The sequence below is a fragment of the Enoplosus armatus genome, chromosome 12, assembly GCF_043641665.1.
Source record: "Enoplosus armatus isolate fEnoArm2 chromosome 12, fEnoArm2.hap1, whole genome shotgun sequence".
Lineage (NCBI taxonomy): Eukaryota > Metazoa > Chordata > Actinopteri > Centrarchiformes > Enoplosidae > Enoplosus > Enoplosus armatus.
The window spans coordinates 22,896,387-23,029,513 of NC_092191.1; the positions used below are offsets into that span (position 1 = coordinate 22,896,387).

Genomic DNA, 133,127 nt, shown 5'->3' on the forward strand with positions numbered 1-133,127 from the left:
ACATGAATCAATACAATGGGCATAACTTTATTTTTAAAATATGAAATATCTCATTAAGATGACCTGATTAAATGAAGATCATATAAGAAAAGCACAAATAAATAGGGAAAGTGTGGTACATATCTTTCTTTGATATAGAGCCTATGACATGATGTGGACGGAGGGGTTACTAGGCTGAGAGGTCATTTGTTTAGGTGGATCCAGAATGTCTTCATTGGAAGATCAATGAGATGTGTCTGTTTCACGTTCACTCTACATCATTCGTAATGATTTCGCCGCCATTGCCACAGTCTGAAGAGGTACAATGCATTTTGGGACAGCTGAGTGTGTCTATATGTATCATCTTGTCCATTTTGAATTGTTTTCCTGCATTATGAAACACACCTGTGCTTGTGCCTTGAGTGTGTCGATGCATTGCTGCCATGCGGCTCCTGACTGTGTGCAGCTGGGTACGATCTGCGTACACCTGACAGCATGGAAGCTTAAGACTTCAGTGTTGAGCCTGTGGCCAGATTGAGTCCCTTCTGCTTTAGATACAGAGTCCCTTCTGCTTTAGATACAGACTCCCTGGTGTTGCGGATGAACCCAAAGACATTGCTTTGAAGGCTATAAGGCTGATTAAAATCTCTCTGGAGGCGTCTCACTTCAAAGGGCCCCAGTGCAATGGTTTTGACCCTCCAAACGATTAACGGTCAACTGTGATAGCAGCAGCCTTTGCATCCCCTTTTGTTTCAGCCCAGGTGATTGTTACATGTATGAAATTCATTAGCATAAGCTGCCCAAAATACAACATATGTTAGCAGACTTGACAGAGGATGGTTTTGATACATATAACACAAACAATTATTGGAGTAATGTCAGGATGCAGTTCGAGCAGCTGCATGTCACAGCCAAACTGTTTGGAGGACAAAAAAAAATCTCAAATTCTTTAGATTTGATGTCTTTGGAGGACACTTAAATTCTGATTTTAATCATGTTTGTATTTTAATTTGGAAACAAAAATCCCCTTTCTTTCTTTCTATCTTTTGTTTAGTATCTCACTGCCTGGTAAACACAAGCCCTGAGATAATGGATGATTGACTGTAGCCACAGTTCTTAGACTAACTTGCCTCCATTATGAGTCATATTAATGACTTCATGAAACACAGCAGACCAGCAAGAGATGCATTACTTTTGATATGCTTTTGAGGACAGTTTCATAAAGGTCATGGGGACTTTTACAAGAGAAGAAGAAGTACACGAAGTGTTTCTTCATAGCTGTAGAGACCATACGCCTAAATGAGGGGCTGCAATCACTTTTTGGCAGGTATAAAACTGCATTTTATGGGTTGTATTGGCCCTTTGAAGGTATTTGAACAGGTAAAAAGGACTGGGTGCGGATGGGCTATAATCTGTCAAATATAACCCTCATGAATGAAATCAAGTAATTTGTAATAATTTAGCCTAGAGTCATGAGGATAATTGCAAAAGAGATAATTTCTTTATTTGATATACAACCCCTCCATAAACCATGTTAATTACAGTCTAGTTTCCAAATATAGACAAGGATACATACCAAACACATATAGACATCAGAAACAATATTATTGCATTGCCCATAATCGTGTACACGTCATGCCTGATTACATCAATTGTAAACAACCGCCTCTACCTCAAGGACTCTTGTTGCTTCAATAAATTGTTTAAACTGTTCATCAGAGTTCTGTGTTCTGCTTTTGGGTCCACTCAGTGTTCTTACCATAACATCTGCACTATTATTATTATTATAAAGAACTGTGAGAACTTAATGTATTTGGAACAGAACTTTTGGAACAGTTTGCGGACGACACAACCCTGTTCCTCAAGGGCGAGCATCATATTCCTGTCGGCATACAGAACATTGAACTCTCTTCACAGGCCTCTGGACTATTCTTCAATGTCCAAAAAATAAAAAAAAGTGAACTGCTGTCTATTCATGAACATGCACAGAATGTAATTCATGATATACCTGTCGAAACTGTGGTAAAATACCTCGGTATTTATGTCACAAAAGATTAGAGCAAAGTAAACCTGATGTGTGGTTGTATCCATTTTGGGTAGAACATATCTCTTCAAAATGCAAACAGTTCATGGATTGATTAAATAGCAAAACCACAGCAATGCCTGCTATAGATCATAACAATATTACTTTTGGTGTGTTATTATTAAGACAGAAAATTGGATCTGACGGTCAATATTTTGCTCCTTTCAACCAACGTGTTATTCATAAGGCCAAAATGTACAAAGACCCCACCCATCTTCACTTGCTACTATAATGAAATTCAACTCTATACTAGGGCCCTGAAATTAAAGAAATCCAAATGTGCCTAGATCTCTATATATTATTAAAAATGAATAAACTTTTCTTTTGTTATATACCATATATATACCATCTGATGTCACTGTGTAAATGTTTTATGTCGATTATATAGTGTCTGTTCATGCCACAATATGGGAATTGTGTATTTGTAAATGTTGAATTTTCTACAGCGAAAAAAACAGAATCTCCGTCAGCAGCAGCTAGTGTAGGAGGGGGGTGGGGGCGCTTGATATTTTGAGACGCAGTCGTACCAAAGTAAACAACAAGCAGGTGGGTAGCACAGCAACAATGTAAACATGTTAGCGGGCTGTGACGGTCGCGTTTTGGAGCGCACCCCTCTTTTCCGTTAATCCCGCCCTCTCGGTCCATGTGGCCAATAGCAGCAGCTCATACTGACTCCCTTCCCTTGGCGCTAAAACTGAACTCCCTCCAGCTTCTGCTCGGTGAAGCCGCCTGTAATGTGTGGATAAAAGTACCAGGGACGCAGTAAGTGTTAATATGGCATCCATTGAATTCGACATTATATTGCTTCTCTGTGTTGTCTGGGCCAGCGTGTGCTATCTTTGCCTCATTGCAGTGGACACGGAGACCGGTGGCAGCTGCCGTTAGTTCGCGTCAACGTTTACGTTATGTGAGCTGCCCACTTTGCTCAGTCAACGTTAGTTACTTCGTGACATAAAAGATGCCTTTCAAACGCCCTTTCAACTTTTAGCTGGTTATATTTGTAAGAGCAAGAAATTGTGCACCGCACCCAATAGAAACGATGCTAATGTCACCTGTATAACACTCAATACGGGGGCGTATTACTATATTAAACACTTCCACTTTAAGGTTTACTTGCTTATTAACGTACACACGCAGGTCTCATAACGTAAGTCGACAACATTTATTGTTTTTCGAGGTTTCGTGCTAAATTCGGCGCACAGATACAATAGCCCGACGAAGTATTTCCGTTTCACAGGTAACGTCATAACAAGCTAAAATGTCCAGTTTTCACTATGTAATTCGGTACGACAGGATCCCATCAATGTTTGAGAGCTGCAGCCTCATGTGGACATGGACTTTTGGGGTCATATAAAAATCGATATATATTTTACATATGAAAAGGAAGAGTTTGAAATATAGATATAGATATGTGTGGATCTTTTTTTTTATTTTACTGTTGTGTATACAAACATTGCTTATCTAAACCACTAACAGCACCAGAACATACTGATATATATACGTGTTAGTTGTGTTATCCCATATATTAACCTGTCTATTAATTAGAGAGGGTGATTGCTGGTTCTGGTTTTGTTTTCGGGCTACAGTTTGTGCCTCCTAAATGTGAGGAACCGATAGTCGAACCTAGTTTGTTTTAGAAGAAACAAGATAATATGCTGTAGAAATGCTGTTGTTATGGCATTAACAGAAGGTAGAAAACACACGAAATCCAAATGAAATGAAAATTAAAAACAGTTACAGTCTTGGATGATCAAATCTATGTTCTGTGCCATGATCAGGCCTTTTTTTTTTGTTTTTGTCAGAATCACATGTCAGACACACTGTGAGCCCAAAATGATCTGTAAAATGTCAACACTCATAGCACATGTGCAGCTGTTTTGTGTCATGACACACGCTGCATTTTTCCCACTTGCTGCATGTAGTCAAATTTAAGTTAATTAAACATAAGGGAGCTCATGCAACTTTTTTCCTATCCTTTTATATGATGCAATTGTAAGTGTACAGTCTTAAGGTTATATGCTTTCTGGGCAGTGGATATACCTCTCCTAATTTGGGGGGGGGGTGAGCAGTTGTTTTCATCAGTCTTTTCCTGATTTCTTTTACAGTTTCAGAATCGGCGTGTCTCAAATTTGGCAGCTGAAAAATGGGAATCTCTGGACTGCTGCAGTTCCTCAAAGATGCAACGGAGCCCGTCAGCGTGAAAAAATACAAAGGCCAGACAGTGGCGGTGGACACGTACTGTTGGCTGCACAAAGGAGCGTTTTCATGTGCTGAGAAGCTCGCTAAAGGAGAGCCAACTGATCAGTAAGTCCTTTTTTTTTTTTATTATTTCAGCTGAATAAAAGAAAACGCGTTCAGAAGTCCGTTGATATTTACTTTGTAATCGTCTCGTAATGAGGGTTGATTGTCCAGAACTGACATTGGCTTTTTAATTTGTCCAATCCTAGGTATGTGTGGTACTGCATGAAGTTTGTGGACATGCTGTTGAACTTCGGCGTCAAACCGATTCTGGTGTTTGATGGACGCAATCTGCCCTCAAAACGAGAGGTGGAAAAGGCTCGCAGAGAGTGAGTATGAGTGTATGGAATGCACGGCACGTACACATCCCGGACAGCCTATCACCCACGACCTCACAAGGACTAGAATACTACTACTTTTTTTTTTAACACTAAAATATAAATTTTATATGGTTATTTTGGCAGGTTTTTGTTATTTGTGGCAGTTTGTCCTTTTCCATCCAAAAGCCGTCATCCAGCACCTCCTATCAGCCGTCAGCGAGTCACAACTGAACCTGTAAACGCACATCCAAGTGATGGCCAAGGCATCAATCGCAGAGCCCGACAAACGTTTGCACATTTCATTTAACACGCTGTAAAAGTGCTTAAAGCAGGCCTCTCTTCATATAAATAACCACATAAAATCCGTGGCTCTGACCAGAAAGCTGGAGCTGACAGCTAATTATATTTTTCAGCCATTACATTCTTGCAGTTTAGGCACAAAAACAACTACTTATGTTGATCCCCTCATAAGCCGTCAGAACTGATAAGAACTACCTGAAATGACAGAAACCATCTTTAGGGAAAAATGCGTTTGACATGTTCTTTTCAGGTTGTCCCAGCTGCTAACATGGAGGGGGCGGGGCTTATGACTTGCACTGCATCCAGCCACCGGGGGGCGATCAAAATGTTTTGGCTTCACTTTCAGGGAGCTGTCACGCCGTCCATCTTTATATATAGTCTATGGTTGGACACAACAAAGAATTTGGAGACGTCACTTTTGGACATTTTAGAGAGCAAATCATTAAAAGAAAAATCTAAAAAAAAAAGTTGCTACCTTAGATCAGATATGTGAAGACGTGGGTGAAGATCTGCTGAGTGCCAGTGGAGGTTGGGCCTTTTCAATTACACTATCTCATTCTTATAGGTGGGGATGAGTAGCTACAAACTGGCCTTTCTGGACTGGGCTCCTCCCATTGAAAACCATGTCAACAAATACTGAAGCCAAAGTTGGGGGGGAAGAAAAGGAGATAGAGCAGATATGAATTGCAGCAGAACTCCACAGAGAATATTGTACGAAGAAAAGAGGGCCTGTGCCAAACACAATAATCCAGTGTTTTTCACATAAAGACACTCAGACAAAGCTTGTTTTTATTTGAAGGACTGCATTCCAAAAACAGCGGCAGTGCAACATTGCTAATGCGTGAGGGCGCAGAGAGGAATGTACGGATCTGGAGGCAGGTGAGACCAAACGAATGCTTTAACACAGAGAGAATGGCCCATTTTTTGGGGGGGGGCTCACTTGGAAGCTCACCTGGTAGAGTGCGTACCACATATCAAGGCTCAAGGAGTCCTTACCGCAGCTGCAACTCATTCCCTCCCTCCCTCTCCTGCCTTTACTGTCCCTCTCCAGCTATCGCTATCAAAATAAAGCAGAAATGCCCCCCCCCCCCCAAAAAAAAAAAAATCATTCACTCTGCTTCATTCACGTGTCTTTCAGGCGCAGAGAAGCCAACCTTCAGAAAGGCCGACAGCTACTACGTGAAGGCAAAGTGTCTGAGGCCAGAGACTGTTTTACCCGCTGTGTTAACATCACCCCAGCCATGGCCCACAACCTTATCAAGGTACTTAACTGTCTCCTGCCAGGCTGAAGTAAACCTAAAAGTCAGTATTGGAGTCACCGGTCAAGAGGGCGTGAAACGTGAGTCTCACTGATAAAGCGTGAGACCGATGTATAGGAAACGGCCCAAATCGCAAGCACGTGACAAATGAATGTACTGAAGGCATATTTAAATGGAATTTTTTGTTTCGTCAATTTGACACTTGTCATGGAATTAGTGGAATGTTTTGATGACATAACTTCAGATTTGCAAGTAAAGTATCAAATGTGTTCCTGATTTGAAGGCTGGATGTATTTAGCGTCCAGTAATGATTTTAAAACATCAGGTACCTGAAGTATCAGAATACACACAATAAAACCCAGGAGAGGCCCTCCGCAGTTGCATGTCATCCTCGTCAACATTAAAAATGCTATAGAAATATTTGATTTGGCCATTTGAACCCCACAAAACGCTTGTTTTCCCGTGTTATCTAATTTAATTTAATTATTTGCAGTTATATCCAGCAGTGTTGCATGTTGGTGAAGTGATACAGGAAATGATTTTTGTGTTGTTGTTTTTTTTTTGTTTTTAAACCAGGCTGCAAGGGCGAGAGGGGTGGACTGTGTTGTGGCTCCATATGAAGCTGATGCTCAGTTAGCCTACCTCACCAAGTCTGGTTTGGCCCAGGCCGTCATCACAGAGGACTCTGACCTGCTGGCATTTGGCTGCAAAAAGGTACCTCCCCAGCTGTATACATATGTAAATACATAGAGGAAGCCTGATGATAACATTTTGCTGGCTAACCAGTGAGAGAGATAAACAACAGACGATCAAACAAGGGCTGAGAAGTCATTATCAACCGCTTCAGTGTTTGTCGTGTTTGCAAGAAACCATTCGCCAAAAGCAAACATAGCCTTTTTAAGATATAGCCTCATGACCCCCCCGCCGCAGGTGATCCTCAAAATGGACAAGCAGGGCAACGGCCTGGAGATAGACCAAAGCAACCTCGGCCGCTGTCGCTCCCTGGGGAACGTCTTCACGGAGGAGAAGTTTCGCTACATGTGCATCCTCTCCGGCTGCGATTACCTGGCCTCCTTGCACGGCATCGGCCTGGGCAAGGCCTGCAAGCTGCTGCGGCTGGCCAAAGACCCCGATATCCTTAAGGTGAGGGACCAGACAGTGTGACGGTGAAGTTCGATTATTCATTTAGAAAGGCTGACTACTATTGGGAAGTTTTTTAAAGAGGGATGGATCAACATGGCTGCACAGCTAACCTGTTTCTGAGGAAAGCATTTTTTTTAAGTCATCAGACTAAAATCTATATGATAGAATAAAGACACAACACATTCTTCCTCTGGGAAATTAAAAAGAATTCATAAGCAACCTTACACAACCTTTTTTGCTCTGTTCAGTTCACTCAGGTAAAACCTTAGTTGGTCTGGTAACTGACATTGATGAGTCGATTAGCTGAATTTGTGACTTTTGGGCGTGAAAATTCATTTCTGGCTTGGGATGGTCATTTAGATTTTTTTTTCTGACCGATAGCTGACCCTCGTTCACCAATCATCAACCGCTGACCGACAAGATTAAAGTGTACTGTTTAGATTGGACGGATGTCTTTGACCCATTAAAAACAATAAGAAAGCGTTTATTTTTCTATGTGCCACAGCAGCACAAACAACAACAGAACATGAGGATTCACATATCAACACAAATTGAATCCTCCAGCGCTGAGACCGCTGAATAGAACACTTAGTATGCATAACAGCCTGGATCTCCTGTGTAGAAAAATATTTTTAAAATAGTTTTTAACCTATTGAAAGAATTAGCTAAATTGTAGTCGCATTTTCTTCTTGTAAAAAGTACAAGTCCTGGTGTTTTTATTTATTTATTTATTTTTTGGATAAAATATTCAGCAAGTGTATCTAGCGTGAACATGATTGTGTCGGCCAGACCTTGTAGCAGTGCTCTAGCAGCAGACAGTCTACTGTAAGCTCTCGTTGCCGCGTCAGGTGATCAGGAAGATGGGCCAGTACCTGAAGATGAACCTCGTCGTCCCTGAACACTACATCGAGGGATTCACCAGAGCCACGAACACCTTCCTCTACCAGCTGGTGTTCGATCCAGTCGGGAGGAAGGTCGTGCCCCTCAACCCGTACCCGGAGCACATCGACCCGGCCGCCCTCAGCTACGCTGGACTGTATCCTCCCGTCCTGAATCGCACCTATTTGTAAATAATGGAAGTGATTCATTACATTTGATTGTATTCTCTCCTTGATGATGCTGAATCCAGTAATGTAGGGGATGACACAGGCTTGCAGATGGCCTTGGGAAACCTTGACATCAACACCATGGCGAGGATAGACGACTTCAGCCCAGACAAACCCACCCCACAGGTATCAGATCCCCATCGGTTAAAGGAGTCCTGATGATCCAAAGTTAAGCGTCACATTTCACTCGGAGCAACTTTTGCAAATGTCCTTTCAGCCTTCTAAACCTCGCAGTCGCAGCTGGAACGACTCACGGGCCCCAACTGGGCCCAGTATCTGGAGCAGAGGCTTCAATCCAGCACCTGCTGCCCCGCCCCGCTCTGCTGCGTCCCCAGACAAGCCTCCCTCCACCAGGGGGAAGGAGAGAGTCATCAGCCTGGACTGTCTGAGGCTGCCCTGTAGAGAGCTGCAGGTGAAGAGACCACGAGAAGGTCAGCAGTGCTTTTTTTTAATACAAACACACCCATTTTACCCTTAATTACTATCATTTATTCCTTTTTTTTCCTGATCAATTTACTGACTTATGTGTATTTAGTTTGATTTGTCCATAGGAGTTTGCAAAAATACACTTTCACGTGTAGTTTGCAGGGATAAAACAGAAACAAGCAAACAAAAAAGCAGAGAAAATAGAAAGGTTAAAAGGAAATGATTAAAATAAAATGGGGAAAATACTAAAAGAGGCCTGGATTCTCTCTTTTGTAGATGAAATAAAATGACCTGCAGGTGCTGTAATTGATCCTTTAAGGAAACTGAATCACTGTGGCAGCAAAATACTAGGCAGGGTATTACTAAGCAGAATGGAAGTAATAGAACAACCAAAATAAAAGCAGCTTTTATGACATGTGGACTGTACTTGTCTTTTTCCTCCCATAGACTCTAGCATATCGGACCAGGACGTGCTGGAGCAGTACTCGCCCTCCAGCCAGAAGCGATCCAGACCAGACCGGCAGCCAGGCAAGCCGACGTCAACCAGTCAGCACCGGCCGCGCAACCGCTTTGCCACCCTGCTGCAGAGGAGGAACCAGGATGCCGAGGGGGACGACCAGGCCACCTGCAGCAGGTGACAGATCACAGGGATTCAACCGTATCTGGTGGATCACCTTCTCAGTGGACTCATTATTGACTGGCGACATGTGTTTACCAGTGTTTTAACCCCCAAGGTTGGGAACCACTGACATAAACGAGCAGTTCAGCGTTTTGTCGGAAGTGAGATGAAAGATGGCCATTGGTCTCGTGTTTGTGCCTTACATACGAAGCTGGAGTCAGGAGGCGGTTGACCTAGCGTAGCATAAAGGCTAACCAAGTATGACGTGGTTTGTGTTTGTTCCCACATGTAGATTCTTCAGCAGTTCCAGTTCAGCAGCCTCTCCGAGCACTAAGGAGTCTGCCCGGGAGGATTTTCCTCCAGCTGTGGAGCCCAGAGCTGCGAGCGACACCCAGGACGACTCTCCCAGCACCCAGACCAATGACAGCGATGGTCCCGACTTACCATCCGTGGACACCCCCAGCCCACCTCCGTCGCCAAGCACCACATCTCCCAGTTCAGCCAGTCAGGGCCTCAGGCTGTTCCACTGGTCAGGCAACTCCCCCTCGACTGAACGGTCGAGAGCGCCGTATTCCACTTCAGGACTGGCCGCCCTGCAGCAGTTTCAGTATAAGAAGGAGAGCTTTTCCTCCTCCACAAATACTCACAGACACCCCGGAGACACTTCAACCCCACGGCAGTCCTCCACTGACGGAAACCCAGATGACAAGGACGACCTCCCAGACTCCCCTCCGTCCCAGGACAGCGCCTACTTCTCCCAGTCCCAGCCTTGCCTCACTTCCTGCCACAAAGAGGAAATATCCACCTACAGCTTCCCCTCCTCCTACCAGGAGGATGCTGTGTCTGTACGTTCACACAAATCTGCCTTTTTTTTTTTTTTTTAATGTCTGTACATTCCTTGTGGTTCGGTCAGCCGTCACACATGCATCATCATCAGAGTTTCATGGCTACCGAGTGGGTGTGCAGAAAGCTATTTTTGTTGGTTTGCATGGTTTTGTGTTCTTACGTGTGACTTTCATGCACTTCCTCAGGAAATGAATTCAAGCGAAGATTCTAAGCCAGAGCAGAGTCCCATACACTCAGCAGAGGCAGACACCAAACCTGGCGTGCTGAGTTCAAAGGTGGGTGCCCGAGGTCCAATCATTTTGGAGATTTTTTTGGTTGAATCTTGGTTTTAATGCTTCTTTTAAAGGCAGATGGTGGAAGTGGGTTGCGTCAGCCTGACCTTAAAGAGCTGCAAACCCCTAACGAATTTCAGTAGCATGGGATGCAGTATAGGTCATAAACCCTGCCCGCCTCAAAGTACACAGCAATTTAGGTAGTTCTTATCACGCTGATGTTCATTTTTCCTGATAAGTTTTGGTGTTAATCAGTTATTTGATGCCATCAAAACGGGGTGAAATGTCATGATCGACAGCTGAGACTGACTGTGGTGTGCTCGCGATATGGGTGGGACCCCCACAGAGCTGTTTCCCCCTGCTGCCAGTCTCTGCTCTAAGCTAGGCTAACCACGTCCTGACTCCAGCTGTGTACTTAACTCACAGACATAGGATTGGTGTTCAGTTTCTCTACTCACTGGACTGTTTTCAATGTAGTAAAACGTTGCGTACATTGTGTTTTTAATCTCGCCTTCTACACACGGCCCTCCAGGTTTCAGGTCTGTCGAAGTCCAGCCGCAAGGGTCAAACGGCAAAGGCGCGAGCGTTGGGACAAGCCAGGGCCAGCGGACTGAGGAAGAAGTCTGCGGCAACCGGGAAGAAACCCTCCTCCCCCAATAACGAGAACAACCCTGGCGTCCAGGCCACCATCAGCAGCCTCTGGAAGAACTTCAGCTTCAAAACGTAAAAGAGGAAATACTCAAGTTATATAGTAATAATCACATTTTCTTTTTACATGACTGTGAAAATCTGGTTTTAAAGGAAAGCTGCCTAGTAAACAGCAAGGGACGTTATGGAAGCGGAACGAAAATTCCAAACGTATTGGTATCTGATTGCATGCCATGGATGAAGAATCCAAACACGCTGGATGCCTCATCCTACATCCGCATTAAAGCCTCACTCTTTCTGGCTGCAACCGAGTTATTCTCCCTAACCTCTTTTTCTCTTTGGCCCAAAGAGTGGCCCAAACGGCGGCTAGAACAGCTGATTTCAACGAATAGTTTCCCCCCCTACTTAATAAGAACACATGTTTTGGGTTGCCAGGTTGTGGAAAAACTTCCCCTGGCAGCATGACACGCTCCAAAGGACTGTTTGACGCCTGACCCTTTTTGGAAAAGCTGCTTATTAAAAACATTAACATCTATAATTAAAGATGACTTCCTGACTTTCGCCATCGACTTATTAGAAAGAAACCTGTGTGTGTGTGTGTGTGTGTGTGTGTGTGTGTGTGTGTGTGTGAGATCAATGAGTTATGAACATTTTATTAACTGCAGATGCTATGTATTAGTGAATCACATCCTGGCAACTCAAACCTTGTTCTAATTAATGGATTAAGCTATTTAACTTTACAGGTGATTTATAAAACATTAGTAAATAGAATTTCATTTTTTCATTTTTCATTTTTTTTGGGTCAGTTTATATTATTTATATTATATTATTATAGTTTTTTTTTTTAAATTATTAAACAATGTAAACAAACCATTGTTCCATCATGGCTGTGATGCCAGTAACACTGAACAGCTCTGAAACCTCTTGTGTTCCCCAGAGAACGCCAGAAGATGACTCCCTGTGGGAGAGGACAGCCCGCGTCTCCGGTCTAAGACAACCTGCTGGCCAGCCTGCCTCCGGACGGACGTTAAGTTAATCAGCCCGGCCTCTCTGACGGGGGGGGGGGCGCTTTGAATGTTTCACACAGTGCTGAGTGCTCTGTGTGGGAGTGAAGCTTTTTTTTTTATTTTTTATTTAAAACATACCATGTATGTTTAATGATTTCTCATCCACCTGTATTTCTTTAATGTGTCATTTTTAAATAAAGCAACTGTCCCCTGATCCTGAAGTGTGTTGTGTGTGTGTGTGTTGTTTCCTAACTAGACACAAGGTGTAATGAATTGAAGGTTGCATCACCTTGTCTTGCTATTGTCTGTTGCTTTAACACAGCAGTCAAAGAATGTGTCACCCGGTAAGGTGACCGTAAAAATGCGCAAATGCATACTTGAGTGTTTACTGAAAAATGCCCTACCCGCATGAAAGCTGAGGAATGTGGCGATAACACTGCTGGCTGTCTCTTTTCAGAACACCGTTGAGGAGCTTCACCTGTTGGCCGGAGTGTAGAACAGAATTAGTTCTCCGAGTGAGCGTGAGCGCTTAGTATATCTTTGCTAGTGCCAAGGGTTTTGACCGTACGACCCCTTGAATGAAGCAGCAACACCTCTGCAAGCTCCAAACGTCAGTGAGTCGGGAGCAGTTCCACCAAAGAGTCGGTTTCCGTTTTCAGGTTGTTTCATTTGAATCATTTTTTTAAAGGCCTGAAGAGGTAAAACTGTCGTTTTTCACACAAAAAACGGATTATGTAAAAGTACGTAAAAAAAAATAAAATATATATATATATATATACAGTGCTTAACAAATGTATTAGACCCCCACCCAGTGTAAGGTGTTTGCCCCCGCTGCCCTAAATGAACAGTATTGCTGATGACCAAAATATTTGACGTTTCTGTAACGGTTAATCCACTTGTTTTTGTTGTAGCAGAGTACGGGTATGTTTTGTACCAGGAATTCTGGGTTTTATTTATTATTATATTTTATTGGGCTAAAAATGTGCTCATTTTAACATACTTACATACCCACTATGTATATTTTTTTAATTGTTGAATGTGACCCCCCCCCCCCCAGGTTGACAAAAGTCCTGCTTGGAGGTATCCCGACCCCTAAAAACAGTTTGTCCGTCATTCACTCCTGACACTGTGACTACAATTGATAAGGCATGCTACAATAACCAGCTGAAACATGAAAATGTTCATTTTAAAAATCCAAACTACAATAACTATCTATGTATACATCAAGAGTGAGGAAGCGCTAACGCAATCAGGGGGGGGGTACCTTTAAGTCCTTTTCCATGGGCACCAGTGGCAGTGGAGTTGGATTTATGTGTGAACTTTAAAGCGAGACCGTGGAACTTTTTGAAAGAAAAAATATATATATAGCCAATTTTTCCTAATATACAAATAAAAAAAAAAGTTCAAGAAAGCTCAAAAAAGTTTTTAGCCTTTCTTAGCTTCAAACACTCAGGGGGTGTTGCTGCTACACCCTTATTTGGTCTGGCACGACCACTAGCTTACTACTAGCTAGTGTTAGCGGTTGTAAGCTAATGTCAGCTAACTTTAGGCAGACGGTTACTGAGGACACACCGTGACTCCTCTTGACTTGTGCTGCTGTTTTGGCATTCACTGTTATACCCACAGTGTCCGCTGTTGACTAAAAAGTACGAAAGGCGACGCTTTAAAGGAGCAACGGTGCGAAATAAAAAGCAAAGAAGAAGAAGAAGAGCAACATACTCTTACTCTACGTCTTTTTCATTCGCTTTTCACAACTTGTGCCGCTATTGCGACGCCCTCCGTGGAACTTGCTCTGCCGTATTAAATCAACTTGACTTACTCACTTCCTCTCTGTGTGTGTGTGTGTGTGTGTGTGTGCTTTACGTTTTTTAATGTCAGCAGTGCAGACGCGTTGTCAGATGAAGACGGATGGATGTGCGCGAATCGAATTTTATTACATTAGTCATCCGGCCGCGTTGCTGTGGGGCAGAATACCTGAGATAACGCAGATACCAGGCGCGCTTCCTCAGCTCTTCAACCGGCTTGACTTATTGCGCAAGGGCCAGTGGCCTCTCTCTGACTGCGTTATCCTTGACTCGTAACGAAAGTGCTTTTTTTTTTTTGGTTATATCTGAGGTCTTTAGTCCCCAGCTTTTCGACTTTTCTTTCATTTTCTTTGACGGTACGATTGTGTTCGTCGTCGCGCCGCCTGAGCGCACCTTGGTCCTTGTTTCTGGGTGTCTTATTAATGTGACCTCAGCGACGCCATCTTTGTGGGGGGAAAAAAACAACAACGACAACACTTTCAAGCCGTGAGCATGAAAAAAAAAAAAAAATAAATAAGGCAATCTCTGCTTTAACTGTTCAGTTGTTTTGGCAAAGACAGTGCTTGCCGGGCTCCGCCTAGAACTGTTAGGTTGTGAAACTCAAATTGGAGCACGCTGTATTTAGGGGGTCGCATGTGTTCCAATTAGACATCTGCAATTACAAACATACATTTTTATATATTGCACAGGGTCTTGGAAGTGCAGCGTAAAAGAGATGAGATCCCAAGGTTAGTGAACTCAACGTCTCCTATTTAATGCCTGTTGCAGATGATGATGATGAAGCTTTTTACAATTATCTGGTTTCTTATGGAGTGCTCATGGAAGTGAACCCTCCCTTGTGTACTGGATGCAGAATGTTTGGAATTACATCGAGCGGAGCAGACGCGACTGGCTATACACTGCGCTGTAGAAGCTATGCGTGTGTCCAACGGCGTCGGAGGCTTCGAATGTCTGGGTGTGCTGCGCCTCCGCGCCGCGCAACAGCGTGGGAAGAATGCAGTTCCGCAGCATTCCCTTTTCGAACACATGAGCAGAAACTGTATACAGACACACTGTTACAAACAATATATCATCTACCACGCGCCAAGTGCATCAATATATAACTGGACGTAGCAGGCTGCACACACATTCCCCCGGAGGCAGACTTTCTTTTTGGTGGTGTTTGGTGAAAACTGACATGACTCAATTCAGGGCGCGCGCAGAACTGTTGGAATCCGAGCAATTTTTTATTTTTTTTGTTGTTGTTGTTGTTGTTGTGAGGGAACTGGTTCTCTCCGAAGGGCTGACATCAAACGCGCGAGAAGATCTCTTACGACGGGCGACTGACTGGGCGGGAAAAGAGATTACGACATTCGACAAGTGAATGTGATGAGTAAAGCGAACTTGCTGGTGGTAATCGTGCAGATTCTTCAAAGCTGTTACAGATGTTGTCAGTTCCATTATCAAGGACTGATAAACCCGAGGGCTCATGGAACCTTTTACACCTGCCTGCTCTTCACACCTACAGTTTGATCGCAATCATGCAAATCCATCAGGCCCACGTGGTTGGCGATGGCAGCCTCTAATAATAACAACGCAGGCCCGTATAAACCGCGCTTTCATCTCTATGCTTCCTTTCACGTGATTATCTCTATATATATATATATATTTATTTTTTTTTTTTTTTGCAGCACGCAACACCCATGTCCCAAATGTGCTGAAAATATCCGGGTTTATTGGCGCCGCGCTCGCGTCAACAGCTTTACCAAAACATTAAAAAGTCATTCGGCTCGTGTTATCTCTCTGTGTGTGTGTGTGTGTGTGTGTGTGTGTGTGTGTGTGGTAAAACACGCACCTACCTTATGCTGGTGTTGAGCAGAAGTCTCACACCGGAGCCTTTGAGTCTCTTTTGGACCAATGTCAATTTGAAGGTCACAGGTGGAGCTAGTTGTGTTGCCTTTGCTACAACTGGCCATGGGGCAATTATTGATTGAAATATACTTGTGCATGTAGTAAAAACAAAAAGTGCAACATTCTTTCCATCTACTAATGACACCTTCTTGGGAAGGAAGTCTTCTTACCACATCCTCACAATCAGAGAGGGTGGAGGGGAGGGGTTTACCCAGTGATACATATTTTGGCTTTACTACTATAGTCTGTCAATTAAAAAAAAAAAAAAAAAAGTTATATATCAAATACAACTGAAGGCACCATATTGATTTATTTTTGTTCAAAATTATTATTTGAATGTAGAAATCACCTGATCAGGTCAAGGAAAAAAAAAAAAAGTGATTTCCTTACAGCGACATGTTAGCGTGACGTGCACCCGAACTCAATGATGAATACTAAGTGGCTGGTTTACCAAATGCGTGTCATCTTACAATATAGCTGTGAAGTCATGTACGTGTGATCTCTCCACACCTCGCAAATGTCAGGGAGTTGTGAGTAGTTTCACCAAGGAGTCGTTGTTTTATTTAAAGCTACAGCAGGCAGTATTATTGAATTCCAATTTTGCTTAACTCATTTTGACCGCTGCGCGTCACTAACAATGTCTAATTGAAGGGCTCCTTTGCAAAAATGCGTGTCTGTGAGCACCCGCCCCCCCCTTTTGTGTTTGGTCTTTTAAAAAACTGGACCAGGTCTGAATCAAACAACCAATCCGCAGCACCCCCTTTGTTTGTACAGAGTCGATGTGATTGGCCAGTTACGTGCCAGTTAGCTAATCCTGATTGGTTGTTTGATTCAGACCTGGTCCAGTTTTTAAAAAAATACTAAATACAAAGGGGGTGGGTGCTCACAGACACACATTTTTTTAATTTTTTTAAAAGAAGCCCTAAAATTTAGATGTTGTTGGTGACATGCAATGGTCAAAATTATTATTCAATAATATTGCCTACTGCAGCTTTAAATTCTACCTCAAAGTGTTTATGCACACAAGCTTTTACCTTCCAATTTGTTTTTTTTTTTTTATCAAAGAACCAGATATTTTCTAACGCAGTCCCTCATCTTTTGTGCTGATGATTCTGTCTGCGGGGGGGGGGGGAGATTGAATGGGACTGAATGGGAACCAGGGTCACCCGAAATAACTCCTCCCACTCCTCCAAACATCCTGTTGCCCTTCACAGTGAAGTTGACGGGCGCGGCGACTCCTTCTGCTCACCTGTTTCGGAATGAACTGCTAACGAACCAGGCGTCAGGCAGGTAACCCTTGGCACATTTCGGGGCTTGAGCGAGTGAGCCTCGGGTCATGTTTCAGTGCTTGCTTGGAGAAGCATGTAGCCCCCGCAGAGAGCTCACTTTTTTCCTCCACATGCTCCACATACCTTTCCTCACTATGGGTACCACTTAGCAGATAACACTACTACGCAATAACCTGAATGACAATGTCTCATGCCCCCCCACCACCACCACCCCTTGGGGGGGGGGGGGGGGGGGGTCAGCTATGAGGGGAATGCTGCTCACTGGCTGGACAACAAACTCCTCTGCTGCAAAGACCTGCAACACACTGGTTAAGACGACAGTTGTAAACATAACATTTGAGCTGTTGTAACAGTAGAGGAGATGTGTGTGTGTGTGTGTGTGTGTGTGTGTGTGTGTGTGTGTGTCTGCGTGTTTATGTGTACGTCTTTTGTTTTACAGACCCCAGCCTGCTCGACACTGTTACGCAGGTATTCATTTAAAGGCACAAGTTTGGACCTGAAGCGGAGGCAGCGAATGAAACATGAATCGAGGAGCCGTGTTTTTTTGTTTTTTTTTCTGCTTTGTCTCTCTGATTCTAGAAAAAGGGGCAGCCCTCGGCTAACAAGACGTGTATGAACAGAATCACCTTCAAACCCCCCCCCCCCCACTCACAATGTTGTGTTATGAAAGTCTAAGGGTCATGCTGACAGTCTTGGTGATGTTCTTTGTGTCAGAGAGAGAATTCTTTTCAGGACTTTGGTGTGTTTTCTATGAGGAACTTTGAAAGGTTTTGCTTTAACAATCGAACAGATGGAACCCCGTCACATGATGTGATAGGGGACAACATTTGCACATCAGATCGCTGGTGGACAACACCTCTTCACCGCGATCAACGGACAACAGGGAACGGACGGGATGAAGGAAACGTGCAGCGTTCTTCTAGCAAATGTGGAACCTTCTGTAGAACGCCCTTTGTTTGTCGATGTGATTGGCCAGTCATGTGCTAGCTAGCGCTGATTGGTTGTTTGATTCAGACCGGGTCCGGTATATTAAAAGTACTAAATACAAAGGGGGGCAGGTGCTCACAGACACACAATTTTTTTAAAGGAGCCCTTCAATTAAATATTGTTAGTGACATGCAATGGTCCAAATTTGTTGATATTGGCTACTGTAGCTTTAAGTAAAAGTACGAAGCACTCATTGTGCAGCGTGGACCCTGTCAGCGATATATTTTTTAGATGTTACTGACTTGTTATTACTGACACATCTAAGTACAAGTAGCATTTTATCCTCCTAAGGCCTGGCATCCACATGCGTGGACATCACATTTTGGGTTATACCATAATACTTAATTCTACTTATATGGAAATTCAAAATTGTCCCCGTATGCGGAACCACATCATGTCAACAGATGATGCTTAGTTTTTTTATAATTATCAGGTCCCAATAAGCCCAAATAGCAAAGAGAAATTAAGATAGAGCTTGGGTCTTAGGAGGTTAATCTACTTATCATACAGTTTGGTTGTTTAATCATTACCCCTAAATCACCCTTTCTGTTGAGTTTGTTGTGAAATCACATGACACACATCATAGCTCCGCCCAAATTCCACCTGACTGGAGGTTTAATCGGACACTGAATTAGAAACGAACGTATGGGTGCACGGAGCCTTTAATCTGAGTAGTAACTATGGGTGTCATATATCTGTAAATGTAAAAAGTACAATGGAGTAAGATAACATAAAATGGAAAGTACAAGTACCTCAAAATTGTAAATAAGTGCAGTTCTTGAGTAAATGTACTTAGTTTCATTCCACCACTGCTGTCAGGTGCTGGTCTACAGGGCAGTGAAGGAAACTGACCAGTGCTGCCCCCCCCCCTGAGCATCGGACACATTCTTAGTACTTACTGTGGAGCTGAGCACACTTTTAGCGGTTTGTTTGGGAGAGATGCACTTGTTTCTACAGGATTTGGTTGCAGTACTAGAAGCTGCTTTGGACAAAAGCATCGGCAAAAAAATGTGGCTTCGAGGTGCGACGCGTGCAGCAGAGCACTGGCCAACAGCCTGATCTCAGACCAGTGTATATATATAGTATAGTATATAGTATATATAGTATATAATCACAAGTAGATCATCAGCACTTGGGCATCACTCTTTAAATATACAGTGCAGGCGAGTGAAAACACGACCTATATTGTACACTGAGCTTAAAATAATTTCACTTCAAAACCTGAACAACCAAAACACTTGAATAGACAGGTGTGGCTAGGGGTGTCATAGTTTGGAGGTAAAGGCAAGGTTGTGCTTGAAAGGAACTGGTTCGCACAACGTGCTGTAAGGCAAATGGTAAAAAAAAACAAAAAAACCCCGCTAACTTTCTCACCTCTGCACGGCTGAGCGATCACTGCGTGAATGTTCGGACACGGCTTCCCCGGTTCTGCGAGGGCAGGGAGCTTCCGAAGGTGTTTGAACACCCGACGGGCACTTCTCTTGAAGCCCACTGAGCCCCTTGATACTGGAACTAGCTACCCGGGTCCCCAACATGGGGAGGGTTTTCCCATAGCCTGGAATAACCATTTGTATTTGCAGTTTTTCAAATGTTAAGTTGCTAGTTAGTTAGCAGAGTTCATTACCCCAACAGTCATGATGAGGGGAAGGGGGCCCACTGAGACCGCCCATACACAGGCCCCAGATCTTTGTGCTACACCCCTTGGTATTGCTGCGATTTTGTAGGAATTGGGCAAAAAGCATCCCACCTTTTAGTTCGGGTGGGGGAGGTGCCTGGGGGGACTGGGAGGACCGAAACTGAACCCACAAAGTGCTCATTTCCCTGTCAAAGGTCCTGCGGCCACACACATGCAAATAGGATTCTTGCGAAGCCCCATCCGCTACTACGCCCGCTTGACTGCTGGTGGACCCACTATCAGTTTTTCCACAATGCAAATGAGCAAACTAGTAAACCAGATGACAAAAGAGGAACTCTCGCCAAAATATACGGAATCCCTCTTGTTTTTGTATTTCTGTCGGAGGTGGAATGTGATGGCCAAATATATATACACGCATAGCTTTTCAATAGAATATGAGTTATTATTAGGACAATCAGTTTCAAATGTACCGTTAAACGAGTTAAGTTCAAGGTTTTCAAGGGTTTCCTCGGCGCTGTCGCCAAAGTGCTTGCTCATGATGGGTCTCTGCAATAATACCATTATCATAAAGAGTAGGACCGGCAAGACCAGACACGCACGAGGATGCACATACACGGCTGAGTTTATTTGTACAGCTCAGCATCACACACACAGGTGTCTCGTGGGGCCAGTCCAAACTCTCTAAGAAGACACGGAAATAATGAAAAATAAGTTTAAAGTAGATGCTAGTGATAGAAATGGTTGTACGCCTTTGCCAACCAGTCAAGTTGCAGTACACATCCATGTCTGTCCAGACTCATAGAACATATGTAGTAGTAGTAGTAGTAGTAGTAGTAGTATTGTTGAACTGATTAATGAAGGATTATCATAGATGTGTTGGCTAAACAGGTACATGTGTACTTGATTACTATGTAAAGATGGATTCTTATTGAGTATAGCTCCACAAAATGTGCTCCCTTGAACTAATATTATGGTGTCACGGTGAAGTTGACCTTTGACCCTTTTGGGTAAAAAAAAGAAAGAAAAAAAAAAAGTCATCACGTCATCGTTGCACCCCGCTAAACATTTGTGCGGAATGAGTTCCTGACATATCAGGTTCGCGAGAATGGGAAGGACGTGAGGTCACAGTGACCTTGACCTTTGACCTCTGACCACCAAATTCGAATCATCGCGCCCAAGTGGACGTAACATGTCGTTACGCTTGTTTTCACCCGACAGCAAAGAGACGTGCTGCGTGCAGAAGCTCGTCTCTTCCCATTTTCATATGGTCAGTCCACCAACGTCACACGCAAAGGTCAGTTCACACCATCAGGGGTTCTACTGTGAAAACACGTGGAACTGGAGCAGCCTCGTCAAGTAAAATGCCAAATAACCGGAGCGATTCTTTCATTTCTTTTTTCTTCGAGGACCTGCAGTCGCTGCCTCCCTCTCTCCTTCTCTAGTCTAGTTTCTATTGCTCATCGCTAAGCTATCGACTTACACTGACAACACCCTTTCTCGATCTCTCCCCCGTGCACAGTAATCACATTGTATTAATTGGTCGGATGGGTTGGGTGAGTGAGTCATGCCGCATAGCTCGGCGTGCACCTTTGCAAGGAGAGTGTTGGAAGCGACGTTACCTTCAAAATAACTGAAATGCCTCACAACAGAAAGCAAATCCAGTTCACCGACGCCATAAATTACGGCGTGAAAATATATATATATATATATATATATATAAATCAACAGGTCTTTGACAGACATTATTTTATTGCTTAAGGTCTTGCTCATGGTGGGAACTGTTGGGTCTCTGTAATAACATCATAAAGAGTCGGTCTAGACCTGCTCTATGTGTAAAAGTGTCATGAGATGACTTTTGTCGTGATTTGGTGCTATATAAATAAAATTGAATTGAATTGAATTATTGTTAACATCATAGAGGTGGTATTCCATTACCATCATACTGTATTCCATTGACACTGTTGAAACACAGAGCACACAAATTAGACCAAACAAATCTAAATCGGATGATTTACTCAAGTCGAAGTGACAATAGCGCAATATCAAAATGCATTAGTCTCGCGTAAAGTACATTGCAATGAGCTTAGTTAAACATGATATTTAAAAGTATCAAAAGCATTTATGAGTAGCAACTAGTAATTATGAAAGTAATGAAAATGTAATTTCATGTTGTGGTTGGTGTAGGTGGAGCTCTGTATGACAACAGATTGCACCTTATATTGTTATCGTATGTTATTCAAATCATAATCTGCAAACTTGTTACCACAGCCGTCAGGTACATGTAAAATACTTGAGTATCTCAAAATTGCGCTAAAGTACTTTATTTTAATAACTGTACTTTCCACCACTGCATGTGTAAAGATGAGAACGCAGAGGATAATGTGGAAGCGACGCGTGATTTCCCAATGCGATGAAGTAACAGGAGATGAGGTGGAGGCGAAGAACACCACAATGCAAAGCGGAGTCCATTGTTGCCTACGTCAGCACACTTCAGCCTGCATTATCGCTCTTATCCCGTGGCTCCTTCTTACCGACTGAAAACACAGCCTGTGTTTTGAATCTGCATCCATTTTTAAGGGTTGAGACTGAAAGTAAATGTTGAACAGCTACCAACTGGAACCTTGTGGTGAGGTTGTTTTGTCAGCTCATTTTTTTTTTTTTTTTTTTTTGTGTGCGCTTGTGGTCGGTCGTTCACCTTCTTGCTGAGAGTTAGATGAAAAGATTGACACCACATTCGGGTCTGTGCGGTAAATATGAATGTACGACCGGCGGTCGGTTAGCTTAGCTTAGCATAAGGACCGGAAACAGCTCGCTTGACTCTAGGCTAACCGGCTTCTGGCATGCCATGAGAGTGGTATCAAATCTTGTCCAGTCAAATAAGTCTTTATGCAGAATGCCCACTGTTATTGGATCATTATTATTGATGTATTGATATGTAACCAGCACTTTGCTGTTGTAGCTGGTCAAGGTGGCGCTAATGTTAACTACTTCATGAACTGTTGGGTGGTTTAATCCATAATAAAGTGGTTGAATCTGTATTTTAACCAGTAACTAATGCCTAACCCTGACACTAATATAGTGGGGTAAAAAGTGCAATATTTGTCCTCTGAAACGTGATGATGTGGAGGTATGAATTACCATCAAAAAGTAAAGTAGCAGTACCACAAAACTGTACTTAAGTGCAGCACTTGAGCAAATGGGTGTCAACTGACGACGCGATGTTTCAAGCGTTGTTGCTGTCGGTACCTGAAATGTATTGTTCCTCGGCCACTTAGGTAAAACACCCACCAGCCAGTCAGAAACTAGTATTTATCTTCGGCATGCCATGAAAGAAATCGAGTAATTTAGTCACCAGCAATCATTTATTGACAAATGTCTTTGCATTGTTGAACCCTTTGAATTTCAAATTGCTGTCGAAGGTGTCATTCCTACCCTCCTGTCAGCCACCGGCTCACATTCATGTCACTGTGGTATGAAAATCAGGGGGTAGACACATGGTCATCATGTCTGCTTTTATTGTGAGGTAATGAGCGTCGATTGATTTACGAAGGCCGCGCACACAACAACAACAACGAGAGCAATAAAAGACAGACATGAAGCTCTGCAACTCCATTTTCAGAGTGTACTAAACTTAAGAAACCAGTGTGTGGCAGTCTGGAATGACGCTAACTATACTTTACATTTACAAAAAAAATAGATTCCCCCAAATTCGAGCGCCTTGGCTTGTTACATAAAAGCAGAAGTGCCAAAGAGTGATCGCAAATGTCAAAAATGGAAGCGAAATGAAGTGTGCGAGCAAAGTGTTTGTGTGTGTGTGAGGCAGTGTTGCTACGTGTTACTTTGTAAACCTGGTTAGTCCTGTTAGGAAGGAGTGGTGTGCGTTTCTCCCTGCTGCGTCTTTCTCTCTGGCGCTTTCTAGTCAGGTTTCGGCTGCCAAGAGGCCTGTGAGTCGCCCTCTGTGACATAGTTTGAAGTCGAGGCGTGTGTCGGTGTACGTGGGAGTGTGTGTGTGTGTGTGTGTGTGTGTGTGTGTTGTAAGGGGAAAAAGGGGGTGCTATGAGAGGCGGTGCTGATGCTGCCTAACCTGTTCTCCTGGCTGGCTTTAAGCTTGTGGGCATTTAACAGGAAGATCCATCCCATCTCGCCTGACAGAGCAGCAGTGATACACCGAGGAGGAGACATCTCTGCCCGGGCTTTCCTTAGGTGGAGGCGTCTCTTGGGCTCGAGCTCGTGCGGTGAGTCCATCGAATATATGTCTTCTACGGCGTCTTTTTGGTTGATGTGAGGCCCCATGATGGGGTCGTTTTGGAGGACCATTGCTAAGAATGTGTTGTTAAAAAGCAGGTTGTTACTGACTTCTATTCAGAAGGTTTGTGCCTTATAAATATTCATTTTATATATATATATATATATTTTTTTTTTTTATACATGGACAGGTGCATGTAAAGAAATCTGATGAGTGTCGGTTAATATAATCGTATGAGTTGCAAATGAGGTTTAGGATTACACATTTTCCACATTTGTTCACAAGTCAAGGTCTTAAAAAATTTTGATACATCGGAGCCCAATTGCAAAGTCAAGATCTTTGGAAATGTGCTGATAAAAACATGCGGTATATCAAATCAGTGTGACTTGCCGCTGTCCCGACTTGGACATACCGAACTCCGGTGTCATCCGACTCACACCCTGCTCTTTGGTTGATGCCGTCACCCTGTTTTAGAGGGCACATGTCATTACCGTGCCGTTTGCCATTATTTCGAATCCATATTTCTTTGGAAATCAAGGGCCACCTTGTGCATGTACAGAAAGTGATAATGCAATGTGTGCAGTGAGCTCTCACTCTACATATTCTTAGAAAAAAATGCGTTAAGCACCCTTGTTGTGAACAGGTTACTCAACGTGCACATCATTGCACCCAGCAAAGTTGTTGATGCCTTAGTCATAACTATTTGACAGTTGTGCCCGCTGAGTTGTTCGTCCACTTGGAGACCTAATTAGCTTTCGGAGGAGCGTCTGTTCATGACTGTTGCATTAACACTGACGGGTGTTGACCTATTAACATCACATGTTTTTGTAGGATTGGTGGACAGTTTGGATCTTAGTGGGAGAAAACACCCTTGGCTCCCTTTTCTTGAGGACTTGTTTTACAAGCCGGTATTGCGAAAAACTGGCTAAAAAGCAACAAGCAGCGACTGAGCCGCAAGTTAATCACTCGCATTAGCATTTGCATGTGAAGATATTGGGGTGTGGTTGAAGGGAGGGCTGTGTGTGTGTGTGTGTGTGTGCTCTGCGGTGCGACATGTCAGTCAGAATGAATCCAAACCAACTGGTTTAGATGGATACATTCCCCTGAACAAACCTGGCAGAAGCTTTGGATTCCTGAAGTGTGAGGTGATACGGTGCGTGGGCGTCATTGTTTCTGTTGTCAGTCAGGGTCAGGAAATTAAAGAGCTGCTAAAGGCAGGCGAAGAACTCCGCGCACAGGCAGGGATGTGCACAGGTAAAGGGATGAGACCAACCCCCCCCCACCCCCCCCCGGTGAGAGCTAGAGACAGCTGATGGGACTGAATTCTAGAATCAATAATGAAACCGTGACTTTTGACGGCGCTGTTTGTACTATTGTCATCTTGTCTTTCAGAATTTCAGGGTCAGCTTTCATGTGTTCGTCTGGGGTCAAATATTAGGAATCACCAAAAAGTTTAGGTCGTCTGTACAGGTATACAAACCAGGAATCAAATCAAATGTAGGCATTATGTCTGTTTGAGTTCGAACCTAATATACATAAAGACACATACATGGTATCTGATTTTGGCAGTAAGTATAGTACTCCTCAAATCAGTTTAAACCAAATCAAACCGAGGCCACAGACCAAATCATCACCACGTCAACATTCACTTCCCCTAAATTAATTACATACCGAAAACCAGCGCTTGTGCAACCATGCCGCTGGCCGTATTCTGGGCAAGGACTTAGGACTTCCAAGCCCTTGTAGAGATGTAGAGATGTCATGTTTGGTTTCAAAACACATTTCAAAGAGTGCATCACCCATGAGGTACATGGTATAGTTATGTCACTGATTGAAGTTACATTGTCATGAGATAATAACTAAAGTTGCTTTTCTTTGGTGTTTACAGATAACTTCGCTGTGGCGCTTACATTTTGGTCTACACTCCATGATATGTGGATTTAAACATACCTAAGAAATGATGGTAAGTAGTAGTACAAGATTAAAAAGGACATGTGATAGCAATTGTAAGAATATCTTTACCCATGTGGAGCAAATGCGTGAATCTTTCTTGTGAATCACATAGAGCGGAGACAGCAAGAGCAGAAGTCTTTTGGAAAGCCTGGTCCTGGATGACTCGGAGAAAGGAGTCGTCGTCACAGGAATCACAGATGACACTGTCGCTGCAAAGAGTGGCCTGCAAGCAGGTAAGAGAAAAAAACCAGTGAATATCGAAACTCACGTGTTACTCTTTAGGAAAAGTTCAAAGGTAACAAATATACAAAGAGTCGACTAGTAGGGGACCTGAGTGTAGCTACTACTGAGACTGGAGCTTGAAAGTCAGTTCGACAAGTGGTGCGGGATAAAGGATTTGAGGAGAATGTCGAAACATGCTAGTTTTGATGAGTTGTTTCTACTTGGTCCAGGGGACGAGATTGTTGCGGCGACTATACACCTAGACCACCTGAACAAAAATGAAGTGCTGAACATCTTGAAGGTCCTGGAACCGTATGATGACAACATGAAGGTTCTGACAAAGAAGGACCTGAGCGCCAGCGCTGACCTCAGCTCCTTGGGATTAGGTCTCAAAGACCCTGCAGAGGTAAACATCACAAGGGTTGGTTCAGCCAAATACAAAAAAAAAACCCCACTTACCTTTAGTTGCATCTATCTTATCTTTGCAGGTGGTTTTAGTTTTGTTTGACCAGGTTTTGAGATTTCTGCCTCCATGTTAGTGCAATGCAGGCGAATGGGATTGCGTTGAAAAATATTTATTTACAGGGACAATTTCTTCCAGTAAAAAGGAATATCTCGAAACGTGGGCATATATAAACACTATCTGAAGTAAGCTAGAAAATGTGATTTTGTTTTGGTAATTTGGATGAAGTGACCCAGTCTGATGTGAGCAGTCTGGTTTAATCTTTTAATCTTGTCAAAGTCCTCCTTCGCTGATATGTCAGTTTCTCCCAGGTCACTTAAAAAGTCCCTAAAACCCAAAAATAACTGAACAGTATAAGCTTTATATAATTGATTAATGACACAAGAGCTGCTTTAATCGATGTTAATCAACTTTGTTTATCACTTCATTACCGACAGGTGCTCAACCTAAAGAAGGATTTGTCACCAGCTGTTTCCCTTGACGGTCTGAGTGGAAAGCTAAATGCTGCGCAGGGGTTGGGGGATAAAATAAGTGGTCCCACTCTCAATGGAGACCTTCCCAGTCTCAGTCTAAATAGGCCCTCCGCCCACGCTGGTGACAAGTTCACAATGCCCTCCCTAGGACTGACTGGACCAGATCTAGATGGCACCCTCAAAGCGCCTGATGTCAGTGTCTCCACTCCCCGGCTCAACACTCCCAGTGCCTCGCTTGACGTTGAGAAACCGGAAATCAAGACAGGCAACCTGAAATACAAGACCCCAAAATTCCAAATGCCACACTTCAATCTGCCTCAACTCAAAACACCAAAAGCAGAAATGGATGTTTCTGGTGACATAGATCTCCCTTCGGTCAGTGGAAACCTAGAAAAACCAGACCTCAATCTGTCAGCCCCAAAATTTGATCTTAAAAGTCCAGATTTGGGCCTGAATGGGCCAAAAGTGGATCTGAATGGTCCTGATGTAAATTTAGAAACCCCAAATGCTGATATTGAGGCACCGTCAGGCAAAATCAAGTGGCCCCATTTAAAATGGAAAGGTCCCAAAGTTAAAGGACCAGATGCCGACTTAAGTGCACCTGATGTCAGCCTCTCCACACCGAAGATTGATGGGGATCTAAGTGCACCAGATGTTGACATTAACTTTCCCAAAGCTGACATCAAAGGCCCTGATCTAGATGTTCAAACCCCAAATCTTGACATTGATGCCCCATCTGGTAAAATCAACTGGCCTCATTTGAAGTGGAAGAAACCCAAACTTCACGGCCCACAAGCTGATCTGGACTTAGATGCAAACCTCAACACACCAGATGTTGATCTTAATGCCCCAAATGTTGACATTAATTTGCTGAAGGCTGACCTTAAAGGCCCTGATGTAGATGTGCAAACCCCAAATATTGATCTAGATGGTCCTTCTGGAAAAATCAACTGGCCTCACTTGAAATGGAAGAAGCCCAAACTCCAAGGCCCAAAAGCAGACTTCGACATAGATGGAGACCTAAAAACACCCAATTTAAATCTCTCAACTCCAAAGATTGACAGTGACATTAATATACCAAATGCTGAGCTGAATCTCCCAAAAGCTGACCTTAAAGGCCCCAATCTAGATGTTCAGTCCCCAGATTTTGACATTGACGCTCCATCAGGGAAAATCAACTGGCCTCATCTTAAGTGGAAGAAACCCAAACTTCATGGCCCCAAACCTGATATGGACCTTAATGCAGATCTGAGCACACCAGATGTTGATCTCTCTTTACCAAAAATTGATGGTGAGATTAGCACACCAGGTGTTGGTCTGAATTTACCCAAAGCTGATGTTGATGTTAAAGCACCAGATGCTGACATTGAGGCCCCTTCTGGAAAAATCAGGTTCCCAACACTCAAAAAGCCCAAGTTCCTGCTTTCTGGGCCAAAGGTGAAATCCCCAGATGTTGACCTTGATGCTGATGTGAAAGCACCTGACCTCAGTCTCTCTCCTCAAGCATCACTTGATGGACCTGATGTTGATCTGAATTTACCCAAAGCTGATGTTGATGTTCCATCTGGGAAGTTCAAATGGCCCACTCTGAAAAAGCCAAAGTGGTCAGTCTCAGGTCCTAAGGTTAATGGTCCCGATGTTGATCTAAATGCTGATGTTTCGGCCCCTGACTTGAGTCTCTCAGCTCCAAATATTGGTGGTGAGATAAATGCACCAGATGTAAATCTAAACTTACCAGAAGCGGACTTGAAAGGCCCAGAGTTAGATGCTCCAGATGTTGAGGGTCCGTCTGGAAAATTCAAATGGTTCACTCTCAAGAAACCCAAATTTGGCACACTGAAAGGTCCCAACGCTGACATTGATGCTGATGTGAAGGTACCAGATCTTGATGTGGATTTGAGTGCACCAGATCTTTCAGCACCAAAAATTGGGGGTGGGATGGAGGCTCCAGACCTCAATATCAGCATGCCTAATGCTGATGTCAAAGGACCAGCTGTGGATGTTAATGGTCCAGATCTTGACTTGCCCGATGGTAATCTGAAGTTACCAAAATTGAAACTACCAAAATTCCAAGGGCCAAAAGTCAAGGGTCTTGAATTGGATGGGAATTTAAAAACACCAGACATTGATGCCAGTCTTGACTTATCTAAAGTTGATGTGGATGCACCTACTGTAGACCTAAAAGACTTGAATCTGTCAGCCCCCAAAATTGAAGGTGGTATTTCTGCTCCAGATCTGAGTCTGCCCAAAGCAAACCTGAAAGGGCCGGATGTAGACCTTAACACACCAGATGTTGACATTAATGCTCCTGGAAAATTGAACATGTTCAGTTTACCAGACTTAAATCTTTCGAACCTGAATATAAAGGATCCAGACCTTAAGCCCAAAGCTGATGTAAAGGGACCCAGTCTGGAGCTACCAAAAGCAGACCTCAAGGTACATGATCTCAACTTGAAAGCACCAGATCTCAGCCTGTCTTCACCAAACATTGATGGAAACCTCTCAGCACCAAAAGTAGAAACCACGTTGCCAAAAGCTGAATTGGAAGCACCTGATGTTACAGTGAAATCTCCAAATGTAGATATCAACTTGCCCAAAGCAGACCTCAAAGGGCCTGATGCACCAAATCTAGATTTGGATTCCAATCTGGGAGACTTTAAATTCCCTCATTTCAAGCTTCCAAAACTTGGTCATTTGAGTCCTGAAGTAGAAGTTCCCAGTGTTCATCCTTCAGTGGAGGCTGGAATAGAGGCACCAAAGGTCAATCTGGGCATTCCTACAGCCGATGCCAACATCTCTGTTCCTGCGGTAGACTTAAGTGTGCCAAAGTTAGAGGGAGATATCAAAGGACCCACAGTAGATGTGAAAGCTCCCAATGTAGATGCCAATATTGAAAAGTCCAAATTTCCACATTTCAAGCTTCCAAAGTTGAACTTTTCAGGGTCTAATGTAAAAGCTCCAGAGGTTAATACCAGTGTTGAAGGGGAGATCCGTGCACCTGATGTAAGTGTCTCTGCTCCCGAAGCGAAGACAACACTCAATACACCTGAAGTGGATATCACAGCTGAAGCAGATGCTGAAGTTAAAGGTTCCCCAAAAAGCAGGCTGAGATGGCCATTCAAATGGGGACTAAAGTCCGACTCAGGTACTGATGAAGAGGAAAGTGGTGTTGATTCTGAAACCGATGTGTCTAATGCCGAGGTGGAGGTTCCTACATTCAAATTCCACAGACTGCCCAGGAACAGCATTGATGGCATTGGAGGAATTGATGATACCTTAGGCTTATCAAAACTTGACATAGAGGCAAGGGATTATGTTGTCAGCAAAGGGATCCGCTTGCCAATAGTTAATGCAACGTCAAAAGAAGGAAAGGTGGACAAGATTGACATCATGGAGAGATTGAGAATGGCGAAGGAAAAAGTGCCCTCTGCTAGCGCCTCACCAACCGAAGCGAAAACTGATATTGATCTGAAGCTGGCTGCCCCAAGTCTCGATGTCAGTGCCTCTACAGAAGCAGGAGATTCCCCTTTGGTGAGAGGGGGCACTTTCAAAGTAGAAAAGCCGGAGTCTGTGCTGGACCTGGTAGCCCCCTCGACATCGGATGAAAATCACAAATTGTCATTGGGTCTCTCCAATATGCTCGGCCTTAATGTCAAGGATTCAGATGCGGACTGATTCCTGCGAGGCAAACCTGATGAATAAAGCTTCAGTCCAGAAACACTGTAAATACATGTAACTAAACCAATTCAACACCTTAGTTTGTGAGCACGAATACAGAAGTTACCTGTTGATTTTACTCTTGCCACAGTTTTTTTTGCCGATAATGCCAGCTACAGTATCCTTCTTGTGTAATAACTTCAAGTAGCCTAATGAAGAAACTTGTTTTTATAAACCATGTGTATATTCCTGTTATTTATATAAGCTTTTTTTTTTTTTTTTCTAAACATTGCTGATTTGGAAGCATGTTACTTATTACATAACTGCCTCAGTATTGCATGTCATCACATTGAGGTTTCTGAGAAGTGCATTACTTTACCTTTAAAGAATTGAAATGATAAGTGAATTGAGAGTGAATGTATTTGTTAATTTTTTTTCGTTCAATAAATGACTCAATACATTTAATACGCTTGCGATGATTTTGTATTATGAAAAAAAAAGAAGCTTTATTTCACAGATCCGTAATTGTCTAAACAATTCCAAATAGATCCCTTGACAGGAAAAATTTTTTTAATTTGGTTCTAACTCTAGGAAAAACAGGAATTGTCTCGAAACAGAAGCTCCTATGAATATGAATTTATTATTGGCAACTCCATATAAGTTGAATTGTATGATTGCCTATTTAACAAATTTCCCATTTTTGCATTTTCAGCTAACCTGCTGCATGCTGAATATAAGGCTCTGTAGGATACAATAGAAATGAATCAGAATGAATCAACTGGAAGTGTAGTACCAAATTTGTTAGTTCTTTCCAGGAATATTCTTGGAAATGATTAGTAGATCTTTTGGACAGATAGGTGCCTCTGAGGTTGAGGTCGCTCCTTCATTTTCCTTCAAAAATGACAAAAGCTTTTACAGAGCTTGACGTATTTATTTCATACTGAGAAAATAAGTAAGTAAAAAAAAAAAAAATCCAGTTTCTTCAAACATAAAAGAACTGAATGACAAATAACATGGATGTTAACTGTAGTTTTGGAACGCAAAGGTAACAAATTCGATTTCCTAAAGAATATTTTGTTTGGTCAGCGCAAATTAAGGACATACCTATGAAAAAAAAATCTTTTACTTGTTGACCTGTCTCTTCATTTGTTCTGATATTTAGCTCCCTTTGTGCTTTGCTTGCAGTCAGATGCATATAAAGAGACTAAAGAGTCTATAGCCACGCTACTGGCTCTGAGACTTTGAGCTAAATGCTAACATCAGCATGCTAACATGCCCATGATGACAATGCTAACATGCAGACACAATGTTCGCGATGTTTACCATCTTAAATTAGCACAAAGTACAGCTGTGGATGAAGTCTTGACCAGATGATGGCGCTAAAGAGAAAATCAGGGGGCAACCTAGTTTGTTACAATTTCATCCTGAGGAGACCACAAATGTCCGTACCAGATTTCTTGACAATCCATGCGATAGTTGCTGAGACATTTCATTCCAAACCACTAACCACTGGTGGTCGTGCGAGAGAAAAAGTCAGGGGCGGTCATTATTAGCATACATCACCTAGGAATCATGAACGTCTGTACATAATTTCAGGTTGATGAGATATTTCAGTCTGCACCAAAGTGATGGACCACCTGACTGTCCACTGTCTGTAAGAGCCCGTCCCACCTGAAGCACCCCGTGATGCTGATATTCTCTTTTTCTTTGTCTTAAAATCACCTGCTAAAGTTACTAAAGATAAAAAAAAATTTTGGTAAAATGTATCCAAGCTTATGAAGAAGAAGAAGAAGAGGAAATCTGTAACAAGTACAACCCTGACAGAAGAAAAAAAGAGAGACGGGATAAATATACAGACTGGTTAATGAGTCTGTTGCCAGCGTGATGGCCAGTCCTTCTCTATCCAGCTCTGCAGCAGTCGCAGCACGTCAATGCGCTGGTAGATGCGGCAAAGTTCGGTGAGCTCGGTAACCGTCTTCTGGTTGTAACGCGACAGGAACTCCTGGGTGGGGCTGTGGGACAAAGAGCCCTGGGTCCGGTGCTCCAGCAAGGTCAGTTCATCGTAGCTCATCCCCCAGCGGCTTGCAAAATTCTTCCAGTTTTTGATGGTGCAGTGGTTTGGATCCAATTTGAGCCGCAGTAAATCCAGGAGATCTTTGTCATTCATGAGGTCACTGATCTTGGGAGGAGGTGCCGGGTAGCAGCACTTTTCACAGGGGCTGCTCAGTAGCTGCAGCTCTTTGGGGTAGTCTGAGCTCAGAGACGGACAAAGAAGACGGGGTTAGCTCTAGAAAATGTGCACATTGCAAATAAAAAAGTATGTCAACATCAAATTTAAAAGGGAATAAATTCAATTCTTCAGTTACTTATTACTATCTGCCTCTTGGTGGCCATCAGTGGTCTAAGGTGCATACCAACCCCCCCCGGCCCATGTCTCCCATCTGTTAATACTGTCAACTATCAAAAAAAGTGGTGTGAATATTCTTGGCAATATTTCAGGAAAACAATCCATCAAAAATGAATGCAATACTTGTATGCAGAGTGATTTAGACATAATCTTCCCTCCCTCCACATTATAAGAACGGATGTACCTGGCGACATAGATTCTGGGCAGGTGCATTCTTCGACATCTTCAACTGGCTGCAACACAGAGAAACACACACCATTACTGTTGAGTTCCATCAAATCCAGTGTGCTGTGTGTCATTTTTTTCATTCAAATGCCTAAAGTCAACTGCAAAACATAACATTCTTCTCACACACTTTTACACACTAATGCTTTAGCTTTACACTAAAAATAAGCAAACAGTACATTATCATAATATATACATATCATGATGCAGATTTTTTTTTTTTTTAATGGAAATTGGTTGGGTTAGTTAGTTAGTATGGGATAAACAGTCCGACAGAATGACAGGCAGGGCGGCGAAACGAAACGCTGGTGTCGCTACGGTGATGTCGTATTGTTTACAAAGAATGGAATGAAATATATTAAATCAAATGCCACAGCACCCTAGGGTGCCTCGAGGCCGGGCCGAGGGCGCAGCAAGATTGATCAAATCATTGCTCCATCATTGTGTACCAGAATCACCAGAAGTAAAACTATAATTGTAGTGCAGTTATGCCGCAGCTAATGACAGGACAACCCAGGTTGCTGGTGGCCGTGGTAACATAACGTGCTCGATTCCTGCCTACCCACACACCTGTCTACTATCAAGTTCATCAACTCTTAGTATGTCCAACCCACCTTCTCTTGTATTTGTTTGTTTGTAATATCATTTTTAAAATGTCTCCTCCTATGCAAGTTATATCCCAGTGAGGATTGGACAGGCTGGAATGGACCAACACTCTTTTCACTTCCCACTGCTCACTTTTCCCGTATGTTTATTGTCAGCGCTGTCTTTTAGAGAGCCGCGTGGCAGAGTGAACGTTAACACTTCTGCTCTCTGTGTTCCTGCTCTGTTATTGGCAATACTCACAGCTGCAACCTTCCAGTTCAGTGGGACAAAACCACATCCTGTGTGTTCACTGCCTTAGATTACATTAGAAAGTACCCGCACACCCAGTTTGCACCTCTGCCGAGGTAGAATAGAATGCTCTACATTTGGCAGTTTAATAATAATTAAAAAACACGTTCAATGTGCATCTAGGTCCAGATCTGCATCAAGATAAAGGACACATGGCAATGATGGTGATTTCTGATTGGTTGATACCTTGTCGTGGCAACTGTTAGCTAATGCAAACTTAAAGATATCGCGAACTGATATTCAAGTCAGTTTGCGATATCTTAGGGGAAACACCGTGCAGACGGTCGTAGGTGGGGTCGCTCTGGGGGTAGTCAAACTGAAGGGGGTTGGCCCAGTCCAATAACAGAAGTCGATGCACCCTGTTTTACAACCCATGAGCTCAGCATCAGTGTCTAGTCCCTGTGAATTACAGAGCATATTCCAGTCTGTTGCAGCCCTGCAGGGGCCTCATTGGTCTCCCTTGACCATCTTCTCACAGTTCTAAGCTACGTTTCCACCGCAGGAACTTTCCCCTGGGGACTCAGAACCTTTGGAGGAACTCTGCATTTCCACCGCAGGGACCGGGGTCTAAATCAAGTTCTGGGGACATTATTTTACCCCCCCAAAAAAATACTTGCAGCATTTTTTATTTAAGCCACCATTTTTAAAACGAGGGGTCAGTGGACTCATTTGCCTAAGCTGCGTGGGTCGTTAGATCGCGGTGGAAAGGCAGATAACAATGGGTTGAAAGAAGTTCCTTGAAAAGTAGTTCCTGTGGTTGTGATCTGATCTTCCGGCAGGAGGGAGGGCTACTGGAACTCCAGTGTCTTACTTCCTCAAACTGCTTGAATGTGAGAAGAGTTGCGGCCGGAGTGACCGTGGTTGAAGTCAGATACGGCGACATGGCGTCAAATTGTGAGCAACGCGATGGTCGAGGGAGACAACCAGAGCCAACCAGATGGCATGGGAAAACTCTGTTAATAATATGGACGTAGGCCCCCGACGGAAGGCAGTTCAGTGTCCGGGCAACGCGATACCACCAGGACCCTCCCTTGCTAATCACGCTCGGTTGAAGCGACGACAGCAATCTTCAGTCGACTTCAATTGACATTCCTGAGTCAGTTTGCTAACTTTTCTGAATGACTTTTCTCCATATGTGCTACTTCAACACCACATTTTAGCATTCACCATCTTCCGAGAGTTGCTAAACATTTCACAGTCACGGCTGTTAAAACGAGTTACATAGGCTTGCTGTCACAGTTAAAACAACTTCAGATGTAAGGATTTCAATGATTTATTACAATGGTGGACTGCCGGAGTGCTTTGAAGGTTGGGAGATTCTGATTCCGACACCATATTTTGAAGGTTTCAGTTGCATGCTCTGCCGTGCGTCGTACCTAGATTATCTATACAATATGGCGTAAAATGACCACAGAAAATATGACAGTCTATGACGTTGTTGACACATACATTACATGTTTGTGTTGATGTTCTAGATGTCGGTATTTCCCCAGATGAAACGGTTTGTGGTTAAATGTGAAACTGAAACTCAACTTTATTTGGCACTTACGAAACAGAATTCTGTGTAATTCAGTTTTCTTTTTCAGCCATGTCTATGACACTTGTGGAATTGACTGTAAGGGACTAATGTTGTGCGTGCGCACGAGGTGTTAATACTGACAGGGAATGAAATGAGCACCTGCCACCAACCAAATAAGGGTACATGTTGGCTGTGGCAGATAAAAATTCCGGGTCACCTGCCACCATGGCAGAAAGGCTTTTCTTATATTGATGAATATTATTTTTTAAAAAGCAAGTCTTATGTAAAGAATAGTCAGGGATTAAGGTTGTATATGATATATTCCATATTTCTACTGTCAGGCACCGCTGACTCAGTGCATACATTTCAGAAGTGGCAGACAAAAAAAAAAGTGAGGAAGTTTCAGACCCTGAATACTGACCTGTCTTATTCTGTCTGAGGAGGGGCTCAGGTATCCAGAGGGCATGGAGCTCAGGTGGAGGGTCACGGCATCTGCGGGACACGACATTACTGACACCAGTGTATTCTGATTAAAATACATCCATCGCTGACAAATATATGCGTCAAGTTGCAGTTCAAAATATATCTACGTACAGTAACTTCTCAAGTGTGAGACAAATGGCTAGATCTAAATTTACCTCAATGGCAGAGAGAGTCAGGCTTTTATTTTGACTTCAGCCCATTTTATTAAGTTTTAGTAAGAAGACTTTTCTGTTTCTGTTTTAATTGGCCGTTGATGGAAACTCAACACTTCCTCCGTGTTTCCATCAGTACAACATGTCATTACCTATTTTTAGTCTCTGCTCTCAGTTTTTCTTTTTCTATTTCTATTTTGTCTTATTTTGGATTTTTAATTATATTTTGGGACCTGGCTGCTGTAACACTACTAGAACTCTAGTATCTTTCAATCACCCCCCCCCCCACCCCCTCAAATGCTTCCGTTTTGTCAGTTTCATGATCACAGTTAGTCCATCGTCAATGACGCTCACACACTTCCTGCGCAACTGTTTCACATTAAAAGCCTTCCAGTGGCTCAAAGGGCTTCTGTTCTTGAGAGGCTTTTTTTAAAATTTATTTTAGAAACTTAACAGTGATTGAAGAGAAACAAAGATGGATAGTTAGATGTACTGATGGGGTTAGTGTCCCCCAGTTTTTAAAAATGTATTTTTTTCAACCAGGCCTTTATTTGTTTGCGCTGGCCACTCTGCCATTATTTCAATACAAGCTTTTATTACAGAATATACGGTGTGTATGAATGCGATGGACCATCGTGGTGTGACGGCCTTATTTACCGTGTGGATCTGTCACCTGCACTGGATAATTGGCCTCCAAGGACTGTGGGAGAGACAAGGGCAGACAAGATAATAGAGTAAAACGAATGAAGCTAAAAACAGAAACTGTGTGCTCTGTTGTCCCTCCTCTTGGGAGCTTTACATTCAGTCTGTTTATGAGACTGAGGCAACAGTCGAGATGTGGTCCGCAACTGTGGAAGAAAATGCCTCTCTTGTGGCAAAGGCGGGGGAACGGCCTGCTACAACCTGTTCTTCCTAAAGAGCCGTCGGGCACTAGCAATCACAGCACAGCGTGTTCAGTTATGGTACATTTCTTAGCAGATTACTGTAAGACCCTGCTGTCTGGAAAGGAACAATGAAAAACAAAATCAGCACAAAGCAAACTGGATAGGAGGCAAGTCAAGACAATGAGACAGAGACAACAAACACATGACTGGAGGATGGAATAAAGCAAAAATGCAACAACAACAACAACAACAAAAAAAAAAAGTGCTCACAAATTCTGCCACGAAGCTGGTGGTGTCCGTGTCCTCCACAGGTTCCGAGCTGCTTCTGTCTGTTACGGGAAAGGAAGAATCTTCAGTATTGTCCCACATGTCGCCAAAGTATCAACCTCAGAGAGAAGCCACATCCTCCAGCCAGCCAGCCAGCCAGAGTATATTCTGTCATGCCGAGTGTGACGCTGCTCGGACATGTTGATGTAGGCTGTAAAACCGGGTAGTAATGACACATCATGGTCATTTAAATGAGGTAAACTGTCATTGTGAAGGAAAGGAAGACTTTTTTTTTCTACCCCATGTCATGACCCTATTTTCATTTCAGCTCCATTAGTCTTGCCAACTAAAAAAAAGCGTGAGTTTAGGTGTGTTTGCCCCCGACTTCATCCCTGAATAAAAGCAAAACAGCTCGTAATGCTTTCTCGGACACAATCTCGGAAGACATTTAAGTCATATGTCCCTTGCACTGAAAAGGATTTTTTTTTTTAAGGAGCACATTCCCCACGATGGGTTGGGAGAGCAGCACAAAGGCAGCTTTTCAGCTCCTGGACGGGGGGATATGTGGGGCCTTCATCGGTCTACGTCACTGTAAAGCCATTGTATCCAAAGGGCTCCGAATAAAGAACTGCTCTGGCCTTTCTTGGGTTACACTCTGTGCCGATGAAACTTTTAATTAGCATGGGAAAGTAGAGTTAGGATTGAGTGACGTGGTAAAGGCTTTGGAGGTGTTGTTCACCTGAGAGACGGCGGTCGTAGGTCATAGACAGTGTGTCTGCGACTTAATAAAACACTCATGGCAGCCTGATTTTAAATGACACATTTAACGCAGCTGGCACAAAATCAATATATCCCACTGGAAGACCCAAGCCAACAATGAATTGATCCAAAGCCCTTCTTCCTCTGCGCCATAGGGGTCCATTGTCCATCCAAAAACTATTAAAAACACATCAATGTGCCACACTGTTGCACTGGGTGCCATGTTCCCACATGAACACCATGAACACACACACACACACACTGTCCTGCTGCCAGAAATACCCCCTGGAGCACTAAAATGTGGATTAATCCACCACTGAAAATAGTCCCCAACAAATGCACTATTTCCTCCTGTTTGAGGAACATTTTATCGAAATTGCAGTGTCCAGCTGTTTCAGGAAATTACACAGCCTTTTTTCTATAAAAGAAGAAAAGAAAGTGTACGAGATTTATGTCTTCAGTAATGTGATGCAAATGTACGGTCCAGGAATAATAAATGTGGTAAGAAATAATGAACGGCTCTTCAGCACATTTAAATTTTTTGCGCATTCCTCAATTTAATATAGATAAAATAAATATGTTTATAGCCATAGTGTGCAACAGGTAAAAACCCAAACAAAGATCTTGACCAAACAGACCAAACAAAGATCTTGGTAACACTTTATATTAAGGTACATATATTCACCATTAACTACTGGTTTGTTAGCATGCATATTAGGGGCATATTGGCTCTTTATTAGTCACTATAAAGCACTTATCAATGCCTTAATCTGCATGACCGTATTCTACAACTACTAGGCCGTTAACTAAGAGTTTTCCCTCAATAGCCTCCTAATTACTGCTTATTGATAGTAAGTCAGGAAGTTGTTGTACATGAATATGCTCAGTATGGGCCTGTGGTATGTTCTTGTGGTACTACCACCGTATAAGTGATTCTATGATTCTACCACCTTATAACTTCCTTACTTACTATCAATAAGCAGTAATTAGGAAGTTATTGAGGGAATACTTTCAGTTAACGGCCTAGTAGTTGTAGAATCTGGTCATGCAGAATAAGGCATTAATAAGTGCTTTACAATGACTGATAAAGAGCCAATACGCTTCTAATGTGCATGTTATAAAGCTACTAACTAATGGCCCTTAATATAACATGTTACCAAGATCTTTAATTCAGTTAAACAGGTAAACATTATAATTCATTGTACACAAAAGGGTATGAAGCAGCAAAAAACAAACAAACAACAACCCAAATACCGCAAGCTTCCTTAAACAATCTGCTGCATTTCCCAGATTTGTGGTTACTTGCATTTGTCACTCAAAAGAAACCACACCCGCAGAAAAGTAAAACGTTCATGGCTTAGCAGTTTAAGGAACAGATGACCCCCCCGTCAACGTTTACACCCCCTTTACAAATGTTGACATTTTGAAAAGCTGATTTGCAAAATGCTGTAAATACAGCGGTTAACGGGCAAAAAGGATAAAGGTGAAGAGGATCATTACTTTTTTTTTCTCTCTCTTACACTTTCTATTGTCAGTAACTCCGACAAACCTCCCACATACATGAGCACTTGTCACAAAACCGACACTGAACTTTCTATGGAATGCCTCTTCAAACACGCACACACACACACACACACACATATATAAAATATAAACTCTTCTGTACAAGGTCTGACGTCAAAACCTTTGAACAACATACACAAGGTCTTTAAAGTGTCCGATTATTAAGTTGTGTCACAGTCCAGGGATTTTCTTAGGTCATTATCATAACCCTTATAAAATAAGAGGCACGAGGGCTCAGTCCACCACATACTTAGTGGTATTTCCAGTGTAAGTTGCTGCATTTCCTGGCTGCCAGGAACTCTACATCTCTACATGATTGATTATGTGCAAAATCAACTGTGGTGTCTTGCAGTAACGGTGGATTCCTCATTATTATTTTAACAGAAGAGCCCACAGGATGTGATAGCTGGTGTAATCCACAACAGGGGAAATGAAAGGTAAATCCCCAACACCACGGGTTCTGTATACCAGCCTACACACCAGACTACTAGGAAATGTTGAGATGTTACTGTCTGGCTCCCTGTTGCTTTCTGTCCCTCTATTTCCAGGAGGTAGTTATCAGGTATTCGAGTGTGGAATCAATAATCAAAGGGGAAAACTGACATGCTGAACATACTACACACTCCCTTTTTCCTGCTATAGCAGTCAAACCGCCCTATTTTTTCGCGCACAATAAAACCTTTGCAGGTAGATCTACAGAATGTCTATCTTTAAGCCTTGTGGGTTGGTGCAAGAGGTCTGTAAAGGACTCACCATACCATTAGCTTTGCATTTTTAAGCCAATTGACAACAAATTGCCTATGGAATAGTAGCTTTGTTGTCTCACTTCAAAGCTTCCTATTCACAAAAAAAGAACACTCCATATGGATTCCCTCAAGGATCTTTCCTGGGTCCACTCTATATGTTACTAATGGGGCGGGGCGGAGGGGGGGGGGTCATCATTGGTTAGCACTGTATCGATTTTCATTGCTGTGCCTCTGACACCCAACTCTATATGGCTGTTGATCCGGATGACCCAACCCTACTCGATGATTCTGCAAAACTCCAAATTACACCTCATGTCAAACATTTCTTTGAATTCTTGCTACAATATCTGTGCATGGCAACCACATTATTAGTTTCTAAGAAGGTAAACAGTCCCAAACCCAAAAGATATTAAGTTCACTATCAAAGAATTGTAGCAATTCCTCATATTTGAGAAGCTGAAGCCAGAGAACTTTTGGCATTTTTGCTTGAAAAATTACTTGATTCATCGATTATCATAATAATTTCGGTTGAAATAACTCATTTTGACCATTGCATGTCACTAACAATATTTAACTGAAGGGCTCCTTTAAAAAGTGTGTGCCTGTGAGCATCCGCCCCCTTTGCATTTAGTCTAAACTAAACTGGACCAGGTCTGAAGCAAACAACCAATCAGGGTAATCAGGTGCTCTTGTGTTTTGATTCCTCGCTTCCAACTGTTCTGATTCACACTAAAATCCAGAAGGTGGAACCTTCTGTAGAACAACTTGTTTGTACAGAGTCGATGTGATTGGCCAGTTACGTGCTAGCTAATGCTGATTGGTTGTTTGATCGAGACCTGGTCCAGTTTTTTAAAACACTAAATACAAAGGGGCGGCCTTCAGTTAGATATTGTTAGTGGCATGCAAAGGTCAAAATTTCGTTATTTCAACCAAAATTATAATTCAATATTATTGCCTACTGCTAGCTTTAATTTCGTGTCGAAATCAATCAATTTATTGTTTCAGCTCTAAAAACTGTCCCTACAATTCACCATACTATCGCAGCGCATTACACCTCAAGCAAGAAGTGTGGCTGTGTGAATTCCTCTCTAATCTCAAAAGTCTTTGAACCCACCAAAAGAAGTTTTCAAAAACCGTCCAAGCTTGCAACAGCATTACCACATCATGAAATTGTAACGTAAATGAAAGAAATCACTACCACTAAGTAATGGTTGCCTGGTAGGTAGAAAATCTAACCTAAAACGTTAGCGTGTTCTTAGGGAAATGGTGCAGTGATGTAAAATGCAGGTGATTTCTAGTTAATAGTCTCAAACATGCTATACCACCAGTAAACAACTTCACATTGTATTCCGCTTTAAATATGGTGCATTAAGTATTAGGCCAGTCACACAATTATCAAATGTAAGTTGAACCACATATCAGTTGAGCATTGTCTCTCCCTCTCTGGGAATGCAGGGGCATGTAACTGCACGCTCTGGATAAAGTTCAAGAGATGAAATACAAACCACATCATAATACATTGCTTAGGGGCATAATTCCGCGCAGGTGAACCCAGCTTTTTTTTTTTTTTTTTTTCCCCATTTTGGCCACCCATGTCTCCAAATGAAAGGCTAAAGCACAGTTTCTAAGCAGCCTGTGTAGCGGGGCCGTTTGCTTTATCGTGGGTTTGTTTCCACACATGAATGGAGGTGAATGGCATGCCAATACCTGACCCAGGCCACGCTGAAGCCACACACACACACACACACACACCTTGTGCAAACTCTCTGCTACATGCATAGCTGATAGTGGGTGGCAAGTGTGTCTCTCTCACTACGTGTCTGTATTCTTGAGCTGCACAGGACTAGACCAGTATATTACTGCTTATACTACCTCTTTAATGACATATCACCCAATCAAAAATGGATATTTCTCCCTGATCAGAGTCATATAAAAGCATTCTGTACGTTTTAACAGCTTAATGTACTGTAGTATCTCAGAGTATCTGTACCACTGGGAGTACTTCAACATTTTGGGAAATGATTCACTTTCCTTCTGAGAGCTAGATTACAAGTTTGATACCGAGCAGGAGTCAGGACATGGTTAGCTTAGCATAAAGACTGGAAGCAGGGGGGAAACAGCTAGCCTGGCTGTGTGTGACTTTGTTTAATACACAAAGAGCAGTATAAAAATGTGGCTTTAGGTGGAATTAAATGGTGAAGCTATTTACTGTGCACTGCTTCCCAGAAGCTTGCTGTTGCAGTGCGGTTGCCAGGTTTGGTACCATCGTGCCTATACAGAGACCAAAACCAAAACCAGTGTGTCTGGCAACCCGCGCTACAGTCAAAGATCTAGCATAGAAGTGCTGGGTGGATGGATAAACTGTTAGTTAGTCAAGAAATAGTTCCGGCATGTAACTCCTCCTGAAATTATACGTCATTTTACAAATTGGTTTTTGTTTCAGCAACATTCTGTTCCCTGTTACGCTAGATAATCCCCAGAACAACAGTTTTGATTGGAACTACTTTTAACCAAAGAAATAGTCCCTATGAAATCAGAGCATGAGAGACAGATGTTGCTGTTTAAAATACTAAATGTAATTTTATCGAATCTTTGCCGGTGCCACAAACAAAATTCCATTTACCTCCATTATGTTGGGGGTGGAGACCAAAATCTTAGCGACAGATTTCTCAAAGCCTGTCTGCATGTCTAGATACATACACTTTTTGGTTAGATGCAATAAGGATGAAATAAAGTCTGTGGTTAACACAAGCTTTAGGGATTTTAACGCTTTGTTCTACGACATAAAATACGTCAATCATTTCCATTTACGCTTCAAAACTCATAAAAGTGGTGTTCATTAGTGAAGATTATTTCGCTGAACAAAACGTGTAAGTATCATAAACTTTCGTTTGCCACAGAGTTTAATCAGTAATCCAAAAAAAAAATCCCATTGGCTTTTTGTGGAGGGAACCAGGGTGATGCTAACTTCCGGGTTTGCCTACAAAAATACGTCCTCCATACAGCGCTCTATTTGGGCGGACAGACCTCATCAAAATACCTTCAAAGCCAACAGCAAAGACTTCTTTTAAGGCTGATAATCATAACCTGATCACAATCTTTGTTCTAAAATCTACAGAAATGACATCTGACCGGCTGTCACAGCTCCAAACCCACATTTTCCATCATTGTGAATGATTCAGTGTGTGTGTGTGTGTTATTAGACTTGGCTCTGCAGCTGCGATGTCGCTTTGACATTGTTCAGCTTTGGTATTAAAGGGGCGAAAACAAGTCTAGCGCTCACTAAAAACGTATCACAAATTTACCCTAGGATTGCTCTATGTAAACAGATATTAATACGAGAGGAAATCCAATAAAGTTACAACTGAACCATCTTGAAAGTCCCGTTTAAACATTGCAACAAGCACTTTTAACTGAACTGAAACACCACATCCTGGCTTAGCTTAGAGACGTACTCAAGCTCTGCTATAAATTACAGTTTAGCAATGGTGAAGGGAACTACTGCAGCGTATACTTGGATCATATAGGATTGCAGACAAATAGCCATTAACCCGCAGTGTGACTGAACACATGTTCATTATCCTGAGACAAACACAGGGTGTGTGTGTGTGAAAGTGGTTTAGGTAACTACAGGCAGGAAAACAATGTTGGCTAGGGTCGCACCTTAACGCTTGAACCTTAAGGAAATGACACATGCCGTGAGATCATGTTTGCCTCTGAGTTGAGACGGCGGGTGTTGCAAAGCATGCACAGTTCTTTGATGTGTGCATGCTGGTGGGTACGGAACAGAGTCAAAACGTACAAAGAAAATGACCAAGGCCTGTGGTGTGGTTTGTCTACTGCCGGTGAAACCAATGCATTTGGATCTCTCATCAAAAAAAAACAGTAGGACAACATCGTGAGGAATGAGAGCTTCTGCTTTTAACGAGAACCAAATAGAAAGTGGTCAAAAATCGCACATTCAAAGATGTGTCGCTTCAGAGGCGATGCCTGAAAAATAAAGCACCCTTTCAGCAGGGTCTTTCTCAATGGTTAATAAATCCTTTACTAATGCTCTATAGACCAGTTAGAAGCCATTAATAAGAACTAGAGCCGCAACGATTACTTGATTAATTGATTGTTCGATCGAAAGAAAATGAGTTGCCAACTATTTTGATGATCTATGAATCGTTTTAGTCCATTTTTCAACCAAAAATGTCAAAGGTTTGCTGGTTCCAGCTTCTTAAATGTGAGGATTTGCTGCTTTTCTTTGTTGTTTATGACAGTAAAAGAAGAGGCTTTGGGGTTTTGGACGGTTGGACAAAAAAAAACAAAAAACATAAGCAATTTGAAGGCATCACTATGACATTTTATAGACTAAACGAGTCATCAACAACAATCAGCAGATTAATCGATATTGAAAATAATCGTTAGCTGCAGCCCTAATAAGAACATCTTTTGGATAGGACGCTGAGGCCAGGTATGAGAATTCGGTTGGTTTAAGGACCTGAGGATGACTTTACATTCTGTGATCATATCTAATTGTTAGTCAATAAATAGTTCCAGTAAGTAACTCTGCCTGAAATGATACATCATTTTACAAATTGTTTTTTGTTCCAGCGACATTCCTGTCCCTGTTACTCTAGATAATCCCCAGAACAACAGTTTTATATTCCATTATATTGGGGGTGGAGACCGAAATCTTAGCGACAGACTTCTCAAAGCCTATCTGCATGGCTAGATAAGGTGTGAAGAGTTTTGATTGGAACTACTTTTAACCAATGAAATACTCCCCATGAAATCAGACAATGAGAGACAGATGTCTACCTCCACTATATTGGGGTGGGAAACCGAAATCTTAGCGACAGATTTCTGCGCAATTTGGGCCAAAAATGGGCCTTTTCAAAAATACCTTCAAAGCCGACAGCAAAGACTCACACAACCTGATCACACTTTTGGACTGAAGCTCTCAAAATGCGACTGTTTTAAGGGCAAAAATGAGTCAAGTCACCTGCAGTCACAAAGGTGGATGGAGGATGGATTTGGTTTGTCATAACTGGCAACCCAGATGTTGTTCTTATTAACGGCTTGGAACTGCTCTATAAAGCACCAGTGAATGATTTGTAAACCGTTAATAAAAAAACCATTTAGCCACGGCTTGTAAACCGTTATTAAGGGTGTCTTATCAAACGAAGTCGTCATTTGTTCGAATCTATTCGATTGTAGTAAAGCGTTTTTTTTTGTTTTTTTTTAAAGGCATAGGGACAACTGTGCTGCATTCACGTGAGCGCAAACTCACCACCGACCGGGTTTTCCGCGCACTAGCGACTAAACGTTAACGTGAAAAGGGGAGGCACACGGTCGCTGCGACACATTAACCCTTTGTTCTCTCATAAGCGTCACTGTTATCATTCATTTCCCAACCTGTCTCTGGCAGGAAGGGGTCACCCATTTTATGATATAGGTTCACTGGGCCACAGGTTAGCCTAACGGTTTTTCCAACATCAAAAGTGGGACTTTTTTCTTCTTCGTTTTTTTTTCTGTTGTCAAATTGTGGAAACTTTGCTTGGTTGTGGTCAGACGACAGACGGCTAACCGGGAAGCACTTGCCGTGCCCCCCCACGGTGTTTCAACGAGTTAAAAAAAAAACAACAAGCTAAATGTCTAGCTAAGTCCGAGAAAATAAAATAATTGATAATGGTGGAAAAAAAAATGTTGAATGGTGAAAATAAAACAATAATAAAGCACAGCAAGGTCAATATAGGAGGTCTGACAGGTACAGTTTTCAACGTCGACTAAGATAATGTCAAAGAAACGAGGAAAACACACTGCCTCAGAGCACACTTTGGATATATTTGACTTACCGAATGGCTCCTTACACGCCCGCAAACTGCTCATTTTCGAAGCCGTGACGTCTCCCATGCCGGGTCAAGGTAACAGGGGTGGGATACAAACTCTCTCAATAACGTTAACAGCTCAAAACCGGGACACACCGGGCCCTTCACATTGAGCGAGAGTACAGGCGCTAGTGCCAGCCCGGCGGCGGCGGCGGCGGCTCAGACGAATGAACCACCTACCTCAGTCAAGGAAAAAGGTACGAGGGTCGACGGTACCTTCACTGTCCCCTCGTATTTTTCAAACCTCTTCGTTTTTTGGAGCTGTGACGTCTCCCGTGCCGGGTAAATGTAGCAGGGATGGGATACAAACTCTCTATACAATGTTAACAGCTCAAAAACAGGACAGTAAACACATCACATTGAGTAAGAGGGGGTGTGACTATGTGATGAAGGTGACGAAATGCGAAAAGACATGCAAATTGTTTTTAATCATTCATTTATTAAAATAAAAAAAAAGTGGGATATGTGACATTTAGCATTAAATAAAAAACAGAAGAAAGAAAAAAAAAAAAAGGAAATACAACAGTGAAAGTTTTGGGTAAACTTTTATTGTATTCTGCGAAATAACTTAAAGCAGCCTTCAGCCATTTTTTGGCTGAACAACATGTAAAAAATCAACTAAATTTTATTTATATACCGCCATTCAGTCACCTCTGTCCCCCCCCCCCCATGCCGATGCATTTCATTGCCACGCTTCTTCCATCCGACAGATGCCCTTAGACTTTTCATCCTTCATTCCACTTCCTGCCCCCACTGCAATCACCTTATTCCACTCGCCTGAGCCTCCCCACCCGCGCCTCATTCCCCTCCACGGTTCTGTCAGACTACAGGAGTTTTAAAATCCCAATTGATTTCGGAATCTGGTTGCATCACGCACACGAGGAGAAACTTCACAGATGTTCTTCTCTCTAATTTCTAAAAAATAATATATTATATTTTAAGGGGTTGCATCGGTAGTATTTCAAACTTTCAAACTACAATAACCGCCACGCGGTTGTGTGCCTCAACCAATCAGTCAAGTTGCACTTCACACCCATGTCTGTCCAGACTCATAAAATACATGTCGTGAATATTTGGAAGTAATTGAATAAAAGGTATAAAGTGTATTTTTTGGCTAAATGGAAGTTATCACCATGTTGATGTTACATATGTGTGATTCCAGTGAATATACATTGTTGAACTGATTAATGAAGGATTATCAATGATATATTGGCTAAACAGGTACACAATGTACTTGGTTACTATGTAAAGATGGATTCTTATAGAGTACAGCTACACAAAATGTGCTGCTTTTGCTTTCTCCTGGTATTTTTTTAGATGTGAAGCCTCTCTGTGAGCTGTGGGTGAAAGGATCACGATTGGCTAGGTGTGCAATGACACTCGAAATTCAGAATGAGGCAGGAAGTGAAAGGCAGAATGGACGAAATGGAAAAATTATGATGTCACAGTGAAGTTGACCTTTGACCTTCTGGGTAAAAAGGTGTTTTGTGAGGTCGCGTGACCTTTGACCTTTGACCACCACATTCTAATCAGTTCGTCCTTGAGTGCGGGTGGACCGTTTGTGTCAAATTTGAAGAAATTTCCTAAGATATTGAGTTCGGGACGGACAACCCGAAAAAAATGTCGCCCGCACGGAGGAATAAAAACAGACTGGTGAAACCACATACACCTCTGTGAAAATGTCACACAAAACCAACTGAAACTCACACCCTTAACAGAAACTTATGCTGGGATATAGGTGGCAACAGGATGATGAACCTGACGCCTACTGCTATTGGCTGAAAGGACAAAAATCATCATCACTACAATATCATGACCAACAGCAACACCAAACGAGATGTCGTTCTAAGCTGTGCTATTACTGCGGTTATTGAACATATTGCTAGCTAGTATGTGTCAGCTTTTCATTGTACTCACTGGCTGCTGTCCTGTTGTGTAGACCTGTGTGCCGTATTATCATTGACTGTCCTGCATGAGGTCTGGTCTGATCTACAGTTTTTTACTTTATTTTGTCACGAAGGGAGAGGTGTGTATACGCAAAACATGTAGAACAATGTAGAATATGTGTGCCAGCAGGATATAAGGAGTAGCTACTGCAAGTCTATGAAAGGGCAGGATTCAGAATTTCTTTTGTATATAAATATATATTTATATGCATATACATATACTCATCAGCTGCAAACTGTTTTCTTATTGACTGCATGAGCGGTCTCAGTGGTGGAAGTCCAAACTAAGTAGACATACTGACTATACTAAAGTAAGATTTTGAGGTACTTGTACTTTACTTGAGTATATCCATTTATTACTTTACACTTCTACTCTACAACATTTCAAATGGTAAATATTGTACTTTTTTTTATTCCACTTTTACATTTATTTGACATATAGTTACATCGCAGATTGAGATTGAAACGTCAAAACAAAACGTGAAAAGCTTATAAAATAAGACACATGAACTGCATGAACTGGGCCACTGCGGAAATGATCTGGCCCAGTGCAATCGCTTAAAACTCTAGAAACACGGGCTCCTCACTTGAAATGTCAGGCAAAAACTGTAACAGATAAGGTCCAACTCTACTGGGTCAGGCTGAGGAGAGCTCAGAGAAGTGTTTGCTGGGTCCATGGTTGTCTGGGTGGCAACAGTTACCAGCAGTTTGGCAACACGATCCAAAAGCACGTGACTAACTTCATATATGGAAGCAAAAGAGTCAGGATCCCAGCTCTAGATAGAGTGCTCTCACAAGACACAACAAGCAGAAAACACCTGAATACTCAGGAGGGGGAAGACATTAGACAACAGCTTCAACAGGTGAAAACAAGATTACACTGGGGACCTCTGCTGGACTGTCAAGGTAACACAAGTCCTCAGAAAAACACAAGGCAAAGCCAGAAAACAGAAAACTATATGAGATATATATATATATATATATATATATATATAAAAGAGATAAAATTGAAAAGATGATTATTTTACCACACTGCTAGAAATAATCAGGCCATAATTAAAATGAAAAAGAAAAGGCAAATTTAAAATTTTTGATCATTTGCTTATATAAACGGTATTAAGCTTAATACAGCTTACATAAGCAGATGTAGCTTAATACAATACATAGCTAACCCTCCTGATTCAGAAAAGATTGCACATTTTGTTGTCACCTGAGCATCATCATGATCAGGCTTTGAATTAGACCCCAGCACACAGCAACAGGGAAACACGGTCACGCATTGGCTGCTTGCTCCACAACAGTGTATCTGTGTAAGACTCAAACATTACCCAATACACTCTAGTCTAAACATGTAATGTGGAGAAATACCTAAGCCCTTTGTTTACTTATTAGATGATAACATGTCATTGCTGCGGTGTGATTTTTCTGCTGGCAAAAGAAGAAGAATGCAGGCCATGTTGGTGCTCTAATGAGACACTCCCATGCTTAATGTTTTGTTCTAATATCATACCAGAGAGGCATCTGTGAGGCCTAAATGCACACCCCTTACCCCCCAAAAAGAGTCTGTATGTAGTCTGTGCGCGCCACTACCTCCAAAAGATGCTGACTGTTATGTCAAGGTTGAGCTTTCTTCTGCCTTAATTGGACACTGCGTAAATTGTTGCCAGTGCAGTGCCCACTATCTCTACAGTAATGGTGGTAATTCTATTGTTATGGTTGCCTATTGATCAAAAATTGACAGTAAAATTGGCATTGAAAACAATGGGCAATTTGCCTGCAGTTCAGGCCTCAGGCTACTCCCCGCAGCAGTCAGTGTCTCCTGACAAACGGTGGATCTGAGGTGTCGTTTTTTTTTTTTTTCTCTCCCCAGACGGGCGTGTAAGGTGACACAGGTTTACTTGGATACAAGATACGAGGTCGAAACAGGGCCCAACAGGTGTGGCCTGTCTAACTCACTGTGTCCATGTTGCGGAGGGACACTGGAAGCCACAGGCGAAGAAGCAATTAAAGGAAAAGTTGACACACCAGGCCTTTGTGTCACACAATGAAAATAGTTTTAGATTAGATTTGTAAAAGGCTTGAAAAGTTCAACACATAAAGAGCAATGCATGCATTTTAGTGTCCTATGTGGTAGGGAAAATAGATACAGCGTGCAATATTATTATTATTGTATCGATACACAGATGCCAGGTATGGCTCTTATAAATGATTAATACTGCAAGTTGGAGTATGGAGGTTTCTTGTTATAGCAACATACCAACGTACGTTTGTTGTTTTAATGACATGCATTTGGATGTTATAATGTTTCTTGTTTAAACGTGATGCGTTGGTGTTACACAATGACGAGGATGTATCCAGATATAAGAAGATATAAATGATATGGTGGTTAGATGGAGGGAAGGTTTCTTGTTCAAATTGAATCATTTTGTATGTAGTAAGAAAAATGCCATTAAAATGAGAAAAAACTTTTTTGTAATGTGGCAGCATACGTCATATCTATGTGGACTGCTGTCTTTATCATCGAAGAAAAACTGAAGGTCGGAAAAAAAAAAAAAGTCTTAACCAAGGTGAATTCCGACTGTTCACTAGCTTGTGGTCACACACTTTTCGCGGGTCGCACATCCTGCAGGATGCTACTATAAAAAGGTCAACTCAAGACAGGTTTTACCAGTCGGCAGGTGGGAAATCCGACATACCTTGAACGCGTCAAGAGAAACACATTCTGCCTCCGTCATTACGCACAGCGACGTGGCCCGTTTGTCCAATCAGGTGAAGAGTCTGAAGCTCAGGAAAGAAGCAGATGATATGGCAGCTTTGAGAGCGACCAGGTGGAACTTGCTTTTTTAACACGGCCAAACCTCCGATTAAGACAGCGCTTGGACTCCAAGACGGAAGCCGCTCGAAATGATTTACTTAATATTGATTTCCGCGTTCTCCGGGGCAGTCGTTACGTTGATATTACAGTTCTTGCTGATATACCGGAGGAGCCCCGAGCCCATAGGCAGGACAGTGCAGTATGTCAAAGTAGTGCCCGATAACGCATTGAAGGATTACTTTAATACCCAACATGCCGAACCAGGCCAGCAGCAGCAGCAGCAGCAGCAGCAGGACAGCACGGCATCTGCCGCGTCAAAACAGCAAGAGGCCGTCTCGACAAGGCAGCAGGAAGCGGCTGTCACCGGCGGCAGCCCCAAACAACAGCCGCCACCGCCTTCTCAAAGCGAGCCCGTCGACGCGGCCAAACCCGAAACGTGCAATTTCCTAAACGCCATATTTCTGTTCCTATTCCGGGAGCTCCGAGACACCCCCGTGATAAGACACTGGCTCACCAAAAAGATCAAGGTGGAGTTTGAGGAGCTGCTGCAAACCAAGACGGCCGGTCGGCTCCTGGAGGGACTCAGTCTCAGGGACATCTCCCTGGGCAATTCTCTGCCGGTCTTCAAAACGGCCAAACTTATGAAGCCGGTGCATGTGGACGAGGACGGCATGCCCGACGAGCTCAACTTTGAGGTGGACATCGAGTACAACGGGGGCTTCCACCTCGCCATCGACGTCGAGCTGGTGTTCGGGAAGTCCGCCTACCTGTTCGTGAAGATGAGGCGCGTGGTGGGCAGGCTGAGGCTGCAGTTCACGCGCATGCCCTTCTCCCATTGGTCCTTCTCCTTCCTCGAGGACCCGCTGGTGGATTTCGAGGCCAAGTCCCAGTTCGAAGGGAGGCCGCTGCCTCAGCTCACCTCCATCATAGTCAACCAGCTGAAGCGGGTCATCAAGAAGAAGCACACCCTGCCGAACTACAAAATCAGGTAGGCTGTGTCCAGGCTAACCTGACGCTCTCGGTGTTTAAAAAAAAAACAACAACAACAACAACAACAGACTGTTAACGCACGACAAATAACAACAAAACTCAACTTAAGTTGTGGGGGGGGGAGTAAACGTGTAAAGCATTACATTTGACTTGTTTTTACATTAGCGAACAGTAGAAAGATGGACGAACCGTTTCTTGCTAACGCGGGAAGGTTCGAGGGTTCAAAATGGACTCCCGAATGTCCCTAAATATGAAGTGGCTCATTCTCTCTCGTGGGTTGGAGGATATCAAAATGGACTAGCAGAACCATGAATTGATAGCTGTCTTTCTTTAAAACCCACATCACCGGTGGTAACCCCAACATAAGAAGTAACTGGTAGTTCGTCCAGAGAGAAGCAGCTTGAATTGTCAGAACAGTTGTGTATTCTAGGCTAAAATGTTGGGCTGCCTAATTTGAATGGGGGGAAAAATAGTCCAAATTGTATGTTTTTTTTTTTTTCCCAGCATTTCTCACTTTATTCTTTGTTTTCTGAGCTGTGACTGGAGTTGCTGCCCCCTCCTCTTGACTGAAACAAGACTTTTGTACACACACACACACACACACACACACTGTACACGTTCTACATTGTACATGGTCGTGTTGTGGCACATTTACAGGTCAGACATGGGTTTGTGTGGCCAGTGAGGATGCTTCTTTTTGTCCAAGGTGTCGCTCAGGTCTTTCGACGGGGTCATCATCTGGTCGAAGGGAATCAATGTTCTTGAAATTCTTCGAGCTCTTTTTCATACACGGGGCGGTGCGGGCTTTGGATGCTTCAACGTGGGAACGTCATTTCCGTTTTGAGTTCTGTTGTGGGACAATAGTGTCTTGTCAACACCGTGATCAAAAATCAAGGGACTTTTAAACATACTTGATTCCTTTTTATAATGTTTCCACTGTCAATATACTGCAAACAGTTAGAATTGGTATGTAGCATGCAATCGGGACACATGGCATATGACACAATGGTCCTTCAGCTGTGTCCTTGGATTCACTTGAAATGGCTTCTTGCGTGTGAGGAGAATGACTTGGGTAATAAAATGGGCACATGATCTTTCTTGACGAAACAATCTCTCCACAAGGTCCGCTCTGTAGCTGTTGTGGAGCTTTTCGACTGCATCGCAAGGATCTTCCTCAGCACACTGCCCAGTTGCCATGGAAATTGTGGATCAAGTTTCCACTTGTTCCAAGCGGTTCATGGACTTCTCCTCCATGTTGGTTTAAACGTTGAGATTGAAAGCTGAAATCAAGGTCCACTTATTGACTCTTTTAATCCGAACACTGTGAGATGCAGTTGAAAGCTCTGGAAAGAAGCTACTTGGCGGACCTTGAGTTTAGATTTTTTGTCGTATACTTTGTAAATTAGAAAAACTCCACAGCGTAGCTTTCACTTCCTCTAAAACACTGTCAGATTGTGATGCTGCCATCTTTTTATGACTTCCTAAACTGAAAAAAAGACCTATCTTTAAAGTCACATTTTACCAGATAACAAAAACATTTCAAGGCACATTTTTGTTAGTTTATAAAATGAATCACATTTTTTCTGACATATTTTAGACATGGCACTCCACCATAATCTAAAATAACATCTCCCACTCCGTGAGTCAGAAGATTTTAGACTGCTGCCCTCCCACTTGCAGCTGCTACTCATTTTTTAGATATCACTTTTGTTTTCAGTATGTCATTAATCATAGATCGGGCCGCATGTCTCTGTTGAGACGTCCAAAATCCACAGGCCTTTCAGAAAATGGTTGATAATCATGGGTTGACAGTGTGGAGAAAACTACATTGTTAGGTTTTTCCAACTTTGGGCCATCAGTGATACATCCATCTATCCACCACAACAATGTCTGATCCTCAAAAGACTGTGATCATAAAAACAATCTTAAACAATCTAGCTACAGTTGCTGAATTTGAACCTTCCAGCCTTCCATCCGTTAACTGAGAAAGGTTGCATCACTGGAGTCAACGTAAAAACCAATGGATCTTCACCAAATGCATCTTGATAGGATGTGTCACTTGGGATCTCACCTCACTGTCCACAAGTGCTTTTTTTTTTTTGGTAGCAAAATCTAGATTGGCTAGCATTTGACTTCCAAATTTTGTCCCAATTAGGAATGTCCAAGTCCCCTTAACTGTGGTCGATTCATTGTTTCAGCTCTATAATGTTGTATTTTTGCTGGTGTATGGTGTTTGACTTACACCATGGTCTTCACAGGCCGTAGAGCCTACTTCCACTTCTGTTTCAGAGTCTCCCACGTGCCTTCGAGCAAACATTAGTCCAGATTTCATGTGAGATTTTTTCAACAATGGCTTTCTCTTTGCCCCACTGCCACAAAGCTGTGACTAGTGAAGCATCCGGGCAACAGTTGCTGCATTCTTTTATTATAATTTTTTAATGATACAGTGCCTTGGAAATGATCTTCTAACCTTCTCCTGATTTGTAATTTTCTGTAACCATGTCACAGATTTGTATCATTTGTCTTCATGATGTGGCCAGGTGTTGTACCTTCCACATACAGGCATATTTAAAGGTCCCATATTGTAGAAAGTGAGATTTCCACGTCTTGTTTGATTATACAGCAGGTCTAGCTGCTGTATAAATACTGTGAAAGTATCAAAACGCTCAGTCCATGGAGAAATGCACACAGCCCGTATACAAAAGCTGTGCATTTAAACGAGCTGTCAGGACTTCTGTGAGGTTGTGATGTCACCGCACTCAGCCAGTTTTTGGAGTTGTTGTTCAGTTTGTCTAAAACAGCTCATTTCAGACAGAGGGTGAACTGAGGGGCTGCAGAAAGGGCCAGTAGAAGATAAATAAAGACTTTTCTGAACTGTGAATCATGCAAGGCTGCTCTAGTGGAGTCCCAGAATAAAAATATGGAGCTGAAATGAGCACAATATGGGACCTTTAACGCACTGATGATCGCCCTTTAACTGTGACTCCAGTGATGGTTTAGGTGTGTCATTGGAAAAGGGTGAATACAATCAAAATACTCACATTTGTACTTAATGTATCTAAATGTATAGACAATTTTGTCATTTTGACTTAATTACCTAGCCTAATTGCATCCACTAAGAGTCAAAAATGTAGCACAATAAAACATAAGAAAGCCCAAAAGGGACAAATACTTCTAATAGACTCTGTACCTAATTGAAAGTAGAGATGGGAAATGGGTTTGAAGAAGTGAGAGAAACGGAAAGAGGGAGAGAAAAAAAGGGAAGTAGAAAGTGCATATGAGAGAGAAAGCAAAAACTAAGCGGGAGCTTATGTTCTGAGATCCTTATTTCAGTTTGGTTACTTGCCAAATAGTAACAAATGAAACTCAGCAGTTGTTACTGAAATCCTGTCACACAAACTTGAGACATCTTGTAATTTGGCATGTCCGATAGGGACAGGACTCATTCAAGTCACAGCTGTCCTCTGGGGAACAGCGGGACCTTCTCCCAGCTGAATGGCAACAAGACAAATGTATATTTTGACTGTTGACTTGCGTGTCAGCCTTCGTTGAGTGAGTCCCGCCAAGGCGCCCGCCCTTGGGCCCTGTTTACACCTGGTATTAACATCTGTCCTGGGGTGATCCGATCACGAGTGGACAGCTCTAACACCAGGCGTTAAATGCACCCAAGAAGCACTGAGGACGCATTGAGATTGGATGTGGTCTGGGCCACATATTGCCACATTCTTTTAGCAGCTGTGTACGCGAATATGTCCTGGGCCACATCGAAGGACCGCTGACTCAACTGGCGTCCTCTGTGTAAGTGGATGTACGTACTCTTTCGCTCATTAAAGTGCAAAACAACAATAGATCCTTGTGGATGGAGTAACGTTACATGTGAAGCGCACTGTTTCTGATGTCCTCCGGCCGCCCTGCCTCCTGAAGTAACCGCTAACTGCTGCTAACTGTAGCTGCTGTTGGCCAACCCCAAGTTCTTCCGACGGAAGTGGAGTATTTCAGATGAGGCGCACAGTAAAACACTACAGGAAACCTTGTTATTTGACTCTCCCATTATAACCATGACTTCTGAGCGGTTATTGTCAGAATTCAAATTTCATAAAAAAGCAATCATTGAATCAGTGTGAGTCAGGAAAACTCAAGATCCAAGAAGTTAAATTACTTTTTCGAAAGGCTGACGTGATATAGTACGTTTCATCAAAGGATCTATGTTGCCCGTCCGGCTGTTACATGCAAGTGTCAAACGCTTCTTTACCGCCTTTGAGTTGTGTGGGAGAGTACTGCAGCAAACCGAAGAACTCTGAACGTGCGTGAGTGTGTATCACCCACGATCATGCAGAGTGAGTGAGTGAGAGTGATGAGGTGATGCAATGAAGAGCAGCCTCGGAGAACGAGAGCTGGACCTTGGGATTTGCCGAGTGGCACAGATGGTAGTTCTGTAGAGGGGAGGGCTGGGACCGCGGCCTGCTGGAGGTAATCCAGGCATTACAGCACTCACGCACTCCTGCTCCAGCTATGGGGGAATACTATATTCAAAGCCAAAACCGTGATGGGTTTTCTTTACCCCAGTCACCATTCCAGCTCCCGGTTTTTGTTTTGTACACATCCGAAAGCTGCATTTGCAGAAGCTTAGCGTAGAGGAGGTGAGCCTGGGACACAGCTTGTGCGTGTAATAGCATGATTGACCAATTAGGGCTGCTAATTTCTTAAGTTGTTTCACTAAGCAGTTAATGACTGATACAAGCCAAGGAGCAAAATTGTAAAGCTGGTGAAGGCTGTTTTGGGAATTATCTGACAATTTGACAATGGACTGGAAAACAGACCTGCATGTACATTCACACATACTTAGTGTCCAGTGGTTGTTACTTACATAATTGTGCTGCAGATATCTGTGGCCCTCCTCTTTAACCTCTTTCCTTCTGTCATTTCCTGTCACAGGGGGAAGGAGGGAAGCACTACTGCAAACGGCTGACCTTTTTAGAGGGAGTTCAGTCAGCTTTTTCTTTTAATTGATCACTGGTCACTGGTTTAGTTGTCGTTTTTGCCCAGGAATGAGAGGCAGTGAGTAAAACAACACAACTGTAATTGCCTGGAGCTGGAGGTAGTGTTATAGATTCATCGATCTTTTCAAGAAAGGAAAGTGACTGGCCGTTCAGGGAAATGACCTTCGTGACATTGATTGCAGGTTATTGGATTGAGGCTGGTATTTCAGTCAGATGGTAAAACATGTTGATGCTGGTGAAAATCTAATGGTGACGTCAACATTAGGCCAATGAATAGGGGCCAATATTTGATTCAGGAAAATTGATATATTAGGACAAAGTAATATCAGTTTACCATTGCTCCACCAGACTGCACAATTGTCCCCGATGACTATCACCCCTAGTCATTTAAGTGAGATGCTGCATTAGCGGTGTACTCAATGGCTCACGAACTATTGTATTTGTAATTACTCACAAAACAAATTGTAATGACATTACAAAAGTGGTGTTCACTGGTAAATTGTATGAAAAAAGTGAGAAATTCCCATCACAGTATCCAAAATCCCAATTTAGAATATTTAAATGTGTTTTATCCGACCAACAGCGTGGTTAAATAGTTTACAAATCTTTAACAGGCCAACATTTGGAACGCCGATTTCAGTTTGTTTCATTCATCCGACTTTTATTTGTCCTGAAATGTTTTGAATCGTATTTCAGTCTGATGTTACCCAATCAGTTGTAGAACATTTCATTGTTACCATGCTCCCGTTTCAGGCCTGCCTGTGGAGCTGTGTTGTAGGCCTTCTGTCAAAACATGCTGTTGTATTACTACGCGAATTGTGTCAGGAAAGGTCCCTCAAGCTTGACGCTATGAAGATGTGAAATGCAGGCATTGCTCTAACAATACTGCAGTGACAGTGACTTCATTTCATGATGCTGCTGTTGGTGATGTCACTGCATTTGCTGAGGTCATGCCCAAGCCTGTGTATTTGGCACATAATGTAAGCGAAGGGTATGTGTGTGATGTCAGGTCTGAAACTGGATAGCCTAACAGCATTCTAGGTTTTTGCAATATGTGTGTGGGGCCTTTTCAAGTGGGTCGGGGGGGGGGTAATCTAATAAGAGCTTTGTGATTGGAGTCAAGTTTCCGTCTTGTAAGGAATTTCTGTCTTTTGTATTGGGCCTAAAGCCTTTTGACTTATCATTAGCTCAACTGTCAACTAAGCAAACGCCAAGAACAGGACAGTCTTTTCTTTGAATTTCTATGTACTACCCTGTCTCGTCCATTCTTTGGTGTTTGTGTGTGGGTACTGATTCACAAAAAAATCTACAGGGTGTCCAGAAAGTGTAGAATCAATGGGAAAGGAAAGTAGTACTAGTTCTTTATAGTTGTAGTATTTGATGTTGTGTGAATTCCTGTTTGCATACTCCCAAGGGCTCAAATTTTCCATGCTGTTCAAGGCTGTCGAATATGACATTGGGTGCGAACAATGCCAATATACCGCCATGAAATAGATTACTTGTCATTACATAAAATGCAAGAACTTTGAAAACTATTCAAACACTTCATCTTGCTGTATTTTGTATTGAATGCTTGAGCCACAATTACCCTACATAATATAACGTACATATTTGCAGCTTTCTGTAGACGCTTCGGTGTACATCCTGGACCATGGCTGACCGCAGCAAACGCTCGAAGGTTTGGCTTGGCTTCACTAAAAAAAGATAACGACACGGCAAAATGCGACACCTGCAGTAAGGACATTTCGTGCAGGGGAGGAAGCGCCTCCAATATGATGGAAGCATTCACTTCAACAGGTGAATCTGAAGAAATGCATCGTGTTGGATGCTATTGTGTAAGGACATGGCTCCTTTTCAAACAGTTGATAGACAGGGCTTTACTATGTGAAATATGTCCTAGCAATAGCTGCCATGCAGTTGCCATACCAGTGCTTTGCCCCTTCAAAAGCATTTATATCGAAATTTTAAGAAAAACGGATATACCGCGATGTATACTGTTCAGATTATACCGTGATATAAATTTTAGGCCATACAGTCCAGCGCTAGTCTATGGTTTGGACTCGCAGCTGATGTCTGCTCTGTCCTTGTACTGCTGACCACACTCCAAAGCCGTGTCTACCCCCTGAGTCCACAAAGGCATGAATCACACTAGCAGTCTGAGCTGCAAAAGAATAACTTTTGTCTCCTCCTGCTTAACAATTTTAAACCCTCTGGCCCGTCCTAATCTCCAGTTGACTTCCCATGTGTATTAATGGATTTCTTTGTTTTCTTTATCCTGCCGATCCACCTGACTGTCATTTAACTCGCTGAGGGGCTGCAGAAAGGGCCAGGAGAGGATAAATAAGATTTGAACAATTTGAACTGTGAATCATGCAAAGCTGCTCTGGTGGAGTCCCAGAATAAAAATATAGAGCTGAAATGAGCAGAATATGGGACCTTTTTGAAATGCAAAATATGACCATTCCCACTAAAATCGTGACCAGTATCGAAAATTGACTGTTTACGAAACCCTGACCGGACAGACGGTAACATCAGTTCCATCAGTAATATGGATGAGTTTCTCGAACAAAGTCCACTATTTAGAACAGCAGGAGCCTCAGGCCAGCAACAGAAGCACCAGGAGCCCAAAATAGCAAAGGAGGGGTGTGTGCGCGCTCAGACGTCATGTTTATACAATACAATGAGTGTTTTCATTAAGACTCAGGCCTGCTGCACTTAAGGAGCCACTTCTCCACCAGGCACCACACCCCACAGAAGCAGCTACAGTGTGACCAACATTAACTGTGACTACATTCTTCACAAATAATGACAACCAGAGCCGACGCATCTCCCACTGTGTGTCAGTTCATACCTTTTTCAAAGCCATCGGGCAGGTTTTTTCAAATCTAATTAGTTCACTGATAATCTACATTTGACTGCTTGTATTCAAGGTAATATCAAACTGTGAATTCCCTTAAAGGGTAATGAAAAGTTATGCTTTGTTTCCCCCCTGGCAGATAAGAGTCACTAGTTGTAAGGGTCATCTATGTACAGTACAGTTGCATTCATTGGTTGTTACTATTACTGTATTAATTACTGACGCAAAGTCAGGGAGTTTACATCGGTGTCATAGTGGAAGTCCTGAATTATAATGAACTTTGGATGTTTCCTGCGTCTCTCCAGATACAAGCCCTTCTTCCCATTCCAAGTGCAGCCCCCGCTGGGTTCGGCCTGTGATTTGGAGCTGTCAGTCCAGGACAGCAGGCTGGTGGAAGGCCGACTCAAAGTCACCCTCATTGAATGTAGCAGGTAAGACACTTTGAATTCCTCCCGTACTTCTTCTGTCCAAGTGTGTTTTTGGTGTGGGGCTGTTTTTCCTGCTTTGTGTCAGGCCCCTTTGTTCCATTTTGGGAAAACTCAATGCTATCTTACAGCGATATTTTAGACAATAGCGTGCTACAAAGTCCCATCGCAATATTATGTGAATTATCACAGGACCATTTTTATCCTCTGTCTGGACTTGTGACGTAACCCCGTTCACGTTACAGTCTCATCTAATGTGCTCTTGCATGAGTGTGATTGGCCAACACAGTATCTTGCAGGATGGCAAAAAAAAGTTGAGCCACCTTCAAGCAGTGTTTCCAACAAGTTGAGAATGTATTGATTAGTCAGCTGGAAACCAGCATTATGCTCACAAGCTAGCATCTGATTTGGGAAGTCATTTTTGTCCAGTTCAGCTGCTGTGGCTGACCTTTTTGACCTCCCCAGTGTTTCAAAATGCAATTCCATACAGACTCTCCAAAGAGGACAAAATACAAACAATATCTAAAAACAATCGGCCACCCTTATAAATTCCACATAAGGGAAACACTGGTCAAAGAATTTAAATGTAATCTGAATTCTAACTGTTTCGGGAATCACCTCTGCGACAGCGGCAGCTGCTATTGCATAGTGTCTTCAAACCCTGTAGCCTCTACAGAGCCCACACTCTCTTACCGGGTTCTTCTTTCTGAGACAAAAACACTCCCTCTTTGTCCGAAGCCGGCATGTTTAAATTTTAATTGGCCAAAGACTCGAATCAATTAGCCCAGACTCGCCCTGATAGAGAGGCCTATCGTTTGTTGCCTTGGAGAGACAGGCAAGTTATGTGCTTTGATATACGAGTATGTGTGTGTGTGTGTGTGTGTGTGTGTTGAACCCTGCTTGGATGTGGTTGGGTGTGTTTGATAGTCCACAGGATGATCAGATCAGGCTCATTCATTAATAATTCATGTCCTGCCCATTACACTCATAGAGTGTCTCTTCTTCCCCTCCTGTCTTACATCACCTTCTTCTAATATAGGCGTATATAATTTTGGAGACCGTTGTCTTCCTCCTGGCCTACCAATTTGAGGGTTTATTAGAGCATATTGCACGCTTGATGTTGATTGTTGGAGGTTTACCACATTGAACCTATGAGGTGTAGAATGCTGTAGTTGTCCAGCAGAGGGAAGTATTTACCCATTTTGGTGGAATCTTGGCATTTGAGCATTTTTCACAGACATAAAGGGGGATTAAAACCCCTGAAAACATTTCAAGTAATTAATATTTCTCTGTGATATTACATTTTCATTACGTAATGGGCAACAAACTAAATTTTTTTTAAGTATTATTTACTAAGAGTTTAGTACAAACAGCATTTTTTTCATGAACTAAAAGTCAATCCAAAAAATAAATGATTTGAATAATCAGAATGAAAATAATCTAGCTGTAATAGCTGTAGCCCTAAACTGAACATCAAGAAATGTCAAATTAGATCTGCTGGCGTATGAAAAAGGGTATAAATAATCCATGTTGTTTCTGAGCACGTCTGAGGTTTAGACATAAAGAGGAATGATGCACTGTATTAATGTAGGAGCTCCTCAGTCCTCTCACATAATCTTAGGGAAGATTTAAATGTTGTGGATGAAGATCAATAAAGCCTATATCCTCGTAGGCCAATGTGATATGCATGTCTCTGCAGTTAGATGATATAAGATGCGGGGTTAGGGTGGGTTAGGACTTAGTTTCTTTGCATTTCTTTGGGAAACAAATTGCAAAATTCTTGGTGCCAATGAAACTGGCGCACGTGTGACATCACCTTCTTCTGTTTAGGCGTTAAGCTATAAGTTTGGAGACTTTTCCTGGCCTATCAATTTGAGTATTTATTAGATCATATCACACATGTTGCTTGTTGTGAGCTTGTTTGTTGATTGTTGGAGGTTTACCATGTCATGCTGTAATTGTCCAGCAGAGGGAGGTATTCACCCATTTCGGTGGAATCTTGCAAAAGAAACAGTTGAGTCTTATTGAAGAGGAGGAGGCGGCCAGCATCACGTCTCTGAAGATGATCATACCGGTCACACTATTTCTGAAATACTGCAAAGTGTCTTAAGAGGTACAGTGTATTTCAGACTGCGTCGGATGCACCTCCTCAGCACAGCAGGGGGCGGCAGCAGTCAAACAATATGTTGCCGTGATCTGGTATTTTCTCTCCGGTATCACAGTACACAGCCGGGTATAGTGTGCTGTTTCAAGTCCAGCTTTATCCTTTACAATTCCAGTATTAACACAGCTGCGGATTGATGAGGGCACCGCTGGGTGTGGACAATAAAAAGAGATACTGGCCGATAGAGCTGAAATGATAAGTCAGTAGAACTCGTAGAAACGAGCAACAGTCAAATTTTCATAATCTTGGTCACTGTGTGAGTCATTCTTCAAGCAAAAATGCCAAGAATTGGCTCGTTGCAGCTTCTCAAATGTGAATGTGAATCTCCTGATTTTTTCACATGGAAGTAAATGGAATATCTAGTAAACTGAATATATTTGAAATGCTGTTGATGGATATATATGTATTTTTTTTTTTTACTGTTTCTTGACATTTTCTAGACCAAACATGTAATTAATGAGACATGTAAGAATTATTTTCATTACCTCTCCATTAGGTTTAAGCCTACTGGCCACACATTGGAGAGAGTTGGGCTTAGACCTGTTGGTTTTGCAAATTTACAGAATCACTTTTGGCCTTTTGTGATTTAGTATTGCACCTCGATAAGTTTGGGGGACTTAAAAAGACACAGATTAAAGAAAGAGTAGTCAAAAATTGAAAGCGCAAAGGTGATGAATTAAGTCATTTATTGAATAATTTGTCTGGTTGCAGCTTCTCGAATGTAAGGATTTGCTACTGCATATCTTTAGATTTTGGACTGTTTCTGGGACAAAACGAGGCATTTTACAACTTGGGAAATTGAACAGGCTGTTTTTCACAGTTGTCACTATTTAGAAGACAAAGGGGGGCATTAAAGCTCCTGAAAACATTTCAAATCATCAATATTTCATTACTAAATGTGCAACAAACTCATTTTGGAAGTTTGGAAAAAAAAAACAACTCAAGTATTATTTACTAAGAGTTTAGCACTAAAAAAAACCTCAGCTAATCTGCTTTATTGGGACTGTGTGCATGTGATTTGATAAGATTTGATTGACATTGACCAAAGAACCAAGGAAGTGACATCAGATTTGGATTCGAAGAAGAAGAAAGAAGCTGATGGAGAAAATAGGTTTAAGATATTAAAGAAACAAAAGGTGATGAACGCACATAGATTTGATGAGATTGCTTGGTGCTTCTAAAATGTTACAGTGGTAGAATGTCACAGTTGCTGTAGTTCTCATGTGTTTTGTTTGGCGCCTCCGCAGACTGTTCATCCTGGGCTCCTATGACAGAGAAACCTATGTTCACTGCACCCTGGAGCTGAGCAGCCACCAGTGGAAGGAGAAGACCCGCAGCTCCATCAAACGGGTGGGTCCTCCTCCCTTTAACAGCTGGCTTTGCTTCTCCGTCCTCCCTGTATTCCTTCTCACTCCTCAGGTTTCTGTCTGAATGCAGCCTTAGGTTTGTATGGCAAAATGAATCGTGGCGCACGGTGTAAAACAGCTTCACCGTGTTCCACCCGAATAGGAAACCAGATTGAAAGTTCTCTCTCTAAGAGGTGCCAAAAGCTGTTAAATGTTACTCATCTACCCAAAGAGCTGTAACAGTCAAACGTGTTGGTGACAAATGTAAGCAAAAAGTCACAATTTCGAGGTATTCACCTGTTTGCTGATCTCTCCCAGTTTCCAACAATGGAGCTGCTGAGTTTTCTACACACTTACTCTGCAAGCGCTACATATTGGACGCCTCGTCTTATTGACGCATTAATATGAGCTTATTTCCATCTTCCATTGTTGACATTTTGAGCGTCAAAGAAAAATTTCAGGCCCCCTCCAGCAAACCTTTTCTAATTGCTGCAATTTAGAGATATTACAGTTATCACATCACAGGCTTGTTTGGAAGTGATTAATGACCGTTTTAGAGTGAAATGTCAGCCCTAATCACTGGGTCTGGCTCCGGCAAAGCCCGACGCTGCTATTCTTGCCACTTCTGATGACATTTGCAATGGCTCAAACATTATTCGTATTGTGTTGAATTATAATTGCCCCGCAGTGTGCTTCCACGTAATGTTTAACGACTGGAGGAGTTGAATCCTCGTCCAGCAGGGGGCAGTGAAATATCAGGCCTTCCTCTCAGAACTAACCACATTATCCTCCTCTGTCATTTCTCTCGCTCCAAAACAGTAGTTCATTGTACATGTATATGTTTTCTATTTAATGGTACTAGTTAACATTTACTTTGCAAATACAAATTCAAATAATACAAATTTGTTGACGATATTTTATTGATTTATATAATGTAACACTCCTCAAATCAAACATCTGAACTGAAATCCAGTAGTTATGCAGTACACTTGACTGCAGATCATGTAATCGCACAGAGAAGAAGGCGACCATTTTTGCCGCATTATTAAACAACCCGAATTATAAAATGTAAAAGTAAAATATGAAGTACTTTCCGTCCATCCATCCGTGTTCTTTCGCTTATCTGGGGCCAGGTCGCTGTGGCAACAGGCTAAATAAGGTAGCCCAGCAACGTTTTCCCAGCTCCTCCTTGGGGATCCCGAGGCGTTCCCAGGCCCCAGGGAAGTGCCTGGAAAACATCGTCTTATATTGGTAATAATATGGTATTCTTAGAATTCCGCCTTGTCTTCGCGGCACCGCGTTTCCATTCTTGCGCCTGTCACAATTATTATATGATCGCGATTATATGAGCTGACCGTGATAATTTTGCATATAATCGTTAGAATCGTTTCCATTCACTCGTATACAAACAGCTGGATGGAAACGCATGAAACAAACATCATCACATTTTCCACTTTGGTTTTCCACCGTTTGAGGTTTGACTTGCGCTCTTTTAATTACGTTAGCTCGTTGCACCCTGTCCCTCCGGTATTTGAAGATGAATTAATGCTCCTTAGCCAACAACCGCATCATATCAGTGAGCGTCCGCTGACATTAACATGGATTTAGCTTATGATGGAGATGAGAGAGGCAACGGTGACCGAGGTGGGAACTGTAACAGAGATGTGGCAGAAGATGATGGAACTGCACCTCCTGCACCCAGTGATTTTTTTTTATCCATGTTTAATAGCCAGCTAGACGTCATCTTCCCTGCCTTTGTGGACGCGTTGCTACGTTTCTTGGCACATGATGCTCGTAGAAAAACAGCTCCTTCGTGCTACCAGAAGTCTAAAACGTGCTTCTTGCTTTGTAAAATAGCTTGAGCTATGCAGCTAAAGCGCGTGCTAAACAAAAATTCAGTCTCTGCACACCTTACGTTCCTACAAACGCATATACAAACCGACCTCCAGAACTGATTGAGTCAAGCCACCCCACGGTCAGTTAATCCAATAAGCGCTGAATATGTGTTCCATCCCAGCACTCAAAGCCCTCTCCAAGTGGACCCACTTCAAAGCACTTGTGTCCCTTTTTTGTTAATATACGCATAGAAATGCAGATTCACGGTGACATTTGAGCCTGATATATCGGACTCCTCCAGTCTGCATGTCCCCAGCAGGACTCTGTAGTAAGGATTAAAGGCTATACCATCTGGAAAAGGTCAATTCGCCATCTTTCTCTCTCGCTCCCTTTTTTTTCCTCTGATGATTGCCAGATATGAGCTTCCCTAGCTTCCTTTATGAAAACAGTCCCTTGTCTTTTTCATGCCATTTGAATATTCCTTCGTTTTAAACCGTCGCGAGCCACTTGCTCCCGCTTTCGACTGCTCCGAGTGTTCCCCTCGGAAGACAGGAAGTGACCCTTGGGTTGTGTTCAACATGCTTTTCAGGGCCGGTTTAAAATCAGTCTACCAGCTGGATGTCCCTGTTTTAGTTTCTGGTTCCACACACAAAAGAAAGTCACAGTACCAGTTTTGATTGGCCTTTAGAGACTCAGGCTGGTTTTTAATGAACCATTTATGTTCTGTTTGCTCAGTGTCGTTTTCAATTGCCACAAATATGATTTATCTATTCTTAACTGGTGCTGATATGTTAGACATTTGCTAGGTAGGCATTGCTTTATGATTTGTGTTCTGAACAGTAACTCATTTTCTTCAGACACTAATGCCAAATCATACCTTTTAAATATGTGTGTAAATGTAACTTATTTTTGTTCTTTGGGTGTTGTAGTAGGGACGTACAGGGATATACAACGGATCTACATTGTTATTTGCTTTAATGTCTACATACGTACTGTATGTTTGAATTAGGGGCAGAGCTTTTTAAGGCACTTGCAAGTGCCCAAACATCAGTGTTTGGTAGCTTCACAGTATTCACCAGAGCATTCATCTTTAATCGTAAAGGTCTCTTTTACCCAAGCCAGCATCCTGAAACACACTGTGCTTATTCTTCTCGTCCACATTTATGCTAACGCTTGTCCTTAAGATGCCCCCAAGACGTCTGAGGAAGGCTGAGTTCATGAAAGGCCACTGGTTTGACTTGACATCCCTTTGTGAGCTTGCTGCTTTGTCTTTGTGTTTGATTGTGAAACACAAACAAAATACATGATGAACAATAGAGCTAGACCGATTTTAAATAGGCTGGGTCGACACATTGGTTGACATTAGCTTATTGCAGATATATTGTATTGGTACATGTTGGCTGCAAAGCAAAAAGAAATGTCAGTGCAGAAATGTCAAAGATGTGTTTTATCTTTGTTGTCCTTGATTTATTTTTCAAAAAAGCATAGTTAACTGTTAAAAAGTGCATAATAATTAATGATTTGTTAACCATAATAAGTCATTGTTCACGCTTTAGAAAAAAGCAAAGTTAACTGTTAATAAGTGCGTAGTTAAGTGCTAATAAATGAATAATAAAGATTTTTTTAACCTTGATAAAGAAACAAAGTATCTCAATAATTGACTTTGTAATGCCATTAGACAATTAGAAGTCTAATGAAGGCCTTTACATAAGGCTTTTATTAACGTTCTTAGGCAGTGTAAGTTCCTATAAATGTCTTATAATCTAACAATATGTTTATGATGCTTATTTATATAGTCTTATTAACGCATGATGATATCAGTATATACCTTTTAACATAAAGCGTTAATGCACCCTTGAGCATTTTGGGCTTTAAGGTGTCACCATCCTAGCAGCTCTGAATGGATCCTCCTTCGTCATATATATTATACAGACAAAGAAGTCCCTTTGTCTCCTCCGCCTCCCCATTGGTCAATGTTTACTTGAGCCACTTCATTGTGTGCTTGCATCTGCACACCACGGGCCACCTGTGAACTGGGTAAATGAAGCCCTGTTCCATTACAGTGTGAGATTAGGCGGGTGTTTTTCTTTTCTTTTTTTTTTTATTACTCATTTATGGTGTGTTGAGGTTGCGGGCATGGGGGGACTCTGTCAGGCGTGTTTGCACATCTGCCCTGTCGATTCCAGTCGGCCCTGAGTGCTGATGCTTGTTGACAGCTTGACCGTGTGTGTGTGTGTGTGTGTGTGTGTGTGTGTGTGTGTGTGTGTGTGCGCGTGTGCGCGTGTGCGTGTGTGCGTGTGTGCGTGTGTGTGTGTGTGTGTGTGTGCGTATATGCACTCATACACTACAGCGTCAACATTTTGTTGTGTAACATCGGTTGTACTCGCTGGGTGGCTTTGTGTTGAATGAAAAGAATGCGTGTATTTATGGCTGTGTGAGGCTGATTGTTCCACTGGATGTTGTGTGTGTGTGTGTGTGTGTGTGTGTGTGGTCAGTGTCATGGCCCAGAGCCCAAAATCATCCAGTTTCCCTGACTTGAAAGAAGGCGCAGTGTTTTATCCATGGCAACATGTAACATCAGTGACTAGGAGGTCAGGCTGTTGAGGAAATATGGACAGCTTCTCATCAGATGTCTTTTATCCGTTCAGGGTGTCTGTCATGGATCGCTTTCAAGGGTTAGACCACCACCACCAACAGCCAGACATGTTGTTTAGAAATTGCTAGAATTAGGTCAATTATTTGCAGAAGTGTGTTTGTATTTTACGACTGCTTTGGCTCAATTGTCACAACGGAGTTCCAATTTCAAGAACTCCTACCACAAAAGGGACGTGCTCCGACTCTTTTGTGTTGTCTTCGCAGTTCAGTAAATATTTGACCAGTTTTATAGTGTCGCATGCGTAGGACTGCCAGAGCTGGACAAGAATTGTATCTTCTATTGATCAACACACTCTCCGACACAGTACCTGGATCAGCTGGTCATGCCACTGTTCTAAGATTCAGGGTGATCGGATCATCAGAATGTGTTTTATTATTTGTACATATAACATTTATGATACCTTAACAGAAGTTGCCTGAGCCATTCAAAGCATGGGCTAATATATTTATTCAGCCAAAACACAGTGTGTGCACAGTGGAATTCATTTAGAGACATATTCCAGTTTTCCCACGACATGGGCTTATCATTGTGTAACAAGCTTGTTATTCAAAAGGATGACAACCGGGATAGCCGGTAATTGAACCCGTGAATATTGCAGTTATGTGTTATACACCTGAATCATTCGGCCACCAGATGCCCAAAGATTCCGTTTTTTTTTTAATCTGATATTTGTGGTCAATGTAGCGGTGTCAGGCCATATGACCTGCATGAAATTGTGGACAAAAAAAAAATGGGTTGGCAGCATAAAGTCAATACTTAATACTTCAATTTTGGCCTCAAAGTCTCACATAGCACAAAAAAAAGAAAAGAAAACATCTGTATCAAACGAAGGTGATACGCCACACAATGAATTTATCACAACGTTGGACCCGTTCATTAACAAATGTAATACCTTTTTGTTGCATTTTAAAATACAAGGATCATTGTCAGCACAACAGTATCTGCAGTGGTCCTTTCCCCGAGATTTTATAAATAGGTAGATAGTAGTAAACCTCTCATCTTATGATTAAATTTACTGTTTTACTGTAAATATAGATGATGAAGGCTAGAGTCTGACAGCACACTATAGTAAATTATTCATACACAATCATACAAAGTGGTGGTTGTGACTGTGCTTTACAAAGTAGTTTAACTCCTTACGCTCTGTATCAACCACAACGTTTGTTTTTTTTATTCAAGGCTTAGGGAAAAAAAGGACTGCTCTTGCTCAGGATCACAGTTTATTGATCTGGACCTTCGTCAAGAGTGTTAAAAAAAAAAAACTGATGCTGAGATGCAAGAGCAGTGTGCGGGATCCTCCTTTTTCTCAGCCTGAAGTGATGTCTTTTCCAACGCACCTGCACCAGAGACCATTGGATGTGTGAATATCTCCTTGGGGGGGGGGGAGTATAATCATCTAAGATACAGTAAACTACAGTATTAAATACTGTAATGCTAAAAAGCATGTAGCATTAAACCACGACTTGCACTACTCTAACAGACAGTCCATTACAAAGGCAGGTAATAAGTTAAAAATGTCTTTGTAGACACGCTGCATTGAGCGATCTCTACACTTAAAAACACACTAAACACCTTAAAATGTGCTAAGTTCTGAGCATGTGATTTAGCGTTTTGCATTTTTGTGTAAGGACGGCATTTTGTGTTTGTAAAAGTAAGACTTTTAGCGAGCCTGTTCTCTCTTGGAGCACTGAGAGATTTTCATTTTCTCAATGGAACTCTCTGCGCCAAAGCAATCGTTAAAAACCCCCAAAACACAACAGTAACTATTGCAGTTTCAACTGATTGGAACTGGTTGCAGCTGTCACATCTGAGGCTGTTGTTCACGGTTTTTGCTGTTCAGCCACATCTTGAAAACATGCAAGAGTCTTTTCCACAGCTGTCACCCAAGACCTCAGGATCAGCCATGGCACTATTTGCTAGCCTCTCCCATTTTCTATTTCTTAGCCTCTCACGCTGTAGTCAATATTCACTTCAAACAGACGGATGCACCCACACACACGCACACACAGCACCAGCCAGGCCTCGTAGAGGGAGAACAGGCAATATTATGCAGGTGATTTTAGCATCTCTGACGTACGGTCCAAACTCCCCCCTCCCCCTCCCTTCCCTTCCCTTCCCCTTCCCACCCCCTTCCCACCACCACAGTGGTTGTTTGATGTTCCACTCAGGGTGTCTTTGTGTCTTTAATCAGCCCCGGACGCCCGATGAAAGATAGTTGGTTAATGAGGAGACTCACACACACACACACACACATATCCATGCATGCACGCGCAACACACACACACACACACACACACACACACACACACACACACACATACACACACACACACACACACACACACACACACACACACACACACACACACACACACACACACTCTCTCTACAACAATGAGTCATCTAGTACTTGAAACACCAGGCAGGCCCAAGGGTTCACATTCCTTTCAGGAGTGGGAATGGGCAATATGGATAAGAGTGTCTATTATTATCATGTAGAAAATCAATTGGGGAAACTGCTAATGGCTATAATAACAAATGGAAATATTTGTTTTTGGCCAATCCAGCAACTGAAATACTAATTTGACTACTTTTAGGCCGACAAAAAATAAATGAATCTACGGCTGGGTATTGATATAGGTGCCTATATAATACCTTACTAAGATTCTAGCTCCAGCCCTGTTGTCACAATGTATATCATCACATTACCCAACAACAACTGAGTAAAAACCAACAGATTCTCCTTACAGTTTGCATGTTTAAATGGCTCCTGCAAGTCCATCTGTAACAATCTGATGCTCTGCTCTGTACTAGACAATAAGATTATGCTCTCCTTCAAAAAAAAAAAAGAGGCCAGAACAGCATCGTTTGTCACATCAATATGCACATCCAGCACATAATCAAATAATACCTAAGGGAGCCTATCACCTTTTTGTCATTTTTCATAAAGAACACATTGACTTGTGGCGGGTGACACATTTCATCATCCATTTCCGCCTTTGCCGCGCCAATTAAACGGGCCTGTTCTAATTCTGTTTGACAAGGGCTGGCCGCGCAGCGAAAAGCAGATTAAAGACATGAGAGGTTGGTCCCACAAGCTGTTTGTTTCTAATCGCTTCCTCCACGGATCAATTCACCTCAGAGGAAACTCAATAGACCGGCCGCTATGTACATGACAGGCAGAGCCACGGCCATATTACAGATTTCTTGCTATTGTCATTCGCAATGTTTTTTCTGATCCCATAGGCATGGCCTCTCATTAGGAAAGAAATTATCCATCGCCCGCTGCAGAGTGTCAAAAATGGCGCTCATTACTGCAAATAATGCCCGCGCTGATCACTGAAGCTGTCAAACATCAGTGTTTCCCACTCGAGATGTCCAAATACAGTATTTGACAGAGTGTAAATGATATGTTTAGAAGAATATTCTTCCTGAATGCAGTCCTGTGTTATTTAGCCTGCGAGGGAAAGAGTATGTTAGCAAATTCAATTTTTGAACACAGGTTCAGTTTACTTTGAAATAGTCCGATTTAAATGCACATAATATTCCCAAAAAGCAGATTTGATTCAAAACATTTGGTAACCCGTTCCAAATATTTTCCTAATAACTTCCGGAAAAGATCTACGTTGTCAAATTTGGTCAAACCGGAATTTCATGCAGGGAAATGCTCCGTTCAAGGTACATTTATTAGTTATTCTACAACACGGGGGTGCGCAGTGATATTAAAGTTGGAGCTCAATTAAGGCTATTCTCATAGAGCATATATACAAATGTTTGAAATTAGAATTGAATGAAAATAAAAACAATATATACAGTTACTTATGTACATATATTATACAAATGTAGTGGTATGTTAATGTGCAAAACCAGCATAACAGCGTGGAGTTGAGGAGTTTCAGCGGATACTTCTGTATCGCTTGCTGACTGCAGCAGGGTGAACAGGGTGTTGCTGGGATGGGTATTCTTTATTAATTTATTATTGGCAACTTCATTCTCAATATATGTTGAACTGCATGCTTCCATATTCCGCTGACTTGCTGTGCAGTGACTAAAAAAAACCTTCTAGGTTTCGCTGAAGATGAATTGTTATCATTTAAATTGGAAGTGTACCGGTTGAACACCGGCTTTATTTTCCCTTACTTCGAACCAAAATTTACCTTCATCTTTCTGGGGAAACTTTGTAGGAAATGTCTATAATTTCTTTCAGCGTGAACATTTCAGTATCAGGTACACTTGTTGGAAAAGGTGTGACCTTTTCAATTATGTGCCTTGGACGACATCCAGCAGTGTAAGCCACGCAGTCATGTTCATGTTCACAACCCCCCCTGTTATCTTTTTGCAACTCAGAGATAATACAGGCTCTTGATTTATGAAATTACTCCGAATGCCACGTCTTTCCATCTGGAAGGATCTGTCAACTGTCATGACGTAGGCTTGTCTGTTTTTCTTCTGCTGTGTCAGTGTTATTTAGAGTGATGGTAACCACTGAGTTTATTTGCCGTTTCTGAGTCTGCTTAGCAAAAATGATATTATATAGGATGTATTGTGCAGCAGTGGAGCCAAATGAAATAAAAGCATTTCTTTTCGTCGTGCTCCCCCCCCCCCCCCCGACTCACCGAGGGGATGAGGGTTAGTTGAAAGGGCCAGCAGAGACGAGATGTTAATGACATGTAGCCTGTTTACCTATAGGCTAAAATTAGGTGAGAAACGGCGCAAATGTTGAAAACGAATGATAAGTAAATGTTACGCGGTCCGGCGGTCAGATCGCTCCTTATAGGTTCCAAGAAGCAAAATGACACTTTGGAAATCCCAGCTTCGAAAGCAACAGGCGGAGCTCACCGGGGAGGGAGATAGGCGCAGTGTTTGGTGTTCAAAGGAGAGGACGGACTGAAATGCCAACTTGATAACGAGGGAAATGGTGTCTTACTCCTTTCTGAACCAGTGGTAGTAATTTCGACATTTTGTTGTCATTTATTAAACAAGGATTACCTAACAGTCATGACAGATTCTTTTTTTTTTGTTTTGTTTTTATGCCAGGACAATGACCGTGTTACAAAAAAGGGACCGTGTGGGCGACCGAAACCACTGTTGCTGTGCATACAAGTGCAAATCAGGCAAAGCACCTTTTTGTTTAGCCCGTGTCGCCATAACAACTCCTTTTGTTCTCCGCGCTTTTGAGTCCTGCTTCCTATGATAAAAAGGCAACTTGAAAATTCAGATCGAGCCGCACAACGAACGCGAGTGTAAAACTAAACTTCATAGTGATTTTGCTCAAGAAGGATCCCGCCGTCCACTGCTACACTTGCGCGTCCATCCATTTTTCCCCAACATCAATCGAGCAGAATTAGGTTGTGCCCATTATTCTGTGTGTTTGTGTTCAGGTTGTAATATTTTCTGTATCGACATAGCGTAGATGGATATGTGAATGCGCCAGTGCATTTGAGCACAAGTGGTCTGGGGTTGGTGGAGGCGTTCAATGGATGTGGAAATTGTCATGTTATTGAGTTAATCATAGACGGAGAAAAGAGCGTCTGTGAGTTATGACGGTGATGGTGTCACAAATGGGAATGGGAGTTATGCTGTTTTTTTCACATTACCATACCACTATCTTTGCACATTATATGTATATAAGTCACTGTACATATTGTTTGTTCTGATTTTGGTTATTTCTATATATATATATATGTGTGTGTGTGTGTGTGTGTAGCGTGAAGGGGGCTACAATTTTAATTTCATTGTACAGCCCTGTGTGCACCTTGAACCTTGAACAAACGGGATGCCCAGAGTCCTTGACATCTTTACGTTGACTTAGCAGACTACCAATTGTAGGTTAGCATTCAGTTTCTTTAACAGAGGTTGATCCAGAGTGTGCAATGCGACAATGACATGAAATCTCTCGTCAGTGCAACTCCCCTGGACGCAGTTGGGAAGGATAAATGCTTTTAGCAGGCATCTCATGTTTTAGATTTGATTAGAGCCAGTCAACATGAATTCAGAGAGTTAAGACGAAATCAAACTACAAAGGACCTGTTGGCTGTTGTCTGGTAGATGGGATGATGTATTTTTGTAGGCCAGCCTTGAAATTAGTAAAAGTCATTAGTAAGTATTAAAACAATTTATAAGTAGTATTAAGTATCTCGGTAATGTATTATCTCACTCTGATTTTTTTTTTCTTCTTTTTTATACACACAAAAGTTATTTGAAGTTGACATCCAAATAAAATACTGATAATATTTGTCAATGGCACAGTTAAGTCCCGGTCAAACTGAGTGTGTACTTTTTTTGACCACCTTAATTTTTTTACCTCTGTATAATTTTACATTATTATCCAAAAGTTCTTAATGTTATCAAAACCATCATTACTAATATGATATGGCCAATATTGTTCTGTAGCACTCACCGGATGTACAGTTTTCATTGTGCTGTTTATTGTCCCCCTTAGATGGAGCAGTGACCCCTTAGAAAAAGCACTACCGGGCTCATTTGACCCCATTCCAAGACGATGCTGGCTCAAACGCTCTAATGAAGTAAGACACCGTGGAAACATCCAGATGATGTCTTGATAGCACTGCTGTGTACGGATAGATTCGAAGGAAAAAGACGCTTGAAATGTTCCAATACAGACTTCACACTGTAACTTAACACCTGTCTGTGATATTGTGTCTGAGAGGCACGTACTACAAAATCTGCACGCGTCATCGTTAACCAGCCTAATAAGTGCCCACGTAAACACCTGAGCAGCTACTGGCCATGCACCCCACCCCTCAGCCCCCCCCCCCCCGCCGATCACCACTGGACTGCTAATTGGATGTGGCAGGGAATTGCTGCGCACTTGCCTCGCGGCGACTTGTACCCTATAACCATACACAAATCGATCTGACATGTGGTATTAGATTAAATTACCAAGCAGCGCAGTGACAGGGAAAGAGATTTGCTCATCTCCCCCCCCCCCCCCCCCCCACACACACACACCTCTCCGTCTCACACGCATCCTCCCAGAACTGCTGGAGAGCAGAGGGATGTTCAGTCAAGCAACAGGAGATGCTGCTCCATCCGAACTATTCATCAAGCCAGGGCTCGGGCAGACCAGCCTGCAGCTAGCCACCTCTCCTCGTAGACCGCTTTTCAGTACACACACACACACACACACACACACACACACACACACACACACACACACACACACACACACACACACACACACAAACCTCCGATGACTTATCCCGTGGAGTCCAGTATAACCCACTCCACTCAAATGTATGCACGTGACTCAGGTTGTTGATATGATATTGCATTTACAACTAACTTTTATAATGTTCACAAGTGTCTAACTAACACGCAGGTGCACACACAAAATGAACATTGATGGACTAACTGGCTTACTGAATTCAGACACAGCAGCAATGTAAATCACAGTTGGTGGTAAAATGACCCCGCGCGAGCTCTGTTGCATTCACTAGTCATTTATAGTTTGTGTCGGAATGAATCATCAATCACCATTTTACTGACAATGCGATGCGTCGTGGGGGGATTTATTTTATTTATTTTTCTTAAGGGCACTATATATAGCACACATTCCACTCTCAAATAAAATGTCATGCAGTAAATATAGTGTACTACTATACTACTACTAGGAAGTATGGATCCTAAACAAATTCTTTAAACCTCGAAGTAAAATGTGAAAAAAAAAAAAATACAAAAGTTTAGGGGAGAACTTTCTCCGGATGAACAAGGATATTTTTTGCGTTTGCAGGACTGTAATTCTTTTTTTTTTTTTAGTTTCGGTTGGCAGATGGTACAATCAGTCATCCAGGCCGGTGGAGCAGCTGTTTCTCTTCTAGCTCTGCGTTTCAGCAATGAAATTTTAGAAAGCTTGGTTCTCAAGCCAAAAATCTAATATCAAAGTATAGCAGCGTGGATTAGCTAGGTTACTCCTCTATAATTGATCATTTTTGGCCACGCTAACTCTAACGCGCTGCTCTAGGGGTGGCAAGGTCGGTAGGTAGGACGGCCCATCGTTTTGGTCGAGACTGGACTATTTCATCAGCTACTGGATTGATTGCCATTAGAGTTATGTACTGACATTTATGGTCCCTAGAGGACAAAACAAACCCCATGAGAAGTACATTTTAATAAAAAAAAAAAAAAAAACGTGGCTCAAACCCGAGGACTATTTTCAGTGGTGGATTAATCCACATTTGGTCCTCTTGTGAGTATTTGGGGAAGCAGGACGGTGTATGTGCGATTGAGTCCAAATAAACTATAGTGTGTGTGTGTGTGTTCATGGTAATGTGTGGCTCACTGACTGTGTTTTTAATAGTTTTTGGACATCCACGGAGCCCAGAACACACAATACTTGTTAGTAGGACATATTCATTATCGGTTTGTGTCCGCACATGGGATTTGTTGACAATAACACAAATATACAATATCACCAGACTTAGCCTTTAAACATTAAACATTATGTGTTGTGTTATCTGCAAAAAAAAAAAAAAAAAACACGAGTGAAAAAAGTGGTATCTTATGTGTAACAGAAAGTGTAATGGATGTCTTTTATCACAATGAATGTTTTATTCAGGGGATCAAAGGGAGACTTGCCTGTGTTTTTCGGTCCTGGAGGTAAAGGAGAGAACTTTAAAGCAGTGATAGCTGCCATTTGAACATATTAACCTTTCATTTGTTCTCTCTGGCAGTGCAGATAAAACAGAGGCTGGATTTGCCGAAATAGATGGGGAATTGCTCCATTTACATCTGGCCGGTTCGGGGGTGGGGGGGGTTGCTGACGGTTTGTTTTTTTCCTGCCGAGAGACAAGGAACCAAGAGCTGCTTGTTGTGTTAGTCGATGTTAACAAGGTTAGTCCAGTCACTGCTGCTCAGCCCCGAGAGAAAGCTCCACCACACAACAATTAAACTGCAATTTGGAGAAGCGCCAAACAGCTACTTTCTCTCAGTAAAGTCGGGGGGGGGGGGGGGGGATTCATAGCTCACTTTTTTTTTTTTTTTATTGAAGCGTGTTTGGATTTTCAAAATCCTCCTTTAAGAGTTGTAAAAGGGAATACTGGCTTAACCCCAATTTCATTCTTCAAGTTGGCACTTTGATTTAACAGCGATTATTATGTATCTTTGTAAGAATCAAACTAAATGTAACCGAAATATGTGTGAGAATGTACTTGATAATAATAATAATAATTTCAGATTCAAGAGCATGATTACATGGTATGGTCGAGTCAGTTTTATTTATATAGCCTAATATCGCAAATCACAATTTGCCTCAGGGGGGCTTTACAATCTGTACAGCATACAACACCCTCTGAAAACTCAGTAAGAGCAACTAAAGTACACAAACATACACATTACAATAATGACAAAACAATGGCAGCCAGCAGCAATGACATTACTTGAACAGAGACAAAACATTCTTCATGAAGTCAGTTCAACTGTAATAACAAAATGAACTTAAACACAGATGGACGGTTTAAATAGGACTTCACCCCTCCTATGCCTATATTCTTATATTCATTTGTTTTTTTTAATGAAATATTATATGATACCAAGTCCAGTCAACTTTATTGATATAGCCCAAAATCACAAATTTGCCTCTTAGGCCTTTTAAAACCTGTACCGTATGTGACACCCTCTATCCTTAGACCTTCAATGGTGCCTGGTACCAAACCCAGTTCAGGCTGTTTCCTTGTCGAACTGGAAGCCTTTTAACAGATGTAAAGGTTTATTCAGCCTGCGTTGCCCTGCATGATTTCCTGGACACAGCTTTCACCATTAATTTTTTTGTTTTAAACAATGTGTTAAATGTATTTGAGCTAAGTTTATTTTTAAAATGTTCTGAAACAAGCTTTGTTGTGTCACGTGGTCGGGTGAATTAAATGCTATTTTTGCCAAAATGATGAATACAAAACCCAGGTTTTCTTCTTTTTTTTTTCCCTGAGGTGTATTATAGTTGTTTTGTACAATGATTCCTTTGTTATTTTTAGGCTTGAAACTAAAAGAGTATATACCCAGGAAATAGTAGTAAATAGGAGTAAAACTTTAAGCTTTATGTCTTTGAAACAAACGTGTGCTGCTGTGGAGAGCTCTAGTCTTATCACTGGAAATATAATTAGGTGCGTATCTCTGTGACTGTGCATGTATTAGTGGTGTAAATGGGTGTAAAAGGGACATCGCCACTATTTGCACTTCAGCAGAATGGACTCCCTCTCCCTTGTAAATCTATTGTTGGCACAATGGTCACATTGCAGCCAGTGGTGCAGCTGTATACACACAGCAACTCCAATTAATGACATTCAGCGCCTCCACTCACCGTTCAGCAGTTCTTACTCATAGCTAGGAAGTAGCCAAGCGGCAGCTGACCCCACTCAGCAGTGGCATCAGGATCTTAAGTTACCACCCGCCGTGCGCCAAATGCCAGAGAAATATGTGGCGGATAAATCCGAATCAGCCACTCTGGTTGGAAGCAAAATCTAACATGCCTGGTGGGATTTCTTTTTTTTTTTGTTCTACACCATGAATCGCATGTTAATATCTGAAGTGTGATATCTGAAACCGCATGTTGTCTTTGTACTTATTTGTGTGTGTGTGTGTGTGAGGTTTACACATTTTAATTGTAAAGGCTATATCTTGTTGAGCAAGTGTGTTATGTCGGAGACATCTTCATTTGTGTTCAAATCAGATTTTCTTGTTATTTTAATACTTCAATTTCAAATGTATATGGCGCCAAATCACAACAAAAGTCATCCCATGGCACTTTACAAATAGAGCAGGTCTAGACCGACTCTTTATAATGTTATTACAGAGACCCAACAGTTCCCACACTTTGAATATTGCAGATCAAAATGAATTAATCCTGAATTAGTCAGAAAATTCTAACCTTTTACACTTCAGATTTTCCCATTTCACTGATGCTATATGGTGAAACATTCACACTGTTTGTGCTATATTTTCTGTCTCTTATTGTGAATGACAAAATTGTGTTTCGTTTAATGTTGTGTCGTGCTTCAGTTTGTCAACCATAAAAAAGTAGATGAGGTGAAATGGAATTCTTCTGGACGAGGGCACAAAAAAAACAACAAAACGTGAAAAATCTGTTAGAAAATACATCAAATGGTACCAATGTGTTAGAAATACTGATAATGCCATGCAGTAAATGCCTCATTAATGAGAGAGGTCAGAGGAGAATGGCCGGACTGGTTCGAGCTAAAACGAAGCTGACGGTCGCTCAGATAACCAGGCGTTACAACAACCAGCACAGAACCTTGGAGTGGACGGTCCCACAGCAGCAGAAGACCACAGCAGGTTCCAACTTCTGCTATGCTACCCAATAGTTAAAAGTACCTACAGTAATACAGTGGCCGCTGGGTGTATATAGATATATTAAAAATACGTAACAATGTATAGCGGAATATATTTGCCTGCAGGAGTGTGATGAGCAGGATGGATAACCCCGTGAGATCGACTGGATTATCGGTTGCATCTTGTGGATAAATGTGCGGTTCCACTTCCAATATCCTGGATGATGTCCCAGCGATTTTTGCATTTCCCGTCCAGCCTTGAGACTCAGAGCCTACTGCGCACTAACTAATGATCACTGTGTGATGTGGAAGCTGAATAGGCCTTTAGCCTCCCCATTCTCCCCCACAGCAACCTGTTGCCTCTGCAACGTGGTTATAGTCTACACGGCACAGCTTGTAACATGGCCAGATCAGATTAAACAGAGAGAGAGAGAGAGAGAGAGAGAGAGACAGAGAGAGAGAGACAGAGAGAGAGAGAGAGACAGAGAGAGAGAGAGAGACAGAGAGAGAGAGACAGAGAGAGAGAGAGAGAGAGAGAGACAGAGAGACAGAGAGACAGAGAGAGAGAGAGAGAGAGAGAGAGAGAGAGAGAGAGAGAGACACAGAGAGAGACAGAGAGAGAGAGAGAGAGAGAGAGAGAGAGAGACAGAGAGAGACAGAGAGAGACAGAGACAGACAGACAAAACATCAGAGAATTGAACATATAACGCATTGAAAATGACTAATATACTGCAGGTATTGGGTCGCAAGAACCGCTCGCGCGAACTGATTTGTTGTTGGAAGAACTTCCGTCTCCATGACTGTCACGTTCCCTTGGCCGTCTTTGATCTCAGCCACGAACGGATTTGCTGTAGGAAGACATTTTCTAGTATCTAACTTCATGTCAAACCGTTCCGTCTTATTTCTGCCACAGAAATCTGCAATCTGTGTATTATTGTTAGTATATATGGCTATAGATGAAGCATAGTTTTTGCCAAGCGTCTTGGTTGTCTACTAACTAGGCTACCATGAGAATGGATATCAGGACCATCCCTCAGCCTTCAGTGAACCTGCCCCTCCTCCTCCTCCTCCTCCCTTACCCTCCTTGCCAGCTTGTATAGATCATCTGCTTATTCATGGCCAGCCCTAACTCAATCACTGCCTTCCACCAGAACCGTAACAAATGACAGCAGGGGAAATTACAGTCATTTGTCTCCGTCTACCCACATCACGCCGTCTTGTCTTTTAAACCAGGACAGTACCGTCTTCATCCACCTTCTCCTCCGCCTCCTCAGTTAGCTCTTTCTCTGTGCCCAGAAAGATCCCACCATGTTTGGAAGTCTCCACCAATCATTGTTAGAATCGCATGGGCTTGGGGGCCAAAAATTGCCCAAAAGATAATCTTAAAAAAAATAAACAAACAAACAATTGCATGAGTTTACGTACTCTGTTCATCAGTTTGCTACTGTACATGCATCTGATCTATCAGACGGCAGCGCACGAAGCAGGTCACCTCTGCATCACAACAGGTGTGTTGTGGGATATGCGTCTAGGACGGTGCACAGTGGCTGTCATTAAGGCAGCTGGGGGTGGGGGTTTAATTGCAGCTCTCTCTTCTGCCACAGAATTACCACTTTCAGTTTGAGTCTCTCATCGAAGTGTTAGAGGCAGATGTCAGTGTTGCATTCGAAGCGTTTGTCAACTTCCAGTTTATTGTCATTCTTATTGTTTTGCATCGGGACTAAACGGTATCAGCAGTAGCTGTTGTTAGTTGTAGACCTTTTAACGTGACAAAATATACACAGCAGTGAACAAAATGGTAATTTATTATTTATTTATTTACAATAAATGCCCATTAAATTTCATTATTGTTAAATGTAATACTGCATGTCCATAGAGTTCAAGCAAATCTGTTCTGGTTAAGCTATTATTTCAACTTCAATTTGAACTTTGAAACAAATCTAATAGGTCATTTTCTTTGTTCTAAACCTATGTGTCAATAAAGAAACGGTGCATGTACCTTATCTGTCCTTCGGTCTGAATACTTTTTTCCCCCCTAGTTTTATCACATTTTAGATCGTTGTTCCTTTTATATTAGTTTAATGACTTTAAAGACTTTAGAAAAAACACCTCAAACAAGAAAATTATATACAATTATAAATAAGGGCATAATAATTCACAATTCAAAATTAAAACCTGTCGACAACCCTTGTGCAGTACACCATGCTTTATTCACCAAACCTTTATGTCAATCTTACAGATCTCCATAGAGACTAAGGCTACAAAACATTACCATAATCTGTTTAGAATACTTATAAATGTCTCTGAAGATCTCTTGCATCTATCCTCCCAATTGGTACGATAACCATAGAGTTATCCATAAATATTAAGACATGGATGTTGAGGTTGAATGAGGTTTAACCTCAATGAGGTACCAGAAAAGTATAGAATTTGCTGCTTTGTACTAAAAAAGGGGAGATCAAACGTCTTTCGTGAACGGATCACGTCCTTGCACAGTACAGTCCTATCACTACATTAAGTAGATAAGTGTGTGGCCTCTCAATCAATGCTTGTCTTCATTGTTCAGTTTTCTCTTGTTACATGTATGCATCAGACGGAGGTTATCAAGGGGCCGTGTGGCAGTGTGGGGATGACGTTCAGGCACGTCCCCGCCAGCGACGGGGATGCAGTGCACGTCAGCATTGAGACGGTCATGCCCAACTCCCCTGCGGCCTTGGCAGACCTGCAGAGGGGTGATCGCCTCATCGCCATTGGAGGTCTGAGATGTGTCACTTTACCCACTGTTAATTAGCAGAGCATTTTTGAAACTTTCATTCAGTTTTTTTGTCCCACTAATGATGGAAAGCCTATTTTCTGTTCTTCTTTCTGCTCATAGGTGTCAAAGTGACGTCCTCGGTTCAAGTGCCCAAACTGTTGAAGCAGGCTGGAGACAGGGTGGTGGTACTTTATGAGAGACCGGTTCGTCACCAGACATCCTCTTTTGGAAGCCTGGGAACTCTTCAGGAAGGGTTTGGGCAGCTAGAGGAAACTGGTTTTATTTCACAGCCTGGGGGTTATGAGGAAGACCCTGCCCCCATCACTACTCTTTCTGACATATCCGACAGCAAAGACATGGACTCTGAGTTTGAAGAGTTGATTGTGGACTCCAAACCTAGCCAGACTGCTGGCCCTTACAGTAGTACCACGAATATCAGTGACACTAAAGAGGATTCCTTTCTTACAGTAAACCAAAGCCCCAAAAGGACTGTGGCCAACTTGGCCTCTAAGCCCCTTGGTACCATATCACCCATTCTCAACCGAAAGTTAAACCTGGTGGGTCTCCAGTCCCCATTAAAACCCCAGCCCAAAGAATCACCAAAGCCCTCACCACATAAGACCAGTAGTGATCAAGGGGATGGTCTGCAACGCCCCACCGTCCCCCCTCCACCTCCTCCTTCTCGCCCCCCAGTGCCACCAAGACCTCAGATAAGGTTGACATCAGCCTCCTCAGAAACCAGTCTTTTGGAGGGCGTTGATCCTGTTACAACTACTAATGCTACTGTTGCTCCTACCATGACTACCACCATCAGCGCTTCTGAAAAATCTCCAGAAAAAGCTCCTCTCACTGGAGTCAATGAAGACAAGACTGGTACTGAGAAGATATGTGTCAAACAGGTTGAGGCAAAGCAGTCTACCAAGCCAGCAGAGTCCAGTGATGAGCTGCCAGTCCCTACCACTGTGACTAGCAGCAGCAAGGCCGACCAAGCAAAGGACAAAACTTCAGAGAGCTCCTGCAGCACACGGGACAGTCTAGAGGACCACACCCTCTGGGAATCCCCAGAAACCATGTTTCGTAACCAGACCGCACGCTGGCCCAAGGCCTCTGTAGTGTTTGAGGTGGAGAGCAACCATAAGTACCTTAATGTGGCCCTGTGGTGCAAAGATCCCTTTAAGCTGGGCAGTTTGTTGTGCCTGGGTCATGTCAGCCTCCAGCTGGAGCATGTAGCCCTGGAAAGTATGGCCACATCTTCAGCAGAGTACCAGAGCACCTTTAGGTTGGGGCCTCCAGAGCCCAGAGCTAACGTCAGCCGCACTGCGCTACGCAGCCTCAGCACCCATAAGGGCTTTAATGAGAAGCTGTGTTACGGAGATGTTACTCTAAACTTCTGTTACTTAGCTGAGGGTGAGTTAGAGTATCCAGCGGGGCTGGCAGAAAGGGAGCGAGAGGGAAGTCTCCATGATGAGGATCTGAGAGAGAGGGAGAGGGAGCATGTCCCCTCAGCACCGCGTGATGACTTGGCCTACGGTGCCATGCAGTTGGTGGAGGTTCGTCACAACTTCCAGGACACCCAGTTCCAGAACCCCACCTGGTGTGAATACTGCAAGAAGAAAGTTTGGACCAAGGCAGCCTCTCAGTGTATGATCTGCGCCTACGTCTGCCACAAGAAGTGCCAGGACAAGTGCCTCACTGAGAATCCCTTCTGTGTGGCAGCAACTGAGCGTCGCGGAGCTGACCCTGAAGCCAAATCCACCATAAACCGGGCCACCACTGGCCTAACGCGCCATATAATCAACACCAGCTCCCGCCTGCTTAACCTCCGCCAGGTGCCCAAGACTCGGCTGGTTGAGCAGGTGGCTGATGTGGTGCCTGGAGTGGTGGAGCCCTCACCGAAGCATACCCCCAACACTTCAGACAATGAGAGCAGCGATACTGAGACCTACACCAGTGGTGCCAGCCCCTCAAAGCAGCCTGCCGGCAGCTGTGGCAGCAGTAAACTTGTACGCAAGGAAGGTGGGTTGGATGACAGTGTGTTCATTGCTGTGAAGGAGATAGGCCGCGACCTGTACCGGGGGCTGCCCACAGACGAGCGGTCCCAGAAGCTGGAGTTGATGCTGGACAAGCTGCAGCAGGAAATTGACCAGGAGCTGGAGCACAATAATGCCCTTCTGTTGGAGGAGAGGGAGGCTGCAGACGCCCGCCGCAAGGCCCTCATTAGTACTGCTCTGGCCAAGTCTGGGGAGAGACTCCAGGCCCTCACCCTGCTAATGATCCACTACCGGGCAGGCATCGAGGACCTGGAGTCAGTGGAGAGCACCTCTCCTTCAGAGCAGCAAGGCTTTAAAGGCAAAGGAGAAGGCCTGGAGGAAGAGGCCCTGATGGGGACAGAGGTCTATGATAGTGACATAAGCAGCCCTGTGGAGGTGCAGCTGCTGGATGACATTACCGAGGAGCAGATCTGCGTGGAGGCACTCCACTAAATAAGACTAGAAAAGAGAGAGAGAGTGAGAGAGGAACAGGGAACAAGTGCTTTGGGGCGTGGGCCTCCCAGCAAAATTAGGTCCAATTGACTGTTTTGAGATTGGGGTCCAGTGATTGATTCACACGTTTTGTTCTGTTTTGTTTTTATTTTTGTGTGAAAAAGAAATGATGGGAAAAGGAATTTCCTCCCTAAGGATTCACGGTAAACCTGTTGTTAAATGTTTTGATTTGCACAATGTGATGCCGTTTCCACGCTCTTGGTTTAAAGGGAAGCTTTGAGAGCTACACTATTAGCTGCCCGTGGTAGTGCTGCATGTGTAACCCCCTCCCCTCCCCTGTGGCTTCAAAATGTCATTGTACGCATTTGATTTTAGTTTGCTTTCTTGTCTGTAACTGCTTTGACGCAAGGATTTCGGGAAAAACGCACATTTCTGTGGTCTGAATCGTCTTTTTAACTTCTGGAGAAGGAGAAGAATCGTTCAATATTTGTTTGCTGTGAGTAACAAAGCCCAAGTGAAGGTGAAATATTGAGACTGCTACAGAAAAACAGGTTTAGAATCCCTGCAAGGACCCTGCAAGCGGGCATGTATGTCTTTCTTTTTTTTTTGTTTTGTTTTGAGCACTTTCTCTTTTTTTTTTACTGTAACATATTTGGATTTTAGAAGTTTATGGTTTCAACAGCTGTATATTTATCAGTGGAACCTCATATATCATCTCCCTCTCTTTTGGTTTATTTGTTCTTTTTATTTGTGTGTCTTTCCCAGTCGCATTTTGTTCAGAAACACCCCCGCCAACTTCTAAAACTCAACTCTGGCACATTGGTAACTGTCTAAAAAAAAACTTCCATGGGTGCAATATGAGAAAGGCACATCATTGACTTTTTGGATTGATCTCTTGAATGAATGTTACCCCGGAAGCTCTCATGATGTTAAAATACTCATTTGATTGATTTAACATGTGTGTGTGTGTGTGTGTGTGTGTGTGTGTGTGTGTGTGTGTGTGTTGTGTGCGTGTGTGTGTGCATGTGAAGATGATTTCCACGCTTCAAAAAGCTATAATGTGATTTTTAGTGCAGATCATTTGCCTTTGTGAGTTGATTTCCCCCCCAAATGAATGTACGTTCAGCCCTTTCTGTGTTGTCTGTATATATACAGCTGTTTGGCACTGCCCCCCCCCCCCATTTCCTTGCAAAACATCAAGCATTAATGTAGCCTGTTACAGCGGTACTCATATAACAAGCTATAGCTCCAAAATGCTACGCTGTTCATCTATCCTTTAGACCCTCCGACTGCCACTGGAAAGGAAAAATCTACCCTAAAACACTGAAACTGTTCCTGTTTTTTCTTTCTTTATTCTGATGGGCAGTTCCGCGCCGCAATTTATTTGAAGCACAAATACAATCGAGTTTGTCGGTGAATATTCAGCGAGATTGAGTTTTGATAGCTTTCTAAAAATATCAAACGGCAGCAGGCAGAAGGTTTTGGTATCAAAAACAGTCAGAATTGTGACGTTCAACAGACAGGAAAGGATGTGTACAAGCATAGAGCCAGTGTTTCGAATGCAGCCTTAACACCTTTTATTTATCGTCTCTGTGGGTTGTTGAATGGCGTTTTGGGAAAAGTGGGGTTAAGGCCCCCAGTGTGCTTCACATGAATTGCTGACAGCACCTGAAAACCCGTCCGACCTGGGTCCATTTCTGTACGTTTTCCAGACAATCTGACGAGCCAACTGCCAACTTTCTCTCTGACGGTTTCTTTTTCTTTCGTCACACAGCTCCTTCCATCAATTTTTGAAGTGTACAATTACGAGTACGACACCATCAATGCTTTAGAGAATCAACACGTCCAAACTAGTATAGAAGCATACTGAGGGCTTTTGGTCGGGTGTCTCCAAACGTCTTTGCCCCCCCCCCCCCCCCCCCTTTCACGATCGCCACCTCACCTCACCTAAAGAAGATTTCAAGCTCGCTCAAACTCTCAATGTTTTATTTTATTTTTTTAGCTAGCCAGCTTCGGCAGTCATGAGTTTGCGTCTCCTGCTGTGTGTGGAGGGAGAGATGAGCTCAAGGTACCTGCAAAATAGCCTATAATAGCCTATAATGTTGTATAAATATTATTCGTTTTTTTTTTAGTTTTTTTTTACAGTATCGTATTGTTTCGTCACAGCCCCAAAGACCGTTTCCGTGGAACCTGGAACCAGCACCCGGCTGTTGGGAACCACTGCCGTAGGGCTAAGCTTATGATTTTCCTGCAACAAGGCACCACCCCCCCCCCCCCCCCCCCCCCGAAACGCATTCAACACCCGTCCGAGTGCGAGTTAGCGGAGAGGGTAGATTTTTCCTTTTTAATGTGGCATAACAAGCAAAAGCTAATGGGGACAAGACAAGTAATCGGCCATTTCCTGTTCCTCTCTGTGTAATGGATATGCTGGCTCTCTGGCTGCTGTGCTTGCCAATCTCTTCGCGGGCCTCTTCTGTAAGGAAAGCTGATAATCAAGGAGTGAATCCCCACATGTCTGTGGTTTCCTCTTCTTTTCTCTGTAGAAGTGTGTGTGTGTGTCGCCCGTGTGCCCGTCTGTTTGATAATGGAACCTGAGGGGACCAACGGGAACCTGAGAGGAGCTCACTCCGCAAAACCCCCTCCTTTGGCCTGAGAAGCAATGCTTTTTTTTGCTGCTGCTGCTGCTGCTGTTGTTACAATGTGCTTTTCCACAGGACTCATGATCACACGCTTCTGCCCCCCCCCCCCGAGCCCCAACCTCTGAAACTCCACTTCCAATGTGACCGCCCAGCAGGTCAAGGCCGTGTTCGTTTTTTTTTTTTCTTTTCATTTTGTGTACGTGAGGGATGTCGTGCATAGTTTTTCGAGAAGGCTCATGTGATGAAGCTTTATTGTACATAACCTAAATAAACAAGCTCAAATGAATCCTCGTCACTCTGCTTCGCACTTTAATCGGCTCACACACACAGAAGAACCTCGAGCTGACGCCCACGTGTTCGGACGGGAAGAAGAACACAAGGTGTGTTGGTGGGGGGGGGGCGTGTTGCTTCAGGTGAGACAATGAAGTGCGATTCAGGAGACTTGAGCAACACGTGAGTTTGAAGGCTTATCAAAACACCTGCACCACGGTTTAAAAGCACCGTACTGTGAGGAAGGAAGGCTACGTTGTCCTCATGCGGTCCTTCTGTCGGCCTGAATGTGGCTTTCAGGTCCGCATGCTCCCCCTTAGCGGCTGTCTTGGATTAGGGGGTGATCCAACCGGTGATCCGACAGCCGGACCCGCTTTACGCCTCCAGTCGCACTCTTGTCCACGTGGAATCCAGCCCTGCAGTGGCTGCGATCAAATTGAAAGCTAGTACCGTGACTTTCTGTAAAATTTTTAATTTTTTTTTTTTATTTAGAGAGGCATTCACTAGCCTCTGGTTTAAAGAAAGACCCCCCCCTATCCCAGAACGATAATGGGATAAAAGCGTGGAGACAGCTCTGCCTATGCGAGACTACATATTTGAGTACATTGCATCAGACAATATTTCCCCTGCCCTAAAAAGGGACACGATACAAACTAAAAGAACATTCGGTGACGCTTCCTCGTACCTACGTGGCTGTGTAAGAGCCGCAGTCCGACTGGGTTCTCAGAGAAGAGGGGGAAAGGGAGGGGAAGGTATTGTGCGAGCATCTGCAAAGTAATTGAAGCCCAGTGTTGGTGGATGGACTGGCTGATTACAGTGTGCCTGCTCCTACATTTTCCCGTCATGGCGACTCATTCTGCCGTCTCCCACCACCCAGCGCGGGAAGTCAATGTCAGTCTCTCTGCCCCCCAAACTGAAAGGCGTGCACATTCTTAGCTAGTTTGAGCATTTAGAGTAACACGTGTTAGGTACCATGAAAAAGATCAGTGTTTGCAATGCACCAAAAGGTAATGGCGCTGATATCTGTCTCTATACTCGGTTTCAGTGTTGACAGTCAGAGTATACCACATTTAATAATAATAATAATAATAAATTAGGATATGGCATCTTTTTTTTTTTTTCACAGCCCATCAGTAAGTTTATGAGGAAATCAAAAAACAAACCAAAAAAAACACTACACGTGACACAACATTCTGAACATTACAGTATATTATAAACACAACGGACATTACAGGAGTCTTTGAAAAGGGGAAGAATCAAAAAAAAGTTCATTAAAATATATAACAACTCATCAGTCATTTTCTACACATATCTGAGAAATGATATCATTCCAGGTTTATATACAAGGGAGAAATAATCTCATTGGTGTGGTGAACTCTCAGGGGGGTGGAGCCAAAGAAACACATGTTAGGGGGAATTAACGAGCCAACGAACAAAAAAAAAACAACAGTGAAAGATGTGGCCAAAATATATATTTTATAATATTTTGGCTAGCTATCTATATTGATAAAGCACTATTTTTGCGAACCATACAGGAAATTGACGTTGCTGGGGGGCACCCTGGGAGCTGAACGCTTAGGATCCTGATAATACGAGAATGAGAAGGAGATATTTCTGCTACCGTTTTAGTTCGTACCGGCTCCGTCCATTGAGGTTAAACCACTGAGATCATTTCGAGACGGATGCATTTTTCGTGATGAACTTCGAATGGAAACGCTAGCAAATCCCCTCGTAAGGAAAACCCACGGCGCTTGGTACCCCCCCCTTTTTTTTCTGTCCGTTTGAGAGTCAAGAAAGCACTTGGTTGTCCAGTCATTCCACGGGAGAGGTTCAGTAGTTATCGTACATTAACCGCAACAACAATTTAAGGCATGACAAACACACACACACATACTTCAGAAAACGCTTTCCGTGTACTCCTCTGCGTCTACTTAACAGAGAGGGACGGGGTCAACACCTTTTGGCCCCCTGAGAACAAGAGGCAACCGCTGACGTCGACTGCGCTGAGCCCATCTTTAAGGCGGATGTTGGTATTCAAGGAAGCGTCAGGTCTCAGGTCAGTGTCATCTGACGCGGCAGAAGGCAGTATGAAAAAAAAACATTAATATTAGTCGGATTCCAGGGTGAAAGCGGCCGGCGATTAGGATCGATTATTGGCGGGATTAGAATACAGCAGTGTCCCACCAACGTAAACGATGAACAGCTTTCGTATTTTATGTTTTGTAAATGTCAAAAATACTGAATATAAACACATCATTTACTTTACTTAGACATTTTTTTGGGAAAATAGGCTCATTCGCTGCCTTTGCCAAGAGTTGGATGAGAGGATTGATACTGCTCTCATGGAGGAAGCTGTTTCCTAAAATGTCAAACCATCCCACTGCCCGTTGGCGGTGACTGTATATTTACAGGATACGCACTAACAAAAGGAACGCTCCATCAAAAACACACTACAAAAAGCACTTGTCACATGTGACAACGGGTCATTCTTCCACAGCCACGGCACGAGGAAACACAGGTGTAAGTAATACCAGGGCTCAGGGCAGACACACACACACACACACACACACACACACACACACACACACACACACACACACAGGAAGTGGCACGGTTGCCTAAGAAACGCAGACACCTCCCCCACTCAGCTGCCGGTGGGTAGATCCATCGAGCCGTCAATCAAAATGCAGCCTACTGCTGCTTCCACTGTTGTTGTTGTTGTTGTTGTTATTTTGGCTTGCAGTACAAGTCAGCGTCTGATCAGAGTGTTGTAAGATAACAAGCTGCAAACGACACGTATTTACACTAAAAAGATGACGCACAGTTAATCTATTTGGACTTTGCTGCAGGAGACGTTTCTAAGGGCGCTTTTTAAAAAAAAAAAAAAAAATGTATGCTTTTTTCCTTCTTCTTCATTCTTTTCCAATTTTTCAGGCCTCGACACCGTGATACTCCTTTTACACACTGAATCGCAGGGAAGTGGGTCTTTGTGCACCACAAAGTCAGACAAAATGTAACCCCTGCAACCATTAGGATCCTTTCACAGTGGCAAATTAAATCCACGTGACTCCATTGCTTCAAGTTCAATTTTGGTGAGCTTCCACACACAAATTCGCTTCATTGACCTATAGCAAACCATCCCGACAGTGCTGACTTTTTTTTTTTTAGGGGATGGAGAGCATATATATCATATTAGCTGTTGCAGACGGAGAGATTCTGCGGAAGCTTTCGGTTTATTTCAAGTATTTGCACCCGGGTACGAACAGTCGGTTGCGGTTGTCTATTTTCGGTCGTGGTGGCTTAAATGCCGGCCGCCGATAGGCTTTAGGAAGTCAGGTGACATAGTGTAAAAAGCGACAAACATCCATGCCGTGAATAGGTTGGGGGGGGACTTTTACCCGGGGGACTGCTGTTCAAGTTCAGTGGAACACTTAAAAAAAATTAGACGAGTCACAGGCGCTCCCATTCAGGAATGGGAAAAGTAAGCGTAGAGAGAAATAAGAAGTCTGTAAAAAAAAAATAAGGAAAGTTATGATAAAGGAATGAAGGAACAATACTGGCTTCATGTTGTTGTACTAAATTGTTGAAGGAATACGACGTGAAACTTGTTCCTTCCAGAGGGTTGGTTACATTTTGATACCACATGGAAGCGCTTTCTATTCTATCAGCAGCGGTATCCGTGGGACGTGTGACATGAAATGGGACAGTTTGTTTTTTTGTTTTTGTGAATGATGCATGGGGACATACCTGTAAACCCCAAGCAATAGCCCAACCCTGCGGCTCAACGCGGCAGAAGTGACTGGAGTCCGTTACAAAGAGAAACGGCATAGCAGTAACGTTGAAGGGCGTTTTGACTGGCATTAACTGAGGGATCAGAAGAAATTAGGAACGAAGCGCGTCTTCGCTGTGAGCCTGGTTCTAGACCTGGTTCCCCTTGCCACCGAGGTAAAGAAAGGCCACTATTTGAGTAATGTACAGTATGAATGATTTATTAAAGAAAAAAAAAAAAACAGTACGAACAGCAGCTTTAAATCATCTTGCCAGAGAACATAGAGGTTCTGTTCGCGGTAGGAGGAACATCATGTATCGATATCGTGTTTTAGAAGACACGTCCTCATCCTTTTCTTAAGCAGCTCAAATGTGTTGGCTCCCCCACCCCACCCCACCCCACCCCCCCGCGCAGTTCAGCCAGAACAGTTGGGCTCGTCTTGGATTTTAAACAAGTTAAACAACTTCTTGACGTACCACACAATTACCCAATATAAGACCCACTGGTAAGAATTCTCTGGACAGTATCATGGACATACACTAGACAGGGGTGTAACATTTAATGGCTGACACGTGAATTAAGACAGATTTGTACTCCAAATAAACCAGCAAAGCGAAACTTCTCCTACTGCCTAAAAAGTGCTTTTTGACACGACTCTCTACTGTATAAGGCTGTCGGCAAAAAAATAAATAAATATATATCTCTCACACAACGCGCTTGCAAACCACGGATCAAGAACAACTTTGGTTTGCCCCAGTACGACTGCTAAGAGGACACCGAATAGTGAAGACTGAACGCGGGACATTCTACATGGAAATATCTTGGCTGTTTTTTGTTTTTTCTTCTTCTGGTGTTCCTGTTTTTTTTTTTTTTTGTACAACAAAATATATCCTCTGAAGGGTTACCCTGGCACGGCTGATGTCCTGTTAATCGTAATCGTCATATTCCGGATCCATGTTCTCCCCCTGGTAGTACGTCCCCTGTGTGGAGTAGGACCTCGTCTTCATCGAGCAGTTGGTGTCCATCAAAATGGCCTGAAAAGACAATTGTTGGAAACAAGTGTTGTTTTCGGTTCCCTGAGTGAAAGACCTTTTTGTTACCGAGTAAAACCCAGAACCACCAGGTTTGAGGATTAATTCTATGACCCTATATTGTGATGTTATTTAGACAAGATACACACACACACACAGAAACCTCAGGGAAGGCTCTTTTCTTTTTTTCTCCCTGGCATTGCCTTCGAGACTCCTCTATCGTTTACTCAGGAGCTCCAACACTGCATGGAACAGTCCGTCATTTCCTTTATATGCAGAAGGAAGATTTTGACCCAAACAATTGAAATGGTTACATGTAGCTTACATCTCAACCTGTCAACTGTCACTTGATTGTGTCTACATGAAGTTATTATCATTTATCGGGGGATTTCCTCATTTGTCACTTAAGAAAAGGAGACGTGATCACCTCGTGTCGAGGAGTAAATAATAATAAGAAGGGCTTTTTGTGTGATGGTGGCTTAGCTGTGCCCTTACAACAAGACCAGTCTAAAGTCTAGTTAGCAGTACTGTATTTTAATTTGGGGGGGGGGGGGGGGGGGGGGGGTGTTTGGCTGAATAGTCCAATATCAACATCCTTGTTTGATAATGGGATTGGTAAAAGTACATTGTATTCTTTGTAACATTATAACTTAGAAGTAGAGGTGACACTGACAACACAGTTTATATGAGACACTGTCATTAGATTGGACATTTTGGTCAGTCCCTCAGTGTCCCGTGCTCTGAGACATGATGCTCTGAGACATGATGATCTGCACTCCCCCCCCCCCGCCCCCCCCCCCCCCTTTTCTTTTTTTTAACGTTATCACCTCTTAAAAGCAGACATGATTAGAAACAATATGGACATGGATATGCCATTTCAGCGCACCCAGTGTGACTTTTTGTGGATTTTTCAGCAATGTCGGAGCAATTCCATTCGGACTTAAAGGCAATGCAAGAAAAAAAAAAAAATAGCGTTGGGAGTTGCACAACTCATTATCGCAAGCCAAGACAACCTCGCCTTCCCTGGCTTCAAGATCTCTGCGCGTTTGTGCGGAGGATTTGGTTGCCCGCGTTCGAGTGTGTTTTTGAATCTTACAATTTTCTCCTCTTGTCCCGGCGGATTCCTGAGGAAGATGCAAAGAGGAGCAAAGAAAATATCCACTATTCCGATTATGGTCATCAGCCAGGGGAAGCCGATACTCTCAGCCACGGATCCTCCGATAGACGGACCTGCAGCCAGTAGAGCACAGATCGCGTACTGGTTTAGATTGGTTTGTTGCAACTCTGTACTGACAAGATAATGTATCGGTAACATTAGGGTAACATTAGGGTATGTACATAATATAGAGGTACTGACATGGTTGTAGTAAAACACATCATGTCATCTCAGTAATAACTTGGTAATAATGGGGTAACAATAGGCTAATAATAATAATAATAAAAAAACGGTAAACAAAAATGGCCGAATGTAAATTTAAAATCTTAGAAATTAGGTTGTAGTATTTGGGCTAATATGGATGGGGGGGTGGGGTGGGGGGGGGGGGGTAATATTTTGTTTGTATATTAACACATTTATCTAAGGAGGATCTGGACTGAAATAACAATGAATCAGGGTGGGACATTTTCTTTCAAGAATTAAGTGCTCCGCAATGATGCCAGACAAATTTCCTTAGGGTTTCCCCCGGGATTGGACGCCGTCGAGGTGACACAATCTGGATCCTGTGGCGTCGCTAAGGTGTTTGTGTTTCGGGGGCCGGCGCTTACCCAAAGCAAATCCCATGCAGAAAGCCACGTCAGCAATGGCATACACGCTTCCGTAAACAGACACATGCCGCAGGTCCACCAGGTAACCCATTATAGGCATCATAGAGGAGTCCACCATGCCTGCAACACCACAAACAACAACACCGTTATAGTTCAGCGGGGGGGGCGACATACTTGTTTAGCACTGTATTTAATTTAGCAGACTTACCAATAGCAAAACCAACACCGAAGTTCGGGAGAATCAGACCATAAATGTCTGTGGCAAATGGAACCTAGAACAACATCAGAAAAATGTATTTGTTTGTTTATTCAGTTTGAATACATTTGTATGTATTACATTCGAGCGTTTTCATTGAATCTTAAAACGCATATTAAAGCTACAGTAGGGAAAATAATTGAATTATAATTCCAGTTGAAATAACTCATTTTGACCATTGCATGTCACTAACAATATCTATCTGTCTGGTTTTTTTTTTTTTAGGGGAGCCCTTCAAATAGATATTGTTAGTGGCCCGCGATGGCCAAAATTATAATTCAATAATATTGTCTACTGTAGCTTTAATGTATACGTCATCCTCTTTAGACTTTAGGCTTATTTTAAACAGCAACATTTAGTTTTGATCAAACGTCCCATAGGTGACGCTGACGGTCATACTTACACATATTACACTAATTCCAACCACCGTTATTCCAATGAGAGCACAAAGCCACCTGTGGAGGAGAGAAGACGTGGGCACTGTTACCTGGTCTAAGACACTTCTTCTCCAGCCAACTGCAATAATCAGGATGCCAGTTTGTTTCACATGCGTGTAACATACAGTGCTTGACGAATGTATTGGACCCCCCACCCAGTGTGAGGTGTTTGCCCCCGCTGCCCTAAATGAACAGTATTGCTGATGACCAAAATATTTGATGTCTCTGTAATGGTTAATCCACCAGTATGTGCAAGCCAATCAAAATGATATCTTTAATGCTAAAATAGAATTATTGTTGTTATCCATTTTTTTTTAATCCAAATTTACTGTTTTACAAAAAAAGCAGAAAAAAATAGTAAAGCACGTTATTATTTTTTGATTGAGATGCCAGATTACAGTTATTTACTTCCTGAACAGAAACATTTGTTTTAGTGGTTGCAAAGAATGCGAGCTGTTATCAGGGCCAAAGGAGGTCGTACAGAATGTTAAGATTTTTGGTTAATATATGTGAATAAGGACTATTTAGTTGTTCCAGTTTGTGTAAATAACAATACAATTTTTTAGTTTGAAACAAGTTTTTGACAGATTTCTAAAATATTTGTGTTTTCTCCTTTTTATGACAGGTGGTCTATTAAATTTGTTAAGCAATGTATATTCCCCTACATGGGTTGAATATGACATTATACCTCATTGCTTAGTGCTTAACGCCACTCATCGGTGACATATGAGTTTTTAAGACTCTATATCGAAGACAATACAGCTAAAGTTCTTCCTTCTTTTTCTTGGCAAAACTTAAATAAATGCATGAACAAGAACTGTTCCATTATGACACTTCCCAAAGATCCAAAAGTAGTCATTCTTGGTGTCATTGCATTAGGAGCTGGAATTAAAGTGTATTACAATGAGGTGTAATACATTCAAAGTAGGGGAATATTATGAGATAGTGAAAGTCGCTTAAGCATTAAGGCTCCAAAAAGGCTACATTCATAAAGAGGTGGAGCCCTGCGATGGTCCTATTAAAACTCATCGTATTTGGCTCCTTTGACTCGTCTCTGCAATGTACATTTCTTAATGTATCTAAAACTGGAGAGATCGAGGCAGCTGGATTCTGGGTGGAGAAAAGCGATACGTCAAAATGTCAAAACTGCTTTACAATTGTACCACATTGCGCGCGATTTATTTCACGCAACAGCTTCATTGGGTTCTGCGAAATGCTCTGACATCCGCTCCATTAGCTGTAACAGCGGCGGCACTGGCACAAAGCAGCAGAAGCTGTAGCGGTGGTCGTGTCAATAGCAGTGGAAGCGGTGCTAGTTTGATATGGTTAAGTTGGGAAATTGAGTTTCTTTAATGGCGATACTCAACAAGAGAGCGTTCTGAATGTACGAACCCAAAGACCATTCCAGGGAAAGACAGGTACACACAGAAATTATGGAGGCCCTGCATCAGCAATAGCTTCAATAAAGCCAGCCTCACACACACACACACACACACACACACACACACACTAAAAACACTGAAAACTCATTTAGAGGAGCGGAAACAGATATCACACCCACAGAGGGAGAGAGAGGTAGTAGATAAGGATCATTTCCCTCCCTACCTCCCCATCTTGTGCGCCAATGTGCCGAAGATGTTGGTTCCAATAAGGTAGGAGATGGACGCTGGTAAGAAAGCGACGCCTGGCAGACACGCAGACACACACACACACACACACACACACACACACAGATGAGAGACTGAAGGTGTGGGCAGGCTTTCCAAGATAAGCAGATCTCTATCAGTGCCTCATCGCTGAGCTGCTGTACATCTTCCACTGTCTGTAGTGACGGCTTGTGTTTTCCACCTGCCAGCATATGACACCCTAATATCCTGTTCCCCCCCCACTCACGCCCCCCTTTTTTTTTTTTATTTTTTTTTTTTATCAGACCTAGACTTCATACACAGCGGACGGGAGGAACAAACTAATAACACCGAAGCCTGAAGGAAGCCTCTGTATAGAAAATATCTGGCAGGATTGAAGAGTGACACTTTTGCACTATGTCAAGTCACTAATTAAAAAAGATATTATATATATATATATATATATATATATATTTTGTAAATGAGAAACCAGAAAATGCGGAGCAATAACTGATGATATTTTGTAAAAAGCAATGGATTCGTAGCCATATATAAATATAAATCTGTTGGGGGTTGTGGTAATCACAATTTATTTGAACAACTAAGAGTAGAATATAATAGGCTATACTACAAAATAAAATCAGTACACTAAAAAAAAAAAAAAAAAAAAAAGGCACGGCCAAAAGAAATACATTCACTATATGTATTGATTTTTCTTTCATCAGACCAGTGGAACTAGACAACCATTTTGATGGGAATTTTTCATTTAAATACTCAAATGAACAGCTGGACTGAAACTAATAATTGTTTATTCCATTCAAGGCAGTTTAATAAATCACAGGTATATCTAATCTGCTTAATGAGGGAGTTTGGCGGGTTAGAACGTGTGTAAGGTGGTTCCCTCAGTGGGTTCCTCAAATGGATTGCGCTGTCTGTGGCCAACATATCTGTGTTTTTATACGCTCAATTGTGTGCATAATGTGTATTGTCAGTGTTCGGAGCACTGGACAGAGCTTTGCAAGTACCTAGCTGCCATTTCCTGGCACACATGGTCTCCATCATCCAGATTGGCAGCGTTGGCTCCATCATGGCGATGGCCATATTTCCAAAACAAATGGCTCCTGGAGGAAGAAGATTGAGGATAAGTGGATGCAGTGTCAATTATGGTCTGTTTTTGTTCTTTGGTCCTTTTTTTGTTACTCGTACAACCCCCCCCCCCCCCCCCCCCGACTGCCCGCACACACTGCTCTCTTTGTTACTGTGTCGTCACAGTAATTGACGCGGTGGGAAAGGCTCACTCGCACACAGACGCAATTTCCCCGCCCCATGCAATGTATTGTCCTACTTGTGGTGACCGTATATTGACCACGTTTATTTCCTAGCCATAGTCTGCAAAGACACCTGTAAAATTCTGTTCAAATTTCTTTTTGTTATCCACTTTTATGCACGACGCTTACTCTGCAACCAAACTACAGAATAGCGGCATGGGATGAGACCCTAACCCTTACATATGCCACCTGGACAGGGAACCTCTTGGGATCCCCCAGGAAAAGCTTGAGGAAGCAGCTAGGGAGAAGGGTGCTAACCACAACCACAACCACAATACGGACCCCGATAGATGACAGAAAATGATGGATGTCGCGACAACGAACATTATCGCTAAAGAATACTAGTAATACTAATATTAGTGGTACAAGGTACAGCGTTGTTCAGTGTTTTTTGTGATGGATAGATGACCCTCTTTAACACGCGGCACCCACTTCACATCACAATGTCAAGCCGTATTCCTGCTCTGGAACCAACAAATCAATTGCTGGCTCTGTATTTGGCCGACACATCCAATAGACAAAAAAAACAAACAAAAAAAACAAACAAGATTCAAGTCAATTTCACTCCTTGCTCTTTTCCCAGCGCCGGTTATAAAAGGCAATATCCCACGAGCGCTTCTCCCAGAGTGGGGCGACATTAGGTTTCCTCACATCTACTGTGCCGCTGTTGTTTTCTTACCAGCTGCGATTAGAATGTATGGATCCTTCATTAGTGTCAACAGCGGGGTTCCCTTCTGACTCTGTGAAGGACAAGGGCAAAATAACAAAATTGTAATGCAGAAAGCTTATTCTGTAGCTCTCAACCAAACTCCCCCCCAACCATTGGATGCACAAACTCTCTAATGACAATATCATTCATTTCCAGCAGGCAAAGTCACCAAACACATCTGTTAAAAGTATGGAAACTGACAGCACTGCCTTCATTTAAACAAACAAACAAAAAAAGGATGAATAAATAATTAAAACAAATCAATTGAATGTTTTGTTTTCTGTGGACAGACTCAACCCCTCCATAACATTTCTAGAATCTAAGTGGAAAAATATCAGTGCCCTTAAAGGAATTGGCGTGTTATTTGGAGCAAATGAAAAGCCAGAAGCAGAATATAAACACCACGGGAGCCTAATGCAACTTGTTCAGCGCTGAAAAAGCGACTATTGTGTCTTGCTGCAAGTCTCTGTGGAGCCTCATTGAAATGCCTCGTGTAAAAAGGCTCCCGGAATGTTTTTTTTTTTTTTTAGAATACCCGAGACAAAGGATATATCGAAAAGGTGAAAGAATCTGCTAATGACCAGAAACGAATTCCCCTGCTGACTTTGCTTCCGCGAGCCGTCCTGTTTGGTTGTTATCGCTGCTAGAATATTAGATCAGTAGGGTCTCCTGAAAAGAAGCAACAGGGCATTCTTTCTCCCCCCCCCCCCCCCCCGAAGGAGTCATTAATTAGTCTTCAAAAACTGTCTAATGAGTTCACTGAAAGCCTCTGTCAAGCCTCTCTTAGCCTCACGGCCCCAAACATCTACCTGCCCCAACCACCTTGCAATTACAGACATTTCTATGTTTACGCTACAATTTCCGATAACCCAGAGTGTTTTACAACACGGTAAATTGGATTATTCCAACATTAAAAAAAAAAAAAAATCTATATATCTATCTATATATATCTATATCTATATCTATATTTATATATATATATATAAATATAGATATAGATATAGATATATATATATAGGAATCAGGAAATGCTATAAACATCTTTTGTCAAAGATGCCCATTAGACACGGATAATGGGGGCTGAAACATGTTTGTTGCTACTACCATGTCCCTAATATAAATTAAGAAATGTTTGATCATACATTTGGGCTGTTGAGTGTTTGTCGATTTTTTTTTGTTTTTTTAATGCGCAAGGAGCTGCCTTAGCTTCACCTCAAATGTAAATTGTGACTCCATTGTCTAACTCCACGCCGAGGAGCAAGTAAAGAGAGGCGGACAGTGGGGGCTTCACATCCACTGGGGTCTTCCATTTTCACATCGGTGATCTGACAAATGGTTCATTCAACGAATTACAGTTTCCTTTTGTAGCCGTAATTCAGGTTTTCGCGTGCTTATGCAGTCGGTTGTTTCAACTTTCGCGTCGAATGAATTGCAGAATTGAAGTTTGGAGCCGGAATGTTAAATTGAGTGTCCTTGTTTGCTTGGGTGAATGTCAGGCACTGCAAAGTACTGTACATCCACCTTCTCTATTTCACTCACACACTTCCTGTGTTTACTATCCAATTAAGAAGCAAAAGTGCCATAAAAATAGTCTTTTAAAATGCTCTGCAGCTGTAAAGGTCGTCTTAATGAAGTGAAATAACCTTCAGGAAATGAATTACCGAGGCAAGCAAACTCACCTCTGGCTCCACCTTGGTGGGCTGAAGAACAAAGAGCTGCAGAGCTGTGGAGACACACACACACACACACACACACACAATGAAATCAACGCAATGTAAGCCTTTGATATCTCAAATAATAGACATTATTTCAAAAAAAAAAAGAAAAGAAAAGAAAATGGATGAAAATGTGTTCAGCGGTCTTCAGCTCACACATTGTTCCCACCGTTCCTTGCACAGTAGTAGACTCTTGGTTTGGACGTAAGAAACAATGTAACTTTACCTCCATCGAACACAGCCAGGAAAGCCAGAATAAGGAAAGGAGCGGTCTTCCCAACAAACTCATACATCACGCTGCCGAACGGGGGTCCAACTGTGGAGGACACACTGGGTGGTCAGTTGCGGAGAGATCGTGGCGCAGTTTCGTGAATTGGCCCCATTAAGCCGAAAATCACTTGTTGGTTGGAGAATGGAGAGTTTGTACGTCTTTGGTTACAGAGGAGGCTTAAAACTTTGCTTTTTGATAACGCTTATAGTTAAGGGCTGGCTCAGGCCTGCCTGGACCAGCCCCCCTAGTTATGCTGCTATAGGCCTAGACTGCTGGGGAGACTTCCCATGATGCACTGAGCTTTCCTCCTCTCCCTCTCCATCTTTACACATTCATCACAGTCCAATGCATGTTACTAACTTTATTTCTTCCCCCGGAGTTTCTTTGTGATTTGTCGACTCGTAGGTCGCTGTGGATCGTGGTCCTGGTACGCCTGGCTGCTGCTGCTGCCATGGGCCTGCCTGACTCTCATCACTACAGTTATTATGTTTAGTCGTAGTTCTGTCACTATTAAAGCTGCTATTATTAATCTCAGCTAGTATTACAGCTGTGACTCCTATTATCAGTCATATTTCCAGTATTATTATAATTATAGCTGCTATGGCTACTGCTGGTGCTGCCATACATCTCTGCCTGTCTGCCTGCCTGTCTGTCTGTCCGTCTCTCCCCCTCCCTCTTTCTCCCTCTCTCTCTCCAACCCAACCGGTCAAAGCAGATGTTTGTTTGTTTTTTTTCAGATTAAGCACACTAAACATTTAGCTGTGATTTCTGTGGTATAATAATATGTAATAGCTCAACAACGGACAACTCCGTGTTTACTCTGTGTTTGTCACCTTGACAGAAGCATCTCGTGGTTGCTCTGTGTACGTATACATACCTAACACTCCCAATGCCAGACCTCCCAGGGCGATCCCAATGGCGTGACCTCTCTCCTCATCATCTGTGTACACACTAGCAAGCATTCCCATCCCTGAAAACACCCAGATTGCATAGATAATGCAGTGCAAACGCTACATGTTCATACAGAGAGTGACTGATACAGGGCAACAAATCCTACAAGGGTTACACGACAAAATGATGCCACAAAAGTGTGAGGAAAGTAGCGTAGTGGAGTGTTGAAAGCTGTACGTTTTGCTCACTTAATTACTGATATTGACAATACAAGGAGTTACAGTGTGTCATCCGTTTGGTTCCAGAGGTGATCAATGACACACAGTTTAATGGTCTTTTGGAAAAGTGCATTATTTGATGGGTACTTTTTTTTTGGTCCCATCTGCTACCATGGAGGGGGCGGGGTCTATGATCTATACTGCAGCCAGCCACCAGGGGGGCGTCACTTTTGGGGAGCTGTTTTGTCATCCATCTTTATATACAGTCAATGGTATATATATATATATATATATATATATATATATATATATATATATATACATACACACAAGTTAGAAAACTTTTCATTTTTCTAACTTTCTAAGTTTTCAAACTTTAGAGGGAGTTACCATCTTTTAAAGATTGATTTTGTGTCAAACTCATTGCTTTTACACTTTAGTACAGACTTTAGTCTTTACTCAGTACTGGTAAACATAGAAGTGTGCTGCTGCATGTCTACCTTGTCTAACAGTCCAACATGCTGCAAGCAAGAGAACCATTTAGCACACATCATTTATTTCACACCTAATATGTTACAAAGAAAAATACTGAGTTTTCCGAATTAAAGCCAAAAATGGAGGGTATCTGACAAATTCAATATTGTCTTAGGCAAAAAAAAATTTTTTAAATGCCCTTTACCTGACCTACATTAGCTACGATAATATTAGCATTAGCTACCAACCTACAAGAAACAGTATTTAGGTTTCCTTACAAACAACAGTATGCTCCCTCCAGGGAACCCTACAGTTTTTCCGTTGGCCAGCCTGGCAACATTTAGGCTTCAAACAAACCATAATGCTGCACTAATCTCAATGAACGGGCTCAGTCTCTAACTCTTCTGTTAGAGAACCTGTTGCCTGTTGTGAATGTATGTGAATGTATTCAGATGAACTGAATAGTGAACAGTTGGATAGACTGGACAGGATGTGAGCGTCATCACGTGGGAGCAGAGAGAAGGAGGTCTTACCAGCCACAGATGAGCAGGAGGAGCCCACACCTTGAAGCGATCTGGCCAGAAACAGCAGAGCGTAGCTCGACGAGAAGGCGAACACTTCACGACAGAAACACAGACAAAGAAAACATCAGGCGCGACGCAGGCACTCTGATTTTGTGAAAATGAAGACGTGTTGGCCGGAACTTACTGATAGTAGAGAGGAACATGATACAGAAGCCGGCGAAAATGGGAAGTTGGTATCCTATTCTAAAGGGGCAAAGAGGAAAAATTACATTTTTTACAGTTATTAATACAGGAAATAAATGGATTCATTTAAAGCTGAAATTCATTGTTTTCAGCATACTGTCTCTTTCTAAAGCACTGAGATCTAAAAAAAAATTATTATTATTTAAATGGAAAACACTTCAGGAGGAGTGATGTGATGTGAGGTGTCAAAAAGGGCGGGTAGAGCAATTCGGGGTAGTAATACGAAATCCTCCCCTGGAAGCCGACGTCATGAAAGTGATGGATCAAAAAAACGGGTGTCTTTGCAACACGGTGAACACAAAGCATTTGCGGAAAATTGTGCCAGCCTGACATTTTAACCGAAACACCGGAGGCGGGTGACAAACGTCTGTCGTTTTTCATGAAAAGGCTTGCTCGAGGCTGCCATGCACATCAGAGCTGTTGTATGCCCCCGTAGATACCTGACATGCTTGACTTGCCTTGTATTGTCCTCTGTCAGGAAGGGAAGGTGACTAAGAACCAGTAATGGCACTGTGTTCTTTGCCTAAATTACAGCATATCTGAGTGCCCATCTGAGACACTAAACACTGCCTTTGAGGTGAGAGCCGTTAATGTTGGGAGCATTCACATTTCTCAGTGTTCTCCTGAACATTTATCCCACATTCTGTCACATCTGCAGGCTGGCTCTGTTCCGGTGGTTTTTTCCATCTTCAGCGTTTCTTTGTTTGTTTCGTTTCGTTTTGTTTCGTTCGGCCCCCCCTGGCCAGAACTATCGTGTTATTATGTTTTTCATTATGGTGATTGTTTTTATAAGATGCCCAACCAAATAAACCATTACGGTGCAGTGTGCAGAATTTCACTCAGCCTCGGGGGGGGGGGGGGTGTACAAAAGAACGAGCTTGTCGTTGCTGAGCTGATGTATCAGTTTTTATCTATTAAATGTGGCGGCGGTCTCCCTCTCCACGAGTCATGTGGCTGTCCCTGTGGTCTCTCATGGAAGGGGTCGCAGAGGTGCCTTTAAAAGGTGTACCTGCCTGGCCAGTCTAGCTTCGAAGGCGTCCATGTTGAAAGGAAACCGCTTTAAATCTGCCTAGTGCTACTGACACCAACAACCCGAATAGATTGGTATGAAGTAGAAGCTGTCTCGGCGTCTCAAGATGCCCAAAATGCTGTTTCACAGTCTTTCACAAACTTATGGCCCAAAACTCTTACAGTATATTGACTGAAATGTACATTACCTTTGAACACGCAGTGAGCTTCTGTGACTACAGCTACAGACAGGTAGTTCATTAAAGCAGCATTATTATTCTGTAATAGCTGTAAACACAATCACAGCCGCCTGATCAATGGAGCAAATGTATCCCCACTGTTCAATTAGGGGGAGCACAGTTATGCTTTTGCTACCCCATTATATTGATTGTATTTGCATAAAGTTGTTTATGGTTAATGGGTTAGCAAATAATTACCAATTTACACATCCAGCAGCCACATTAGCATTCAACTGAAGTCACTTAAAAAAAAAAGAAAGTCCACTATTCACCCTGTCATAAGAAATATAACTGTCGCCGTTAGCTTCTAAATGCTCCAATAAGTTCACCAGCGACTTGCGAGCTATTTCCAGACATTTGGTGTTGATGGAGTCAGCTAATAATGCCCGTCACCGTGGTTAGACTGAAACCAAAACCCAGCGTTTGCTCGTGTGAGCCCACCGTGTGGAAAACAGAAAGTTAAGATAAGAGTACAAAAATGTTGTGGCACGAGGCCCACCGAGCCGAAACTGATCCGTTTGTTAATTTAAAAGTATTGCAGCTTTAAGATGCAGTACCATCAATTGCGGCTAAATGCTGGCTACAGCTGTCTTGAAAGAACACTCCAAAACTCCAAATACCTCTCAAAAAAAACGACATTTCTTCTTCTCAACACATTTGCCGTCTCAATGACTAAATTACGTTTTTTTCTATGCTGGCTGAAACGTTTGCACCTCATCCCTTGTGCCGCCACCCATGCATGACAAATGTGCAGAAAAATGCACACGCAAACGCGCATAATCAGGAATTCCGCTCTGTTTGATTCAGTTGGATGAGGTCTGTTGCAGCTGACGTGACATTCCACCCTCAAAACCACATTAAAGCCGCCGTGTTTACCATGCGCAGCATTTGATTTCCCTCCCCAGAACACGAAAAGGGAGTCTGTTGCTGCTCATCCTCTCCAATTTGTGTTGGATGCTGCCTTAGATAAGGCCATAAATGTTATTCTGTGTTGACCTCTGGCTGGCTTTCCAAGCACAAGGGAAGATCTGAACACAAATTTTGGCCCTTGGCTAGCAGGAAACCTGTTACACTGTGAGACTCTTGCTCTGTCCTTTGTCATTCTGCTTTAAATGTAATTATTCACTCTCCAGTATATATTCGTTTTGTCTTTTTCTCTTTAACATTTCCTGCATCATGTTTTATAATTCACACACTGATTTATATCAAATGCCAGATAAGACCATCTTCCCATGGATTACACTGAGCTAAACACTGAAGTTACATGCTGTAGATTCACTGCATTGGTTACGATGGACAATTTGTTAAGTAACCAGTGGGAAAGAGCATGATGTAGTACAACACATAACACAGTGACAGCCAACAAACTGAGTCTGAGTCTGGAGTTCAGAAAGCTGAACAGTCAAGTCAGAATTCTACATAGGAAACTCGGGCAAGATATTTGATATTTTGATATTTTTTGTTGACATTTAGTGATGTCATCTTGGTTTGCTAGCACTAATCTATAATTTTCAAAACACAGAAATGTTCCCGACCTCTTACGTGGAAAATGATCAGATGTATGACTTTCATATATAAAAGCTGCACTCATGCGGCTAACATCCCCAAACGTCACCTCACCAAGGTTGTTTGAACTGTACATAATTGTAAAGACATAACGCTACAACGGCATGGCAGTATTCGCTTTTGTAAAACAGACGACCAAAGCAATGACACTTCAGACTCCAGAGGGACTAAGGGAGACTGCAGGATTGATCTGTGAGTTCAGATCGAGACACAAATCACATAGCTTTGTGCACGATTTTACAATTAAGTTTCTTCCTGATTTCTGAGCGAACACAACTAGAGACCAAAAGCTCTACTTTTAGGTTGAGCGCTTTGAGGCTTTTTGTTTTTTAATATGATCAGTTACAATTAGCAAAAGTGAAGCTGTGGCATGAACCTCTGTTTATTCCCTTGAGGTGGGGAAACAGAATTAAGGTTCTAATACACTGCTTATCCAATAATTAATAAATATGGGTTTCTCTCTAGACAGTCATTTGTATATTCAGAACACATTCAGACATGCGTATCTTTGTTCAACAGTTTAGTGTTAATTAAGGTGCAAAGAACCCAAAAAAAACCCCCATGTAGTTCTCTTCCTTACATCCAATTGCAGCATGTCAAAAACATCCGGATGTTGCACTGATTCGGGAAAAAATATCGGACCAGTCTACCTCGCGTGTTGTGTCCCACAATGCAAAGTGCTCACTCATATTAGATCTACAAGGCCTCATTTAAAAGTTTGTTCCCACTTTCGTAAGGCGGGGGGCACCTGCATGATTACTACTTCCGCTTTCCAAAACCGGAAACTGGCTAAGCCTGGCTCTGGCCGTGCTGTAGAATAACTCGATTTGACAGCTACCATGAAAAGACAAATACAGTGTGCTGTGAACCTCTGTCTCCGCTGCGCAGTGAATAAAACTCCTCTGAACCAGCCACAGAATTGGACCTGAAAGAATTTTTTTTTTCTTATACAAGGAAGTCTACAAATCTTAGTTTTTTTTATATTGATTTTTTTATTTTTTTATTAAGCTCATATATCTTATAACTCCTTGTGAAAGAATTCAAGCTTTGACGTTTAGAGGCGTTGCTGCTTTTACTTTGTCCTATGTAATAGTAAATGTCTTTGGGTTTTGGAAAGTAGTGCCCTAAAAAATTGATCTATACTTATGTTGTCCTCTGTGTCACTTAAAATAATAAATAATAAATGAGAACATAAACTAATTTATATGCTATAATAGCTTGTGGTTTAAAATCATTATGTGACAACTACGCGGGTTTTGATTGCTTCTATACTGTATTCCAGGCTGCTATTACAAAGGCAACAACAATGTTCCAGGTTGCCTTGATCCTTAACCTGCTAATTCCCCCAGTTGCAAACCTCACATTAACGAATGTTAGCCTCCACACAGACCCACAAAGTGATGACGGCAAAAAAAACCTACCTGTTGGTGAGCGGCCCTATGAAGGGGTTGGTAATCAGCTGTACGGTGGCCTTGGAGGCAAACAGCATTCCCACTTTGACATTCTCGTTGAGCAGCTTGCTGCTGGACTGGGGGCAGTCAGAGGAGTTCTGCGGCAGCTCTGCAGCGGCGGGGGCCGTGGGGACCAGGTCAGTAGACCTGGCTGTGGCATTGGAGCCTGAGGACCTCACAGTGTTGTCGTATAAGGACACGATGCTGTGGAAGGCTCCCGGAGGCTGCGACAAGGTGTTGTTCTTCAACACCACCACATCTGTTGACTCATCTAGGTTGTACAGGTAGCTGGGAATGATGGGAACTGGCGGGCATAAAAGAGGCAAAGGAGACTGATGCAATGAGATATGACACGACCACTGACTGATGCTAATCCAGATGCCACTGCGACATGTGTCAGCAGAGAACAAGGAGGGTTCTTGGAGGGTGATTTACAGGCACTACCCTAAAGAAAGAAAGAAGTCAAGGTTTCTTTAACCATTTAACCCATAAGAACCCACGGTGACACCAGTCTAACACACACTTCAAGGGCCCCAGAATCTTCCCTATACAGCTTTGTGCTTGATCTCAACTTATTAAGTCCCTCAGAGACATGTACGTAACATCCTGGTGTGGTGGTCATGTCACAGTCATGGTGGTGTGACATGTAAACACAAGTGAAGGAAGCAACTCATTTCAAAAAGCCTGTATTTTGATACTGAAGGCAAGTTAAAACCCATTTAACGATTCTAATGCTTTAATAGCGTCTCCTGTATAGTCAACCTGTTTTGACCATATTTCTTGAACAAATTAATATAAAACAATAAAACAAGTAAATCTACCATAAACGCCCAACGTAACGTATATGTAACATCACAGATCTTTGACATTAAGGGGTAGTATAAAAAAACCCCATCAGAAATGTCTTCAATGTGGTCCACTTGGTCTGTGGTGTATTCCCCATAATTGTCCTTTGAGGGGAAATGGGTCTGGGTTCTTATGGGTTACAGGTTGATTGACCATACCCCCCCCCCCCCCCCAAAAAAAAATATTAGGCCCACCATTGTCACTTAGCCCTAGTGGTATACATCCATGCTGATAGCGTCAGATATCCGCCCAATGAAGTCCATCGCAAGTAAATGGGATTCGCTTGTGAATATTGATTTGCAGAGATGTAAGAGGTGAGAATATTTACTTTCACCTCCACTGTGATAGTGTGCTGGGAGAAGTTTTGCGGGAAATGCGTGTAGAACAATACAGATTACATTATCTGGATTATTTCCATTTGATGGAATGGTGCAGCCACAACATACAGCTTTAATCAAATGGTAGAACAAGTGGCCAACCAAAAAGCCTAAGGTCACCCGGGCGAACACACAACCCTGGATTCTAATGTAGGTGAGTGGAACTTTATTTAGAATGTGTGTGTGTGTGTGTGTGTGTGGGGGGGGGGGGGGGGGGGGGGGGGGGGCACTGCAGATGACATGACGCAGACAGGCAGCAATACGCTCATGGGCAAATTTCAAAGCTGCTGGTAAGGAGGATGTATGCAGACCTTTGCACAGCTAGGGCTTTTCAGACTGATTCGGTCAGACATCACAAGGTCGAGAAAGAGGAACTGGTATTAAAAAAAAATAAAAAAATAAAAAAATCAATCAAACTTTTTGGATTCTCCAAGAACTAAAATGTAAAGAAAAACTGTGTATATGAAACAATTAACAAAGCTACATCCATGTCCAAAATGATGATGCTGTGCGTTGCCACGTTCTAGAAACTGGTTCCGTTTTCTTCCCATGACAGAGACAAAATCTATTGTAATCTATTTTTTTTTTTTAACTAAGGACACAATTGTGTTCCATCATCTTTCTGGCACGACGCTGCTCCTTGACAGGCTTTGTCAGTCAGGCTATTTTCCCTCTCGAGATAGTGTGGGAGCGTGCAGATGCGCCGCGGTAGTAATTAATTAAAGGAGCCAAAGAAAGACTGACGCAGCACCCTTTAAAAAAATATTTCATCCTTCAGGCTTTTCCTGGATTGGCAAACCTATCACTCAGCACTTAGTGTGCACCCTTTGGTACAACACGCACCACTTTAATATACGAGTTTGGCTGCTAATACAGTTTGTTAAGGTTTAAGATTATAAAGTAATAGCCGGACTGTTGACACTGACAGCGGTAAGTAAATCAACAAAGAAAAGAAAATGATATACATGGTAAACCAAACTATACCTAATCTTTTAAACATTTTACAAGATGAACTAGACATATTAATTATGGCCTTATATTGAATGTTGATGATGCAACATGGAATTTTACATATCCATCTAAATAAATTAAATGATTATAAAATGACATCTTTAATATATAAAGGCTGCATGTAACGAACCAATCTCATTTTCTGTCTTATTTTCAGTGATTCACTTCAGTATCTTTTCAGGGATCCTGCATCAAGGGTCAAGGTCTGCTTTTATATGAGAGCAGTAATAATAACGCAGAATGGTTTCCGTCAGAAAAAAGGATCCAGAGTTCTGTTCTGCTCCAGCCAGATGCTTGCAAAAAACGCAGGTCTGTGCGTAAACCGAGATGTGCGGTGAATGGTAATAATGTGTCATATGAACAATGTGATCCGGCAAAGACACACACACACACACACACACACACACACCAAATTTTGTGAACTATTGATGCTGGCCATTATTGACTCTTACACTATAAAATTGTGCACATTCATTATTTTACCTTAATGTATATATTAATAATGATATCATATATACATATATATATTATGTTGAAAACACCTTAATATATTACAATGAATTAATTGACCCATTGACTTACCCCAAATTTGAGGCAAACCTATTAAATACTAAACGAGCATCCCTTCAACTATCATTCATTTGCGCGCCCCCCCCCCCCCCCCCCCGATAATACTGCAGAACCCAACTGAAAACCAAAACCCCCAACCCAAATAACACCTTCAACTGCTATTTCAATTGCATGGAAGTTAAGGGGACGGTCATGCGTCCCTTAAAAATCGCACTTGATTTGTTCATTAATTAATCTATTCTAGATGGGGGTGTTTCAATTTAAGTTTTTATATGTTATAATGGCTACAGTCTATTGTTGCTTTATTATATGATATTAGCATATTATTATTATTATTCTTTTTTTAATAGACGGATCTAGGACGGATGAACTGAGCTCAAATCGGACGCTGTGGGGAGATCAGGCTGCGCTGCGGATCGAAAGACAGCTGGGCAAATGTTTACAGATTTGGACAGAGTTGGCGAACCGGGCAACCTGTTGCGCGAACAAATAAATAAATAAATAAACAAATAAACAAACAAACTAAACTTTGCAGAGGCGAGAGAAGCAGGAGAGCACCTACCGACCACAGTCAGCAGCATGTTATCCAGCAGCAGGGCGACGAACACAATGAAGAGGATGAGCCTCCGCGACTGTCTCTCCTCTCGGAGCCATTGGAGCAAATGGAACTGCCGAAGCGCGTCCAGTCTCCCCATGGTGGTGTGCTGAGACCCGACACGAGCCAGAAAGGTAGACCGGAATATAAAAAAAAAAAAACACCCCCCCCCACACACACACACACACTCAGGTCCACCTGGAGAGAGGCACAAGTGGCAGTGGTAAGGCTGCCCGGGACGTGTGACAAAGTGAGCGCTGCCGTCTTACCTTAGGCGCGCAGGGACCAGCAGCAGCAGTAGTAGTAGCAGCAGCAGCAGCGGGGCTTGGGGGGGTGGGGTGGGGGGGTGGAGTGGAGATGCTCTCTTCCCTTCCTACTGACTGGACCCACCGCTGACGTCATCCAACCTTTAATGTGTAAGTTCCTGTCAGTGCCTACCTTCAACCCCCCCCCCCCACCCCCCAATACAGCCCAGACCTTCCCTGGGAAACAGGAGAACTGGACAGAACACACCAAAAGCCTGCAGCTGGGCTTTCATGATGAGGATGAGGTGAGGGTCAATACTGACCTGGAGTCAGCTCACCTCGTTTTCATACGCCTTTGACAAATGGAGGTGACCACCTATATATATATATATATATATATATATATATATATATATATATAAAGGGGGGGTCAGAGGTTTTCACACTGGTTCATCAGCATTAACAAGAGGGCCAAAGGGCAAATGACTGACACAAGCACAGACAACCAGGGAACCCGTAAACCCCCCCACCAAGAACCATAAAGCACAAAACAACGCACCAATCAGGCGTGACCATTCATGACAAATGTAGCAGTATTGAAAATCTACAAGAAAGAATGCAGATATTTTTGTTCATTTTCAAGAAAACAGGTTGACATGTGATTTTAATATAGATAAAAAAACAAAACATTTATATGTTTCTCAACTGATTTACTTCAGTGTTTGAGGTGAAATCTGCACGGAGTTAGTGACATTAAGGGCTAAAACAACTGAGTTTGATATTATAATTCTGGTATATGGGGGGGGGGGGGTAACGCTCTAACTTGTTGGTATTTCTTTCTAAGGGCAGGAGATTTCCGACTGAAGAGTTCTTCCCACAGGTGGCCTCACAAAAAAAAAAAAGAAAGAAAAGAAAACTAAACATGAATGCCGCTTTAACTTCATTTGTTAAAGTCCTCAATCAAACATTTAGGTCTTTGGGGGTTCAGCCAGACCTTTCTCCAGCTCTAAAAGTATTGTAGGTCAAAGTTGCACCAGGTAGTTTTTAAAAAAATTTTTTTTTTTATTATCATCTGACTGACATGTTTCTTTCCCCATCTGACCCAGTTCTAGTGACGCTGCCACGTTCTAAGATCTCCATAATTACTTAGCGGAGTACAAAAATGAAACCCAATGTGGTTTCAAGTTTTCTTTTTAACTCTCGAAGTGCATAGGTTGAGTTGTGCTCCCCTAAACCATCATCATCATTTTACCTCTATTTTGCATTTTTGTATATGTAATACCGCCTTCATTTATCATTACTTATGTGTCGCAATCTTCCCGTTTGTTACCTGCGCCCTGGGGTGAGAGAGACCTTTGGAATGCATTTTCCCTTTGAACAAATTGGAACTACTACATGTAGAAATACAGTCTTTCAGGAACTGTGGTCTCTTTCCCTCTCTCGCTTCTTCATGCTTTTTACGGCAGCACCATCTTGTGCTCTGGTAATGCTACTGCAACAGGGCTTCTACTATATGGTGCTTTATCTAAGAATCCTTACATTTTATACTTATATACGTATATATTTAATGTATGGCTTTTAGTAAGTAAGATTTTACAGCTCACACAACGTGACATATTGTTTTAAATCAATATACACTACTCACAATAAGTTAGGGATATTGTGAGAGACTCAGTGGATGTCATATATACGGTGTTTGTTTCACTTCAGAGATTTTTGGGATAGGGAGGCAATTGTATTGGGGTGATAGACACACCTCATTTTGTGTTTTCCACGTAATGGTCTCACTGTGTACAGTGTGCCTTACATATTGGGGCCAATACCAAAAAATACCAAAAGACAACCCTTTTCAATGTGGCATCAATTTCAACATTCTGTGGGTATAAAAAGCTGGTATTGTCAGTAAGTCATTCCAAGTTCAACATTCAAACAGCCATGAACACACGACGTCACTTAACGGACGAGCGGCGCCACCTGGCCATAGCGCGCCTTCGGGTCGGTGGCAGGCAGTCAGATGTTGCTCGTGAACTTGGTGTGTCTCAAAGTGTCATCAGCAGACTTGCATCAAGACACAGAACTACTGGCAGAGTTCATGACAGACCCAGGAGTGGAGCCCCACGAGTGACAGACCGCAACGATGACCAGTACCTAAGGACCTATGCACTCAGACATCGTTATGCAACTGCTACACAGCTGCAGGCCCGTTTGTGAGGGGTACTAGGGTTTCCAGACAAACAATTCGCAACCGACTCCACCGCTTTGGCTTGAATGCCAGACGAGCGTTGCAGGTGACTCCACTGACACCAAGACACCGCCGTGAACGTTTGCAGTGGGCACAAGACCATGTGACCTGGACAATGCAGCAGTGGTCTACCGTCCTGTTCACTGATGAGTGTCGGGTCACCTTGCACAGAAATGATGGTCGTCAGCGTTGCTGGGAGAAGGCGAGGTGAGCGATACGCCGAGGTCAACATGGTCCCCAGGGTTCGCTTTGGTGGAGGAGGTGCAACAGTCTTGGCAGGCATCACCAGTCAGCGCAAAACAGATTTGGTTATTGTAGATGGCTCAATCACTGCACGTTCTTACCTCAGAGACATCATAGAACCCATCATCATCCCCCAATTCCGCCAGCACACCCCCAACTTTCTGTTCATGGATGATAATGCTCCACCACATCGTGCCAGAATTGTCACAGCTCGACTTCAGGAAGTCGGAGTGCCTCATATGGTATGGCCAGCAATGTCCCCTGACCTGAACCCCATAGAGCACGTCTGGGACCAGCTGAAGCAGAGACTGGATGATCGTACCCCACCCCCACGTGACCTGGCAGAACTGCGTGTAGCACTTGTGGAAGAGTGGAACGCATTGCCTCAGAACAACATCATGAGGCTAGTGAGCATGAGACGTCGCTGTCAAGCTGGCATTGCGGCAAATGGTGGAAACACCCGCTACTGACATTGTCAATTTTTGTTATTTGGGGCTATCCTTGTTATTGTCTAAATTTTTGGGGTAATAAATATCAAACTAATGAAAATGGTGTTTCTTCTCATTCATTATTAGTAATATCAAAGGGAACTTTTACTTATTTCATTAAAATTCAGACCAAATAGGACAAGCACTCATGTAAATAACAATATCCCTAACTTATTGTGAGTAGTGTACTTAACCCTTAAAAAAAAAACTACTGGGTGTTTTTTTTTTTCAAACATTCCTCGGGGTCTTTAGCAACCTGACACTTATATAACGCAGATAAGGATGTAAGTCGTCATGTAAATCATATTGCTTACATTTCTGAATGATCATTTATAGATGTCAGAAAACTATTAGTGGCTCCAGGTACATCCTCATTTTCAGAGCTACTGTCACCAAAACCCTCTAATATCACAGAAATTAACACAATTGTGTCGGCAGATATCAATCAAACTGCGACTTTAGAATGCCACTGACAATGAAACTTAACTAAGTGCAAGATTTTTTAATATTTATATATATATATTGAATTTTTTTCATTGTGGCAACGTGACACAAATTGAACAAAATGTACAGATAACTGGACAGAGCAGACACAGTGACACAAAGAGTTCTTCAATTAGTAGGCTAGTTATGTGGTAAAATACTCGAAATACTTGTCACTGGGAATGAATACGTGTGCATATGTGATGGTGTGCTATCTGCATGCACATGTAAGGTAAGCATGGCCATGGGAATATGCACAAATGTCACCCGTGGGCAAGATAGAGGAACACCAACCAAGTGCGGAAAGAGAATAAATCCTCTGCCTTTCCATCTTTACACATTCATGTCCCACCAATGCATGTTACTAACTTTATATCTTCTCCTTTTCCTTGTGCTTTCTCGTCTCGCAGGTTCCTGTGGATCGTGGTTGCGGTGGGCCTGCCTGGCTCCCACTACTACAATTATCATTATGAGTCATATTTCTGTTATCATGACTGTTGTTGATGTGCATCTCTGCCTGTTATCATTGACAATGGTAAGTTCATCCAGCGCTGGAGGTTGTCGTTTATTGTTTTCAGCGGAGTTCCTGGACCTCAACCAGTGGTCACATTGTCTGCGGCTGTCAGCAGCTCCTCAATTTGGGATACAGATTTAGTTTAGTGTACTAACATGCTAGCCAGTTGCTAATTAGCACTAAAGACCGAAGCTCGTGGGAATGGCATTAGTTTTGCAGGTATTTTGTCATAAACCAAAGTATTAGACATAATGTGTTGGTTTAATTGAAGTTTGAAAGTCAACATTTTTACAAGTGACTTATAAAAGGTTACTGGAGGCAAAGCTAAAGGTACGAACAGACCAGATGTGTACTTATGCCACTTATAGAAATGAGGACTAGGAACAAAATGAATCCTATTTCTTTATCTTGGATGCCTTCCTTCTCAGGGCCTCATGGATGGCGTTGAGGATGCTCTCCTTGTTATTTGCGACGTTATAAGTGGCCAAGTCCACCAGAGCCTCATAGTCCTCTTTTGAGTAGGTCATGTTTCTGGTGGTATACGGAGAGTCACTGCTGCTCACGTCCGTCTCCCCGGCTTTTATTTCTTCTTCAGTCTCACGCTTCACACCTGGGCCATCATATGATAATGATACGATGAATGAATGAATGAATGAATGAATGAATTGTGCTTTACAAAAAAAAAAACCCAATACGATAGAAAAACAGATACACATGTATTGATCTGGAAGGGAGAGTATTTAGAGATACAAGGCCTATAGCACATGTACTAAAACTAATGTGATTGGTATATTGATATGTGATACACATGCCATCAAAACACAGCACGCTAGCCAAAATCATGGGCTGTATTCTAGCACAAAATAGTCAAACCCATACTGATGTATAGCCTTACATTTTAATAAGTGTGTATATTCATGACATTTTATTATGTTGCAGGTTGTCATTATCTTTCTAGGGATGCTTAGGGATGGCGTTTGATTTCCTCCCCACAGGCATTTAAGCCGATTGACATCAGAGGATTGTGCTCGTCAGGCCATTAACGCCCTTTTACCCGAACCTTTCTCAAAATGACTCCAACTATTCATGTACTATGACACGACAGATAGTACGCATAATATCCATGATGACCAGAAGGTGAAACTGGTGCAGGTATACGTGTTGCTGGGTGTGGCCTGTTCCACTTGTGACTGCAGTGCTACGCTCACATCATCACTGCTCCACGGGTCGTGGAAAAATCATGTCCTCGCCACTTATTGGCAGCTATCAGACAGGGTGCATTTACTCTACTTAGAGAATAACTACTCTTCTCTAACTGGCTATTGTAATACCCTTCATGGTGGCTATTGCTGATGTCACGGTGGCAAAGAAATTCAGCCAACACACATTTTAAATGAGCTCACCTGGATGTTTGAAGTGTCTGTATGTGTCATTGACGAGTGGGAAATGAACCACTATCGGGGCCTCGAGATTCTCCTTGTCCTCGAAGATGTAGACTTCCTTCTGACGCTCCTTTCCCAGACTGGCAAAATCAGCACTGGGAAAGGGGATATCGTGGTCTTCACAGTAAGCAGCTGTCTCCTCTAGGACCTGACAGATTAAACATGATCACAGTTAATATTGATGGAACACATTTGGGAAACACTTCCCAGATGACCTCCTTTCATCTTCTGTTTACCTTGAGGACGCGCTCTGGATCCCATGAGTAACTCAGGGATATGATGACATCGACATCTCTCTCTGGCCTCAGGACGGGCACACAGCCAATATTGATGGCATGACCAGAATCGACCAGGCACAGGGTGGAGTCACTGGGTGTCAGTTGGTTTGGGAAGGCGTCTGGGTGTGCGTCTGGGCAACAAAACGGAGAAGGAGATGACAACAAACAAATCACGAGTTGGGTGAGAAACTGACTCGTTATTAGAATCCGGAATCCCTCATCTGCAGGAGTGGAAACTAACACTACACTGGCTTGCTGTTTGCTCTTGACCACTGCCAGGTGAGACTAGTGTATAAGCCTCAGCATGTGTTGACGCATAGGGGAGGGTACCACTATACGCAGTCCCCTGTATATTATGCCATTGGACAAGAGCTGACTTCTGGAGTCCCAGTACGGCCGTACTGGTGTAAACACTTCCAGCTTTGCTGAATTGTCTGTTGGACTCTTCTTTGGTGGATTCTTGCAGTTCTGAGTATTTCTGACCTCTGACTGACACTCCAGACCAGCTTTCTCCTGTGTGCTTGCTGAGACCCGTGCTCTGGATAGAGTGTTTGGTAGCTCCATGTCTCACTAACGAGGTCGTACCACTGTAGTCGGAGGCGCTTTCTCGGGGGAGTGTCACATGGGGGTGGACAGCAGGGGCTTATTGAAGGTATCTTTCGGGTTTGTGGTCATTTGTAAACCTAGACATGTATCCCAAAGATGAAGTTGTGGAACTTGTGGACAATGGAGAGAACTTTTCAGCATCAGTGAGTGAGTGACCTGGACCAGTAGGGTACAGGCTGATTCTCTTGCAGAAGGCCTGCACCTAACCCTCAGCTACTGGCATCACAGAATAGTTCAACAACAGGCTTCAGGATCACAGTATTTGAGGACTGGCGCATGCGTGCACAGGTCCTTGAGTTTGCTGTGCTGGTTGCCATGTGAAATTCCGCATCACTCTTGCGAAGCTGGCGTAGTGGAGTGATGGGAGAGGTTGGGAATTCATTTTGACAGATAGGTTTGAAACCTAAGAACCGGCAAACCCCCGTCTTTGTCTTGTGGTGGTGGCATGCACTGTACTCCTTCGCTTTTACATCCGGATTTAGCATCCAACACTGAAAACACTTTGGCACCTGGAATCAGACACAACCTCTTCGACAGTACGCACAGGGTAATGCTCTCTCTTGATGACTTTGTTCAAATCGCTTGGGTGTATACAGATTCTCATCTTGCTATTGCGCACTGTGGCTACCATCGAACTTTGGTGATGTAGCCATCATTTTACGCCTTAGGCAGTTTCTCCTCTTCTGTGTTCCCTCTGAGTGCAACAAGTTGTCCTTCGAACGGGACGGACCACGCTCTTTGTGTCAAGATCAATCTTGATGATGGCAGTGTTCTGGGTAATCGTGGTGAGCTGGAGTCACTAGCTCTACTTGCTTGTTCTTCAGTACTATTCTGCAGTTCTTCAGTTGAAATATCTGGTTGAATAGCTGAATTGAGCACAGTTATCCACGAGCCCATGTGTTGTATTTACTGCCAAGTAATAAATGTCTTGTTCATGTCCACCGCTGTCTTTCTGTTGTAGTCTGTGAATGCTTGTCGACATCAGCAGCTATTTTACAGAGCCAGGTTAAATTAGCTCAGAAGCAGGTCTTCTAACCACAGTTCCTGTGCAAAAGCAACGTTCCTACCTGAAAGACACTTTCCCAGAAACCAAGCTGGACAAAGACAGACATCCTTATTGGCCACACAAACCCATTGCTGAATTATAAACGTCCCACACTGACTGTATTCTATATCCTGTACTAGTCAAAAAAAATGTTTTTGGGGTGTAATTACCCTTTCATGAACACACCTGGTCTTTTTTTTTTAGCAAAAGAGAATGTGTCTATGTGATCGTGGATTTCATGGCCTACCTTTCCAGGCATTGAAGTTGCTGTGTTTATTGTAGTCCCAGTGCAGGAAGAGACCATGCATGAAATTGTACATTTCAGCAATGAATGGACGCCCCTTGCAGAGATTGGTCAACATGCTGGTGATGTCTGTCATTGGGTTTAAGATGCATGTGTTCAGAGTTGAAGGTTCCGTGTCAACCTCTGCAAAGAGAAGACAACATCTCAGTGGTGCATTAACTGAATTTAGCATGCTCTAAAAACTTTTTTTACAGTCCCGTACCCCTTCAGACATTCAACCTCCAGCTACTTCCCCGGTTTGGGAAAAAGTGCTCTAGGTAAATATGGGTCAGTTCTTTGTTGGACCGTAGTCCGTGGTAATGGAAACAATAGTAACACTGCGGCTACTGTGCATATGTTTCCATTTTTCAAAAGGCCACTGTGGACATCCCTATGGTAGTGGCTCATTGATATTTGAAAACCGGCCACACGGAATGTTAGCCTGGAAGCTAGTTAGGCTAGCTTGCAAAAGTTAGAACTGATTCCCATGTCATTTAAACACACTCAGTGGTGTGCCTGTCACACGATACAAAGGAGGGGGTCTAGATAGCATTTTGGAGATGGCAAATGATTTGACTATCAAAAACTCACAGCACCGAGTAGTACTGTAACCTCAGAACTCTGTATTTTACCCTGTAATTCAAATCAAAACATGGAGAAACTAGCGCACAGTTAGGGCTAGTAGGAGTGGCTGACAACAGTAGCTTCCTGGCTGGAAAACTGCCTGTTTGGCTGATGGATTGAAGTGCCTGTCCATACCAATGCACCGATCAAAATACAGATATTGTCTGTCAGAATCATAAATTCACTCTCTCCGGAAGACTACTAATTTAGGGGACCCTATCACTGCAGGACCAAACCTAACATCAGTGATACATCTATATTTATTTCCTAAATTAATTTCATTCCATTAGATTGTAATGACTAAATGTTTTATCATTCATAGTCTAATTTTGCAGTCCAGGGTCAAAATAAAGTAACTGTACCTATGTCGCTGACATCTGGTCCAATACAAGGGCTCCAAATGGGACGGGACCCTGTAACGCGCTTCCACAGCTGGGTGAGGTTTAAAGAAAAGACACTGCTCCACATTCCTGATATGGTTGACATATAAATACAAATATTTGATCACCATAGATTGGTATTGTTGTACTGAGCATTGATATAACAACACTTTTAAAGAGGTGGTCATGTTCTCACCCATCAAATAAGGGAGGCGGACTTCTGGGAGTTTCTTGATGATATGACCAAGGAAGAACTGACTCCCGAAGTCCTCAGTTCGGACAAACGCCCCATACTTTTGGATGCCTACCTCATAGGGGGTAAACTCGCACCACTCTGTCAAAGAGATGGTGGAAAACAAATCACTCATTCCATCACAGTTATTCATGACGGGCAGGGCTGTTCATGGCCATTTTGGTACCCTACACCAAATACCCTTAGGTGCTCCTAAGGGTATTTGTATTTTCGTATTATTGCAGTTAAAGTGAACTCAACTTCTGGTAAGTGTCACGTCATCAACAACACATTTACTGTACATGCAGACTAATTCCTTTTCTGACTTACGAAAAACCTGGTTATTCGTATCTGTGTGTGATTCTAATATTACATCTTTGGAAACATCCAGCAGATTTGTAGAGGATACACATTTTAAGTCACCACTTAACCAGTTGTGGCTTATTACAGATGTAATTATTTTCACATTCATTTCAGTTGGAAATGTCGGGAATAGATTTCATCTCGTCTTTCGCAATAAATGTTTTAAACGGTCCTCAATTCAGTTTTACGTGATCAAATCTGCAGCACACACACCTTGGTTTAACATAGGTCAACTATCAGTTTTACCTACCTATACTTTAAGTTTGACCTATTACAGTAATAAAGACATAAATCACAACAAATGCCTCCAGGATAGTTACCATCTTCAGATACACAGCCCTTTAACCCTTCCTTCATATTGACGGCAGTGTATATGGGTAAAGGGTTTTGGCCTTCATTCACTGCTCTCTGCTGCTCAGACAGGGTACTGGTGACTTTCTGTAATTCCAACCACATATAATGAATATTATTTGAAGAAAAAAAATGTCGGTCATTGTGCCCTAATTTTGCATATGACAAATTGCATATGACTTTTTCAAAGTCATATGCAATTTGAAACGATAACAGAAAGTCTTCAGCTGCTGACCTTCCCAAAGACGAGGTGCTCAAGGATCAGGCCCGCCATGTCAATGAGTGACACAATGTAACCCTCGTTCCCTTTCTCTTCCATTTCCTCACTGTAATACTGCAGTTTCTCAGGAGAGAAGACACTCAGGACGCTCTTGGTCATCTGTTCCTTCGCTGCTGAGATGATGCTGTCCATGTCCCCCTGTGACCAGTTAGCTTCCTGATACAGCGTAGACATAGCCCTGTACGCAAAGGCAATATAATTTGTTATAATTTGATACAATGCATATATATATATATATATATATATATATATATATATATATATTAAGGCAATAACAGGTTACGTAGGTGATGTGCAAGAAGCCAGGTCAGGGCAACTTCGATTTAAGGTTTTTAAATTCTCGAGACCTCAGCCAATACACTTCTCATATCACACGTGATATGATTCTGCTGACCTGACATCGCAAGTGTCTGAGGTTAACGTCTGGATTTCACAGGAAGATAGCAGACATTCTTTTAGGATTCCCTGACTCTCCTCAAACCGGAGAAAAGTTGGATACAGGACAGAGCTATAATGTTTGTCTGATGTTATCTGCACCCATGTGTCAAGTCTGTAGAACAAAATTTCCCCACACCCAGTCTACATACCAAGTGGCTTCATGTGGGGTTTAGAGACTTTAGGGTTTGGGATTAGGGTGAGGGTTAACCCCTTATTATTATTATGTTTACATACACACAGTGGTGTTTTTCCGCTTCTTTAGCACGGTCTCACTGGCCTGTTTTGCTTCCGCATATTTTAAATCAGAATCAGAATCAGAATTAGAAACTGTTTATTGCCAAGTAACATACATTACAAGGAATTTCCCGTGGTCTGAAGGTGCTATTGTTTTGATAACAAATAAGTAGAATATAAAAGGTAAAATAAGAATAAAAATAAAAATAAAATAAGATAAGATAAGATAAGATAAATAATAATTATAATAATTAAAGGAACAGCCCCGACATTACCCAATCCCACAGTCAGGTGAGAAGATTGATATCAGTGATACTGTTAACGTCTCAACTGCTTAACTCACCATGTGGATCCAGAAACACCAGTGATGTAGCTGACAGCATCCAGGACCCCTATATCTTTCAGGCCCCTCAGGCTACCAAGGAGGCCTGTCATTGCTCTGGCCCCTCCCCCCGAAGCCACCACTGCTATAGTTGGCACCTGGACAGAGGATAGAGAAAACACAGACAGCAATTAATAATTATAAAAATGGATTTCTGCCTGCTGGATTTACTATGTTCCTTGTGTTTTTTTGGCTCGCAAAGGTAAAATAGTGCATCAGAATATATGAATCCTTTGATGAATTCTGAGTTATTGTAACATGGCAACACCGCTAGAAACAGTTCCAACAGGGCAACAAACGCAAGAGGTCAAACAATCATACAGGTAAAACTGAGACTAAGTGTGAGTGCTCACAGTTACAGCATCAGTATGGCAGGATCAAAGCTGAATCAGGAAGTTGGGCTGCAAGTTGATGTTTACAAAAGTAATGAAACTGTTCATCTACGTTTTCTTGAGGTTTGCTTCCAACATGTCTGATGCTCGGACCACAATGTGCTCGTTGCTGCATTCAATGTATTTTGAGCATTCTGAGAGCTCAGCACTGCTTTAGGCGAGCACAGTGTCATCATAACTGATGGAACCAACTAACACGACGACTTGCTGATAATATTTAAAACTACAACTGGACTAGTACAAGTACAAATACAAATTGTTACTCATACTTCTTATTTTGGAATTCCTGCTGCTGCTGCTGCTGCTTCTATTTTCTGCCTCTAATATTTTGATTTCTGAGAGCAGGCAGCACATCTAAAGCCTTATAAGTGGCAGAAGAGTGTGTTAACGACATACTGTGGGGGAAAAAAATGAAATAAGTCACACTGTACTTTTCTGGATTCAAGTGGAGAGCGGTGGCCCAGGAGCTCCTGCAAAGCCTCTCCCACTACGGCTTTCCTCTTCTTCAGATACTCTCTCTCTTGTGTCGGGATGTCAAAGTCCATGCGAACTGTGAGGCGTTCCTCCTCGCTGTGGATTTGCAAGGTAAAAGCAAAAAAGGTATGACGATGACAGTGCAGACACGCCAAAAGCCATTCATATTGCCACAGTGTAGGATGGTAGGAGGCGCCTTACCATTCATGCGTTGCCAGGTCTAAATCCACTGTGTCCTGCGATAGGAAAACTCGTCATTGCGGCTTTAAATCACGGCCCTACCATTGTTAATCCTCACTGCTAACCACTCATTTAACACGCAAAGCATTATTGCTTTAATTTCCTATCAATCAGGGTCAGGTTATGCTTGAACTAGTTTGAATGACAGTGTTTATAGTTGTTCCGAAGGGCGACACTGGGAGGTGGGGTGAAAAGCTGTCAGTCACAGCGTTGCACTTGGTGGTATCATTGCAGTCGAGTCTTTTCACAGTGTGTGCCAGCAACGAGTCTGCACACAAACAGAGTTCTTACCTGATCAATAACAAGGGACACTTTGCCCGTGTATTTGGCTGGCAGAGGCTGGAGCTCGATGGAAGTTTCCATTGGGGCAGTGGAGGCAGCTGCATCATCAGAAGGCTGATAAAACACAGGAAACAAATGTCATGATATGCTACATTTTAAGTGTTTTCTTTGCTCCTTTCTTTCTTTCTTGTGTTGATTGTTCCTTCTCTCTTCCTTCCTTCCTTCCTTCCTTCCTTCCCTCGGTTCCACAGCTGACTCAGAAAAAGGTAAAAAAAAAAAAAAAGTACCAGGAATGTTCCAAGTTACTTTGCAACCGTTAACACTCAACTGCCACTCCTAGTTCTGTCTCCAAGTCTCTGTTGATGTAGAAACGCAGTTTCTGGTGTTCCTCCGGATTTAGGGTTTGGTTTTCCTGATAGGCACCCCTTAGTTTCAGCACCTTGTCCCTAATACCTGGTGACAAAAAAAAAAAAAAGAAAATGTGCAAGAGAATAATGCCACGTGACGTCTGTCATCTAACACCAAACATCTATCATTGTAAAAAATGCCTCGCTATTTCACAAAACAGAGGCAAATTACAAACACCAAAGTGGAAGCCTTCAACCTGACTTATTGAACTGGACAGAAGTGACAACGCAAGTCTACATACTGCTTGGTAGCTTGTTAATGTTTATATCCAGAGCAGAGAATGGGGCAGCCTGCAAGGAGAGAGAGAGAGAGAGAGAGAGAGAGAGAAAGACATTTATTGCGGTTACCATTATCAAATTTAATCAAACACTTCCATAATTATTGTTTGCAGGAGAGACGTAATCCTCGATTCGACTCAAAGCCTGATTCCAGCTAATGGAAATTAAGTGACACACAGATCTACAGAGATGGTGTAATAATAAAACGTGTTGAATTTCTATCCAATCTGATTCTCAAACTTTTTCTGCCCCCCCCCCCCCTTCAGAAGCTGGAAAAAATGTCATGCTAGCATCAAGAGCTCTTTTGTTTATTATAAGGGTTTTCCAGTGGACTAAATTTGAATCACTGGTGTTATGAGTACACAAGTAGCGTCCCAATAGAGTATGACATAACCTAACCCATCATTTACATTCTCTGACCAGTGTATCTACAGTTGTGCATGTTGATGCTGTAGCTCAAACCTTACCACGAGGATGCCATTAGTGAGGTATTCACGAGTGGTTTCGTTGCTGCAAAAAACAAAAACAAAAAAAAAAAAATCATGCAACCATTGAGATGGTATGTTGGCAGACTGGAACAGCAGGGTTACACAAAGGTCAGTTATTCATACCTCTGTAGTAGCTCAAAGTCTATCAGAAGCTCATCGTTTGTCTATAATAAAGCGAACAAGAGAATAATAATAATAATGTTACTTGGTTGAAATATCCCACAACAAACACCAGTGTATGTTCAGTTTGTGTGGTATGACAGCATTGAATTCAATCACTAGTTATAGTTTGTGCATCTGTTTTTCTCCCTGGATTGCCGTTTTCTCATTTCTTTTCAGTTTCTGGTGGCCTCCCAGGTTCAGTCAATGGACCTCCTGGACTTCACTTATATATAGCGCTCTTCAACGGTTCCCAAAACCACTTGACAGATCTGGCCAGGGGGACTGCTGAAAAACCAAGGTCACACTGTAACCAACTGTTCTATAGCTCCTTGGTGTTTTACCTCAGGGTTTATGGTGCAAACTTTGGTCTCCTTCTTCCCTATTGTGAGGCCGCTGATGTCAAACATTAGCGTGGAAATGTGGTCATCGCGTGTCAGGGAGTCCTCGTCGTACAGCTTGATCTCCAGGATATTCTGGGGAAACGGGAGAGGCATTCATTGTTTTTCTCACGTCATAACTGCCGACTGTTGTTAAACGAAAGTCGATACTGGCTATTGAAAAGGTGGCTAATACTGCTACAAATGAGTGATGCCATGCTTATTTCTGAAGACAAATAATAAAAATGATATGCTATACCAGTTAAGAGATGCGTGTCTGTCATGCGGGATGGCTGCTCCATGCTACTCCTCCCTCCCTAACCGTCTCCAGGTAACCTGCATATCAGCCTCATCAGGCTTTATGTTTTTACTCAACCACCTCCTGTCAAGTCTCATCTATCCACTAGTCGCCACCATCCAGTGTCTGGCTTACAGATCTCATCACCTGACCTGTTCAGATGCCTTCTATTGGTCGTTAGATCCCCAGCATATAAAGGGTTAGGGGCTAGAGGAAGCGTTTTGTTCTGCGACATAAAATACGTCAGTAGACACCCCCGACTCGTGAATTTTGAAGGTTTTACATGTCTTTAAAAAAGGCGGTTGCTAACATGTGGATAAATGACACTACAGAGGTCGTCGCGGACATTAACCACGGAAAGTCATCTACTCACTAGTCCGCCTTTACAGCCTCGTTGTGTTTATACTCTATATCTATCTGTCTGTATATCTATATCTATCTATATTCTCTTAAAAGTGAAGCTTAGCGGTGGTGACGTTGAAGTAATGCGAAGTAAAACGTTGCGGGCTGGCCTACAAAAATACGTCATCCCTGCAACAACTCTGTATTGAATGGACTCACTTTCACTTGAGTGGGGACCCTGAAGGTAAAAGTCTCATTCCACTCTGGGTTGCAACCATTGGACACAGTCTTTGTGCGGCAGGTCCTTGCCGTCGCCGTGGGGAGAGAGAGACTGACATAGCAGTCAGATTCAGAAACTGGAACACAGAGACACAGGAAAAAAAACTCGGCAGTTAAGTCTGCACTTTATCCTTTATTAGAGAGCCTGCTAAAGTGGTTATTTCTTTGCATTTCTAATCAGTTTTTTTTTATATCAACACCACTGTTTTTTTTCCCTGTTATCTTTAGCCACACTTGCAGCAGGGCTCTATGGACAGCAATTCATGACATTTTGTACAGACATTCATGTTGCCCACAGCATGAACTGTAATACCTCTACTTTTCATATAGCACCATCATCAGTTCACGATTCATGTGTCCTAATACTTTTTGTTTGTATATCTAACAGTTTGGTTTTCTTTACAACGAGAATTACAGCCTCGCAGAGCCACTGGCTTGGATGTAGATTTTAAAGCTGCTTCTCATTTGCCTCATTTCACCTCTCCTCGCTCATCAGCTGACCCAGAAATGAAAACAATAAAATAGAACTTCTGTGGAGTTCAGAGGAGCAAGGGCTCTTAGGGGAGGCATTAGCGAGGATGCACGAGACCTTTGCTGAAGTCTTCTATCACACTCGCCACTGCAAGTCTGATTAACAAAGAAACCATAAAGCAACTTTCAACATCCATCATAATGACTAGTCTTTCCCCTTTAACAATTTATCATATATTCAGGGAGAGAAAAAAAAATATATTTTTTTTATATCTGCATAATTTCCACTCAGTCACTTATAAGGCAAAATAAATTGTGAGATTTGGATGTGAGACATATTTACATCATTTCCATTTTGGGTCCCAAACATTCATGAAACATTTAATAAATGGTTCATAACAAACTACAATGTTGTCGTACGCAGCTATAAGGACATGTTGAAGTGCTTATTAATGTACAGTTATAATAAATAAACTGTGTTTAACTATATTGTCATTCATTATCTGTTGATACCTCAGCCCCTATAGCCCACAGGAGGGGTTATAGTTGTTGACAAATACATTCATAAACGCTTATATCAGCTTACAACTACATTATAGAGTGTTACAAACCATTTATGAAATGTTTGTTTGCTGCTTATAAACGCTTAATAGGGGGGCGTAAAGTGTCACCATTAAAACATGATTAGATATATCATTCCAAAATACGCAAAGCACAAATGTTTTCTTAAAGATCACACACAGGGAAAGCTATACTTACAGTAATCCTTGGAGACATGTACTTTTGCTCTCAGTATGGTGACGTTCAAGGTCCAGTAGGAGACAGCTTGCTTCTGCTGAATGAGCCAAAACAAGAACAATTTTAAAAAACTTATTGTAAAGTCACTTATTGGAGGTACTGTCCTATTGCACACTCTCTACAGTGCCTTGACAGTGATTGTTTATTTAGGATTCCATTCCAATTCATTAACATAGGTCATAACTCATCAAATATACGTAGGCTTACCGCTGGTCGACCTTCGAGGTGACGTCTCCCTCTATACTCCCTAAAATGAAGGCGATATCATTTAGGTTAAAAGCAAAGAAATAAATGAAGCGAAGATCACGAAGCTACATTTAAATCAATTACCTTCCCAGTTGCTCAAAAGCTCTCTGTTTGACTGTGGAGAAGAGGACATGAAATAAATGAGTGATGTATGCATACAGGTTGTACAGACTACCTCAATACACTGCAGTACACTAGTTGTGAATTTGAATTTGGTAATAAATGGATCAGATTTCATTTCCACATCTTTGAAATGTGACACAGTGCATTCCACTGTGGATGCGATTACTCACTCAGACACTCCAATAAAATGGTGTGACAGTAAATACAGTGCACTACAATAGGGAGTGATTTCAGGCAAAGTCTAAGCCTAGCTTTTCCTCAAAAATCCTCAGTTTCTGAGAATGAAGTCAATATAACTTAACAGTTACTGGCTCAACTTTGTTGAGCTCTGTTTAAATTATGGAAGTAGACTCACAAACATTTCACGGCGGCCTCACTCACATTTTTATGAAACAATACTTTTACCATGTACTGAATGCTGACCATGATGCATGGCTACCATGCTCTAGAACAGTGGTTCCCAACTTTTTTCTTACGGTGACCCCCATTTTACCATTGTATATACACTGACGACGATACACCGCCCCCACATTGAATTACAAAAAGGTGGGGAAAGTAGCCTTATATGTATTATTATATTTCTTATTTATATGAACATGTAAAAGTGGCCATTTGTATAAATTTCTGAATAGAATTTTTAGGAACACTCCTTTGTCTTTATGGTTCAAGTAGCCTGGCTTTATAATAAATAAATCAAGACATAAACTTCTAAAACAACCCTTAAATTTAGTTGTCTTCCTCACAGAAATGAATTCAATGCATGTATATATATATATATATATATATATATATATATATAGAAATTCTTACACCCTTAAAATCAAGAGGGCTTCACGACCCTCTGTGGAGCTTTGGCAAACCCATGATGGGGACCCCCAGGTAGGGAACCACTGCTGGACTCAAAAGGTATAATAATCACAATTCGATGGCACACACATATAGTACATGGTACACATGTAGTTCTGTTTCAATGGTTCGACTCTCATATCACGTTAGTTTTCAACACTGCATGAATCATTATGAACAGGGTGACAAATAGGTCACAGTCAGTTCAGATGCTCCGTTCGGCAGCTAAAAGATCACACATGAGGCCTTCATCTGCAGCCTGCAGCTATACCCCGCACAACAATAACTTACTGTGTAACTTCCCACTCCTAATTCAGTGAAATTACCTGATTTTGGCATACTTCAAGTCAAGCTGAAATGAACCCAGTCCAGAACATTCCACCTCCTTTTCGCATTTCCTTCTTCTTTGAGTCCCCTTCACGCTCGCCTCCTATCCGGCACTCAGTCCTGTTTGACCAGTTTGATCTCTCTCGCTCTCTCCGTCACTCTGCTTTTGTCCTTCATAAAAGGGCTAAATATCCCAACCCCAGTAGGCAATCCCTGGGAATTAGTATTTCAGCATTAAGTACTATCATCATTATAATCCCTCTTCATATTTAGCACTCGCATTAATACTTTTCCACGCGAGTTGACTCATGGAACTGACACAGCAGGACAGGACAACAGGTCAAATATTTGAAGTTTCTTCTAAAGCATTGTAAAGTTTAAAGTCAAAAAAAAATAAAAATAAATAAAAATCAAAGTCAAGAAAGGGATTAGGCAAGAGAATACAGGACACTATGTAAAGTGTGCAGTTTGTTCACAGGAGTACTTATGGGCCTCCACCTTGTACAGTCAGAGGTGCGAAGGTGATTATTTTCCTGGGTGGGGCCACAGCCACTGGGCGCCTTTACTCAGAATAGAGAAGAAGAGCCTCTTGAATAGGACCACATTTTCAAAACCCCACACCGGGGCCCTTAAGTGTATAGCACGTTCGCGCCTATACACGCACCATTGGCGTTTTTATCAGGGTGGGGGACAATTATCTACCAGAACTACCGGGCGCACCTTTCAATACCGTGGACGCACTGAACGCAGCATTTCCGTTGCCGGGTGCTTCAACGACGTGTTCCTGCCAGAAAGAGCCACTGTGACTCATAGCCTAGCAACAGCCTCGACAACGACACTTTGATTGATTGATTGACACACGTGTGGACAAATCAGAATTCAGTTGATTTCGGACACGTGGTGCTTTGTTTACGTTTTTAGGGGCGAGAACGAGCGCGACGGAACATGACAAGCAATGTAGCTAAGTAGTACGTAAGCGCTGAAAACACGTACAAATATTGCAATTTTTTATTTTAATTGTGGTGAAAACCGGGGCCCATTTGGTAGAGAATGTTGAAAACCGGGACATTGTAGTGTGGTTTACAGGTATCTCGGGGACTCGGGACACCTAGCTTGAAACCGGGACGCCTGGTCACCGTACTCTAGAAAACTAAAACAAACCTCGGACTTGAAATAAAAGAAGTTGACTTCATTCTAAACGTGTAAACACAACATAAACGCAACGAATGTATGCTTGTATCCATTCATTTTACGGACCACGTAGCCTACCGGGTCTGCGCTGGTTCGGCTGCCTCCAGGAAATAGCCATATGCTCGTACTGACACTGATAACAGCCCCCCCACTCGGCTCTTGTGTGTTACCAAACTCACAGCAGGCCATACTCGACTCGGTGCTGTTGCCAGCTCGCCTAAATATTACCTGCCATGGGCGCCCCCCCCCGTGTCGGTCCCTTTTCCACCTTGCCCCGCCCCCATCGAAATGGCCATGAACTAGCGCGCGTTCACAAAAAGCTCGGTCCCGAGACGATCGTGCTCGTGCCACTGGAGTACTACGGAGGCCGCTGAGGCTTAAAACTACCTCTCTTTTTTTTTTAAATCGAGTTTTATCTGTGGAACGTTGTATTCTAGAAGTGAAAGGCAGACTTCATGATTGTCTAGTTCTATTTTGAAAATGTGGTAACACAACCACATGTTTGTTGCAAATAAGGGGCCTTTTTATTTTCTCCAAAGGGCATGATAAACTGGCGTGATTTGGCCACAAGAGAGCTCTGTTGTCCACTTTTAGTTCAGCTGAAGTCAACTATACCTGATGGCTGTCTGTCCCCAACATGCACATTTTCACTGCAATTTCCTTGAGATGTTAAGACATGTTTTTTTTTTTTTTAAAGGTTTTACCTTAAAACCACCTCCATTACAGCACACCCTGACAGCTGGGAATGTACTTTCGTTGAAGCCAGCAAGGTAGCAGCTTGCCTCGCTGTCTACATGTTCTTCACACAACAAAAGCAATTTGTTTCAAGCGAATACACATTTCAGTCAGTACAAAACTAAATAGCAAAATGTGCAATATTTAACACATTGACAAAACCTGATTTCTACATTAGCAACATTAAAAAAACGTACATGAACAGAAATATGAAGGGCGACATGCATGGTTTGATTGAAGTTTCTTTTAATACCTGGTCTCTTTCCCAGAGGATCATAGGATGATGAATGTACACTTTCAGTGTTTGTAGCTTTCATGTCTTCTCTTGGAAACAAAAAAACAAAAATTGCATGAATGTGACAACTTTGATTGATTTGATTTGCGTTTCTTTTAATACAGTTTTCTCCAGGCAGCTTATACTAATTTTGAGCTTCTGAAGATCCCAGAAGCTCCTGCAAAGAACATTCTTTATTAGCCACATTAAAAACTTCATTTATACCTTTTGCTTTTACAACTAGTATAGTTTACACGTACGCTTCTTCCCAGAGAATCTTATGAAGAGTGTATGGATCATACATCACAACATATGAGCCGAACAGCAGCTTGCCTTAACATTTACTTACATTTATTTATTTTTAAATTTTCAGCTCATTCTGATGACCAGAGGTTGCAGAGAAACACAAGTGGCGTGTTCAATGACATGCAGAGCTTGTGTTTGTGATCTCGTCTTGTTCCAGACAATACGCAGAAGTCGTGAGCTATAGTAACAGAAAGAAAAAGCCGAGGGGGAGTAATATAAAGTAATAACTGAAAATGCTGTAAAGGCCTCGGTGCAGCATGCTTTCAAAAGTGCTTGTCGGATCAACTAACAGCTTCTGAAGCCGGAATAGAGGCTGACCCCGTCCGGTTACCATTTCCAGGTGGTGTGTGGAGCTGTTTTGTAACTTTTCTCTTAAGCCGTTTTGTTTATTCTTCACTCAACAGTTCACTTTTTTTAACGTGAACAACTGAGTGCAGCACCCGTGAGCGCCCTCGAGAGGAAACTGAAAGCTCTGTTTCGATTCGTCAGAAATGACATGAAAACGTACACATTGCGGTCCACACTTGATATACAGGAACATGACGTACAAATAGATTCGTGACATTTAAGTCCTTCGCGCCAATGTCCGATATGAACGAAAATTCAGAGCCGTGTTGACCGACCTGCAGTAACTGCACCACGGCAGTGCATGAATGTGCGAGGGGCCCGTTCGTGGCTCCTTGCAGTTTTAATATTTAAATCAAGTTGATGCGCAATTTAAAATGAGATAGTTGAAGGAATACCTGAACAATTGAACATTTGTAATTGCATTGTGTTTATTTGCCTTTGGAGTGGAGTTCTTTCAGCAACCTTTTGGCCCACCACTGCATCAGTGAATATTACAGTATAACACAACAACTCTGAATATTAGAACAATGACGCTCTCTCTGCACCCTCGGCATGGTGGGAATGACAAACAGCCCAACGACCCAACACCCGAGAGACCTCTGTGGCCAGAATTCCAACTTCGAACAGACTGAGCATTTTCCTTTCGCTCCGGGAAGGAAGACAATGAGCAGAATGTGTGCCAGAATCCACCTCCAGATGATTCAAGAACAAAACGCGCGAGACGCCTTCGTACACCCTCTGCAGCACATGACATGGTGAGCCGATCGAAACTGGCACAAAATTCATTCACAAGATATGATATGTGATGGCAGTAATCAATCCTCATATCTCTGACAGCAGAGACATGCAAAGCTGTACACATCAAATTAATGTTGAAAGTTCATTCTTGAGCTTGTGAGCAGTTGTTTGACAAAACTCGAGGTCCACTTTTTCAGAGCTCGTGGCCACATCTCGTGGTCTTCATCAACAGATGTGAGTGATGTATGACGTCATCATGACATTAAAAGAAAAATAGTTTTATGAGTTTGTTTTATATATATATAAAAAACTATATGTTTTTAACTATATGTTTTAACTGGATGAAGGATTTTAGCCATCAAATGTCTGGATCTTAAGTTACCAGAGAAACAAGAAGAAACACTGATTTTTTTTTTAACATTCAGTGTTTTTACCGGTTTCTAATCGCCTGATCCAGGAGACCTCTGCGGATAATTTGGCTCCCAGTAAAAAAACAAAAACAAAAA

At 42.5% G+C, this 133,127-nt stretch overlaps 6 protein-coding genes across 8 annotated transcripts; 3 read left to right on the top strand and 3 right to left on the bottom strand.

Annotated features, from left to right (window-relative positions):
• Nucleotides 1–4,205: 4,205 nt before the first annotated feature.
• exo1 (exonuclease 1) lies at nt 4,206–12,386 on the top strand. Its single transcript, XM_070916361.1, has 13 exons — nt 4,206–4,366; nt 4,510–4,629; nt 6,059–6,182; nt 6,756–6,893; nt 7,110–7,322; nt 8,171–8,358; nt 8,452–8,554; nt 8,646–8,859; nt 9,302–9,488; nt 9,766–10,318; nt 10,505–10,594; nt 11,124–11,314; nt 12,177–12,386. Exons 1-13 carry the CDS (start codon nt 4,206–4,208, stop codon nt 12,229–12,231), a joined length of 2,337 nt encoding a protein of 778 aa, XP_070772462.1. The 3' UTR covers nt 12,232–12,386.
• Nucleotides 12,387–23,995: 11,609 nt separating this feature from the next.
• Nucleotides 23,996–31,332, top strand: LOC139294162 (neuroblast differentiation-associated protein AHNAK). Its single transcript, XM_070915975.1, has 5 exons — nt 23,996–24,088; nt 25,988–26,062; nt 26,165–26,285; nt 26,505–26,680; nt 27,175–31,332. The coding sequence occupies exons 2-5, from the start codon at nt 26,057–26,059 to the stop codon at nt 30,883–30,885; spliced, it is 4,014 nt and encodes a 1,337-aa protein (XP_070772076.1). The 5' UTR covers nt 23,996–24,088; nt 25,988–26,056; the 3' UTR covers nt 30,886–31,332.
• A 496-nt stretch (nt 31,333–31,828) lies between these two features.
• Nucleotides 31,829–46,791, bottom strand: edaradd (EDAR-associated death domain). Of its 2 annotated transcripts, none has more exons than XM_070916080.1 (6): nt 46,610–46,791; nt 37,702–37,760; nt 37,205–37,247; nt 36,334–36,422; nt 33,459–33,507; nt 31,829–33,117 (listed from the first exon to the last, which is right to left on the bottom strand). In XM_070916080.1, exons 1-6 carry the CDS (start codon nt 46,665–46,667, stop codon nt 32,729–32,731), a joined length of 687 nt encoding a protein of 228 aa, XP_070772181.1. In that variant the 5' UTR covers nt 46,668–46,791; the 3' UTR covers nt 31,829–32,728. The 2 variants fall into 2 exon arrangements, with proteins under 2 accessions (XP_070772181.1, XP_070772182.1); XM_070916081.1 differs by having other exon boundaries at nt 31,830–33,117; nt 36,334–36,404.
• Nucleotides 46,792–51,492: 4,701 nt separating this feature from the next.
• pdzd8 (PDZ domain containing 8) lies at nt 51,493–85,218 on the top strand. The gene is made up of 5 exons (XM_070916579.1): nt 51,493–52,391; nt 60,556–60,681; nt 64,087–64,189; nt 82,574–82,736; nt 82,856–85,218. Exons 1-5 carry the CDS (start codon nt 51,493–51,495, stop codon nt 85,216–85,218), a joined length of 3,654 nt encoding a protein of 1,217 aa, XP_070772680.1.
• A 7,604-nt stretch (nt 85,219–92,822) lies between these two features.
• slc18a2 (solute carrier family 18 member 2) lies at nt 92,823–111,145 on the bottom strand. The gene is made up of 15 exons (XM_070916234.1): nt 111,013–111,145; nt 107,617–107,950; nt 103,324–103,382; nt 103,149–103,232; nt 101,910–102,002; nt 100,988–101,077; nt 100,726–100,769; nt 99,017–99,077; nt 98,035–98,130; nt 96,990–97,068; nt 95,351–95,402; nt 94,900–94,963; nt 94,692–94,811; nt 94,024–94,157; nt 92,823–92,930 (listed from the first exon to the last, which is right to left on the bottom strand). Exons 1-15 carry the CDS (start codon nt 111,143–111,145, stop codon nt 92,823–92,825), a joined length of 1,551 nt encoding a protein of 516 aa, XP_070772335.1.
• Nucleotides 111,146–115,298: 4,153 nt separating this feature from the next.
• LOC139294088 (cytosolic phospholipase A2 zeta-like) lies at nt 115,299–129,138 on the bottom strand. Of its 2 annotated transcripts, none has more exons than XM_070915869.1 (22): nt 129,029–129,138; nt 127,818–127,848; nt 127,695–127,734; nt 127,449–127,521; nt 126,159–126,295; nt 125,264–125,395; nt 124,884–124,924; nt 124,740–124,782; nt 124,236–124,284; nt 123,915–124,039; nt 123,596–123,700; nt 123,266–123,300; nt 123,022–123,160; nt 122,160–122,296; nt 121,100–121,322; nt 120,834–120,951; nt 120,115–120,252; nt 119,901–120,008; nt 118,879–119,058; nt 116,939–117,111; nt 116,664–116,850; nt 115,299–115,870 (listed from the first exon to the last, which is right to left on the bottom strand). In XM_070915869.1, the coding sequence occupies exons 1-22, from the start codon at nt 129,039–129,041 to the stop codon at nt 115,656–115,658; spliced, it is 2,442 nt and encodes an 813-aa protein (XP_070771970.1). In that variant the 5' UTR covers nt 129,042–129,138; the 3' UTR covers nt 115,299–115,655. The 2 variants fall into 2 exon arrangements, with proteins under 2 accessions (XP_070771970.1, XP_070771969.1); XM_070915868.1 differs by having other exon boundaries at nt 127,449–127,524.
• Between the last annotated feature and the right edge of the window lie 3,989 nt (nt 129,139–133,127).

Coding starts and splice junctions, on each gene's coding strand:
- LOC139294162 (XM_070915975.1), top strand. Junction 26,286..26,504: donor AAAGAGTGGCCTGCAAGCAG/GTAAGAGAAAAA, acceptor TACTTGGTCCAG/GGGACGAGATTGTTGCGGCG. Junction 26,681..27,174: donor GTCTCAAAGACCCTGCAGAG/GTAAACATCACA, acceptor CATTACCGACAG/GTGCTCAACCTAAAGAAGGA.
- pdzd8 (XM_070916579.1), top strand. CDS start 51,493: ATGATTTACTTAATATTGATTTCCGCGTTCTCCGGGGCAGTCGTTACG. Junction 52,392..60,555: donor CTGCCGAACTACAAAATCAG/GTAGGCTGTGTC, acceptor GCGTCTCTCCAG/ATACAAGCCCTTCTTCCCAT. Junction 82,737..82,855: donor TCGCCTCATCGCCATTGGAG/GTCTGAGATGTG, acceptor TTCTGCTCATAG/GTGTCAAAGTGACGTCCTCG.
- LOC139294088 (XM_070915868.1), bottom strand. Junction 124,925..125,263: donor TTTGCACCATAAACCCTGAG/GTAAAACACCAA, acceptor GCTTTATTATAG/ACAAACGATGAGCTTCTGAT. Junction 120,009..120,114: donor CCGCCTCCCTTATTTGATGG/GTGAGAACATGA, acceptor CAACCATATCAG/GAATGTGGAGCAGTGTCTTT.
- exo1 (XM_070916361.1), top strand. CDS start 4,206: ATGGGAATCTCTGGACTGCTGCAGTTCCTCAAAGATGCAACGGAGCCC. Junction 8,860..9,301: donor GGTGAAGAGACCACGAGAAG/GTCAGCAGTGCT, acceptor TTCCTCCCATAG/ACTCTAGCATATCGGACCAG. Junction 9,489..9,765: donor GACCAGGCCACCTGCAGCAG/GTGACAGATCAC, acceptor TCCCACATGTAG/ATTCTTCAGCAGTTCCAGTT.
- edaradd (XM_070916080.1), bottom strand. CDS start 46,667: ATGGGAGACGTCACGGCTTCGAAAATGAGCAGTTTGCGGGCGTGTAAG. Junction 37,761..46,609: donor GGCGTGTAAGGAGCCATTCG/GTAAGTCAAATA, acceptor TTCCCGTAACAG/ACAGAAGCAGCTCGGAACCT. Junction 37,248..37,701: donor CCAGCTTCGTGGCAGAATTT/GTGAGCACTTTT, acceptor TCTCTCCCACAG/TCCTTGGAGGCCAATTATCC.
- slc18a2 (XM_070916234.1), bottom strand. CDS start 111,145: ATGGGGAGACTGGACGCGCTTCGGCAGTTCCATTTGCTCCAATGGCTC. Junction 94,812..94,899: donor CGGTGTTGGTTTTGCTATTG/GTAAGTCTGCTA, acceptor GTGGTGTTGCAG/GCATGGTGGACTCCTCTATG. Junction 92,931..94,023: donor CGGGACAAGAGGAGAAAATT/GTAAGATTCAAA, acceptor TTGTCTTTTCAG/GCCATTTTGATGGACACCAA.